General features: G+C 37.7%; 1 protein-coding gene across 3 annotated transcripts; it reads left to right on the top strand.

The window, feature by feature from the left end:
- The first annotated feature begins 4,228 nt into the window (after positions 1-4,228).
- On the top strand, positions 4,229-72,265 carry FLRT2 (fibronectin leucine rich transmembrane protein 2). 3 transcript variants are annotated; one of them, XM_074868547.1, is made up of 3 exons: positions 4,229-4,274; positions 57,830-57,901; positions 62,091-72,265. In XM_074868547.1, the coding sequence occupies exon 3, from the start codon at positions 62,521-62,523 to the stop codon at positions 64,507-64,509; it is 1,989 nt and encodes a 662-aa protein (XP_074724648.1). In that variant the 5' UTR covers positions 4,229-4,274; positions 57,830-57,901; positions 62,091-62,520; the 3' UTR covers positions 64,510-72,265. The 3 variants fall into 3 exon arrangements, with proteins under 3 accessions (XP_074724648.1, XP_074724650.1, XP_074724649.1); XM_074868549.1 differs by lacking the exon at positions 57,830-57,901 and having other exon boundaries at positions 4,232-4,274; XM_074868548.1 differs by lacking the exons at positions 4,229-4,274; positions 57,830-57,901 and adding an exon at positions 6,800-7,130.
- The last annotated feature ends 71,914 nt before the right edge of the window (positions 72,266-144,179 follow it).

Consider the following 144,179-nt stretch of genomic DNA (forward strand, 5'->3'; position numbering starts at 1 on the left):
CCAAAACAACCCCCAGCAGCGCTACAGGCTTGGGGAGGAGTGGCTGGAGAGCTGCCAGTCAGAGAGGGACCTGGGGGTGTTGATTGACAGCTGGCTGAACATGAGCCAGCAGTGTGCCCAGGTGGCCAAGAAGGCCGATGGTATCCTGGCTTGTATCAGAAATAGCGTGGCCAGCAGGGACAGGGAAGTGATCTTACCCCTGTAGTCGGCACTGGTGAGGCCGCACCTCGATGACTGTGTTCAGTTTTGGGCCCCTCACTACAAAAAGGACATTGAATTACTCGAGCGTGTCCAAAGAAGGGCAGTGAAGCTGGTGAAGGGTCTGGAGCACATGTCGTACGAGGAGCGGCTGAGGGAACTGGGGTTGTTTAGTCTGGAGAAGAGGAGGCTGAGGGGAGACCTCATCGCCCTCTACAACTACCTGAAAGGAGGTTGCAGAGAACTGGGGATGAGCCTCTTTAACCAAGTAATAAGTGACAGGAGAAGAGGTAATGGCCTCAAGTTGCACCAGGGAAGGTTTAGACTGGATATTAGGAAGCATTTCTTTACAGAATGGGTTGTTAGGTGTTGGAATGGGCTGCCCAGGGAGGTGGTGGAGTCCCCATCCCTGGAGGTGTTTAAGAGTCGGGTCGACATAGCGCTGAGGGATATGGTGTAGTTGGGAACTGTCAGTGCTAGGTTAACGGTTGGACTAGATGATCTTCAAGGTCCTTTCAAACCTAGATGATTCTGTGATTCTGTGATGCAATTTGTTATAATTTAGTTTGGTCACAAAAATGCACTTTTTAGTGCTTCAAGTATAATAAAATGTTACAGTCCAGTCTTCCTGTCTTACCTATTTATTTATTTCCAGCATGTCTATTGGATGGCATCTGGGTATATCTATTCTGATTTGAACAAAATTTAACGTGAATCTCCAAGGTGTTCAGAAGCAAAGGGCAGGGGAGGGGGAAGATTCTCAACAGATTCTGACCAGCTTACTTCCTGGTTTTATTGGAAATCAACTTGAGAAAGAGGCTGCAAACAGAAAACCTTGGAAAATCCTTCTCAGTGTTAAAGACAAAAAAAAAAAAAAAAAGATCTATAAGACTCCTGGAGTCCTATGTCTCCTGGGACAAGACAGTGAAGGATGGCCAAAGGCAATCCATAGAAATACTTTATCATGATACTGTCAAAAGCTAAATGCAGAAATTCCTTGGAGTAAAGAAGGGGGAACCTCTACTAGGTCAAGGCTATGAAGTGCAACAACCCAAGGCATTATGCATACTATTACAAGGTGATACCTAACAACATACACAAGTGAAAAAAAGAAGGTAACAGTGGGCTGAAGTGGCATGGGGAGGGAATAAAGAGCTCATGTCAAATGCAACAAATAAGAAAGTCTAATGGCATATTTAAGTTTTATTATTAATTTTATTTGAAAATAAAATCCAAACCCTACACTCCAAAATGGTAGAAATTTTCCATTTGAGTCATATCACAAACTCTGCCAAAGTCTGTTTCAGAACCAGTACAGTATTTTCATTTGAAGCTCACCATAGAAGTGAGAGCTCAGAGAAAATATACATTGGGTGTGGGTGCTTCCCAGTCTAATGTAGTTCTAGTTAAAGTGCTTTATATGTTTCATAAAAGTGGAAAGGAACACATTCGTACCTTCATCTTGTCTAGAATTCAATATAATGTAACAATATCTTAATAACACATTGGTCTGCTATTCTAAACATTCCTCCCCTTCCCTTCCTCAAAATGTATTTTTAAGAAGCTGGTTTTCCCAAATTTTATGAAGAATTCACTTTGTGATTTTTTCCTTCTGTCAGCTGCATGAATTTAAGGCCTGAGCCAAATTTTACATTATTGACAAAAATTGAGATTATTTAGTATGCTTTAGACATACTGAATTCAGTGTATTTTAGACATTACCTTATTAACCTCTCTCTTGCAAGCTGCAGAAATCATTGTAACAATATAGCTGAAAAAAAAAAAAAAAGACATTTATGACATTTTCATATTTATTATCTTTCTTAATGTTACCCCGTTTCACATTCTCTTTAAAATAAGTGAGGTTGTATTACGGATCAGTGGACCATCACTTCAGCCTAGCCATCTTGTACGATCACAGATAATTTAAAGAGGATACATTTCTATATTCTCCTTTCAGTTTACTGCCTTTCAACCATGCAGAGCAGTTTGCTAACATGCCTCACGTTTATAACGGTAGTGGTGGGGAGAATTGTTTAAAGTCCAGGTAATCAGACTATAGCCAAGATTAAAAAGGGGGGTGTGTTTATGCATCAGTTTGAACAGAGAGCGTTGGAGGGAGCAGACGGGGAAGCTCCCCGCAGCCGCCGAGCGCCCGAGCGCTGTGCTCTGCTGCCACCTTGGCCGCGCCGCGGGACGTGCAGGAGGTGCCGCGCCGGGCCGCGGCCGGCCCCGCTCTGCGCCCGCGGAGCGCCCGCTGCGCACCTGCGGCGGCTGCGCTCCTGCCGGGGAAACCTCCGCCGGTCAGCTCTAGTCATGCTCTCCACTTACGTCATCCGCTGGTATAAACAGGAGAAGGATATATGCAATGTCTACAGGGTCTGCTTTTTTTTTTTGGAGAGGGGCTGGGGGTGTGCTTCAAAGGAGGTTTATTTGCCTGTTGTGCTTAAATTCGAAACTTAGAAATGTGGGTGGGAGGAGAATAATTCTTTTTTCTGCCCGTTTGCTTATTGCAGGATTCTTCTCCTTCCTTGTCCAGCCTTATCTTACACATTTAATGAAGAGAGCACTCAGATTTCCCTTCGCACGCACCGACCTGCCTCCGTGTCCTTCCTACTGCGTGACCACTGGGGCTCTGGAAGGAGCTCCCGGCAGTCCATCCCACGGCCAGGCTCTCAGTGTCTCTCAGCTGCAGTTAGAGGTGTCCCCTCCCCCCCCCCTTTTTTTTTTTTGAGGGGGGGGGCAGATAAGGGTGACGGAAACATCATAATTTACTGAAAATATATATAAATGAATATTAAAAAAACAATGGAGTTTGTTAATAATTTCCTTGTTTCCCTCTCTACATCTTCGTGTTACAGTGCTACAGCGTTGCCTTGACATCAGGCTCCGGGCTGCTGGTACTGAGTTTGGAAAGCTTTCATGCACTTCATTTCATCTGAATTGCACATGCTTTTTCTCTCATTTTTAAGGCTCTCTTCTGCTTCGGAGGAAACATGTTCTGACATGCTGGAGTTTGCTGGTGGTAAATATTTCCTTCGACTACAAAGTGCATGTGTGAAAAAGGCTTTTTTTTTTTTTTTTTTTTTTTTTTATGGAAATACGTTTCTTTCTCGCTTGCTCCTCTCTCTGCTATCATTAATAACCTGTAAACGAGCTGAATCTGGAGGTCTGAGTGAAATAGCACTTTCGGATTGTACTTTCAGCCACACCACGCTGAGGAAAGTGCAGAAGCTCTGTATATGCGTGTGTGAGAGGGATTCATGAAATGCCTATGACAGTTTGCATACAAGACTCGGTGACAAAGTAGGAACCACAGGTGAGTCCCCAAGAGATCTGCTTTGCGGAGAGGATTTTTCTAGCCCCTAACCACAGAGGAGAAGCATTCATCTCTCCAACTGCTCCCCAGAGTTGGCGGTTCCGATTTGTTTCAACTAAAAATAACCAAGAATAGAAAATGGCATGCAATAAAAAGTCCCCAGCCAAGTAGCCGCGTGTGCTGCGCTTCCTCTTAAATAAGCGCTCCCCCGTGGGCTGAGGTCGCGGTGCTCGGGCAGGAGAAAGGGCTGCAAAGGGTTAAGCCCCTGACCTGCTTGCCAGGCAAAGTTTGAAGAAGAATATGTCTGAGGCTGAGTACGCCGCAGCCCCGCGTTTGAAATCTGTCACCCTCACTTAGGAGCTCCACATCTCTGGTTGTCACCGGTGAATAATGATCCCACGGCGATAAGATCGCTCCGCGGCGTTGCGCCGGAGCCGCCGGGGAGAAAGAGAAGAAAGGAAATTACGAGGCGTTTAACCGCTTTAGCAGGGTGTTCTTCTGTGTCATCGGTGGGTGTCAGGGTCAAATGACCGACTGGACAGCAGCTTGGAAAGAAAATTTCCTTCTTCCTTTCCCCGAGAGAAGCGTTGGGTGATGGTGGCCATTGGCAGCTATGGAAAACAGAGACCTTGGTGGTGATCCTTAAAATAATACCATGCCGGAGCCCAGCTGTTCTGCCACTTTCTCCCCTTTCAACCTGCCGGACCCGGTGGGCTTTGGGTGACCTATCGAGGAGGACCCACCTCCGCAGGAGCAGGTAACGGCTAGTTCAGTCACTTTCTGGATTGACACGATCTTGATTTGACCAAAGTGTGTCCTGAGTATCTTTCTTTGATTTGAAGTGTGAGCTGGTTGAGGGGCCGGGGGCAGGGAGGGGGACAGGCATAATTCCGCCTAACCTCTCTGAGCCCGTGGGGCAGGGCAGCAGCCTGCAGCTGTGCAGAAGTTTTTAGCATTTCCACTTTCCTCCGTGAGTGGGGGCATAGGGAGCAGAAATGTCTGTGATGGACAAAAGTCTGCTTTGCCTTATGTGTTGTCGACAGGTTGCTAATATCGGGGACGTGGAGAAAGAAGGGGCGGGCGGACAGAGAATGAGGAAGACTTGGAAGGGTTTGTGTTGTGGGGTTTGGTTTTGTTTTTTTTTTTTTCACGAGAAAATGCACTGGTTGTCCAACAGCTTCGGGAAAGAGATATAAATCATGCGCAAATAAGTGATCTGAAAAGTATACTAAGCCTTAAAAAAACCAAAACAAAACAAAAACCCAAAAATAATAAAAAAGGCCTTAAAAAGTCAAAAAGGGCCCAGAATCTTTGAAAAAGACTGCTCATTCGTCTTTGGACCCTACGACTCTCCTGAACCTTTCATCCCTCGGGGCCAGCTGGGAGCTGTAGGCAGAGACTGGACCTCAGAGCAGCCCGGTCCCCGAGCCGGGGACACAGGCTCTCCCCGCGGCTCTGACCCTCTCCAGACCCGCTCCTCCCGGCCGGCCGAGCCCCGCGGAGGGCCCCGGGCTCCCTCCCCTCCATCCCGGGGGCCTAGAGCCGACGCCGACCTCCGAGGCAGCGGTGCCGGGAGAGGAGCGGGGTCTCGTCCTCAACTCCTTTCCTCTCGCCGAGTCCCCTGAGAAGCGCCGGGCTATCTGCGCTCCCCCTTCCGCACCCCCTCCGCATCACTCCGCGCATCCGCGTAGGTGAGGGCACAACCTCTTCCCCGAGCGGGCAGGCAACGCGGCCCCGCTCGTCTCGTCCCGGGTCTATCAATACGCGGGCGCTCTCCTAAGCCCCCGTGGAGGGCACGGGGCGGAGGGGAGGGCGGCGGGGCAGGAGCCGCGCCAAGCACACCACGGCTGGGCTGAGCCTCGCGGGGGCTCCGCGATGGGCTCCTCGGCACGTCTTATTAAGCCTTTGAAGTCGTGAATAATTTAGCCCCCCTCAAGCGAAGGGCGAAGGAGGTGCGGAGACAATGGCGAGTGATTCAGCTTTTGAGGTACGGCTGAACAGCAAATGCAAGCTAGTGAACAGCCAAGGGTGAGGAAGAAGCAAACCCCCAGGCATTTCTCTTGCCTTTTCTGTTTCCTCGACACATGGCATTGATCAGCTCTCCTCTTCTCCATCCCTCCCCAGCCCTTCTCAGAAAGTAACTCGCAGCAAAAGCCGTATTGTGCATTTTCTTTACTAATGGAGGAGTTTGAGGCAAATTCTCTTCGCACACCTCACTTCCTACCTTGACGGCTGTATCCTACCGCTCAAGTGCTTCTCGATATTACCTAGTCTTCCCTTTAAGTGGACTTACCAGTACAAGGCAGTAGCTTAACTAGGAACTGGGCGGCGGGGGAAGGGTTACCCCGAAACAAGCGCAGACAGCCCGGGATGCATATACACAGGCACACTCACACGCACACACACTGTATGCACAGGAGACGCTGGCGGGGGCGGGGGGGTGTTAGCGCTTCAGGGCGAAAGGCTGTTTCTCCAGCGGTTTTAAAGTCTTTCTGACTGATGATGGAAATCAGACGGAACACTAAAGGAGGTCCGTCTCTTCCCTGAGGGTTGGACTTTCTTTTATTCTATGTTACATTTATTGCGCACTGCTATTGCCTACCTAAAAGTTCGCGGGGGGGGGGGGGGGGGGGGGAAGGAGACGGAAAGAAGGGGGTGGGGGAGGCGGGCTTGTCGGTGGCTGCACATGAAATATCGCCATGTTGGTGGAAAGCACGGCTGTAATTATTGCTAGAGAGGGCATCTCCCGGTTAGGACCGCAGCTCGGGGAGTTTTTCAGCTCACTCCCTGGCTTCCCTTACGATAGACCCCGGGCGTCCCCAGAGCAGCGGGGCCGAGGCAGCCCCGCCGCGGAGGCCGGCGATACCCGCACCTCCCGTTCCCGCAGCCCCGGCCCGGCGGGCTCCGCGGTGAGACGGGGCGGGGGGGCCGGGGGCTGCGCAGCCCACACGCCCCCGGGCAGCGCCGCCCGCTTGGTTGCCCTCGCTGAGAGTAGGGGGGGAGGGCACGTCCAAAGGGACGGAGCTCGCTAAACTGACTTCAGCGAGCAATGGGTTAAAAGCGGGAGGAAAAAAAAAAAAAAAAGAAGGAAAGAAAAGAGAAAACCTAGCCTGACTTTGCCTCTTGGAAAGCTTTAGGTTGCAGCCCTGCCTTCCAAGCATTCTTTAAACCAGAAATGTGGGAGGGACTCCAGGAGAGAGAGAGATGGCTATCAACTGAATTCATTACTGTAAACATCTCCCTGGGGTGTCAGGCAGGGAGGAAAAAAAGGCACGACTTACATTAGCAGGGAATAGTCAGATCTGAGGCATCATTACTGCTAAGATCAGCCTGCAATCCCGGCTGAAGGCAGGCGCAGGACTTGGAGAGAGCCAGCCACACACATTGACACATATACTCACGTATGTGTCCGATGCCTTCCCCGACTTCCAAGGGTCCTGGGTCTCCGTGCCTGCTCCTCATGTGATCCCTTCATCATTTCCAGAGGACAGAAAGAGAGCAAAAAGAAAGAAAGAAACCCCAACACCCGGCGTACCCGCGGTCCCTTCTCGTTTATTTTTTACCGGAGAAGGAGGAACGGCGGGGGGAAGAGCGAGCGAATCGAGGAGAGAAAGTGCGTTGGGGATGCCAGAGCCGCGGGCTGCGCGCCGGAGGAGGAGGTGGCGGAGAAGGGGGGAGGACGATGCCGCTGCCTCGTAAGGGCGGAGGAAGGCGCGGGAGGCGCGGGGGTCGCTCCGGAGCGGCGGCGGCCGGCGGGGATCGGGCCCGCGGGCCGGCCGGGACCGGCGCTGGGCGGCCGCGCTGCGCGGCGCGGAGGGCGGCGGCCACCACCCAGGAGCGGCGGCGGCGGCGGCGGCAAAGTTTTGGTGTGGGGGGCCAGAGGCGCGGAGGGGGATTATGATCGGTGCCGGCGCGGGATTCCCAGACACCGTCAGGTACAGTTGGGATTTCATTTCTCTCTCGTTTCCTTCCTGGTAATTCTAGCCCCGGGCGATCTAAAGCCGCGGTGCCCTTTGCCTCCTCCGAGAAGGCAAAGTTAAGGAGCCGGGATCAGGTTGTGTGTCAGAAATACCGCCTCCGCCTCATTAGAGCCCCACGTCCGCGAGTGTGCGGCGCCGGGCACGCACACGCGCGAATTCGTGAATGGCCGGCGGCAAGTGTCAGGAGGGTCCCCGGGTTATTTCACGCCGGCGTGTGGGTCAAGAGTGGGACTCAGCGCTGGCAGTTGCCGCGGGGTCCCGGCCCGCCGGTCGCATTGCCGCGCCGGGCGGGAGGTGCCGAAGCTGCCCCCACCCCGCGGCCCCCGCACGGCGCCGGGCGGGGAAGGGGGAGCCGGGAGCTGCCCTGCAGCAGAGCGCCGGCGGTAGCACCACCGTTAGCGTTATTTGGGAGGTGGCCTTGAGAAACGGGACCTTTAAAGGTGAGCTTTGCTCGGAAGAGGCAGTCGGCTTAGCTCGGCGCTGGCAAGTGTTGAGAGATCCACGGGGAGAGCAGGGAGCTGCGCCCGGCTGGAGGATCCATCAGATCCCCATCAGCAGCCTCCGGAGAGGGGCTGGTGGTGAGTGGGCGGGGGCGAGGTTAAGAGAATTAGATCAGGAGGACTTTGGAGTACAAAGGAGCCCCTCATAGACCTGATGAGTTAGACGATGATCGGCAAAATAATAACAAATAGAAACGGTGTGTGTGTGAACAAATAGCATATTGTAAAGGAAGTCAAACGGCTGAAAAGACTTCTCTAAAGCGTGAGATAAAACCCCGTAAAAGATAAAGAAATCATCAGCAAAGAGAGTACGACTCTCCACCTTCTTTTTGGAGTGGAAATCAGTCAGCAGGAGCTTTTAATTAATTTTAATGGAGGAAATCTGTTTTAAGGCTTACAGTAAGCTAATAAATCCAAGGCACAAATCCGTGTAAATTCCTGTACTGTGTGTGGAAGGTACTGATTAGATTACTTCAGATGCTGCTTTTTGCAATGCAGAGCTCAGCTAAATAGAAGGGAGAGGTTCCTTGCATGAGGAGCGGGAAAAGATACTAAAGCAAGTCAGACTTCTCTCGCACACACAGATGTACACACACACGCACGCACAGAAAGACAGGGTGTGTGTTAAAGAGAGGTTTATTTACTGCATCTAATTTCACAGTACTTGCAGGGAAATTAAGCCAGTTCAGAGACTGAGATTGGTCACTACTGGGGTTTAAAAAACCCAACCAACCACACAAAAAACCCCCACAAACTTCCATGGACTTAATTCCTTGCTTCATTCACTGACATGGTCTTACTCCAATAGCACCTCTATATAGTTGGTAGTTTCAGAGGAAATTCATTAATTGGTTTCAGATATATGTATTTTTGGAAGGAGAAAAATCTATCCTGGCATATTTTCAAAACACTTAAAAAGGAGTGTACCTATACCTCTATCCACCTTTCTTTCCTTTCTTCCCTTTCTTCCTTTAAAGAGTCAATGTATGCAATGTTATCACTGAGACATGATCTTTCCATAAGCAGAAAGATACAACAGATGTTATTTAAAAGTCACCATTTCTAAGTGACAAAAGTAATGTTAAAATGTTAGTCTTGATCTTGTTCCTAAAAATTACGGAAGAAAACAGATTCCAAACATCATTACTATTTGTAGGAGGTTGCTATTTAAATGGTTGCTCACTATGGTAGCAAGGCTGTTAAAAGTAAGAGAATGCAGGCCTGGAGTACTGTAGGTGAAGCAAGTCAGAGCACTGTGTAAATACAGTGTCTGTAAAACTACCTGAGACTAGAACAGTCAGCAGTATTTTCCAAACTCCAAGGCTGTAGCAAGAAGTGGTGCTGGAATGCACCCAGTGTTCTTAAAAGAGTCGCTCCTCACATACACCCTATATTTTGTATAAGGTGATGTTATCTGTGTTTGGCTTTGAGAGTCTGGATCTAATTTGGGCCACTGCTACAAGTCACATTTATATCCTGGCCTGCTGGATAGTTTGATTTAGGATGTAGACATACCTCCTTTGCGCAACCCTACACCCTCCCAGTTGGAATCTGCATTACATAGGCTACGGTTTCCTTCGAGAATCAAGAATGTGCTTGCCTTTAACTGCTTAAAATAGCAGTATCTAAAATGTAGGATGTTATTAGGGCTGACTTCTCTAGCCTTCCCGCAGAAAAGGAGAGACATAGTTTTATAGCAAGAAAACAAAAAGGAGTTCAAACAAGCATCACTGTCAGGCTTTTCCTGTACTGAACTTTCTATTTAAAGGACTAGAAAGAAGGCACACTTAAGATAATATTGTTTCCAGGAAGGTGAGAGCTTTATTTCTTAATCATTTCTGCAACCTCTTTAATCTCAAAATGAGTTCATTTTTCACTAGATTACTTTCATGTAACTTTCAGGCTTTTACCAGACGGATTCAAATCCAGTCCATTAGTGACCTCTATCTGTGAGAAGTGTATAGTCAATGGTGGTTTTTTTTCCCTTTTTCTTCACCATAGTTGATTGGAAACACAGGCTATAAATTGTTTTCGTCCTTTATAGCTGCAAATCACCTAGCTTTTTAGGTTATCAATGTCATATCCATTACAGACAATGTGATCTCCTAGTGTTTTAAACAGGAAAACAAGAAAACCAGACTCCAGTTCCAAACACGAATCCAGCATTTGAAAAGAACTCTAAATCTATTCCAGCTATTTCAGTGATAGTATGATGAACATTTGCAAAAATCAGAAAAATAAAAAGTATGCACTGGTATTGAACATCAATAATAAAGGAATTGCATTTGTGTTCAGCTGATGGTTTAATACTTACTCTAAAGCAGGCTGACTCTATGTGAAAGTTTATTGCCCTTGAGTGCTTACATAATAACTGAAACTTGAGACAAACACTCAGACCAGATATACTATAAGTAGACTTTATAGTAGCAGGGTGTTTAAAAAATGTAAAAAAAAAAAAATCCAGCTGTGTCTATATTAGGAATACATGTCAGAGATCAAGGAAAAGGAGGTCTTTATAAACAGATGGTCTCTTTTAGGGGATTATTAAACCCAGCTTCCCAATACTAATTTGTCTCTTGTTTATATCCACAGCTATATTCTATGTTTTAGTTAGTGATTGTAAATGGCAGTTGAGGACTTGATCAGCAATATCTTTGAGTAGGTGAATACCATTGTTTGACATTTCCCAGATTGTATTTGATTACCTCAGCATTTTTAGGTGTTTCCTTCCCTCCCCCTTGGGCAGTCTTTTTAGGAGTCTTTCTGCCAATGCTTTTTATTTATTTCCTCAGGAAACCAAAAGAGCTGAAACTTGTCTCAGAGGTATAAAAATTGCTTTTTCTTTTCTTTTGGTAAAACAAATATTTGTGGTGTTTTGTTTTGTTTTTTTTTGTTGTTGTTTTTTTAATAAAAAACGGTTGAAAAGAATTATATGTAGTTATTATTGTAAAGAAGGCTAATTTAACATATACTAAAGATATGAGCTTTAGTTCCCCTACAGCTATGTGTAACCTACACCTTTCAAGTAATTGACTTCTTTTAAAGAAAAACAACCACAAAAAATCACCATTAAAATATGTTTCTTGACAGGCATGTTTTATTCATTTATTTAAAACAAACCCAAACCTTAATCCACGGGTAGTTGTCAGGAAAGAAGAGTTTGAAATAAAAACTATTCTCTGTTTAACAAATTATATTCTAGAAACATCAAACAATATGTCTCAGGAATAGTGCAATTAAATTTGGTATTTTCAGCCACTGGTGAAAGATGTTGGGATCTTCTCGTATCTTCCTTTTTTTAAATTGAGGATTTACCCAGCTAACAGGGTTTTTTTTTCCCCCTCTTTGATTCCTTCATCTGACGTGGCCCTTTGAACTGAATCAAAATTAAGTACTAACAACAACTTAAAACAAATCCATCATGCTCTATTTATCATTCCTGAAAACTCAATGATGCATAAAGAGGTCCGTAAAATATCCATTCTAAAAAGAAATCTTGTGCTATCTATCAGCTCTGCATAGAAACAATCTCCTGTATATTTTACTTCAAGCTATGATTGCTTTATTTATTAATCTATTGTAAAAGAAACCTTTTCTAGGCTAGTTTAATGTAAGGATTTATAAAAGCGTACAACACAGAAAATTGTTGATCATTCAAAGGTACACTGTCATTGAAACTAATTATTCAGTCCTTGCAGACAAAACTCAATAGGCTTTTGACTTACAGGATCAGATCATTGCTAGACTTGGTCCTGCAGAGTGATGATTTTACTTTGGTCCCATCTGAGAGACGACTTGTTTCCAACAGGCTCGGGTCAGTATTTTGTAGGATCTGCCCCTTATGAAGCAGAATATTAAAAGGTTGCAGATAATATTCTGGCTTGACCTTCAAGTCAATAGGCCACTTTTATAACACTTGATCACCAGCTACCTATTCACAAGGTAAATTATCATTGTAAGTCTCTGCGACAGTTATGGATTAAAGTCTGCTGTCAAAAAATTTTTAAGAAAAACAATAATTTTGAAAGGTAATTCAGATAGTCTGTAGGTTATTGTAATGGTCTGCAGTCTGGTTTTACAAATCCCAGACCAGATAGGGACATATCTTGAGCCACAGAATACAGAAGAGGGCATTTAGTTCCTTTTATCATAATTTGTGTGTGACTATATCGCAGTGAAAATGTTTGGATGAAGGGGCGGAAGTTCTGCTCCTTGGTCAAAGTTCTTCATTGTGGCCAAGTTGTTATGGGTAATCTAATGATATTAAAAATGTAAAATCATATAGACATCAAATCAGTTCCTTCCTGAAAACATGCTACTATGATTGAATAAATCAAAAGCTATTTCACAATCCTTATTCAGACAAAACTGACAAGATATGTTTAATGTCAGGGATTGTACAGAAACACTACATGACCCATTAAGAGCAGGAAAGGCCAGAGCTCTGAATGAAAAGCCTCATCAGCACCTTCTGAGAACTGACATCAGTGTGTGGCAGTGTCACTCCCAGTTCCTGCTGTCAGCTTTTGTCATTCCTTCATAAAAAAACATCAGGGAAAATAAACTAAAGAGAAGAGCTTTTCTCAACAGTACTTCCAGTCCTGCACCACGTAGCCGAGCTGTTTCATAAGAGTTAGCCCAGAGACATCATGTGGATAAGGGTTGCCCATGTGGGAAAAGGACCTGGTGCTTCCTCAGTGTGTCCTAGCACTGCTGGGAGTCTTAGGTGATACTCATTCACAGTGCTCAATCTTCACACAGGTTGCAGAGGACCAAACAATGGTCAAACTGCAGTCATAGGTTCATCAACCACAGGTTTGTAGGTTCAGAGTTACAAATATTCCTTTCTCTTGAGATTCCCTGTGTGCTTTTCCTACAGAGAAAAAGAAATGCTATATTAGAACTGTATTAAAATGGGCATGACATTCACAATGTCACTGGAAATGAATGTAATAAAAAATGTTATTTTATATCAACATCTTACTGACAGAACAAGACATTTAACATGCAGTTCTGAAGAAGAAATGCAGGTTTATATATATACATACGTATATATAACTTGTATATGTGTTACTTATATAAGTGACTGTGACTGTTTCTATAATCACAGAGGTCTCTCTCAGACCCTTCAAAGCATTTATTTTTAATTCAAAATTAATTTTGTTGGTGAACTGCAGATCAAATTAAACAAGAAGAAAAGCTTTCATTTTTGGAAGTTTCTATACTGGGTAAAAAACTCAAGATGCTCCCAAGAGGTATTGCTCCCAAGGTCAGTGGGAAGAGTTTGTAGCAAACTTACCTGTGCTTATGAAATAGAACTTCACAGCTGAAAAACTGCTTTTTAAATTAATGTATTTGATTCCAGACTCAATCCTTCTCTGTTTCACTGGCAAGTTAATTTCACAGACACTCTTCTCATGATTAGAGATTACTCATGTGAGTAATAATTCGAATACCCAAAAGTTATGTCATTTAGCTGTAATTGAAGATGATACAACCCCAACAGTGTGTCTCTGGTTATACTAATGTATATATGCTTTCATTAGTAGTTTCTTCATGTGTGTATGGGAAAACAAGCTATGTAGGTACAAGTCATTTAAATGACTAGAATTGCTTCTGTATTAGGATTGTAGCAGTATATGTGTTTGTCACAGACACAACCTACATAGGTATACTTCTATAAAAACGTATCTGTAGACTAGGCATCTGGTGTGCGTATCATTTAATGAATTACGATTTTTGGTAAGTGAGCTGGTTTTAGTGAGCCTGTTACATGCCTGGAATGCTAGCTGAAACAACGTGAGGTGTCTCTAAATGAAGAATATTTGTTAGTAGTACCTTATAATTTCATTTGTGATCTAGGAAGCTTTTCCTAGGTGGTGCTTCTTGTGTCATTGAGAGATTTGCATCCAACTAAATGTACCCCATTTAGCAATCTTGTTTGTCTGGTTTCACAGGCCACCTCATTGAGTCATCTAGGTTTAACCTTATTCTTATCTTTAACCACTTAGCTTTGGAGTTAGTCGCAAGTACTCCTAGACTAAATATTATCTCTTGAGCCATATCAGTTGAAAACTTGCTGTTTATTTCATCATTTATTCAAATTATGTAAAAAAAATCACTTTGATACCTGAATTGGTATGAACCTGGATTGAGTGGTTGGAGGACTCCAATTTAATATGTTAATGCTCTATATGCATATTGCATCATGTTGTACTGATCTATTACTGTGAGCTCCCACATTATTCATTGAACAAGAGAATCTGTAGGTGGAAAAGACACATAAAGCTAACCAACAGCTCACAGTCATCTCTCTAGTACACTCCTAAAATTTTCATTCTTGATTTAAATGTTTTCAAAGATTTCATCTGAGACATTTTATCCTTTGAACTGCCCATAGAAAATTAATTTCCAACACAAAATAAGTAAATTAAACAAGTAAAAAGTGCTATCATCCAGCCTGATAAATTTCTCCTTTAAAACAAACTTAGCAGACAAATTTCCTCATACTGAATATGAGTATACAGTTAGAGACTGCTAAAATTTAACAGAACATGAACACATACACACAGAGTCATTCCCAACTGTATTGCTAAATCCTGTGTATCAAATTGGTATATGCCCAACAGTGGTTTTTGAAATGGCTCGTTCTGGCCCTGTGCCATGCTGCTCAGTGAAGAGCTTCTTGCAGCAATTCAACAGTAAATTGTAAAATGCTTTTTACCAGTAGAAGTCTTTTTTTTATTTGAGAAATTACTTTCACTGTTTGACAAGATTAATTTCAAAACCTTATTCTTTAGCAGTTGTGCAACAAAATAACAGTCTTTACTCAGAGAGAAAATTGTCTACCACTGTATCTTTGAAAATACTTAGGCAAGAAAGAAGCATAATGGACACCTCTCATTTTTTTAAATGTGCACTTTGAATGCCACAGAAGAGCCAAGTCCTTCATAATTGCCCAGAGATGCCTAAGCCTCTGTGGCAGATCATCTGACAGTAAGGTTTCTCTGATTGCTTTATCCATGTTGTGATCTATCAAAATTCCTTTTTTATTAATGTAGTATTCTGTATTCATAATGATAAACATGCATGTACATGCATGCAGGGACACACACACAAACAAAATGTAAAGAAGATTTCTGAGAGAATTAGAATGGCTACAGATCATTTATCAAAATTATTTCCTTCTGAAGCTTAGTCAGCATCTTCCTTTTTTGTTATTTAACTAGATAGCAGGGTAATCAGTGATGCTGTGGAACTTTGAAACAGAAACTGTATATGGATTTTTATAGTTTGTTTTTCTCCCTTGGTGCTTTTCCCCCATAGTTAATACAGAAATGTTTTCACAAGCAGTACTCTGTTTAATACAGTTTTAAAAAGAATGACGCAATTGGATTTCTATTTTTTTTGGAGTGCTGGCTACAGTGTGCTGAATCCCTGTCTTCACACTAGAGCCTTATTTTTTAGTTAGGTATAATTCCAGTAAAATGCAGTGATTTAAAATTAAAGAAAAGGAAAAAAAGCCAACAAACCAAACCAAACCCAAAAGCAAAACCAAAGGAAACCCAAACCCACATCCCAGGAACTATGGAAATCTCAATGCTAACAAGATCATTGTTTTCTGTCCCACACTGGATAATCTTATCAGTATCTATTTAACTTAATATTTAGTACCAAATACAGGTTTCAACTCAATATTCTATTATCACAGAAGTCAAACACTCAGCTCTATCCTCAGATCAGCACACTGGATCTTTATAAATCTGGAATAAATGAGATGTTAGAGTTGCTGCCAGCAGCTCTGGCAACAGAACTGTTGATCTGCCCAGTTTTCTTTCCTGCAAAAATTTCTTATCAGCAGATCCACACATCCTACATGGTGTGACTGTGGATTTACAGATAAGAGGACAGAATGACTGAAAGCGGATGGATGGCATAAGCATAAATAGGTCATGAGTTACCAACTGTGGAGCTTGATCCTGAGCACTGGGAGAGACGATTATAAATTTCAGAACCTCTCTAAGGATAAGGAGCTCTCTAGGTTGAAAATTTGGCATTAATTCTTCGCCCTTCATTTGTCCAAAGTTGAAAGTGCATAAATCAGTCTGTGTGAGAAGAGATGACTCTGAAATTCATAACTACTCATCTCTGTGACATTGATGGAAACTCTATTGGATCAAATGCATAGGTATTCTAATTATGAACCTCTGATATGCAGAATTTCCTTCGGGCCATCAATATCTCATACGCAATCATATTTTACAAGCTGCTGAATGATTGTCTGGTTATGCATGTGCTGACCGAGAGAAGACATCCTACAGTCTAGCCAACCAGCTGCAGAAAGATGATCCTCTTTAAGCACTAGGAGAACAAAAACCTTTAAATTTCAGATAACATCAGTATCAGTTCACAAACTACTTAGGTCTTGTGAAGAAATACTTGGCAATCTTGGGAAGGGGTGTTTAAGTATAACCCTGTATATTGTGTTTTGTTAAATGATAAACATGTTTGACAGAGAGGCATTCTTTTTAACTCCTTCAGTGCTATGCTGAAAGAGTATTTCCTGCTTGTTAGAAGCAGAAATAATGCAAAGACCTGTAGCCTTGCTATGAAATTTGCACTTCCTTCCACCATCTGGGGTACTTCTATTGTCATGTATTTATATTCTGGTAGCAGCATACTTTTTTCCTGTTTCTCACTTTCACTCTTTATTTTTTCAAATACATGTGGCAGCACAGGCTGAATCAGAATTTTTAGTTAGCTCTTCAGCTAACTAAAGAGCTAAGAGAGAAGGATCTCTCTTTTAAACTGGAGTTCATTCTGTTATGTCTGTCATGTCAGGTGCATTGAGAACTCAAAGTATCTTTAAGATACTCTGAAAACTAAAATAAGCAATAATGCTGATGAAAGCATTTATGTTCATTTAAGTATTTTCCATATTATTTTTGCAGGTCAAGTATTGCAGTATTGTGCAGAGGAAAGATAAAAGCAGGAAAGGGAAAGTGACTAAAAATTAACTGGGGTTAAAACATAGAATACCAGATTGGAAGGGACCTCAAGGATCATCTGGTCCAACCTTTCTTGGCAAAAGCACAGTCTAGACAAGATGGCGCAGCATCCTGTCCAGCTGCATCTTAAGTGTCCAATATTGGAGAATCCACCACTTCCCTGGGGAGATTATTCCAGTGGCTGATTGTTCTCATTGTGAAAAATTTTCCTCTTGTGTCCAATCAGAATCTCCCCAGGAGTAATATGTACCTATTACCCCTCTTCTTTTCCATGTGACTCCTTGTAAAAAGGGAGTCTCCATCTTATTTGTAGCCACCCTTTAAATACTGGAACATGGTGATGAAGTCTCCCCTAAGCCTTCTTTTCTCAAGGCTGAACAGACACAGTTGTCTCATCTTTTCTTCACATGGCAGGCTTCCCAGTCCCTTGATCATCTCTGTGGCCCTTCTCTGGGCCGTCTCCAGCCTGTCCACATCTTTTTTGTATAATGGGGACCAAAACTGAACACAGTATTCCAGATGTGGCCTGACAAGCGCTGAGTAGAATGGGGTGATGAATTCTTTATCTCTGCTCTTGATGTCCTTTGTTGATGCAACCCAGCATCCTGTTCACTTGCTTTGCTGCAGCAGTACACTGTTCACTCACGTTGAGCTTGTTGTCTACCAGGACCCCCAGGTCCCTTTCCACAGAGCTGCTCCCCAGCCAGATAGATCCCAGCTTGTGCTGCATTCCTGGATTATGTTTTTCTTGGTGCAAGACTTTACGCTCGTCCCTGTTGAACTTCATAAGGTTCTTGTTAGCCCACTCTTCTAGCCTATCCAGGTCGTCCTGCAGGGTGCCTGTCCTTTCCAAAGTGTCCACTTCCCCACTCAGTTTGGTGTCGTCATCAAACTTTATCAGGGTGCCCTTCGTCCCATCATCCAGGTCACTTACGAAGGTATTAAACAGCCTTGGGCCCAATAACAATCCCTGGGGGACCCCACTTTTGACAGGTGGCCAGTTTGGAAAGGAGTTATTTACCACCACCCTCTGGTGTCAGCCTGTCAGTCAGTTCCCCAGGATGAAAGTGAGTAATCAAAATTGTCCAGACTGAATGAAGTACAGAGAAAACCAATCAACTTCCTGTGCAACAGGAAATAGGATTTTCCTGATGATCACAGTTTTAACCACCTATGTTGTTATTCATCTGAGAGGAAGACTGTCGACTGTCATGAGAGGGAGAGGTAGGGCAATGCACATTCTAGGAGGAGCTGGGAGGGGAGAAGAGGATTTGTGAAGTTCCCTCAGTTCTTTCTGTGGTGTGCCTAGCACATGGGAATCATCAGACAGAGTTAATGCTATCTCAGTGTGTTAACTTTAGAACAGAACCCTTAGTGGTTTGGTGAATCTGGTTTGGTGAGCTTTGGTGTATTTCCTCTTAATATTATTCCATGTCCTTATTTTTGTGACCTTAGAAACTGTGCATGTTAACTGTAAGAAAAAACAGAGTAAAGATGGGATGGACAAAGCAATTAGTGAGGAACTAGTCTCAAATTTTCCTCTCCAGCATGGGTATATACACAGAAAGTCCTCTTTACATAGATAAATCAAAGGGGAATAATTAATATTATTTGTTATTTAAAATGTATCGTATAGATACTGGCAACTTTTATGTCATTTAGTTTTCTCTTGTCTTTAGACCTCTCATCTGAAAGCTTAGGGATTCATTACGTAACAAAAAAAGACTGAATTAGGGGAACACTGGGGACAATACAGTGGAGGCAATTGGCACTGAAGTGGGTCTTTCTTTACTATCCTTGCTTATAAGAAACATGTTGAAGAAAATGATCATTGTGCATGGCAACATACAGAATTGTGATGTTGCTTCTGTGTCACCAGTGCATTCATGCTGTCCTGTTGATTAAATCACTGGCTAGGTCCAACATCGATCAAATTCTACGTTATGGTCTGGGCTTGCAGTATGCTCTTTTCCCTTGCAGTTGAAGGCAAGGTAGAATTCAACACTGGATTCTAAAAGCAGCAAGGGGACAAGAAGTGGTGCACACTGAGAACTGAACTGGCAGCGGCTGCAGAAACTCCTTGCATGTGTGTACATATGGGAGGGTTGCAATTTCTCTTACCCCAGACATACCAAATGCCCACAATCAGAAACACCAAGACTGGGTGCTTAATATGAAGGAAGGACATAATTTATGGGGAAGGTTATACTAAATATGTATGTCCTTGCTTTATCAGAGAGGATGTGCAATTTTTCAATGACTTCATCATTCTCCACAAGTGTTCTGGTAGTAATAATATTTGGGACAATATGTAACTCTTAATTATTTGCTTACTTGTGATCTTGCAGAAAGTCTGGTAAAGGCTCTGACTAGAATTCAGTTACCATAACTGTAAAAGAGAATTAAAAACTCAGTGGAAAGATGGCACTGTATGAGTTAACATGTTAGCCCTTCATTCTTTCAGATCAAGCTTCCTGTGAGTAATAAAATACAAATCAGATGAATTTGGCTGGTCTCAGTCAAGTCTCTCATGGATAGTTGCCCACATGGGAGTAGCTAACACATAGATTAACTCTGTGAATAGTTCCAGGACAGGTGTGGGACTGAACTGCATTGGCAGAACTGCTCCGGGGAACTTGTGTGTGATGCTTCACTCAGAGGTATTTGTCTTCCCTTTTCATGAGCACTAAAATTAAGCCAAGTATGTTTCCTAAGTAATTGTTTTTAGGGACTTGGAGAAAACTCATATTTTATCAGTTTTGCAATTTTTTTATTAGACATTCGAAGAAATGAAGTACAAGTGAAAATTAAAATACCCTGAATTATTTCTTACTGGCCAACATTTTGTTCCTGAGAACAGGAACAATGTTACATCTTTTGACCCATCTTTCCTAATGGACCAAGACAAATAAAAAAGCAATATTTTTGTAGCGTAAGAGGGGACAGAAAGACACAGGTTTACCCTGCTGAATACAAAATCTTTCTGTTTCTATTTGAAATCCAGACATAGTCTACAGTGTTCTACATGAAATGAAAGGTGGACTCGGGTAAACCCACTGCTATTAACAGAGCCTCATTTTTCTAGTCCCTGTCAGAAGTGAAAGATTTATTAGGTAAGGAGGATGAACTGCTCTTTCACCTCCACATCCTCTTCTTCCTCTGTTCTTACAAAGCAGAACTGAGCCTAAGTCACACTGTACAAGTCCTTGTAAAAAGCATGTTATCAGAAACAAACTCTTCACTATTTTTCCTGACATAAAACGCGACAATGCAAACAAAAGATAGAAGGAAGAGTTAATAACAGCGTTTGATCAAAGGAGTGCTGATGCACAAGCAGATTCAGAAAGCTGCTTGATATTAGATGTGTAGCCCTCATGTAAATCAGGGCTAGACCAGTTTACAGCAGCTGAATATCCACAACGTAAAACAGAAAACTTCTCTACTGAGTTCCTTGTTAGAGCCATGACTGTAGGCCAGCCTTCCTTCTTTAGCAATTAGGGCAAAGGATTGTGATCTGGGAGCTGACACTCTGCTGTTTGTGCCCTAGCTGCCACTGAATCAATAGAGGACCCGGCTCTTCAAATCTCTCACAAATTAAATATTTTTTTTCTTGATTTAACTGGATATTAAGGAAATGCTTTGACATACGATTATCTAAGGTCAGGTTTACAGCACTGCTCTAATTACTTGCTGCACAGTTCGGCATTTCAGATTCATATGTGGAGATGGTTATGTAATTGATTGAGGCATCCATTTATACTTCAGTTATGTTTCTTATATCCATCTCATAGCAATTGCTACACCATTGTGACTGACATATTTTCCATGACATTTTTCACGCATTTCACCATTGCTGTATCTAATGAAGCTTGGTTTTCTGGTTTCATGGGCATGCAGTATGGTTATAAAAAATCTACCAGCCTAACCTTCATCTTCTTTTGCCAGAGGACTACAGACATAACAGTTTTATCAATGCAACTGTAGACTTTTGGCACTTGCATTAAATTTCAAACTGATCGGTTTTAGTGAATTAAATAATTTCTCTTGCAACAGGAACTCCACAGCAGGAGTGGGCAGAATAATGACAGAGGTCCTCTATCAATTTCTCATTTTGTTATTTCAGTTAAGCCTTTAGTTGTGCATATTCTGATGATGGTGTTGTCTAAGAAAGATAAGAACAGTATGAGGAAATTGCTTTAATGTTACTGGAGATAATTGAGTACTGCGGCTTTGCAGGTGAATATTTACCTGAAGAATCTACAGTGAGATTTTACAGTGTTGTCTCCAAACAGAAACAGGGAGCAAAGTGTGTGGAGCTTTGCTAGCTGGTAACTGGTGATGTCTTTTAATACATGATTTAGCAGCCTTTTTCCAGTACAAATTTCAGTAGTACCCCAGAGGCAGTTAATGTCTAAGAATAAATGTATCCATTTTGTTAGTCATTGTTTCCTTTATAGAAACTAGTGTAGTGTTTTGCAACTAGATATAAAACAATCTGAATAATAATGAGCCACATTCTGTTCTGTTGTATTTGATTTTATAATCTGCTCATCGCTGTAGTAGCCTAACGCTAATCTGTAAAACTTTAGTGCAAGGTGTCACTACAAAAGAATTCTGCAGTGTTTGATAATATCAAATAAATTTACTTCATGCAGAGAATTATTAATACACAACATGAGACCTGGTCAGTCAGAATTGCAAAGCTTTAAATTCCCTTCTGAACATGAAATTCAGGGCAGTGATTTGTACCCATGATTATTTATGAGTGCATGGATCATATTTATAACCACTGACTTTATACATATGAACAATCTAGATAAGCAATTAGCAAAATCACATCAATTGTGCTGCATATTCCAACTGCAAATAACAGTGTTGCAAAAGTGACTCCCAATTGAGCGTTCTTTTAGAAATGTAATATACAGCATCTCTCTCAGACCCTTGCTCTGTCTCTCTCTAACTACTATCTTAATCTCCAATGCTTAAAACCCTAGATATATCAAAACCTGTGTTTTCCCACCAAGATTAAAGGGCTGTACTTTCATGGTCCTATGATTATATCTATTTTAACATCTCTTATCGGAGAGAGCTACTTTAGGAAGGAGTCTACAGGTTCACTAATAGACATAGGTACAAAGCTGTCATTTTAGACTATGTGGAAATGAGATTAGAGCCAATCTGACAAGAAGCAAATCTCCCCTTCCTTCACTCTAGTTCATTTCTCCCAGGTAATTATACAAGTTGAATTCATCAGCCCAGTGTATGGCTTGCTTTTCAGGCAATTTCCAGTAGGAAGATTCTTCTTATTATAAATAGGTATGTGTGCTCTATAATTGCTGGCAATCACATAGGGTTCCTTATTTCTTTCCCTTATATGCATTGCAATGCTGCAAATAAAATCATATGAACTAAATATCTCCATATCTCATATTACTGGTCTGAAATAGAGGAGGATCTTTCTGACAATTTTTCACTATTTAAATCTTACGACACACCACCACCGATAAGGGAAAATGAATTCTAAGACCTGAAATAGCAAGAACTAGTGTGTGACTAGTCACACTTTCACCGCAGATTTTCCCCAGTATAAATCCAGGTTTATTATTCTGAAATTTGTAGTTATTTTACATCTACGTATCTGAAAATGAAGAGACTTACTCCTTGTTTCAAATCTTCATCCATAGGGTAAAGAAGAAAGAAGATGAGCATCCTTACATCATACCAGTTGACAGTCTCACTTCAAAACATATTTAGGGCTGTAAATAATCAGAAATGCAGTGCATGTACAGAGCTGTGTGAAATGCCTGAAGTGGAGGGTGCTGATGGTTTATGAATCAATGCATAGTATCAGGGCACTGACAAATCAAATGGTTAACTACAAAGAGCTGCTTATTTGTACACACCATCCATACCCATAGTAGAGTTTAAAAAGCAAGTGCAAAAATCTACATTTTTGAAAGCAGAATCAAAAATAGAACATTTAGTTCAAAGGGAATATCCAGATATTCATTTTTTAAAGTGGGTTAGATTTTCATTAAAAATACTAAGTAATATGGAAATGAAGAAGAATCCTCTACTTTTTAATATAAACTGTGAAAAAAATTGCATTCTATGAACAGCAAAATTATCACAGTTTGAGCCAAGTTTCTTGATTTATTTTGATGATTAACATGCCATCCTGTAGAGCAACTCATACATGTGCTTAGTATGTGTCCATTCTGCCACATGTGTGGGGCTCGGAGAATAATAAAAATAAATCCAGCAAAACAATTTTCTACTTCCAGCCCAAGTGCAAGCATTAAAATTGTTACTATAATCAGATAATTCCTAATGAAGCTGCAACTTCACAATACCTGAATTTTCCATGTATAAACTGAATTTGGAGTAAACAGGGGAAGAACATTGTAAGACTGTCCAGAAAGTACAGCAAAGATCTGAAGAATACTGTAACAAAGTGCCTATTACTGTTACAACTTATGTATGTATCACTTTTTTACAGAGAGCTATAGGCAGCCATGGTTGATTTCTATGGGTTTTGCTCTCCATTGTAGCAATGTAAGTCAGGAATATTTTTTCATGAGTATTTCAGTGCATACAGGGTATTGCTCCGGAAAAGAACTGACTCCACATTACTTGAATCTATCAACATCTGAGACTGTTCCCCCCCCCCCACCCCAAGCTTAAGAATAATGCGGCTGTACTTGTTTTGCATCCATTCCATACCAAAACAATAGAAGTTTTTCTCCCCCAAAGGTGACTAATGTATTACTCCTGTGAAATGCAGGCCTCAATTTTATGCTATATATGACATTGGCTCCTTCTATTACCAGCTTGATCAAAAAGAAGTTTGGGAAGCAGTCCCCTTTACACAGCTGAGGCCAAGTTCTGCAGAACTCTGCATACTTTCAATTCCAGTCAAAGTCAATAGGTTTTGTATATGATAACCATTTTGCAGGATCTCTGCATACATTTAAACACACAGAAATGGCTTGCAGCTATCTCCATCTGAAGGATCAGAAAGCATCACTCATTATATTGTTAAGTTTTTGATCGAGAAAGATTTAATTTGAAAACATAGTAGGAGCTAAAATATAAATCAGAGACAGTTTGAAATAAAAGCCCTTTCTGAAGATCAAATTTTCTCATGATGACATTTTTGTTTAATTGTAGCACTATTGCCTGCAAAGTCCAGAAAACAACAGCAATAAGCAATAAAAGTCATAAGAATAGGTAGCAGGTTGGCTGGCATATAATGAGAATTAAAGCAAAGACCAATCTCCCTTGGTAAATGTTGATATGAATTATTAAATGAAACAGTGGCAAAATATAGTCTGTCAAAAGTAGTTTCCTTCTAGAGACATGGGAGGAATTAAAATTTATTTCAAAGGAAAGCTTTTATGCATGCCTCCAACGTCTTGGTTTGCTTGAACTGCACAACTCTCTGTACTAAGACTTCCCAAACTGATTTCCCAAATAAAGAATGTTTATTGGAATAATTTTTGCAATATGAGGCTTATGCTAGCAATTTCTCATATATATCTGAAATTTTCCTTCTCAAGTGTTTCCTGGAGAGAAAATATTGTAATATTGTAGTGGGTATGATTCCAGTGGGCTGAAAGCATGGCATCCAGTTACTGATTTGATATTTAACATATCTGACAATGCTAGAATATGTACTCTGTAATTTGAACATGCAGGTCTGCTCCTCAGTTGGTCTGTTCTGACATAATTTTCTTGGTTTTAATTATCTCATCATTAGATGAGTTAAGCTAGTTTAGGATTTGAACCAAGGAACAAATAGTCAACTAGATGATCTGGTCTTCAGAGTAGCAAAAATTAAAGATAATGTCAGATACTAATGATTAATCCATTCCTCTATAATTTAACAAAAAGTCATGAATTTTCTCTTTGATATTATGTTCAGAATTGGAAAATTTTAGAAATATTTAAATAAATTTCAAATAAAAAATTTTGATTTGATGAGACAGGGTATCTAAAGTGATTCAGAATTACTTATTTGTTGCCCTAAATACTATTTTGAGCTGCATAAACCCCTGAAATTTAATACCAGCCCATTGTTATGTACAATTAATTAGTTTGGAAAATAATTAATTTGGAAATTACTAAGTTTGTAAAACCAGGTGCTAATGCTTATATGTTCATTTTGCCATATAGACTTGTAACATTCAGGCTTGAATTCTTCACAGACCCTAATAAATTGCCTTTCTTAAAAGTTTTCCTTTCCAGATAATCAGATAAAAACCAGTGAGAGATACCGACTATTCTTTGAGAAACTGAAAATCATAATACTTGTCTCACTAGCTGGAATGCCATCTTTGCACTTTTAGCGTTTGTCTCAAATAAGCAGAATATCAGGACATTTTTCTAAGAGCAAAAATTATTACAGTCTCCAAGAAATTACTAGCCTCATTTCTAGGCACAAATAAAATTAGCTTTGACAAAGCACTGATGTATTAGTGTTGAAAATATGCCTACAGTGACAGGGCTGGTACAGCTGGCATAAGGAACTTCCTTGTCACTTAAGATAAATTAATTAATTGAGTTCAGTCGTTGGAGATAGCAGAAAGGAATGACCACATTTGAATTTTACCATAGGATTCATATCTTCTCCTTTGACAAAGAATGCACTGACTACAACATCATTGTCTTCAGTTGGAGTTGTGGATGAGTAATTAAGAAGATAATGGGAACACATGGCACTGAAATAACAGCAGGAGTCTGTTGAACACTGGCAGAGGTTTTGTCCAGGCGCCTGTTCATAAGATTTGTTGAGTATATATTCCAGATCTTACATCCATAGGCCCGATGTGCTAAACCCTTACAAATGACTAAATTTCCATTCACCTCAGGAAACCACATTCATGTAAGAGAAGTACATATATTGCAGCCAACAGTTAAAATCATGTACTGTAGAAACCTCTGGAAAGATACTATGATCATTTATGTTACTGAACAGTGCATGCATCCGGTTCTCCTTTCTTTTCCTGGTCCTCTCTTACTTCCATTGTACACCTCCTCAAGCTCCTTTTCCTTCCTGGTGGACTTCAGTGCAATAATTTTAAAATAAAACTTACTGCAACAGAAGTAATGCCTTGCTGACATAAACTATGTTGCACAGAAGATAGGGGGGTATATTTCATACTTGGATACTTTAGGTGGCATTAATAACATCAATATTTATGTTGCCATAAGCTTAGCTTGCACTAGAGTGTCATTTATATAGTGTTGTATTTCCTGCAAGTGTTCTTCCCATCACATTCATTTCTGGCTTTTTGAAGGTAAACATACGGCATAACAAAGCCATGTGTATGGAGTTTCCAGTACTTTTAATGTTATAGCTGTAAAAATAATGACCCTTATGCAGCCATCTGCAGCTCTATGCAATGCTTTCAAACTCAGAGGTTCTTTGAGATTATTAATAGCAATAACATTATCTCAGTAATGTGAGAACTGTAGCTGTCCAGATTGAATGTCACTGGTAAAACTGCATTGGAAAATATGCCCATCTGTATTGGTTAAAAATATAAGTATTAAAGAATCATTTCTTCCATTTCAAATATTTCTCAAGCATTTTGAGCACAATTCTGGAGACTTGCTATCATCAGAAAATTATTAGGATTATCAAGAAAGTATTGAAGATATCTGAGCTAAGATTCTGCTAACTTTTGAGTGTTGCTGCAAAAACATTAAATCAATTTGATGCTTGCAAATTTTTGTGATAACCTTATTAAATATAGTAATAATAAAGAAGAAAGAATGAAAAAGTTATTTTAAGCACATATCTGAACAGCTTTGTTGCTATTAAAAGAAGGAATATTTAAATCTTCTGGGTATTTGAGTTTCTCCAGACTGACCAAAAATACAGTAGTTTTATCTAATTTACTTTTTTCACAGTTTCCAAAGATTTAGGACAGAAAATGTTATCATTGTTTTTATTAATATGAGTCCCATAGAAACAAACAAAGGTTGTTAAAGCATTTCTAAATCAACTACATAAATATTGTACCTTATCATCATGTTCTTTGGTGCAAATAGACTGAAATGAGATCTGTCTTTCTACAGAAATTTTATTTATAGTTTACTTGATTCAATTTTGGTATTATACTGTCATTTTCATTCCCTATAATAAGTTAATGCTATGCTGGAACTATTTAAAGAGATTATAGTGTCGGTAAATTTTAAATCCTGCTACTTGCTAAGCCTATATTACTGAAATAATGCATGATGAGCACTTTCCTGAAATCATGTGAAATCAAGTACATGAGTGGGCAAAAACTATCACCAGCACTACCAACAAAATGGCCTTTAAAAGTTTAGTAACCAAAGAGTCACTTAGTGCAATTGTGCTTTAGTGATTAGAGGAGGGAGGAGCATACTACAGAAACTCAAGTGAAATCCTGGCTCTGCAGAAAATGTTGGGAAATTCATGTTGACTTCAAAAAGATGAAATTTCAGTCCTGGCTCTTATTCCTTATGACTCTGCTGCTGACTCACTGAGTTTACTTGGTGAAGTAATTTAACCTTTGGTCCTATCTGGTTAAAAATTCTGACCTGTCCCAGAAAGTTTGTTCAAAGCTGTGTTGGTGAATCATCTATTGTCTATAAAACACTTAAAGATGATGCAGTGAAAGATGATCTTTGTATGAAATGTCCCAGAAAAATCTAGACATCTCAATTTCTTCAAAATTGAAGAAAACAGCAAAAGAGAGTTTCCCGTGTTTGGTTCTGTTGTTTTGTTTTTTTTCAAAGGAAATGTACATTTTTCACAACAAAATTTGTTAATATTGTGAGGAGATGCTACACAAAATAGAAATATTTAGCTCAGAAGGGAGATGCCCAAAAGGAGCTGATATTGTAATACAAAAGCTATTAGGTAGATGGGAAGAAATAGAATATTCCAAAGTGTCTTTTTCATTATATCAGAACAAGGGTCTATATAAAGAACACTATAAAAATAGACAAATACTTACTAAAGTGATTGTATTCTTTATAGTTAGGATCTATCCTTCTGAACTCAGTGACACAGGTTATCCATAACAACATAAAGTTATGATCAGGACAAGTATCAGCTATTTCTATGGATAACGTGACATTCTTAGTTACAAAATAAAAATATTTTAGGGATGCGACGATATGTGCCCTTGTAAGGGAGTGAATAAGACAGCTGTTAATCATTCAGGAGGTAGGTAGATGCTTAGAAACTTGTTTACAAATATGTGAAAAATTAGAATTTAGGATCTCTGTCGTGATTTAGTCTTTAGGACTTTCTGAAGCATCTGGTGGTGGCCACTGCTTTTGACTACTCTGGCTTGCCCTTCTTCTCCCTTCTGTGATGTACAGCATATATTTTGCATATGAAGAAATTATTTTTTCTAGTCAGGATCTTGCCATATACCATATTGTTAAAAAAATTCATACTACCACATTTTTCATATATTTTTAGCACTAATCCTCTCATTCTGTCTAATACTGTGTAGCCTTTTCAGCATCTACTTACCAGGTTTAGTACCGATTAAAGTGCATTTATCTAAGCTACTAGTCTACATTACTGAGTTATATTTTATATAGATTTTTCATGCATATATATATATATCTGCACATAAATATTATGTACGCTGCATAGCTTTCTTATTAGAATATTCAGCCTGTGTAATATTTTCTGTTTCTCATTTTCTTTCATGAATTATGAAGCTATTGTAATAAAACTGTAGCAATTTCTGCCACTGTAGGATTATTCTATAGCAATAGTAACAGTATAGTGTCTTGTTACAGCACAACAGCAAAAAGATAGACTGTAATGATTTAATGTAGATGCACTCCTAGAAAATACTAATATGAGATTTTTCATCCAGCAGAAATTCTGAGAGACCCAAGAGGGTCACTTAGCATTTGGTCACTTAGGTTATGAGATCACAGTGTCATTTAGGGGGGGATGCAGTGATGCTTTTTATTTCTAAATAAATGCTTACATAAATATAAGCAAATTGAACCTCCTAACCCTGCTTTAAGTCATATATATTTCGTTATCCCTATTGTAGGGAAATAGAAGAAGAGAGAAGATTTTATAGCTCATTCCAACTAAGTCAATTTAGCCTCAGTATCAGGGTTAGAGCTCTGTTACTAAGTTTTCAGTGAGGATGACACTGAAAAATAAAAATGCAGAAAGGCTAATAGAAACATGTATTTGAAAACTGATGTTCCTTCATCTGAGGATGCAGCAAGAGTTAAGGACACATAAATTTTACCCTGGAAATCTAGAAGATTTGAAACAGTAACTCCTGAAGCATCCTTCATAGTCAGATAACATATGAAAAGGAAGGAGAAGAAAAGAAGGAAGTGATCATCTTTGTTATTGTGACTAACGGTTCTTTGCCTTTGTCATAATCAAGAATTTAAAACACATTTTGAGACAAATATTTAAGAACATAGATATCTCTGAAAAATGGGATGGAATGCAATTTTCATTAGTCAAAGATAGAGGGAGGAGTCATGCTAGACTAGCCTGATAGCTGTATTTAACAAGGTAACTGGTTTTCTAGAAGAAAATTATATCGCACCTTTTCTATCTGGACTTCAAGAGAACGTCTGATATGGTAAAATTATTTAGCCTGAGAAAGAGACTTAGAGACTTATGAGACTTAGAAACAATTACTTTTTTAACGAAAGGAAAAAGAGCTAAAAAAGAGTAATTTGTCTCCAGATACAGTATTATCAGAATTCTCCTAGCATTATCTTTGGAAGTGACAATTATTAGCCTTTTCATTTAGGAACTTAGTTTATTATGAATAAAATCAACCAATGACATAAATTTTAGATAAATTCTCATTAGAGTACTGCAATAATATATAAAAAATCTTTGACAGTTCTAATACACAGAAATAACATATATGATTAAATTAAGCTAAACAAACAAAAATATTAGCTATTGATACATCTGTATTTTTAATTAACAGAAAGTTTAACTTGCAGGCTAGGAAAAAAGCAGATGGGAAGGGAAATTTGGATGTATAAGTTAGTCACAAAACAGTTGTGTGACTTGGCCATGACAGAGAGAGAGAGAAAAGAAAGAAGAGAAAGAAGGGGAGAGAGAATGAGAGAAGGAAAACATCTTAGTATGTATGAAGTGAAGTATTTCCAGGAGGTAATGAAAACTTGATGGTTAATAATGAGAATGGTTAAAACTGTTTGGAACATTGTCGAGAGTATTCAAAAAAAGATGTTTGAACTGGAGCAGGTACACAGAACAGCTGCTTTGATAATTAGAGGAATGAAGAAGCTATTTTACATGAGGGGACTGAAAGAGCTGGACGTAGACTAGCAAAATAATAGCTGAGAAAAAGTATGATTGCTTTCTATAAATAAACGGGGGCAGGAGAAGGATGAGCTATTTTTGCTAAAGGACAAGGTTACACAAGAACAAATGAATATAAACTAGCTATGAATGCATTTATTCTGAAAATTCATAAAAAGAGTTTTAAGATGCAGCTCAAATGAGATGAATGGGATTACATGACATGATTACTTATGATAGCAGGGAATTGGATTCACTGACCCAGGATGCCTCCTCTAGTTCTACAGCATGTGCTCATACAAATTGCAGTTCTGTGCTCGGACCAGTAGATCACCTATTTCTGTGATTAGTTGCTTCCTCTGCTGAGATCTTGTTTGACATTGTCTAAAGTCTCTTCAGTTTTCATTTCCAGCAGTGATGCAGTCAGGGAGATGGTTTTGGGTTTGTTTCTTTTTAATTTCCCTCCCCCACTTCTCTCTCTGTCTTTTATGTATAAGGGAAATAATTCTACATTTCTGAGTTTTTCAGTAATTTTTCAAGTTTTGCTTCATGTATTTTTGGCAGAAAAAAAGATCAGGGTGAGTGAAAGCAACAAAGTACATGAAAGGTAGTGGTAAACTTTCTGAGCAGGAATAATGTATGAGTAGGTATGAACAACAACCAGTTTTACAGCTACTGTAGCACTACTTCAAATATGAGCAGTAATGTATACACATGTTATATGTTAATTTTGGTATAAAAGGCATTAACAGCTACTTTGATTTAACATTAAAGAAGTACTTTATTTTTACAGACTTACAGAAAATTCAAAGACAGAGATGTAAATATTTCTGTGTAGATGTTTTTTGTATAATTTCTGCTGATTCCACAGAATTTTCTTGCCCTCCCAGATCACTCAGCTGATTCTCTGAGTGACCTGATGCCTCAAAGTGCCAGGTTGGCTCAGGTGACTGGGATGATCAAAGTGCATCTGCTCACTTTGGTGACTCAGATTTCTTTCTTGATGAATGGGGTAGACAGATTGATCTTTTCAAGAACAGGCATTGTTGATAATTTCCCTAGAAGGACACATGTGTAAGCTATGAACAACTAGGTAAAACTGTCCATTGGGCCTTGAAGAATTAGCTCTATAGTCCTTGGCCATGGTGTTAAAGAACTTGTTAGCCAAAAGAAAACTGTATGCACTAGGTCAAATGCTGTATATCATAAAAAAATCTCTTTATTAGACAGAAAGTTTCTCTTTGCTTTTCATTTGGTTTTGAAAAACAAGTAAGGAAATCTTTGGAATACAGGTAAGTGATGTGGGAAAGTGGTAGAAGAAAGGAAATTCTGGGATGAGTTTAACAAGTACTAAACTTTTTATTAATCCACTGTGAGTTGTGAGGGCTATTAGACAAAATGGTAAATCAGTCATAATGTTCAGAATTTCATCTCTGTCTTTCTGCTGCTGAGCATGTGCTGGATCTGACTATGGTACTATCAGGCACGTTAGAAAAATATCAAAGGAGTCTGAGAGCAGCAGTGCAGAAAAATTCAAACTTGTGTTGCATTATACCCTGTCAGTCACGGTGAATGTGGCCTGACACAGCATGGTATTTGTACTCCGATGGTCTCAAGGGCTTAAAGTTCTTGAAAGTTTCTCCTGAGCTAAATTTCATCTGAATAAGGAATGAAGGATGTGGCCCTTTAGAAACAATGGTGTCCCAAGAGATTCCTATGTCTTTGTCAATTTAAAATGATGGCAAGCAGTAGCAGCATATTTATTGTATGGCAGTAACTATATTAATAGCCACCACGTAACAGCTGAAAAACATTCCTTTTCTATCTGGGCATGTCGCCTTAGTACATTAGCAAAGGTTCAAGAACAGAAGATGACAGGCTTTCATAGAGAATCATGCTGTTAAAACCACATTCTCTCCTGTACCATAGATTCTGGCACTGGAACCCACCATCCTGTCATAAATTGCTGACATCACTGTAGTACAGCATTAATACTATGTCTTTAACCCCTTTGATATAATTTCTCTGGGTAAATCTGGATCATATTTAGAGGGAAGGGAAAAAACTTCACAGGAAAATATACAGATATACATACATACACACATACATTGTATTTCTTGCAGCAAATTTCAGAACACAGACTTCAGATTCACTTTAGAACTCTCATCACTTTTCAAAATGATGACATTAATGATGACAGTACTTTTCATTTATAAGTGAAAGAAAAATTAGATCCCATATATTTAAAATATCCTTCAGAAATTACTGATAAAGTCCATCTACATCATTGTAGCAATTTCAGTAATAGCAGAGTTTAATGGGGAAGAGGAAGGAGCACTCTCTAGCAGTTCCAGTAGTTTTATTTTGGTGACTGTAACCCCTTTCCCTATATCGATCCTAAATCGCAGTTCTTCTCTGTTTAATTCTATGCAACTTTTAAGTTACATCTGTTACTGTGAAACATAGTCTTTGTCATTTTTTGTAGCCATTTTACTCTGCTGTTTTTTGATTCATAAAGAAATACATCTAACTATAGATATGACTGAATGTAAAGTAAGAGGACAGCTAGAATGGTTGCAGAATAAGGCAAGGCTTCTTGGTTTGCAAGAGGGAAACTGCAGTGTCAATTTACAAGTTACAGATAAATTTCTGAACTTCACTACAGCTGAAAGGGGAGTGAAAAACAAACTGTGATTGGTGACTTGAATGACTATAGAAGGGTCTTGCAGATTTGTTGGAAACAGGCAACACAGATAAGTATCACACAAATCTTGACCAAATCTGAGTTTCTTAACCTAGAATCACAATGCTAATCACAGCTCAGACAACCATCTCTTACATGTTAAATTAATACTTGATTTTAATTCTTTCTCTTTAGCTCCTTAAGAAGGTGGCCTTTTTCTAGAGTACATAGTAAATGAAATCTCATTTATTTAATCTTTGCCTTGCATAAGTAGCCTGCTCTGCAGCACAGCTCTTCCAGGTGTAAATAACACTTTCTCCCACCATATACTGGAGATCCCCAGCCACACTGCATCAGACTGCTTTAAATTCGCCTTATTTTCTGCCTTTCAAATGGCTAATATTTCATTTTAAATGTATATTTTTGCAGTCCTCCATGGCATGGAAATGATACGTTCTGACATTTGTTTGTCTATAGTTAAATTCAAAGCTGATAACATAGTAAAAAAGTTTATTAGATTTTCTGCTCCTGTCATCCAGTTCACTGGTAGAAATTCTATTATATACAGTTTGACCCAAAAGTATTCTTGGCATAATTCCATTAAATCTTGCTTTCTTTTTACATCAAATTGTATTCTCATGTAGGGGGTCTGATTTGGTATGGGGTTTAACTTACAAGATGTGGGATAAGAGAACAGAAGTTACTGTAAGATACAATAGCTTAGATTGCCAAGACTGACATATTCACCCTGAATGTGTCTCATTTTATTTCAGTGCACATACAGTGCGAAGAGACAGAGGAAAACTGAAAGAATGAACTTTTATGCTGCAAAATTGTATTTAATATACAGCCAGCTATAACAAGAACTCATCTGGTTTAAAAAAATTATTTTGATTTCTGTTTGCTTGGAAAGAGTTTTTCACATATATCTTCTTCCATGTTCCCTTTGCTGAAACAAGAACAGATAAATTTCTTTCCAAGAAGCCAATTACCCACTAACAAAACACGGTATGCATATGGACAGTATCATTTTGATTCATCCCTGGAAAATAATACATTATCTTCCATTCTACACCATCATGGAGGCGTATGCCACTATTTCTGGAGGTGATGATAGGCTACTGAGCTTCCTAAGCTGCTTGGACTTCTGTGACTCCTTTTCACATCAGCTCTATTTTTACCTTTTCAGGACTCTGTTGGAATCTACGAACCCCATTCCTTTGCAAACTGCAAACTTCTGCAGTGTTTTTGCTCTCCCCTATTGCAATTCCAGTTACTCTTTGATTCTTGCTGATTTTTTTTCATGTTTGTTAAGTTTTACTCTGCGATCTTTTCAGTTCTTCCCTAAATTATAAAGGGTAGGTGTCTACTGCAGAGCTTGGGGATTTAGCTGAAGGCTCCCATTAATGTAATGGAGATCGTACATAGACCTGTGGACAGCATAGAGAAATCTTTCCCTTCATTTTTTTGGTTAAGGGTCTTATGAGTGTGATTCATTTTTCTTTGATACTGTATTAAGAAGGATAAGAATAAAGACTTTTAAATGGCTTCTCATTTTATATAGAGTACAAAATATGCTAAGATGTCTATACATAGTTCTGTATTTACCCATCTTGTCATTTTAGTGATTAGAAAAGATTTATTTTCACAATTTTTAATGATTAATTATTGCAGTGCTGGTTTATCAGCCTGAAAGCCTTGAAAAATGAAAGTCTCTAATTATTCCTAGAAGAAATACAGCATAAGACTATGGAAGCATGACCCATGCTTTTATCCTTCTTTCATACATGCATATTGTCTCACTCTATCCCTCAACTTAGCCCAGAGGGACCATTCCATGAATAAGTGGATCATTTAATCTCCATGCTTATTTGCTTTTTTGTCCTCACAAGGGGCCAGTTACTGAAAATGGGAACTGTGATTTTTGCTGTGCACACCTGCCCAGTGATAACTGTGCTGGAATCTACTTACTTATTCCATACAGAACTGCGATCAGCTGGCAACAACTGATAATATGCCAAAGTCTGAGGGTACTTGTATTCTATTTTCGAGTTTTTCAACCAAATAATTCCTCATACTTATAATAAACTAATACCATGTCTACAATCTGTGTTCTCTTCAGGACAGTATTTCCAATCTAAACTTTTATAGGCTGAAGCTAGGAGCAGGTCATGCAGAAACTCTTATAGATCTGTCTGACTTTGATGTGGAAGCTAGGACTAATTGCATTTGACCCCTACTGCTTTAGGGCCAGTCTGCACTGTCCTAGCTCTACATCCTGATTATTTTCTATTTGTATCTCAAAAAAATCTTTGAAAATGAGAACTATGTTGACTTTTATGATTTTAAAATGTTTTCTTCTTTAATAGCAATGACAAATAGAACTCTTGAGATTTTCCAAGGCATCTCACTTCAACCTTAATAATTTTTTTTTTTCAAACTTAGTTAAAGCTAGTTTTTCTGTCATTGGTAACTGTGAGACCTGGACTTGGCTATGTGAATGTGGCTATGGCACCTTGTTGCCAGAATATATGCCTGGAAGGAAGACTGAATCCACATCTGTGTACATACAGCTCCACCTTTTCTCCTTTCCTGGCTCCAGAGAGCCAGGGTGGGGTGTGGGAACCTGGCCAAGAGGAGGTGCAGTAGCTGATTATCTGTTCCCTGTGTGAAAAAGTGTGAGACTGGTTGGAATCAACCCTCAAAGTCATCTGGTCCCTCAGCAGTAGGAAGATGCTGGTTTGTAGGAACAATGAAAATATCAGCCATGATTGAATAGTTTCTAAATTCAATTTACAATTAAAAATCTAATGATAGCAATACAGTAAAAAGCTTTTCAATGTCATTGGTTCAGGATTTTCCACCAGAAAATATACGCTGCTGAAAAATAAATATCAGTCTAGTACTAAGCATCTAAAATTCTATTAGAAGTCAAGCTACCTGTGGGTGCTCCAAATCTCCAAAATACAGTTCAGTTTTCTGCATCAACTGGTTTGTCTACAGTATTTATCTACCCTACAGAAAATTTTGGTGACTTGTTCATGTTTACATGAACATGCTTTTAAATGTAAATGTAAAAAGGCATGTAAATCAAGGGTCGCTGTGATGTATGCACTGGTAACAGTGCTTAGGCTGAAAAACTTCCTGATTTCACTCAGAGCTTGACTACCACACCTCTAAGTTTCATTAATTTTTGACAGTCCTTCCTAAGATTAAAATCTTATTTTCTTTGTGTAATCACAGTCTCTAAATGGTAGGAATAATAATCTGACATTTAGAAGATACTCAGATGTTAACATTGTTATATGATTGAAAACAGGGAACTTTATTAAAATATTCAAACAGTTGTTCTTGGAATGTAGTCCTAGATTAGTTGCCTCTAAGTTTTTGTTAAAAAGTATTAGAGAATTTTATTTTTCCTGTCTATTATTCCCATCTGGTTTTTTACTCAATAATTATAGTGGGAACTAATTACCAATTCTATATTTAGGATGGCTAGCAATTCCTTTACGAAGGATTACTGTGAGTTCTTCTTTCAGAAACTTTCACATCTGTCTTATTTACAGCAGACATCTGATATTAGTGAAGAGATAGCCCCATGGCTTTGTCCCAAATAAATTTCTGATTTGCTTGTAATGCAAAGCATTAAACATTGTCATTTCTGTTCTCTTGCTTGTGAGTCTGTAATCAGTATTCTCAGACAAAATACAGACCTTTCCCAATCTATCAGAAGCTGCTGGTAATGTTCTGAGGACATCCTTCATTTTTGACAGTGGCCACAATAGTTGGGGTGAGGATGAAGGCCAGAGTCTTCGCATACATACATCTTTTCCTTCCTATTAGTCCAAGAGGAGGCAGGTTTGCTCCACACCCCATCACTGAGACTGGAGACATACCTGAGCCCTCCCCATAAACAGCCACCCCCATCTGATGTATGACCGCATCCTGTTCTGCTGACACTGTCAGTGAAATGAGTGAGATAGGAGCTCCTGGACACTTCTAACAACAGAACAGCTGAAGAGTCTCAGCAGCCAAGAGGTGAAAGTAAATCTCATTCAGCAAGATTCATGGGCTAGGAAGAAGCTGTCAGTAGTGCATCGTCCCTCCTAGGGGACTGACATGAACCACAACCCAGGTATTCTCATCAGTAGTCCCATCACCTGTTTTAATGGAAAAAAAAAAGTGGGGAAAAAGAAAGCTCCCACTTTGTTGTCCACAGGGAAACAGTCTGCATGGTCATCAAGATTAATTTCTAGACATCTATGTAGCATCCTTTGAGCAGTTCTTCATATGCAAAACGCTAAATACTTCAATAATTTTTGAGGCATATATTGCTTATCCTATAGAGAAATGTTCAGAATTTGTCTTGCAATCCCGCTTTGCTCTGGCAGAACAAAGTAAAAGAATAAGTAGTACTGCTTATTCCCAGTTGAGAATTCCATCACTAGCCTGGCCACAAAAAATGGGTTACCCTGGGGGTCAGATGGGCCAGAGCAAACCGTTTACCAGAGGCAAGCGCTTGGCATCTGCTTACAATTGCTCTCAGATGGCAAATGGCTGTGCAGAGGCTGCTATCAGCCAGAGCGGTTTAGAGCAATCTGAAGTGCCTTTAAATTTTGAAAGTACCAGAGCTACCTTAAAGCAACAGAGCAGGCATTATCGTAGAGCAGAGATCATCTGAGCATAGATCATCTGAGAACCTGGGATTTGCAAGCCCTTTGTGGCAGCGTTGTATGCCTGGTATGTTCAGTAGAGATGTGAGGAGAATACTGATTCTGCACCAGTATCCTTAATATTGGTAGAAAAATATTGGAAGGAGCCTTGCAATCATTCACATCATTTACTTTGTCTGCTATCATATGCTACAGGCCAGAAAATACTTTTTAAAGCCCAGTTTAAGATGAAAAGTCAAAACAATTCTGGTAGTAGGAATAACATAGGAATAGCAACCTCTTACTAATTTATTAAGGAAAACTCCCCATATGAGCCCCAATGTGAGCATAGGAAGTGGAACACTACCAACACTAGGTAGGACAACAAATAATGCCCTCTCTCAGAAAAAAATTGGAAGCGAGAAAACATATATTTTTGAACACAAATCTGACAATCAGTTTAACTCAAAGAATGTTTTTTTCAGCCATACCGAGTGTGCACTTGAGAGACTGTGCTGCTGCTAGGAACACAGGACAACCGTGCCAGAGAAAAGAGAGCTCCATTTCCCCATTGCAAGTGTTGTGCAGCAGCCTATAGAGAAAAATGTCCCAAACTCTAAATTATTCATCAAGGCAGGTGGACAAATATCTCCCATAGGAGACCATCAAATCCCTGAAACAAATATGGTGCAATCAAGAAATTTATTTAAACTTTTTGAACTGCTGGACGTAGTAACATACTAGGTAATCCATGACTTTTATCAGAAGTTTATGTTGTTTATATCCAGAATTTGTCTATTCTGGTTAGAGGCCTTATTGATGTACAATTAATTTTCTCTGTTTTACATATTTTTGCACTGGTCCTAATTATGGTTGTGTGGGAAAGTCTACTTGTAGATATTTTACTTTTAATCATAGGAGATGTTTCATGATACGGTCTTTTTCTACTTTTGGAGTCCTTGACCACTCTTTCATTCTGATTCCTGGACTCCCCTTCTGCAATATTTTCCTGATAAATTATCACTTACCAATGTTTAACAGTAATTTAAATAATTTCTTTGTTCAACTTATCATAAGCAAATATATTCAGTTATGTAGTGCCTACTTCCTGGGTATCCAGTATTGCTTCTTTGGTACCTAGCATCCCCAAAATGAGACATTTAATTAAAACCAAGTATTTGAAACAAGTGTTTTATTAAAATCAGTAGGTCAAGAGATTCTCTGCACATTTGGCTCTCAGCAGGGAGGTGTGTCTGCTGGATATTATTATAGTTACAGCTGAAATCAAGTTAGACTGAACTTAATGAACTGGCCTAGCTGCATGTCTGGGTTTTTATAGGTTTTCTAATGTTCATTGTTTTCTTAATTATCCATTTGCTGATTTTCTCTTGAACTGGAGCTTCATTACTTAATGTTTCTACTATACTTGAGAGATGAAAAGTCATTTAGTAGAAAAGTATGTTTACTGTAAGTGTTAAATGTTCTTATTATCTCCTATTGGCAGAACCTGGACATCCTTAAATATATTTATTTAGCACAGAAGACCTCTTGAAAGAAAAATGGATTTATTTTCTATGCTTTTTTCATTGATGCCATTTTTGAAAAATATCAGCACACTAAAAGAAACAAAAAGTTCAGTTCACAAATTTAAGGGGAACTTAGTTGGAGCTGCTGGTGACTCAATTGCTTTGATATTTAAGAGGGAGAAAAACCCCTTAGAAATTCTGTTTTGAACAATTAACAATTTCCAACCAAATACAGTCCTTTCAAAAATTCAGATACCATTTAATTCATGTAAATCACATGAGGGAGAGAACAGCAGTCAGAAGCCTGTCCACCCTTGCTGAAATCCACAGAAACCTCCCTGGAGTGGATTGTGCTTCACCTTGGGCAGTGGGGAGATGAGGCAGAAAGAATGTAGAACAAATACCCAGAAGAGAGAAGGGGAAAGAAATTATGGAAATACAGACTTGTGTGTGTATGAACTTAATTTATTTTTACAGAATAGAGGAAAGTATATCCAGTACATGGTTCTGGTTGGGCTCTTCCTTGGCATTTCACTGGTACCAATGATATCTTCATTAAGACAGCAGGGGGAGAGGGGGAGGAGAAGAAGAAAAAGCACTTCAGAAAATTCAATGGACAGCAAATAAAATAGCATTGATTTTGTATAATTATGTGAGGATAGAAGTAAAAAAGAACAATGCCTGGAATAAGTTAAAGTTTTGACTGACGATCATTAGCAGAGCTGCTGTAGCATGCAGTGTTTTTTTTAATCTTTACTTCAAATTAAATCAAGCTATGGCTGCTAGATTTTACACAGTGCATGATGGTGCCTTGTATCACCAGATGAAACTTTGGGATAAATTTTCGTTTTGAAAAGTGAATTAGACACTTAAATATCCTATGAAACTGATGGAGCCCATTATCTTGTTTGTTATTCAGGTTTTTAAAAATTCCCTTGATGCAGCAATAATTGCATGTCTGAATCAACTGTATGTAAAGCAAAGTTTCAAATACTTTCTTCAAAATATTGCTCTCAAGCCTATTACACTTAATGTCATCCAGAACAGTCACAAGAAACTTGAAGAAAATTGCCTTTTTGCTTTTTTTCCTAATGTACTGAAAGTACTCTCTTGGAAGTTTTATGTCCTTGTCATTCCATAAAGTATTAACTGTGTTTTTTCAGTGAGCTGCCATTGTTAACAATATAACTATTGCATAAGCTGCAGAGTTGTATATCTTGAATTATAAAGTGGGATGAAGAGTAGCACTGTAAGTGGTGATGTTGGGTCCAGCCCTGCAGGCTCACTGACTTCAGTAACTCTGTCTATTCATGTGCATAAAAATTCTATCAAGATCACACCCAAGGTTAAATCATGGGAACTTGGAAATGGGAAACTTTAAAAAATACTTCTGAAAATAAAACAAAGAGCCAACTGAAACTAATGGGAAATTTTCCATTGACTTCAAAGGCAGTAGAATAGAATCAGAGCCATGAAGCTTCATACATGGGAAAGGAATCCATGACTACAATCTTGTACTAGTTTCTCAAAATTGTAATTTTATTATAGACTACCTTCTTTTACCAATTTTAATAATTTCTGGCTTCTTTTGAAATAAAGCACGTAGTCTTGCAACCTAGTACAAATAAATTTATCTCCATTTCAAAAATATAAAATAAATATGAGAAGTAAAGTTTTATAGAACTTGAATATTTAAAATTAAGCAATAAGATAACTATAACTCACAGTGAAGTCTGTTTTATACTCTACTAACAATACCAACACTAATTTTGTTGAGAAAGCATACAGGACTAGATGTTATTCTAACATATTAGCATACAACATTGGAAAGAAGGTCAGAATGGTTGGTTGGTTTGTTTTTTAAGAGAGGAAGAATGTTCACATTCTCAAATTTCATTATTAGATTGTGGCATCAGTTTTAAAAAATACATATTTTTCCACAAATCTTAGGTACATTTAGAACCGAACCTGAAAAAAAAACCTTTATAAGGTGCTAAGAATTATGCAGCTCCTTTTTACTCATTTCTTAAAATGTCTGTGTAATCCCTTAGTCAGACTTTCATTTGAAATGTCAAAATATTGTACAGTATGTTCTCTGCTGGACAAGCACAATAAAATGGCTTGTTTTCATCAACAGAAAATTTGGCCCTGGAAGCAGAAATTCCTGAAAACTGGAGAGATGCATTTGCATTCCTTTTTTTTCTTGGTGTTTGGGCACATTTGCGTGAGTTTTGAGAACGCTTTGAAAAGTGTATTGTAAGCTGTTGTGTTGAGTTCATCTTACATATCTTTCTATGAACACTGAACATGAAATCCAAATCTCTCCATATGACTAATGTGACGAACTGGAAATAATAAGGACATTTTTAATAATAAGCCATCTCACTGTAATTTGCAGAATATTTTATTGTATAATTCCAAATAATTAAGGTATTTTAGAAATTGAATCAAGAGCACTCCAGGAACAGAATAAGAGGTGGTATTTTCAGTTAACTATTGCAATTTTTCAGTCTCAGTTTGAAGACTAAGATGGCTCGTTCATTCCTATGTCAATAGAAGTGCAAGAAGTGGTGAAAGACACAAAGATTATTTAATTTTGGCACAAAGTTGTCAACATAATATTTTGAATCAAGAGATTGGGGTAATCTGCCTACATGGAGTACCCTGGCGTTACCAACATGACATATATTTTTTGCTCATGAAGTAAAATAACTGCCATGAGTTCTACCATGTCTCATTCAGGCTACATTAAAACCTGGATGCCATAAAATCTAAGCACTTTAATTCGTGGGAGTCTCCATGTTGCAGGTTTATATTTGCTTTCTCCTGTACGTAGTTGGCACAGTATATGCAACTGTTCTTTTGGCTTTGGCTCTGCAGTGCCATTCAAAAACCACAAAGACAGATTCCCTCTGCAATCCAGAAAATGCAGACTTGCAACTTTTCAGCATTTAAAAAGACTTTTGTCACCCACTGTCAGAGAGAACAAGGTAAAACCAGCATGGTCACTTTAATAGTTGGTACTTAAAACAAAGATGGATTTGAATAGTTGCTGTGGCTTTTGGCAGTGTGTGTTTGTGCTGTTCTGTCACACAACACAATAGTTTCCAAGCTGTCTTAACCACAGCATCAGGGGAAGCTGTGTACTTGTTTCCTTGTAACCTTGTAAATCATACTGTCCATTTACATGCTTTCAATAAACAAGAGAATTTCTGCAAGTGCTTTCATTAAATTGAGTTCCCCACTGTGACACCAGTCTTCCTCCCTATACTTGTATTGAATGACTCTGTCTGAGGTTGGTAGTAAAGACTGAAGGGCAAAAAACAAACCAAAATAACAAAGCTGAAACAATCAAACCTCGGGCCATTAAGGGCCATGTCTTCAAAGCTGGATGTCTAAGCAGAGAGAACATGTGGTTTCATTGATTAAATGCAGACTAGGCGACAGCAACTTGAAACTTTTAATTTCACTTGTGCTCCTGTCTCACTTTGCAACCCTTAAGCAACTTTATTTAACTCTGAGGAAGATCTAGCATTGCCTTTTGTAGAGTCACAACACCAGTCCTAAAGGCCAAGGGAGACTTAAGACACACTTTGAGTTGTCCTCGTTCTGGGCTGCTCCAAGGGTGCAAGAAGGCCTTCTGAAGGAAATGCAGAATAGCCTCCCAATGTAGTACACTTACATAAGATCCTAAAGCCCTCAGCCTTACTCCCTTACATTGAATATACTGGGTCTTATCCTGCATTTCTTGGATACGTCTGAGCTGCTTTTGATACTGGCTCTGCCAGAGCAGTTTCCTCTGAGGGGACTAAAGGTTTTCTGTAGTTCCTATATTCCACCACAACACTGTATGCAGTCCACAGCTGAACCCAAAACATACAGCCTCTGTGTCTCAGTTTTTCAATCATTTAAACTGAAAAATAAAAATGCTTTTTGAATTCCAGGAGGAGGCTTAATAATGCTTGTCATGACGATTTTGCAAGGGATTGTTAGCTAACCCTGGGAACAAAAGCAGCTGAAGCACAAGTTCTTATCTCTCAGGAGGAAATGGGAAGTGCCACAAAAGGATTCATAGCAGGAAGAACAAACCATACATCCGCTCCTAACTAACATATTACCTTTCAGTGACTGGCCTGCCTGTGATAGTAGGGGTCTGGACTCTGTGACCCAGGAGGTCAGTCCCAGGCCTGTGTTCCCATAACATGCAAACAAAGCAGGGAATTAGCCCATCTCCTGCTGGTAGCGATCTGGTCAGAAACATGGTCAGTGTTGCTGTTTCAGGGCAGAGTTCTCAAACCCCTTACTGACATGTGTAAATGAGCACTGGGGTGAATATAATTAACTGTATCTTGTATTACCAAAAAATACCTTCACAAAGCCAGTGCATGAACATATGAAGTCTGGCCTTTTGACTCCTTATTTTGAGGATGGAAATCCAAAACCTGACAAGTTTAAAAAAAAGTATCAGAAAAGGAAAAATTCCCTTGTTTCTACTGTGATGCTGGCTCAATGAAGCCTGGGGTACTGCCACAAACCCTGTTTCTTTGCTTGTTGAAACCAAGTCAGCAGAGGACATTTTATCTTATTTTCATCAGCTTTGCAGTGAGATATCTGGCACAGTCTACCCACACAGCTTGATGAAGAATTCTGGTTTTAGGTGCTTGGCTTCATTTTACCTTCTATTATGCTCAGGAGAGATAGAGTTGTCGTTAATATTTAAGTTGGAAGCCAGGTGGAATAATTGGATTAATCAATTATATTTACTTAATGCTCACATTGAGTTTAAGAAACACATCCGCTGGTTTATGTCTGATTACAGGTTCTGCCTTGCAACCGTACCAGTTCTGATTTTATTGTGAATCTTTAGATACTTGTCATCTCTTTTATGGTTCCTTCTCCTGGAACCTGTGGGTCTGGAAGAACTTGAGCTTTTCTTCCCTGAGATGCAAGACTTTGTGATTATAGAGATGCGAATAGTGTTTATAAATGTGAATGTTAACAGCTGTTCAGGCCACCATAGCATTTCTTAGAAAAATAAATTATTTCAGCAGTTAAACAACACCATTTAGGGCTTCTCTGGGTGCAGGAGTATTCTACTTGCCATACATTAGGAGGATGCTCTCATTTTCAATTCTGTTTTCATCTACTGTTTCCTATGGTAAGGTAGTTTTCATCCAAAGAGCTTGTCAGAGAAAACAGTATCTACAAAGAAGACAGCCTGAAGAATGGAGTTTTTTCTATCAATCAGTGGAGTGACATTAGTTTCTCCAAGCACCCCTTTTAGAGGTATACCTGACTGTTCCTGGCTCAGTAATTAATAAAAGTTTTGCTGCTGGAGATAGGAAAGAGAACTATGACTATCATACACGGAGCTGCCTCCTCTTCACAGTATTTCAGACTCTACTTCTCTGAAGGAATAGGCTTAAGTTGCCACCTCATTTTTCACCATACTCATCACCCATTCTAATGACTGATGGCTGGACACTACTTGGACTAGAAAGGATGATCAGAAGGTGAATAATGATGTATACAATGACAAGTATGACTGTGCCCAATTGTGGATATAATTATCCTTTAGCAATAAAGCAATGTTTGAACCTTCATTGCCTGTGTTAACACTATAAAATCATGTTTGCTCTGTCCTGCAGTAGCTGATGCAAAAGCTGAGCTGACTCTCTCAGAGACTGCAAATACAGCATGGAAAGGAAATTCTTATTTGTGATCACAAATTTGTAACTGCATTTTTTAGAGAAGAAAATAAGCAAGGCTTGTTTGCTGTTACCAAGCATTTACTGACTGCCAGTACCATAACTGTCAAGAGACCATCTCTGAAATTAATTAATTCAAAACAGTCAAACAGCAGAAAAAAAAGTGATTGCTTAGAAAATAGACTTTTAAAAATGTGATTGTTAGTACTTAGGTTAACAATGGCAAAGAGGGATGGAAGTTTTTGAAGTGTTCATTCACCAAAAGGGGAGAGGAATTGATCAGGATGGGTGCTGAGGTATTACAGTTGGTGATGGGATGAAATTGAGTGCAGGATCAGAAGAAGCAAATGTGTGAATATCCTCTGCTTTTGTTTCTTTTTATCACTATATTTATTCTGAAATTTTATTTGTGAAAAGTATAAAACTTAGAAAGAGCTAACATTTTTGCTAAACTCTCTTTACGTTGAGGCACAAAGTTATGGATTCTATATGTTAGTGGAAGATGAGGCTCTTTCAAAATATCTCAAAGGAGGTGAAGTGAAACAGTGAGCAAGTCCTTCTTACAAAGGACTGTTTGACAATCTTCCCAGCAGGCAAAAAAGAAAAGACCTAATGTAGCAAGTTCACAGACTTTATATAGACTTTATATAGCGGCTGGTCTAATGACCTCTTTCACCAAAGTTTGGGCAGGAGACTGAGAAGAAAGATCCTATCTATATCATACAAAGAATACAAATGGTATTGAAAAAAGAATTTAATGATGTTTCTGCAAAGCTTAGAGAAATAAAAATTACACATGTGTTCAAACTGAAACCCTAGATTCAAAACAGTCTGAGCTTCAAGGCAGTGAAATTCTTTATACAGACATTGTGACTTGGGTTTTTCTGTAGAGGAGAGGTTTGGAGGTCACTGAATAGAAGAGTCCAAAACATGATGATATGTCTCAGTTCCTTCTGTGGTCACTACTTCACTCTATAAAGTTTCCAGTCCTCTAAAGCTAAAGCAGGACATTGCTATTTAGGGAACTGGAACTTACAGTAGCTCTGAAAGTACATTTTTGCATCATCATTTTGCCATTTTATTTTTATACCCACTTTAAAATCTCATGGCCTCAAAAGCCAAATAGAGCACTAGTCTCCCTTTTTGTTGCATCTGGAATACTCAGGAATAAATAACAATTGCTTGAGATGACATTATTTGTTCAATTTAGGTTTAATATTATATTTATGGTCATTAGCAACTACCCAGTGTTTCAAAATGCAGAATTTTTGCTGTGTCAATGACTTTTAAGCTATCAGAGATATTATAGGATGGCACCGTATTTAATTTCTGACTCAAATACCCAGCAAGTGTGATGAACAAGTCCACGGATGCTATATTTCCACTGTTACGCTCAGTCCCTAGTTCTGACTTTAAAATGTGGCTCACTTTTAAAACATAAGAAATTTCCAGCTGAGACAGACCAACAGTCCATCTAGCTCAGTGCTTTGTTCCCAACAAAGACAAGAAATTGTTGCCGATGCTTTTTGACATCCATTTTCCCCCACATGCCCCCAGCAGTGCCTGTAATGGTGGAACTAGTCATATTAGAGGGTACATCCCTTCTCTTTAAGAGAACCTGTTTAAAGACCATGAAATTGTGGAATCCTTTTTTGAACCTACTAAAACTGTGTGCTCCACAGACACCTGTGGCAGCAAATTTCACTTCACTATCTGCTGTGTAAAGGAGTACTTTTTATTATCTGTTTTAAACAGATATATTACTAATTCTAATGAGTCTCGGTGGTTCTTGGTATTAAAAATATGATTTTCATACAGGAATTTTCCTAATTCAGTGTTTGTTGTCAGGCAGTGGGATTCAGGAGCTTCCCAGGTGAAGACTGGTGCCTGTGAATTTACAGTTAATTTGCTACAGGTACCTACGCAAATCATCTTAAATTTCCTTCATTATAGTGTAGCTCAGTGTTTTGTCAGAAGTGAACCCAGAAGGTGACCAGAACAGCCACAGTGAATGTGTTTAAACATTCAGTGCTTAGACAGTCCTTATCTGTGCTTCAAAAGTAGTTGATTATTAGTAATAATAATGAATGCTATTGCTTTGGCAATCCTTCCTCCTTCATATAAGCCCTACACAGAAGATTTTACTAAGTTTTTTTGGGGGAGGAGGGTTAATGCTTGAAATATTTGAAGTGAATGCAGAAACAGATTTTTTTTCCTCTTGAATACAAGATGGTTTTCTGCTTCACTGGAACAGAGGAGGGCAATATCTCCCAAGAGGCTCAAAAGCCTTGAAGATAATTGCTGCCAGGGTGGGTTAGTTTAAGCCTGTGTTTGGATAGAGCATGTGGCAGTATCTCTCAGGATGTATGGTATTAGGAAATGCAGTTCATTTTGATTGAACTAGCAAGGAAAGGATTTCTAAAATAATATTATACAGTAAACAAACTCCACTGCTGTAGGCTGAGCTCCTTCAAGCTCTTAGGAGTCAGTAAGTGTGTTATCCTCCAGAATAACTGCAACTGTTTCATTTTTTGTCCTTTAATATTTCAAACCACTTTTTGAATCAAGGTCAGCTATTTACTGTAATGGGTCAGAGATGTCTAGATAGATCTGGAGCGAAATGTCTGATAAATTCCTGGCAAATCCAAACTGAAGGGGGCTGCTTGTGTATAGGGGTGTGTGTTTGTGTGGAGGCTCAGGTGACTTCCCTCCTTCATATTTATTCTAATCCTAAGTGCCACTTCTGTTGTCCAGGCTGTATGTCGGAAATAACACAACACACATGCAGTAGCCCAAAGAGAGAAGTGGAGTAAAGAGGGCTTTGCGCTATAAGAAAATTTTCTTTTATGCAATCAAAGCAACATCTGCAGCTATTTCAATTCTTAAAATGCTTTTTCCAGGTTGCTTATAGGCTCTGCTGCCATTCACCTATCCATAAAGCAGAGGATTTTGAGTTTTTTCCTCATCTGTTCCATAGGTATCTTTCCACATCTGCATGTATGGATCCAATATGAAATGAAACAGGAAAGTGCAAGCCTATGCCTGCTGTTATGCATGTATACCATAGGAATATTTCCCTGGCCATCAAAGCTGATTTGTTTTTTAGTTCCCTTATTTTAGAGCCCCCCTATAAAAAAAAAGATTGCATAGAGGTCAGAACGGACTAGCAGAGGTAAGATTACTGAAAATACCATGGATTGGATGTAAAGTTAACACTGGCTTTATACCCTACATCAGTGGGTCACAACAAATATATGCCTTATTAGCAAAAGTATAAGTAAAGAATGTGCCTCTAGTATCTGAAATTTTGGTGTAGAGATAGGTCAAGATCCAAGATTTCCCATGCTTACAAAGATACTTGTATTAGGGACCTACCTCAGTTTTTAGTCCAAATGAAAAACCCAGCAGCAAACCCCCAAATGCCTTAGCAGATCTTCATATGAGGTCCATTTAAAGTACCCAGAGGTCTACACAGAAAACATAAAAGAGTGTCTTCTTATTTGATTCATGCAGTGACCTGAATAGATAGAGTGCTCTGCAATCAGAACAAAACAATAATTGCATTTTTGAGCAGGCATATTTTGCTGCCTGTAGAATAGTTTAAAACTCTCACTTTTAAAAAAAATATTTCTCCCTCTGGCCCTCTCTCAGATTTTATTGTGCACTGCCTCTCTGACTTCCTGAACTCATTCAAGATGTCTAGTTTTGTGTAAGCACAAAATGCTGGTAAGAATACTGCTGTGATTCCTTGCAGTAACGACTGTGCTGAAGAGTAGCACAAGGACACATATTGATAAGGAGTCTGTTGCCTGAAATGCTTTGGCACATGTCAGATGGAATTTGCTTTTGGGCTGAAGGCCAACTCCAGGCTTCTGCACCTCTTAGGACCCACTTAAAAGCTATTAGGAGAGTTTAAGTGGTGTGCGAGTCTCTTGTTGGCTGTCTGCGAAGGGCTAAAGATCACCCACTGTGAAGCATTAATGGTAGAGGACTATGTTTTTTGCTTTACTGCTGGTAGGTGTCATTCGTGGGCCTGCTGGCAATTTTGATCTCACTGATGCAAGCACACACAGACCTCAAAGGCAAAGAGGAGAAGTGGAAAAACAAAGCTGAACTGCTGTCTGTGCTCTCTTCTATCTTTGTCAGGATTCATTCAACATGAAGGCTTTGAACTTCCTAAGTGAAATAAGCTTAGGAGAGCTCTTTAAAAAAAGTTTTAGAGCAGTTATCGAGAAAATATAATGACAGAAACTTTAGGACAGAATACCAGGGGATTATTCTGCTATGAGCTGCTTCTTCATAAAAATATATAGAAGGCAGGCTCTTTTCTGTCATTCTGTACATTGTGGAGAAAATTAGACTTATTGTCATTACTGTATCCTCTTTCCTCTGTTCATGGTCAGAAGACTTGTAATGCTGTATAGCATGTGAAAATATTCACACAGAATGTTCTGTCCTGCAGCCGTCAGCATGGGGCAGAAGAAAAATTGGCTGGAGAAGCGCATTTCAAGCTTCTGGAAATATGATGTCCATTTGGCTCTGCTTTGTCTTTGTGCACCCCCTGTATTGGCAGCATCTCTGCTCCTTCAAGGAAAGAGTAGAGCAGGAGGAAGACTGAGAAGTTACTTTAATCATAGCTGCAGATGTAAACACCATTTCTTCTTCTGCTCTGTCTTTTCTTCCCTAGGGAACTGAGCTGCTGCCAGAAATTAAAGGCAGCTAGTAGTTCCTTGGTTGATGTAAACTGTTGCAGCCAGTGTTTAAACATGTAGTCTGTATGCTTTCATCCTGCAGGAGCAGTGCTCTTGCTGGCTGACACTGCCTTTATTTATTACTTTGTGATCCCTTAAGACCTCTCATGATCTTCTTGTGGTTTTAATTCCATGTCTGAGAATCATTGGGTTAGAAATGTTTATTTACTATTTCTAGCTTGTTCTTATTTCTTTTTGTACCTAAACCTGAAACTGTCCTGTGTTAAGTTCTGTGCAGTCCCATGCAGCCTCCCTTTTTCAAAGAACGTTGAAGTTAAATGAGAAATCTGAATGACTGCTGGGGAAAAGTGGTATTGTACCCTTTCACCAAAGGAGAACCAAACCAGAGCAAAGTGCTAAAAAGGTTTGCTCTTTGTCAGAATCAGGACTTAGGGATTCACATTCCCATTGCACCAGATTCTTTAATCACACCACCCATCATATTTTCCTCAATCCTTTTATTTCTCAAATGTGTACATTCTTAGGATATGTGCTTGGCCATCAATACTGAAAAGGGACAACAGGACCCTCTCACTGAAAACAGTTATTATTATACAGTCCTGGAATCCTGAATGAAAATGAACAAAAAATAAATGGCAAACCTAAACAAAAGTAACTGAAGAAAAAAAAGTCTGTAAATGGTCCATATCCTTGGTAAACTGTTCTCCCCTACTGTCTCTGGTGTTTCTTTCCTCTCTGTACTCTAAGGGAAATCACTGGATGTTTTTGTACTGCTATAAAATAGTTACTGCTATATCTTTAGTGTTTTATACTGCTGTAAAATAAAATTCTGTATTCTAATGATATGTGGGAGCAGAAGGTGTTTCCTGTATGAAGTGCTCTAGTGTCATTCCTCGAGTAGTGAGAATATTGCACTTTCTCCACTTGTGCATACAGAAAAGTGTAATTGGATCACCAGGAAAAGATAACAAATCTAGATACCCAGACACTTGTCAGGCACTACTGATGCTGAGATATTGTACAGTTGATAAATAATTCAGCTATTTAGCTGAATAGGGATTTCAGAGGTTTAGCTCTACGTTCTTCATCCATCATTTTAATATCTTTCCCTTTGTCTGTTAACTGGCTATCTGATGGCAATGATTTAAAAAATTTTGTTTGATAACCTTCTGTTTGCCTGTTACAGGTGCTGTGTCATATAAGCAAGATTTGTTCTGTAGCTGGGGAACATCTTTTGTTCATTGGACCCATAAGTGACTACACCATACATGACAGATTCTCTGAGCGGTTAGGGTGCAAACAACTTTATTAATCTTTCTTGATAGCTCCTTAGCAGTGTTTATGGAGTAGTTCTTAGTACTGTGAAGAAGCAGCATGCTAAGTAATATTAAAAGGGGAAAGAGAGACCTCCATCTGGCTTTGCTGGAAAGATGAACATACGATGACACTTTCAGCTTTATTTATATCAAGGTGCCTAAGAGGTTGATGGGTGACTAGGGTCATATTTTCTCCCTGGGCCATATGCTACAAATAGGGAAGATAAGAATATGGCAGCCCACACTCATTTGTGTAAGTCTCTAAATGAATGATATCCCACAAGATAATGTGACACCATGCAGAATCTCATCAATGATGTAGCACCATGCAACACATTTAAAATGTGTCAAGATGTTGTCTCCACAGAAGCAATGTTTAGTCACTTAGGTCACTAAAAGCAGCTTTTTCAAATTATCCACAGACGTCTTGCCAGGCTGCCCACATATCTCTAGATAAAAGCAAACTGTTTGCTTCACAGTGTAGAATAATTTATAGGTAGGGACCAATTTGCTTGCAGAGAAACAGCAGGTTGCCTTCATTTTTTCTTAGTACAAAATGCATTATGCTAAACACAGTACAGAACATTTGTGTTCCAAAAGGGGAAATATTTTAAATTAGTTTAGTATTATTAGTTTTTCTCAAACAGATGTGTCCAGTTTTTGTCACAGAAAGCTGTAAGCCCTCTGGAAAAGGGTCAAGAAAGCAAACAAAGAATATTGTTCTTTTCCTTTTACTGTGTTAAGTGCAGCTGTCCAGTGGCAGATAATTCCACAACTTTCACAGTTTTGAAATGTGGAATGTAAACTCTATTTTATGAATACTTCATGAAATGAAATTGTGTCAAAACTTACCTTTTTGGTTAAAAAACTCAATTTTTTACTCTTCCTCTATCTTTTTTTTTCTCTTTCTACCTTAAAAATGATCAGAAAGCATTGGACCACAGGCACATTTTGTATTGAAAACATAATCAAAACAGAAAAATCTCCATGAAAGGTTTTGGCTTCGGTGAAATCATAGATTTTAATGAAAATGCATTTTGTTGAAATTTTCCAGATAGCTCCTCATGTAAGATTCTTTTCATCTCCATTTCCAACTTTCTTAATCCAGCTTTACATCATCACATAGTACATTGCTGAGTTTATAGAGCCCTAGATGAGATCCATCAGAACTATTTCACCTAAGATATGAGATCATTTCTTTGGGGATGAAAGACTAGGGAATTAATTCACTACCATACTAAATAGATCATTCTCACTTTTTGACAAATTTGTTAAGTTTTAAACAGTGCAGCATTAGACTAGTGAAAAATTAGACTAGGCCTTGGGGGAAGGTTAATAAAGACACCAATATCCCTTTGCTAGTAGGTGCAATATTCCATTTAATATGAGTCCTGGAGGTTATCATCTGTTCCTCTTTGCCCACTGAAGTGAAAATATCACAATGATCACCATCTGGAGTAAATTTTCAACAATCAGCAATTTTATAATGAAAGAAGGGATATTTCCTTATAAGCACATGCTGGGGCTATCAATAACTTTTGGATGCCTTGAAGTCCTACACAACTCGGAAGCTCATGTTAGTTGAAAATTTGGAGTTCTGCATGGTTCCTTCTTCCTTGTGTTCTATGAAGGAGTCCTACCTGCTTGTGCACAGGCAATTAAAGACTTTGCTTTCTAATTTGCCATTTTCACTCTGCCAGCTACAAAAATCCTCTTTGTGAACAGAGAAGGACTGGTGGATGATGTGGCGGTTGGAGGCTGACTAGGGCACAGCAATCATGAAATAATACAGTTCTCTATTCTTAGAGAGGCCAGGAGAGGGGGCAGCAGAACAGACATCCTGGACTTCCAAAGGGCTGACTTTGGCTTGTTTGGACACCTGCTTGACAGGATCCCTTGGGAGATGGTCCTGAAGGGTATTGGGGTCCAGGAAGGCTGGACACTCTTTAAGGGGGAAGTGTTAATGGCTCAGGAGCAGGCTGTCCCCAGGTGCTGTAAGAGAAGCTGGCGGCAGAGAAGGCCACCCTGGCTAAACAGGGAGCTTTGGCTGCAACTCAGGGAGAAAGGGAGAGTTTATGGCCTTTGGAAGAAGGGGCTAGCCACTCACAGTGATTACAAAGATGCTGTGAGGCTATGCAGGGCAGAAATCAGGAGGTCTAAAGCCCAGCTAGAAATTAATCTGGCTTCAGCAATCAACGACAACAAGAAATGTTTCTACAAGTATGTCAACAGCAAAAGAAAGGCCAGGGAGAGCCTCCATCCCCTGCTAGACACAGGAGGAAACATGGTAACAAGTGACGAGGAAAAGGCTGAGGTGCTTAATGGCTTCTTTGCCTCAGTCTTTAATAGCAAGACTAGTTGTACTGAGGGAATCCAGCCTCCTCAGCCAGAAGACAGAGACTGGGAGAACAACCCCCCCACAATCCAGGAGGAGAGAGTCAGTGACCTACTGCATCACATAGACACACACAAGTCTATGGGACCGGATGGGATACACCCGAGGGTGCTGAAGGAGCTGGCTGGGGTGCTCGCCAAGCCGCTTTCCATCATTTACCAGCAGTCCTGGCTGACCGGGGAGGTCCCAACAGATTGGAAATTGGCCAATGTGACAACCATATACAAGAAGGGTCGGAAGGATGATCTGGGAAATTACAGGCCTGTCAGCTTGATCTCGGTGCCTGGGAAGCCGATGGAGCAGCTCATCCAGAGTACCATCATACAACACATGCAGGACAACCAGATGATCAGGCCCAGTCAGCACAGGTTTATGAAAGGCAGGTCCTGCTTGACAAACCTGATCTCCTTCTACGACAGGGTGACCTGCTTATTGGATGAGGGAAAGGCTGTGGATGTTGTTTACCTTGACTTCAGTAAGGCCTTTGACACCATTTCCCACAGCATTCTCCTGGCGAAACTGGCTGCTCGCTGCTTGGATGGGCACAGGCTTTGCTGGGTAAAAAACTGGCTGGATGGCCGGGCCCAAAGAGTTGTGGTGAACGGAGTTAAATTTGGTTGGTGGCCGGTCACGAGTGGTGTCCCCCAGGGCTCGGTTTTGGGGCCACTCCTGTTTAACATCTTTATTGATGACCTAGACGAGGGGATCGAGTGCACCCTCAGTAAGTTTGCAGACGACACCAAGCTGGGTGGGAGTGTTGATCTGGTCGAAGGTAGGGAGGCTCTGCAGAGAGATCTGGACAGGCTGGAGCGATGGGCCAAGGCCAACTGTAGGAGTTTCAATAAGGCCAAATGCCGGGTGCTGCACTTTGGCCAAAACAACCCCCAGCAGCGCTACAGGCTTGGGGAGGAGTGGCTGGAGAGCTGCCAGTCAGAGAGGGACCTGGGGGTGTTGATTGACAGCCAGCTGAACATGAGCCAGCAGTGTGCCCAGGTGGCCAAGAAGGCCAATGGTATCCTGGCTTGTATCAGAAATAGCGTGGCCAGCAGGGACAGGGAAGTGATCTTACCCCTGTAGTCGGCACTGGTGAGGCCGCACCTCGATGACTGTGTTCAGTTTTGGGCCCCTCACTACAAAAAGGACATTGAATTACTCGAGCGTGTCCAAATAAGGACAACGAAGCTGGTGAAGGGTCTGGAGCACATGGGAGTGGCTGAGGGAACTGGGGTTGTTTAGTCTGAAGAGGAGGCTGAGGGGAGACCTCATCGCCCTCTACAGCTACCTGAAAGGAGGTTGCAGAGAACTGGGGATGAGTCTCTTTAACAAAGTAATAAGTGATAGGACAAGAGGTAATGGCCTCAAGTTGCACCAGGGAAGGTTTAGACTGGATATTAGGAAGCATTTCTTTACAGAATGGGTTGTTAGGCGTTGGAATGGGCTGCCCAGGGAGGTGGTGGAGTCCCCATCCCTGGAGGTGTTTAAGAGTCAGGTCGACATAGCGCTGAGGGATATGGTGTAGTTGGGAACTGTCAGTGTTAGATTAATTGTTGGACTAGATGATCTTCAAGGTCTTTTGCAACCTAGACAATTCTGTGATTCTGTAATTAGATGAAATAGTAGTTTTTGATCATTCTTACATTAGAATTCAGGACTCCACAGGCAGAAAATCTTCAGTGACAGTTTTCCATTTCTAGAACTCTCCTTCTGGTTCTGCCTGAAGCTGAAATAATCAATAACAAAGATCTGTGAAGATTAATCTGCGCAGACAGGTATTCATATTGGACTTGGTGGTATGAGAAACCAGAAGATAAATTTGGATGGGTAGCACAACAGTGTCCACTAATGCAGTCCGCAGTAGGATATACACTGTTTCTTTGGTGTTTTCCATTATATGTTCTAGAGTCTTTTATTTCTGTTTTTTTGTTACTAAAAATATTCATATTCCCTGACATACATCGACTATGACAAAAATTATATTGACCTATAGGGAATCTGTGTGCATGAGCAAGGATGAATTTTTTTGTCACAGACTGGAAACACAGATGATTTGGGGCTCAGAGGTTTATTAATTATCACAGGTGATATGGTCTTGATGAACTTATGTAACATCAAGTTTTGAGAATAACTCCTTTCTGTCATAAGTAAATGGTAACACAGGAATGAAGTTATGTTAGCCTAGGCAGTTTGTATTCTCCACATCTGAACTTTGGCACTTCAGCGTCCACTTACGGGCAAGTCTGAGAAGCTGAGTAGGATTGTGTCGCACAGCGCAGGGCCTGGCTGGATGACTGGCAGCCTTGAATTCATGGCTTCACCTGAGGCATTAATGTCGTCGTTCTTGTAGCTCTTTCAGTCCTGCTTTCTGGAGTACAGTGGTAATTCTAGTGATTAAGTCTTGTAGTTTGTTCTCTCTTTTGACCTGTCACCATTCGTAGTAATCTGTAAAAGGAGAAAAGTCTGCTGTAGCTGAGCTGTATCACTCACAAACCTCTTTCTTCTTTTCCACTACTATCTCTCTTTTCCCCCCTCCCTCTTGCGTGTCTCCTTATACCAGTACAATAAATGCACTCTGTAGTAACCCACAAGTAAAAAACACAGTCTTGAACCATGAAGCACATAAAATTTAAGTTGGGAATAATGCTCAGTACTATAATATAGAAATATTAATTTTCCCAGAAACAAAGTGATATACTACTCAGTTTGTGAGGCTTGCCAGAGATACTTTCAAATAAACCAACAATCACTGGCAATCTGTGAGGAAGGAGAAGTGTGTGCATGTGTATGGGGATGGACAAAGTGGGAAGAAAACTAGTCCCACATTTATTTATTTATTTATTTGTTGGTTCAGGGGAGAGAAAGTTTCCTGCTGTCTTAGCTCCCCCTCCTGGCGGTCAGGAATTGGGCTCTGTCATGTTCCTGTTGACTGACAGGAACCTGTACACGATCCAAATTTCCAAAGACAAAGCTTGTGTTGGTTATAATATCATGCCTTTTCAGAAGGGATTTCCTGAAGCCTGCATCCTTATGGGAAATGTGTCTGCTTAATAACTTGCAGGAATGTAGCTGGAAAGAGATGAAAGGCTTGGAGGAGTGCAAGGTTAGAGAAGAGCAAGGGGGAGAAGGATGGCAAATGACGTCCTTACACCCATTGTTGCAAGATATACCACTCTCTAAACTTTCTCCTGCCTCTGCCAAGGCAGATCCAAATCCCTTTCACTTGCCTCCAGCAGGCTGCCTGATCTGAGCTACTGAGAATAATTAGAAGTGCAAATTGAGAGGCAAAACCAGAAACGTCCCAATCAGAGCAGAAAAGAATATGAGGGAAGAGCTCATTTATGTACATTTGCTGAATCATTTTGCTAACAGTATTGCAAAGGCAATAATGTATTTCTCTGCCAAAATCTGTCCATATAGACTTAATAGTGTACAGAGACACTTTAAGGTTTCCTTCCAGTGCTAGCTACCGATCATTATCCTGACATCAATATTCACTTTAGAAGAGGGCACCAAGGATGGTTTCTTCTATTCCTCTTCACCTCTTTTTCTTCCTTCTTACCTCTTCTTACATAATACACACCCATAACTATGAAACAGCCACAGCAGCAAGCACACAAAAGGGCTTCCTGTACAAGCATTTTGGTTCCTTTGGGTCATTTTCCCTGTGCCTTTGATGCAGAGATTATAGCCTCATATTAAATTTTGAATGCGATGTTCAAACCCAAGTAACTCATAGAGAAACATATACAATAAGCCATCACCTAAGGCTTCGAAGCAGTTAAAAAAAAGCAGGTTGTTCATTCATGTGTAGATGTGAACTTTACTTATGTGGAAAAAAAGGATTTGTCAGTATTATTCCATAATTATTTTTGTTACCAGGTGACAGAAATACAGGGACATTTTTCTTAAGCACTAGGAACTCTGTACCACGTTTCAGAGGAATAGAATTATATTTGTTTTCTGGTTGTCATTCAATTCCAGACATAATAGCTTTGTAGTTACTGTATATTATAATTCTGTAGAGTAAGATTATGACTTGATTATGACCTTGGTCTGCAGTAAAGCCAAGAAAATTTATGCCAAATGGTTTTGTGCTAAATGAGAGTCACTGACTGGTAGTAGTGAAAAGAGTAGATATGACCATTTGGTTTTGGTTTTGCTTGCCTTTCAATTTATGGTGTATGACAGTCGGGCTCAGATAAATGGATGAACTGCTAGGAAAATTGGTGCTGAGTGATTAGAATATCAGAGAAAAAAACTTGTATTCCTAGAACCTATTTTTGATTATTTTCTGGATTCCTTGAAGGAAAAAATAGCCAAGCATTGTTAATTTTATTCCTTCTAAAACATTAATAGCCTTAATATAAAACATGGGAAGACTAATGAAGACAGACAACCTGGCTTCAGGAGCACAACAAAACTCCTGTGCTTATAACATAGGGCTGTAAGTATTTATATGCAGGCTGTGCTCCATATGCTATCTCCTCCCTTTATTCTCTGTTATCTCCCTTGAACATTAATAGGTTCTCAGGGAGCCACAGGGACTTTGACGCTATGCCTGGGACTGGATATTTGGAAGACCTGCAGCATGAAAGGTGGGGAGGACGGCCCTGACGGCAGCTTTGGATCTTCTTTAGACACCATAGACACAGCCACTGAGGCAATACTGGTCAGTGAGGTAGAAAAGAGTTCCATAAGCAGTCTGCTGTTGGGATTTTTTCCCTAGCTACCACAAAACTATGATTGAGTGACATTTTCAGTAATGTATGAATTATAGAAACATATTTGTTTTTTGCAGCTAAATTATGTCATGGCTATGCACAAAGGGTGAATAAAACTTGAAGTTGTGTGGAAAATTCTGACCAGTGAATGGGAGACTAATAAAATCTTCACCTTTCCAACTTGCAGCCAGATATTTCAGACTTTAAAAACCTTTAATCAAAATATCTTAAAGAAGTTGTTCAGATCCAGTGTTGAACAAAAGCAAATTTGAAATTTGTATCCAGTACACAAAGCCATAGTTGTTCTTCTCCAGCTAACATTAGTCATGCCAAAAGGGAATTTAAATAAGGAAGGTTTGAAAAAAGGCAGTGAGATAAAAATGTTGATTAGAAACACCTCTTAAGATATGAAAAGGAACATTTCCATTGATGTCAGGAACTCAGGCCACTAAGCCTAATTTTCAGACATGGCCACCTAAAACTTTTGCATATGTTCTCATCTATTTCAATGTGCTTTTCTCAACTTTATTATATCATTCCCTAAATCCTAATGGGATTTAATAACCTGGCTGCAGTAAGACAGGAAATGTCCTAGACACTTGGAAGACGTGGCCTGTGCTCCAAGGAGGATATAGTGAGAAATAATAGTAATCAAGTGTACAGGGTAAGGAAATAGAAACAAAAATGACCAAGGTGATGATGGGCAGATGGGTTATTATTGAGGCATTTTCTTGGTTTCTTTAATTTTAAGTTAATCACGACAAGATTCCCTTACCCTCATCTTCTCTTCCTAGATTGGTATTTAGAGCTTTCCGGCTTCACAATAAGCAAAGTAACTGCGACCTATAGTTTATGAGTCAATTCCCAAGATTTACAATCATGAAAGCTAAAGAGTGCCCTTAATTCCTTCACTTCCAGAATTCTACTTCTGCAAATGATCAGTTCATTTGAAGAGACACTCAGTTCAGTTTTTGTAAGAATATTGAAAACAGAGAGCTTGCTTTAGGAAGCCAACATGGCAGGGATGGAGAGAAAGCTGTTACTCTACCTGCCTTCAGTTTTGGCAATTTATTAAAGAATAAACTCTTCCAGCTTTTCCAGCCTTCTGGAATTTGCAGAGGATGTTTTCCTTCACAGAGTGTCTTTTTTAAATCAAGTAGATTGTTCAACTCTTCAATCTTTTTAATGCCTTTGGGGAAGAGACTTCTAACACAGGGACACAACTCACTTTTGCGTTAGGGTCTCTGAGATTTGCTGAAAAATGCTGCAGCTATGACCACTACTACGAGTTATTATCAAACGGTTGTAAAAGACTACTGAGGTAAAGCTTTTCCCAAAAAATTTATTTAAACACATTCAGTTGTATCCTTGCTTCCTCATTCCTTCCCTCTGTCACACCACAGTCAACCCTGAAGTCATAAATATCTAATTAGATTTGTCCTTGTTCTCTTAACACAATCAACAGTAGTTACCAATGCATATTTTCTGTACTAAGTTTTATAATACCAGTTTATTAAGGACTGATAGCTGGAGATTAGGATACTGGCATTAATAAAAGGACTTGACTCCCTTTATGCCATCATAACGGGAGAAAACAGTAGGAAAGCTTTAACAGATTCCTAAGGGCAAAATCTGTGTAATGATAAAAAGGAGATGAACTTCAGAGTGCCAGCTTGCAAAGTGCTGATATGCTTAAGTGACTGTCCAGTCACAGATCTTTTACTTGCAATATCTAATGAGAAGTGTTGTGTGTTTCACCCAATTTTCTGGAATCATTACTGAAATGTTTTGTTCAGGTGCCACATTTGCATAGGTGAGAGGTACTCTAGGCAGAGTTCTAGAATAAGGTGAATGCATAGATCAGTTTTAATATGATGTTCCCTCCTTAGGACATTCCCAGCAAACCAGGAGCTGCAGCTGACTGTGGCATTATGTCTTCATCTGGGCTTTCTATCATACTCAGGAGCCAAATAAAACCTAATCATCAATTGGACTTAGTATTGAAAGAGAGCTCAGTGCAGGGTATTGGCCCTGTTAGGAGGTATAGACTCTCTCTCACCAGTGATGGGAAGGGAGTGAGAGAACCACTATTATTACTCTGTGTGGTCCCAAGCATCTCAGAGGAGGCTCTGCATATTCTTTCTTATTTTAAAAAGACAGTGTCATGACAGATCAGAGCAGTATGATCTAGATGGGAGCCAGGCCATATTAAAGGCAGATAAACTGTCACACTTAGGCTCATGTTAAAATGTAATCCTGTTAGAGTTTCTCTACAGTATCACGTCATCTTACATAATTGAAAAGAAACCACTCTTGACTGAAATATGCCTGCGAGAGAGAAAACCGTGAACAGTGGGGTAGCTAATCTTACTGTTACACACAACATGCAGTATAGGCTGCATTACAGTATACATACATTTACCATTTTAATTCATAATGATAAGCTACAGGACTTTTCATGGTCTCATTTTTTATCTCCATCTGTTCTATCCTTGAGGCTGATACCTGATGATGCTCCAAATAAATATAGTAATCTACAAGAGCAAGGTTGCAAGGTTATAACAGTTTGACACCCAAAGAATCTTTCTATACTGTCAGTCCATGGGGTTCCCAAAACCAGCATCTGGGACATGTTATAAACTGCACAGCTGTAACAGAAGAACAAGCTTTCATACACCTCTGAATTACATTTCTTTCTGAAATGCCTGGATGGTGTTTAAACTGCTTAAATAAAGGAAAAAATATTTTAAAACATAGTTTCTGTTCACTGAAATTAAGGAAAAAATATTTTTAAACATGGTTTCTGTTCACTGAAATTCTATTTTCCTGAAGTCCCAGCCACTGAGTTTTGATCTGGGCAAACAAAATCTGTAAAAATACTGTGCTTATGTAACTGCAATTCAGGACTCTGAGATCTACACATGCATGGTACTTGCCAAGGTTTATATCCTTCATTAGGTTCAAGTATGTAAAATGCAGCATTTTTTTTCAGTCATTGGAAACAACATATAACAAGAGAAGGTAACGTCACACAATACAGTATCTCTCATTGCATGCATTACAGAGTTAAATTGTTTGGTTATAGATCTGAAAAATAAATAGTAGCTGGGAATGTAAAAGTTAAAAAGTACACTTAGAAGCTGAAAACGTACAACAGAGAACTCATCTATACTAAAGCTAACAAATTTGTTTATGTAGCCATTCACAGACAAATGTGTAGCAGAATTAAAAGGAGTATCTAGCCTTTATGGTTTCAAAGAAAGTGCTCTCCTGCAAAACTGCTGTAGTTTGAGCTGACATCCTAAAACAATAACTTAGCAGATGTGAGCCTGTTTCATTTAGTGGAAAGCTAATTCTGAAGTCTGTTGACAGCACAGTTCACATCAGAAACAACATCAAGATGAGAGTTCTAGCAAATACATGCCTTACAGCAGGATATTTTGTATTTGTGGATTACCATACTTATTTAAAAGACTCTCCTCATAAGTAGCTAATTCACTGTGGTGAGGTGTAATAATCTGGCAGTGTGCATTAAGTTGGAGAATATACATAATGGCATTACAAAAATAGAAGCAGAACATTCCAGAGTCTGGTAGGAAATGAAAAAAACATAGAGTGTGATTAAATAATACGGCCCAGAGCCTACTCTGTCAGACATCAGTGAATAGCATTCATTGAAGTCAGTGGTTCTGCAAAAGAAAGAAAGTACCTGAGCAAAAATTTCCAGTTAAATGGTTTAGTTTTAGGTTTGCAAAATGTTTTAGTTTTAGGATTTGAAACAGACTGTGAGAGGACAAAGACTGGAGGTACAATGTGCCATCACAAGTGATAGGCCTAGCCTTCACTGAAGTCACTGAAAGTCCTTCAATCACTGCAATGACTTTGCATCAAATCTATTTCAAGACTATTTAACAGTAATATTAAACTAATGTTTAATATTAATGTCTTTTTTCTCCAGAAAGCCATAAAGAGCACAGCCTTAGAATAGTCTTCCAGTGGCCTTGATCTTCCCTATTAAACATTTCATGCTATTCAGCTTTTTCTTTTCTCTTTTCTTTTACAGGCAGGCCAGATCTGGCAGATAGCTGATATGAGGACTTTGCTGACTTCAGAAAGCTGAGTGTAACACCAACAGACTTCACTGAAAAGAGATATTATCCCTCCAAGCAACTCATACACAGAAAACTTTTGGTAGCTTTAAATTAACCTGTTGCTCACCTGCAAAGATAAGGCTATTGTTTCTTTCAGCACACATGGAGGAAGGCAACAAACTTTGTAACCCTGGCTAATAAGACTGTGGCTTTCTTATCAAAAGTAGGAGGTAGGCCAATTATAAAAGGATTATTTTATACTTAACCTCCAGGACTTTAACTCTGGCCTGAACACTGGACATAAATAGAAGCCAATTTTAATGACCTGAGATTTTGCTACCCGCGCTTTATTATTGTTATCAGTTCTTTACCACTTTGGTACTTTATTTCTTTAAATTAGAAATGGGTTCGTGGACAAGAATGTGGCCCACAGATTGGGCTGTTCTCATGAAATCATGGCTTATCTTTTCCCTGGGGCTTTACATGCAGGTCTCCAAAACTTTGGCCTGCCCAAAAGTGTGCCGCTGTGATCGAAACTTTGTCTACTGTAATGAGCGAAGCTTGACCTCAGTGCCTCTTGGGATACCAGAGGGTGTAACCGTCCTCTACCTCCATAATAACCAAATTAATAATGCTGGATTTCCTGCAGAGTTGCACAACGTCCAGTCTGTGCACACAGTCTACCTGTATGGCAACCAATTGGATGAATTCCCCATGAACCTGCCCAAGAATGTCAGGGTTCTCCACCTGCAGGAAAACAACATTCAGACCATTTCTCGAGCTGCCCTTGCTCAGCTTTTGAAGCTGGAAGAGCTGCACCTGGATGACAACTCCATCTCCACTGTTGGTGTTGAGGATGGGGCATTCCGGGAAGCCATCAGCCTCAAGCTTCTGTTCTTGTCCAAGAATCACTTAAGCAGCGTACCAGTAGGCCTTCCAGTGGACTTACAAGAACTTCGAGTAGACGAAAACCGAATTGCTGTCATTTCAGACCTGGCCTTCCAGAATCTTACAAGTCTTGAGCGTCTGATTGTGGATGGCAATCTGCTTACTAATAAAGGCATAGCTGAAGGCACCTTCAGCCACCTCTCCAAGCTCAAGGAATTCTCAATAGTGAGGAATTCACTGACCTACCCTCCTCCTGATCTTCCAGGTACACATCTGCTAAGGCTCTACTTGCAGGACAACCAGATAACCCATATACCACTTACAGCCTTTTCAAACCTCCACAAGCTGGAACGTCTTGATATTTCCAACAATCAACTCCGGATGTTGGTAAAGGGGGTATTTGATAATCTCCACAACCTGAGGCAACTCACTGTAAGGAATAATCCCTGGTTGTGTGACTGCAGTATTAAGTGGGTAACTGAATGGCTCAAATTTATTCCTGCTTCCATCAATGTACGGGGTTTTATGTGCCAGGGACCAGAGCAGGTCCGAGGTATGGCAGTCAGGGAGCTCAATATGAATATGTTATCATGCCCCACCACCACTCCTGGTCTGCCACTTATCATCACCCCAGTCCCAGCTACAGCCATGCCAACTACATTAGTTCCCATCTCATCAGTTCCTCCCCCAAGTAGCAGATATAATCCTCTCACTCCCACCATAGCCTCACTCCCCACTGTGCCTGTCAGGGAGGACAGAGAAAGGGTGACACCTCCTATATCTGAACGGATTCAACTCTCCATCCATTTTGTGAATGACACTTGCATCCAAGTTAACTGGATGTCTCTTTTTACCGTGATGGCATATAAACTCACATGGGTTAAAATGGGCCATAGTCTGGTAGGAGGAATTGTTCAGGAACGAATAGTTAGTGGTGAGAAGCAACACTTAAATTTGGTAAATCTGGAGCCCAAATCCACCTATCGGATTTGTTTAGTTCCACTGGATACTTACAACAATTACCGAACTGGAGAAGACACTGTCTGTTCAGAAGCTACAACCAAGGCTTCCTTTTTGAGCAATGGCAGCAACATCCCCTCCAGCCACGAGCAGACAACTTCTCAGAACCTGGGTTCCCCATTTCTGCTGGCAGGGTTAATTGGGGGTGCAGTGATATTTGTCCTTGTGGTCCTGCTCAGCATTTTTTGCTGGCACATGCACAAAAAAGGGCGTTACACCTCCCAGAAGTGGAAATATAACCGGGGCCGTCGGAAAGACGACTACTGCGAGGCAGGGACCAAGAAGGACAACTCCATCCTGGAGATGACGGAAACCAGCTTCCAGATTGTCTCCTTAAATAATGATCAGCTCCTTAAAGGAGATTTTAGACTGCAGCCCATTTATACCCCAAATGGGGGCATTAACTACACAGACTGCCACATCCCCAACAACATGCGATACTGCAACAGCAATGTCTCAGACCTGGAGCACTGTCATACGTGATAGTGAGGGAAGATGGGGGTGTCTAGGACAAAGAGAAAAAACTCTGGAAAAAATAACCCCCCAACAACAATGAAAAAATTACATTTGATAAATGTTACACAGATGCATTTATGCATTTGAATACTCTGTAATTTATACGGTGTACTATATAATGGGATTTAAAAAAAGTGCTATCTTTTCTATTTCAAGTTAATTGCAAATGGTTTTGTAACTCTTTGCTTTTTAAATCTTTAAAAAATATTGCTAAGTACTGTACAGGGTTGTAGAATAAGAACCCAATGTCATGGCGAAGGAAAGAATGACTCATTCTTCAAACATTAACCACTTTGCTGTCGAAGCTGTCTGAGGGATGTTAAGTTTCTAGGTGTCCTGTAGTACAGGAAAATAAGTGCATATTAAAACAGGATCACTAGGAACGGACAGAAGCAATTCAGATAAAATGGATACAACCCTTCTCACTTGAACCAGGCAGTTGCTGTTGAGCTTCAACAAATGGAAATACTTCCATTCCCCTTTGTCAGTTCTGCATTTCCTACCTCCAACTGAAAGCTGGAGTTCTGAGTGCTACCAAAAAGGCTAGTTGCTTGTTTGATTACTTTTCTCCCAATATACTTGGAATAGGAAAGGTAGACAAAGCTCAGTGTCTAACTCAAAGTGACCTTGATTCCTATTTGCAAAAGCTACTCTGAAAATGTCCCCCAATATTATATACTTTTATAATAGAAACTGTTCCTGTTTTTCATTTTGATTAAGAAGCTTTAGGCATTCTCTGACCCTTCGCAGTGGGAGATGAAGGTTATCAGTATGTAACAGATAGCTGTCATTAAGTTGGACCTCTCCTTAATAGAGCAGCATTTGTTGACACAGCATGTTCAGGTAAAGCCTGAATGACAGAAATTCTGAGTGCTCCCAGCTCTATAGTATTCATGTAGAATCTGGAATCTAAAAATGTAAATTGCTGAAAACATGACCCAAAATATGATGCTAATGAAAAGGTTGCTATTGACTTCTGTGTTTCAAGTTGTTTGATTTAGGGATCTGAGTTATGTTCAGTATGGAGAAGTAGGAAAAAAAGACCAACAAATAGAGAAAAAAATTAGAAAAGTCTTTTAAAAAATTATTTATTATTGGAAAGGCCTCCGGGCCTATTGTGAACTGAAATATGTTCAGCAGGGAAAATCACATATAAATCCTGGTTGGGGTGGGGTTTTTTCCCCATTCAAGTATACAGTGACAGACATTAACTAAGCATTTGATTAGCTGAGGAATTTTGAGAACACTGTCCCTCTGAATTACCGTTCTTTTATCTTAAGCTTTTGGAAATTTTCCACAATGATCTGTGCTTTATAAGCAGTAGGTAGGCTTAGAATTTGTTTTTTTTATTCCCTCAAATTCTTTAGCTGGAATACCTTCTGAGTCCTTGAGCTTTACATGCAGTATGTGAAACATCATGTTTGTATTAAAACTATGATGCTGCTTTCAAAATTATATAATGTTTCAGCCACTCCATTGACTCTGTGACTGCCAAGAACTCTGGCTTTCTTGCCAGCTCAGTGGTGGAATCTAATTCTTCCTTTCTTTCAGTTTGCTTATTTTTTAATCAGGCTCACTTTCTCCTGAGCTTGGGGACAAGCAAAAGTTCACAACAAAGAGAAAAAAAAAGAGAGACAAAACTTTCCTGAGGGAGTAGGGAACCAAAGAGAAAACATTTTAGTGGCCAACTAGGGACAAGAAGAAGCTATTAGAGGTGGATTGGAAGTAAAGGCTGAAGAACTTTCACTGTGGAATGCTTAGACTTTTCACTTTATGAGGCTGCTTATGTTGGGAGAGAGGGTTTTAATCCTTTCCTTTGCTCATTTCACTCAACCCATTCTTGAAACCCAGCAGTCTATGAGTGTGCAGTTTCTGAAATTCAAATGGCATGATAACACTCATTTTCTGCAATGGCAAAATAAATCCAGTTATGATTGATGGCAAAGTACAATCATTGTATAAGGAACTGCATCCTCACCCTAACGACATTTATAATCACATTTTGAAATTCCACTCTATATTCTGTATATTTGCTCTTTTCTCCAGCTATAACAGGTATTTTAGGCAACCTGTGTGGCTACTGTAATAGTTAAGTCACTGAAATTTTGTTGAATAAAAGGCTGCCATATGATTTCAAATGGTGTAATTATAGGTAGACACGTCTATGCAAAGTGGTTTTTTTCTGTGACCCATTTACTGAAGATTATGATGAGAAGGTTGATTGATACCTTTGTTTTGTTTCTTTAATGTTTTAGGCACCAAAGCCCACAAGACAAGCAGCAAATAGTTGTGCTTCTGCACGCTTCCATTGCATGCTGGAGTTTGTTTGAAATTAAATAGAGTCAGAGATTTCCATTGGGTGTGAATGTAATATTTAATTTCACTGAAATAACTAGCTATGTTTGATTTCAAAAGGCATCCTTTGAAAGTATGTGCTTACTAGAATTTCGTACTTCAGTGACTGATGATGGAGGAACATTTGTCCTCCTTGATGAACATCTTCTGTTCTAGGCCTCAGGATACCATAGTTTCAAGATGAGCTAGGCGCCTTATATGTAGCAAATTACTTATTCAGGGAGTTCAGCCATACTGCAGGTGAATGATCCACAAGCCCAAACTGACAACAAATATGGTTACTGTCCTAATAGGGTGAAAACGAAAGACATTCACAAACTGTTCATTTTGATCTTGGATGATGAAATGTTTGTATCTATCTGTGGACTATTACTCATTTACCTAGATCAAAAATCAGAATGATATTAAAGATAGCACAGTTTATGCTTCTTTTCAGTATGAAGAATAATATATATATTGGTATGGGATACTGACAGTTTCTTTTATATAAATGCTCTTCTGAAAAAAGGTAGCAAACCACGTATAACAAAATTTGTGCATAGAACTGGGACTATTACCTAAAAAAAAATCACAGTGGTAGTCAACTGAAAGGTCATATGTTTCATTTGATGAATGTTTCTCCCAATTCTGGTTGCTATCCAGCTGTGAAAGAGTTAATGTATTTCAACCTACAACACAGTTTGGGACTTTTCAAAGTGCCAGTCACAAAAACAGCTGAGACATCATTTCAGGTCACATCTAGATAAGTACATAATGGGGAATTTTCACTAGCTATGTATTCAGAAAAAGAGTTAAAAATGGACAATGGTCTTTTGCCTATGTAAAGTTTAAGATTAGGTTTTCCCTTGGGCTTCATAAAAATGGGGTCATCTTCACTTAGTGCAAATATCTGACCAGAGATACTAACTAAAGGCTGTAGAGCAGAAGCCCCAAATGTGTCCATATGCAACTCATCCAAAGTGTTCACTTCCAGGTCCTGATTTGAACAGGTTCATTGGACCTGGGGGCCAATGAGTGGTTTACAGACAAAATCTCACCCATCTTCCATTGTACAGTGCTAAGACCTGACATAAATGTACAGAAAAGTTTGGTGAGTGAAATAAGAGTTTAAGTGAAATTATGTTAAAGCAGTATCACAACACTGCTGTGCCCAGTGCTTGGGTTCCTTCTGAAAACTTATTTATTACAAGACCATGTTGTCACAGATTCTGTCACTATAACAAGTGCTCCTTGCATGTACCTTGCTAGCAAAAACAAACAGCTGATGAATGCATGGACTTTGTGTTGACAGCTTCTTATTGAAGACATTATTTTTGAATTTCTTTATAAGAATATTTAGGGATTGGGTTACTTTGGACTGAAAAGATATTAGCAGTTTTCCCTGTAAGCCAGTAAAGGACTACAATGAATGTCACATAAAACAGAAAAATGAAGTAGCATATGCTATTTGCTACTAGAGTAGTTTAACTATATTTTTCTCTCAATCATTTTCTCTTTTCATGAGAGAAAATTTCTCCCTCTGCAAATGTATCAATTTTAATTTTGCAAGCAAAAGAACTTTATACATATTGTATTGTTACGGTTTTAAGGGTCTACATAAGGCACTTTATTAATGATGTTGAAGTGAAAGTTCAGTCTCAGCTTTTGACAGTGAAGTGGTTAATTCCCATTGAATTCTCCATTTATAGTATTTCTTCACCTTAAATTTAACATGGAGATATTAAAGTTTTTTCTTTATAACATGAGAATAATGGTTTTACTCGATGACTTTCCAGCACAGTGGAAAAACAAAACAGAAATGAGTGCCAAAACCAAAAGTTAATGGCTCTGAGCCTCATCAAATCCTGCCTGGTGCTCTCTTCTAAACACAGAGATAATCTTAGGAAGCTGATGATCACTCCTTGCCTGAACTCTACTGAACAGGGCACTTTGTATCCCAGATGATACTACAGGCAATATTGAAGCATTTGGCATTAAACTTTTGTACAGCAGTGAATGTCTTGCTCTTTAAAAGGACGCTGGCTAGTAGTCCATCTGGAAAACTAGTACAAAAGAGATTTGGCAAGATTTTATTATACTGGGGGTCTGTGGAAATGTGCCTCATAAGAGCTGAATTCTGATCGTCTCAGAAACAGATAAGCTACTAACAAATTGTTATCATCACTTGGTCCCAAATATCTGAAGATGATCTTTCATAAAATTGATTTTAACTGAGACATGCACACTTGATTCTGTTCTGTGTTTAGTATACTTTCTATCTTTAACATGGAAAAATAGATGGTTTGAAGTCTGCATTATCTGTTTTCTGCAATCTACCATGTTGCACGCATTGTTAACTTCAAAACTTCACTATACACTATATATTATCTTGTTGACATATTCAGTAAAGAGTTATTTAAAAAATACAACAATCCTGCTGTATTTATATGAGCAAGTTAATTAAAATAAGGATGTGATTATCTGAAAGGGAAAACAGAAAAACAAAAATATCAATCTTCTGTACTTTCATTCCTGGAAATATTTTCAAATGTTCTACTGTATGTCCACCCTCTCTTCAGATTCTAAAAGGCAAATATTTTAATCTTCTGTCTCTCAAAGAGTTAAACCATTTGTTATTTCAATTTCTCAGATTTAATCTTATCTTTAAAACATTATCTCATTCTGATATGCATATAGGAAAGCACTGTAAAACAAGAACAGATTGTATTCCAGTGTTTGCAATTAATAGGTACGTTTAAGCAGCCACACACTTCTGTAACATATGTATGTGGAAGCTGTGACCCATTATATGCTTAGTCGTTTGATAAATGCATTTGACATTCATCCTTGACAATCTTAAACCTGCCTTTTACCTATTATTATTTAATCTGTTTCTTTGAAATGAAATGTGATTTTTTTTCCAATTCTCCCTTCAAAATTGTTCTTGAATTTGCAGAATGCACAACATCCAGATATAGGCCTTAATAAATTTTTGTATATCTCATACCTAACATATATGGTAATATATACAGCATATATAAAGAGATGTTTTAGCTACTTAGAAATGAAAATTACCCCTTTTCTAGCTGCATATACAAGAACCAATTTTTGGCTTTGCCAGAACCTGAAATACTGAATGTTACAAGCTGTATCACTTCAAAACTTAGAAATGTAATATTGCTGAGTGTCACAATTCCTCTATAAATTACCTTATTCTCTGTTTTAACCCTGAATATCAAGTAAAACTACCAAGAGCTGCTGTGTAATACATCCACATCCAGGCCACCCCCTTAATATGCTTCCCTGAACTTGATGTTTCGTCTGAGCCAGATCAGACCTTGGTAACTAAATCTTCTTGCCTTACCACAGGAAGGTGGACAACAGAGGTAAAGTAAATGATTAACAGATCATCACATTGTGATCATTTATGTATTTTTGGCAAAAATAATGGCTTCATCATTTTCAATCGATGATTTTGTTTTCTCAAAAAAAAAGTTGACAAACTGACTACTTCATCAGATGATCTTTTAATAACTACAAATTATTAATAGTAGGAGAGATCAATCAATATTTACTTTTTATAGTTCTAAGCTCAGTTATCGAGCTGTTCACACACATGTGCGTGTGTGTATAAATTCCTGGGGTTGTGTATAGACGGTTTAGTTACAAGGAACTCCAAAAGCAAGCACACAGACGAGTATTTTTCATTATTGTTCAGTCAACATTTTTCAGTATTTCACTATAAAAACAGTTCTATCTAAGAGCACTTACAGTGCCACATGGAGAAACTGCATTTGGTCATTAAAGTATGAAACAAACAATTCTACTTCAAGTGCCACTGTCAGTAAAGGTTCAAACTAAAAATCACTAAAATACTTCTATTACTCAGGTAGAGACTTGGTGAATTTTTTAACAATAATTTGCATTCCTAAAACAAGTTAGTACACTTTTACGGTGAAATCCTGACCCCACTGATTTCAACTATAAATCATGATAATTTATGAATAATACATATTTCAGAAGGATTATTAAAAACATCCAGTTTGACACATTGTATAATATGTCACACTATACATCACCAAATGAAATACATCAACTGAGTAAGGCAATAGACCTGTGTATCAGTTTTGAAAAACTACAGGAGCAGTGACATAAACTTTACAGAAAATACAAGGAGAGAGAAATATGTACTGAGCAACATTGTCTAATGTAAAGTCACACAAGATACGGACATTTAAAGCCACAAACAGGCCACTGAGCTTAGCAAGAATGTTCTTTTACACATAAATGCACACACACTTTCTGCTTACAACTCTGTATTACGGCTAGGTGACTGAAAAAATGCATGTATGAATATTAAGAGTGTATAGCATAGTTACACTTTGGTGGGGACAACTTACACTGAATAAGTAGAATCTTGACTGTGCACTGGGTCTATTACTTTTCTCTGTATCAAAAGGATTCATATACAGAAGGAAGTAACAAAAGAAGAACAAAAGTCATGCTGATTACACTATCTTGTTTTTCTAAGTGTGGAACACCTTGAAGAATGAAGACAGTGTATAAACTATTAATGAAAATCCAACTCAAATGCATGTGTGTGTTTACAACTTTAACATGCTCTGTGAAAAAGCGAAGTCCCTGTGGTGAATACTAGTCAGAGTGCTAAGCTGAACATGACCATTCTTGAAAAGCACAATTGCCAGAAAGATTCTGTTAAAATGGTGTATTTCTTGAGTGAAATCAGTATTTCCACTCCTATAGATTTTGAGCAGGTGATCACACAGATAAATAAAATTCTTTGTGATGAGGATTGGAACAATGTGTCTAAAAAGATACTCCTCTTTACCGATATTTTATGGACATGAAGGACACATGCATATGCTCTATACATATACATTTGTGACACAATTTTAAATATCCTTTACAATTTTCAGACTCTTCAGATGAGATTCACTTCTAACAAATGTACAATATTCCAAAACATTTAAATCCTCAGAAATGACTGGAATGCCTTTCAATTAAAAGAATCAAGGAAATGTGATAAAATGAGTAATTACAGAAAGTGCACAGTACTTTCTTAAAGCTTTAGCTGTGGTTGGGAAAAAAAAAAAAAAAAAGACAACTGTTAAACCAGAATAGCTTTGTATTCCTATTTAGTTGATAAGACCTTCCAAATTGTAGCACACTCACTTGAACGTCAAACTTTGTTTTGACGTGAAAGTCAAATGATTTAAATGACGGTATTGTAAGTTTGACCTCATACACCTTCGCAGACTGGTTTGTGCATTCATAGTTCAGGAACCAACACGTAATTCATTGCTCTCTGACTTACAGTGCGAATGTTAAGAGTTTTTCCCCATTAAAGAAACACGTTAAGAAAATTTAAGAGTTGGTGTGAAGTCAAGTACTGCAGTATATGTTAATGTGAACAATTTCATTTATTCAAGCAGGTCATTAACATGTCTTTGTAATGAGGACCACAGAAGCAAGGCATGCGCACATTAACTCTATGTCATTTTCAAGAAAACCTTTCTCACCAGTACTAGGCACTACTCCTAGCTGACAAAAAGCATGTATGATTTAGAAATATAAACTAATGGAAATCTGAGAAAGGGGAGCTATTCCAAATTATTATAGTTATTCTAATAATATACAGTTGAGTAAGCAATTAAAAAGGTAGTGAAGCTTTTCATTTTAAAGGTCCCTAGCAAGCATATATTTTATTTCCCATTCATAAGAAATGAGTTTTAGGCAGCTTTTCACTTACATCTGCATTGTAGGTTAATTTTGAAGTCAATATTTTCTTTTTTTTTTTTTTTTCCTTGATTACAGGGAGTAGCAGTAGGTTCATGGTATTCTCAGATCTAATTGGTCATGATGTTCATTTGGAAGTCTGTCCATTCACTGATTTACTTTGTCACCTATGAAAAGTTTGAGGGATAGGCTACTTTATGTGTGATACTTACCTTCATAACAAATTTACAGTTAATATATTTCTATAACTTTCTGCTTTGGTTTTGGCTTTCCTTTTTATAATTTGACATTATGAACAAGTGGAAAATGGAGTAAATTTAAAGCAGAGAAAATTAAATTTATTTCCTGCTACATTTATAGCAAGGGTAAGACTGTTTTTTTAGGAGAAGACAAAATTTAAGAATACTGAGTTAAGAAAGAAATTATCTTAAAGAATTTTGCTATCACTTTTAAGTTGAATTAATTATTTTTCAACTTTTAATTACAGTAGTCATGCTGAGAAGTTGAGCTGCGAAGACTGGATAAACTCAGGTTTGTGGTTATAGGAATTTTGTGTTTATAGGTTCAGTTTTACAGATTATTACTAGTAGCTGCACAAAGGGAAGGGGACAAATGTTTCTTCTTCCTTACTCAAGTACATCAGATTCCCTTCTATAGTGATCAAGGAAGATGTAATGGTTTAGCCTCTGCCGGGGTCTGAGACCACGCGGCCGCTGCCCCTCCCCCACAAAGGGAGTGAAATACAAAGCCCCAAGACTGAAATAAGGAAAGGTTTAATACAACAATGCAATAGCAACACAACAAACAACAGCAATAACAATAACAGTAATAGTGATAGCAATGAACAGAGCAAAATAGCTACCAAATACAGCAGTTTGAAGCACGATGTACAAAACCACGAGTGCACCGAGCTCCCGCGCCAGGAAAAATGTGACCTGCCAGGATGTGACGTCCGCATGGTATCTGAATAACCCGGCTAGAGCTCCCCCCCACTGCTGGGGAAACTTAACCCTATCCTGGTTAAACCAGGACAGAAGAAGACAGCTATTTCACAGAGATCTCCCTCAAAAAAACAAGGTGTCCAGAACAGAAGGAAAATAACTGGTGTCATGGCATTTTTCTTTGCTGACTACAGAAGCTGGCAGATGCAGAGCTGGATCATTTTATGAGGGATGCAGCAAGTTACAGGTGCTCTGCAGCATTATATAGGACCTTTGGTTTGTACAGGACCTTGATAAGGTACCTTCACTAGGTGCATCTTCTTGGAGGTCTGTAACAAAAGGCACAACCCATGCTTATAAAAGCGGGGAATAATCTGAGTTTTATCTTGTTTTGTGGGCCTTTAATTACCATTTCCTGTAAGTCCTGGAGTTCCAGGTACACCATTGTGTTCAAGAAGGAGTGGGTAAGAAGGCAAGTTTGGAAGATCACATTTTTGATGACTCGTTTTATCAATGCAAATATTAATAAGGTGCCTGCAGACGAAATTCCAAACCATAGCAGATGTGATCATTGCATTAGGCGTCAGATCGGACACTTCTACTTTCAGTTTAGATGTCTATTATTTTCTCCATTGTTCCTTGTCTAATTAACTGTTTTCTTAACATTTCTTAACATTTGAAACTAAGTTAGTACTATTGCTTATTTGTCACAATGCAAGGAAAAAGTTTTTACAAAGCCATTATACCTGCAAACTGTGATGAAGATTACCCAGCAAAGATAAGCTACAGAAATGCTGGCAGTCCAGTGAACAATTTGTCATGAAGTGATGATCTTCTAATGTGATATGCATTCAAGTTCATACCCAGACTATGAAAAATCCAGAGGCACTAATCTCACAACTTCCTTTGCATTTGCATCAGTTCTTCTACGTCACATCAACCTTCTCTAGCATGACTGGCTTAGAGGACAGATTGCTGCTTGTTGCCTCACACGATAATGTCATTTATAAGTGTTTACATTTAAGATTAAAACAAGAAAAAAAAAAAGCTGTTTTCTGATTGCCTGCATTTTTGGGATGCTGTAGTAGTAATTTGCTCTGTATGTGTCGACTGTACTATTTCTTTCTCACCGTTTTTACACACACATAAGACACACACACACAAACATATGCACAAGCACACTGTATACATTTTTTATGTGTATATATATATTTTTATATATATATATTTAGATACTCAATATATATGTAGACATATGCTATGTATATCTGTATGTATAAATATGGATTGGGCTAGGTTGAGTCCCATACTGATCTTTTGCTCTGGATTTATGCATCATTTCGGTTGCACTTAAGCTTGTGAGAGATCAAAGATGTAGATTAGCATGTTTTGGGTTTTTTTTTAAGAACTGTATTGTCAGTATTGGTGAGAGCATCTTTTCAATAATGTATGTGCTTTGGCAGCCTATGCACTAAAACTTGAATAATACAGAGAAGACTAACATAGCTCCTGGAAGTGGATACTATGCACCTTCTGAAATACACATTCCAATGCACAAAGACTATCTGAGGAGTCAGTTCATAGCAGGACTGTTCTGTGTGGTTGCTAAATAAACTGTAGATAGAGGAAAATGTGGGAAAAGACAATATGTAACCCAGTATGAACAAGAAGGGAAAAAGTCGGATATTTCTACATCTTTAGCATTAGAGTTTAGTTTTTCTATGTCATTTTCTTCTCTGTGGACTATTTTCTTTTCCTGTATTTGACAGTTTTCCTTTCTCATATCAGCTGTCTTTTAACTCACTCTTCTCCTTCTACTTCAGGAAGAACCCTTTGTATATGGGATTTTTGTGGGATGCCCAAAATGAGGTCTTCTCTCATACATGAAGGGATGCATTTGCATGTAGCAGCCCAAAGGAGCAGTGCTTGTTGCCACCCATCCTCCTTGATCTGTTTCTGTTCCAAAAAGGTCTTGCTGAGATGAGCCACACAGCTAGTGTGCTATTACAGGAAGACTTATAAGTTTGCTATGAAGTATTTTTCCAGTGTTTCATTTTAGAGGTTCTCTATTTGCAGGAAACATGAAAGGAAATTTGTATGCAACAACAGCCAACAGTGCTGGCAGCAGCACCTTTTCCCTTGTTTCCTGTCATTCTACTTGCACCTGGCTGCTGACTTGAATTATGAAAAACCCACAGTTTGCTTCTGTTGTTCATACACAGCTTAGGTATCCTGACTCCGAAATTAAAGGACATGAACACTCACATGTCAAATTCAAGGACTAGGAGCAGGAGCTACAGGGCTCGGGACCATGACTGTGTGCCTGGACATGTGGTAGCCTACAAGCCAAGTCCTCTGCACTCCAAACACGGCTCCAATCAGTTCTACTGCCCCTTTCTGAGATAACTCTGGTGTAGAAAGAAGATTATTTATTTTTAGATCTACAAACCTATCCATCCCTTCCTGAGGTCATAAATTGTAATATAAGGACTATTTCTCCCAAGGTGAGGATGAAAGCACTTAGGGATATGGTGTAGTTGGGATCTGTCAGTGCTAGGTTAATGATTGGACTAGATGATCTTCAAACTCCTTTCCAACCTAGATGATTCTGTGATTCTGTGAAAGGATGAGAGACATGTCTCCCCCATTTCTCCAAAAAAGGGCAAGACATTCGTGGAATGATCTAAGAACAGGCTCCCTCACCGAGTATATGCTGTTTGTTTGAGGTAACCAGGCTCCATGCCTTGTAGTACTCCCAGCTACTTGTCTTCTGCCAAATATGTTAACTCTGTAGTTAAAATTACTCCTGTCTATGCTTATACTGTAGTTCTGAAGTTTCAGAGCCTCTATGTTTAATTTTTAGTTGTTAGTTTACATACTCATTTTTGGTAGGACTCCTGCCTTACTCATTGCTCAAGATGGAAACAAAGCAGGGCAAGGTCTTTCATACAGTTATGAACCTGATATGCCCCTCTTTTAAATACCTGCCTTTGCAATTTAAAACATATTTTACTATGGTTTTTCAGGGTTTCCTTTTAACCCATAATACACACATATTGCTGACTGTATGTCTCATATTCAGAAATACAAAAGCATAAAGAGTGCATATTAACCTAGAATTTGTTAGTAAACATCATTGTTTTCCAGCTAGAGATCATCTCATTAGTAAATGAAATGATACAAGTAATGAAGTTCCTTCTAGTTTGCGAAGTTTCTGTAACAGACTACCCTGAACTTCAAAGCTAGTGTAATATTTGAGGCAGAGGCAGAGAAAGGAATAGACAAAAAGGAAAGACAGAAATTGTGCCAGTATAAAATGTATTTTAAATAAATATCTGCCAAAGTATAAAAATTCTGTTCAGATCTGGGGTGTATAGATATAATTGTGGTAAATACAAAGATACAAAAGTTCCTTATCTGAGCAGTGTTCTTTATTGTGGGATTTAATTAGGGTTACTGCTTATTTTAAGTGCCTGAATTAATAGACCATTAATAATTTTTGCCTGGGTTTAGAAAAAATACTTATCACATATGTTTGCCAACTATTTATTTTTTTAAATTTGTATAACTCATTTTTTTTTTTTTACATTTTTTCCCCAAAGATATCAGTGTCTGCTAAGTTGCAGTGAATTTGGAAAGCTGCGTGCTTGTCAGTTAAAACAGAACAAAACAAAATTTCACAGCAAACATTCCTCTATCTTGTTATAGAAGACAAATTGTTTAGAGATAAATTTCTGCGAGTCTCAGTAATCCAGCAAACAGTTTGATCAGGAGACAAGATTAATCTGTATTTCAAAGGCTGATCTTAATTTGAAATTGTAGAGAAGTGCACTGTCAGATGGATGTCTTCTCTGCATTGATTCTAAAAGGTGACTGTACTTACTTGGATTTAGCTTTTGACAGCTGATGAAGAATGAGAATGAAATAACCATAGCTAATAGAAAAGTTATGAGTAAAACATTAACAGCATTACTCTGTGTAGTACAGAGTATTATATACCTGGAATAACATGAATTTCCTATGTTAGAATTTAGTGCTTGCTATAAAATGCGGTTGTATTTTCTAATGAACATTATGGCCTTCAAAATTTTATTCACAGGATATGTCTCATAATTATTCAAAAATTGTGTTTCAGAAACCACACACTTCAGAAAGGTCTTTAGGCACGCTAAATACCAGTCCTCTGGTGTATTAACTGCTTCCAGCCCAGACAGGTCTTTGATAATGCTCTCTTCGATTTGCTCACAGGCTTTTTCCTTTTGTTTTTCCTGCTTGACTACCCTGGCTGGAGTAGATTATGTGGAGTATATGCCATGTTTTTCCATGTGCAAGTTTTTCTCAGGGCAGCTGTCAAGAGGGAAGAGGCAAAATAGGATAGATTCTTTCAGTCCTCAGATAGTGACCCCAGAGCAGTTTGCCAGGCAGCTCCACCTGCACAGCTAATGCAGAGTCCTCAGCAGGTGGTATGAAAGAGGAGGATTTCAGCAGCTTGATGGACCATCACCATGTCACCTGTCCTTGGTGACACACTACCTGCCACATGTATCTCCAACATTCAATCTAAAGCACCCGTACAAGCAAATGGATCCCTGCTGAATGATCTCTAGTATGTTTATGAGCTCTTTGGGCAACGTGAATGGCATAGAGCAAGCTCAAACCTGGTTTGTGAGCTTAGCTCCATATTCTCCAGTTTCTATTCACTAGCTACATGCAATACATTCTTGAAAAAATGTTAGAACCATAAATTGGAACTGACAAAAGCCAAAGCTTTTGGAACTTGTGAATTCAGTGTTAATGCTAAAGGCTCCAGATTTACATATTGTGTAATAATTTATATTCATATTTTTAATGGGAGATCTACATTCTTTAAGAGTACTTGAATCCATCTCTTTATTAAAAATATATTAGCAAAATGTGTATTGCATGGGAGTTTAAAAGGGCTGGCATGGTCTGGTGATCCCATTACAGACTTCACAGGGAATTATTTTAACAGCTTCAACAAGTTCTGGACTGAATCCTGCATCCTGAAGCATATCTTTAGCCAAAAACATGCTAAATCCACTGTCAGATTAGAATAATTTATTTGGAAGGCCATCTAGGTCGGTTATGGTTTCTTCTGTAGACCCACATATAAATTTCTAAGCTTCAGTGTCATCTAGTGCATAGAATATGGAAATTCTGACACAAAAATGCTAATGATTGTGGGTCTGAATGCCTGCTGATTCTTGCTTATAATGGGACAAAGGATGCATCTTTTACTGACCTACTTGGGATAAGCACTATGTAAAAGCTAGGCTTTTTTATTTCACCATATGCAGCTATATGGCTTCTGCAGGAAAACAGTAGATTCACCTAGAGGCATCTTAGTTGGAGATAAGAATCTGGTTTACCATTTTAACAGAGTTTTCTTTAACCTGATATATTGACTCTTCAGGATTTCAATAAAGATACTACAATGGAATTATATTATCACAATATCCACACTTCTGTTTAAAAATATTATAGGTAAAAAGGAAACAGTGATTATATGTAAAGCCAGGAGTTCATTATTAGTATAACTGAAATCTTAACAGTCTAATTAGACAGTTAGCCAACATCTAATTATAACAGAAAAAGAAGAAAATAAGGAACATAAAGAAAAGGATACCACCATACCGAAAAACCAACCCAAAAAACCCCCCCTCGATAATAATACAATTAGGTTCGTATCACACATTTTCTAGCTGCCAATTGTTTTTCTGGTGTTGTGTTTAGCTTTCCACTGCCCCTCAGGATCTTTCCATCTGTTAGGGTAGCTCATGGTGAATCACTAGCACCCCAACTCCTTCACTGGGAAGACAATGATGTTGACATTGTTGGTTTCTTCTTCACTTTAGGATCTGATAGGGTCATTTTTATTTGTTTGCTAATGGTCTTTTACACCTTGCTTTTTCTTCATTGATCTGCAAGTCCACATTGCATCCAAGTTTACTACATATGGTACACTTGTGATACCCCCAAAACCAGTTTTGTCCAGGTCTGCGTTTCTTTAACTAACTGTTGATGAGTTGTTTATAGCCATGGGCTTTCCAGTGACAGCCTGTGACTCATCTCTTATCCCATGCCTGTATTCCTGCATACTGCATCCTATGCCTGTTCTTCTCAAGGCCTCTGCTAACATACCAGGCCTGTAATTCTCTACATTGCTTCATTACATTAGAGTCACAAATACCTCATTCTATACAGAACAATTACTTATTGCAACTATATATAAAACCATGCTTATACCCTAAGAAGACAAGTCATATTAAAACCAATTAAACACGGTCATCTGGTTATGAGAGAAAAATGTTACAGATAAACCAGGTCAAAACAAAGTTCCAGGCAGACTGAGGCAAGGTCAGACAAAGTAAGCTTGACAAGGCATAGTCCTGAGGCTTCATAAACTCCATACAAATCCTGTGGTCTATTGCTAGCAATGGAAATACTGTATTACTGAACTACAGACTAGGACAGACAATATGTGTTAAAAATGCTGTAACAGAGTCCCTGTACATCGTCTCTAACCTAGTTTAGAGACTAGTATCTGGACTATTATAGGAAAGAATCTATTTAAGAATAAAAAGTATTAGTTTAGTTGTAGGAGTACCTATAAAATAGACTAAAATGTTTAAAGATATAATTAAAAATGTGGTTTAAAAATACTGGGTTTTTTAGTTTTCTACTACTACCTCTACAATTTAAGGTTTGTAATTTAGTCTGAATAAAGCCTTCTGAAAGAGAATGTACTGTGGAAATCCATGTCAAAGTAGGTAATAGTTTCTGCAGTGATTCAGCAACCTTTCCTTAGATAAGGAAAATCTGTTTCTGTGAAATCTTTACAAGCTGTCAATATCACTTTAGAAGACACTATCCTTCTTGGTGTGATGGTTGGCTTCTCTAATAAGATTACATTTCTCATACGACTTTCCTAAAGTCTTATCCTCATGCTCTGGCCTATTTTTTTTCTGAACAGATTTGGAATCTTTAACTTTACCAACATTTAAAGTAATTGATTAATTAAGTCTTGTATTGTGATATTGCCCTCTAAGTGAAAAATTTAGTGAATCATTGCTGATTCTTAAGAGGGTAGATAGTTCAGATCACTCAATAATTCTCTAAGAAACATAGTTTGATGTGGTTGTATTTTATATGCCAATTCCTCACTCGTGTAAAGGGACAAGGATCTGAACTCCAGATGAAAGTCAAGTGCAATACTAAGCAGATATTAAAGGAAGTTATATAACATTTAAATGGGATGCTTTGGTCCATCTCTGTTGTATAGGACACCTTCCATATTTTGATTATTTAAATAGAATCCTTAGTAGGTTTCCTAAAATGATACAGCCTGGTTCCCATTACTTAAATCAAGGACATCCTCAATGACAAGATTTCTTCTTCTTTGAAAGGTAATCTTTCCCTTATCTCTTCCTTGTTTGGTGGACATCTAATTCTATGTTGTTTCTCTTACAGAATCAAGCATGCCTACTTGATGTATTTGTAAATTTATAGTAGGATAATAGGCTTTGTTTTAATCTAATTAAGAGTTGTCAGATGGTTAAAAGCAACTAGCCTTTACAACAATGAAAAAAACTTCTTCTCTTAAAAGAGGAAAACCCATAGTCTCAAAAGAAAGCATTTTCTATATTTCATTATTGCTATTTATTCACAGACTTTCTGCTGTCAAATAAAATATCACTGAATAGATAGTTCTGAAATTAATAAATCTTCATAATAACTATTTTCTGTTGAATTTTCAAACAGCTGATATAACTGAGGGCATATTTGTACTTAAGCTCTAAAATTCCATATGTTAAATTTAAAAAAAAAAAGGTTAAAAAAAATGCCAATATAATTTGATAGAAAATGATCAAATGAAACAATTTGAAGTTGGTTTTGAAGCAGATTTTTAATATGGCAAAAGCAAACTCACATATATACTGGTTTGCCTCTGATCATTGCTCAGCTCGTTGTCCTCCATATGCCTATTCTCTTTTTTCTTGAATATGACTTGTTTTCCCAGCCCAGATATGATACAAAAATAGTTTTTTTAAGCTGGGAGAATTCTGTTTTTAACTAGTGGAAGAATGGATTCTAGCCACACCTCTGTGCCCTTGCCACCCTTCCAAATATAACTATAAACAACATTAGATCGTTTTGTCAATTTATCTGGCAAGGATTTTTTACAGTTTATTTTCAAAAGTTTTGCTTAATCTTAAGTATTTCTCATCCATGTTGCTGCATCTAAATGTTAGCTATTTTAACTTGTTTGCTTTCCTCAAAGAAAAAGTCTGTTTATTGACAACCTTTTCCTTTCAATACTTCCATAATTTCCCTTCTGCTTAGTGTTCACACAGTTTATATATGGAAGACATGGTATTCCAAGTATAGAGAAGTTACAAGCCTGTTTTTTGTTTCTCTTCATACTTCTGTTCTTTACTCTTCCTCCTTGTTCTTTGTTGCTTCTTTTAATTAATTCTAATACTGTAGAATCTTTAAGTGAACATATCGCAGAATTCTTCCCCAAAATGTACTGCCAGGGTTCTCTCTCCACAATAAAACTGTTGCATGAGCAAGTAATGAAGCTGACCTGCTATGAATTTATTTCGTATGTGTCATATCCTTCTCCATTCCTTTCTTCCCTCCTTTTTCACATCCATTTCCACTGTCTCCCTTCTTTTGGTTCAAGGCTCACCTCTAGTGCAATATCTCTGTTGTGCCTGCACAGCACTTTCAGCTCTTTCCATATTACCTACCACCATTCAAATATGGAACTCTCTGGGTAATAGACAAAAGATGCTGTAGGTGACTGAGAGAGTAGTCATGCAGTGATGTAGTGGTAAGCCAATGCAGGACTGTGGATTGCCCAGCTGGTTAAGCTCTATCTAGTTTTCCCTGAGAATAGGCATTTACAGAGTCTTTGCAATTGACCAGTCACCAATTTTCACACATTTTTGAGCATCTGGCTGTCTCTGAGACCTTTTATTCTTGTACTTGCTTAAAAACAGCAAAAAAGTTTGAAAAAAACAAAAAGCAACCAACAAAACAACCCAAGCAGATGTCAATCCAACAGGCAGATACAGGACACAAAATGTTTGTTTTATAAATAAAGCAATCCAAATATGGTGAAGTGGTGCTGCAACAAAATCGTCTAACAAATTGTGCTAGACCAGCTGAATAGGGAACAAGGTATTGCTATAATAAAAGAGCAAGAAAATCAAACAAATTGCATTTAGAGTTGTGTTAACAGCAGTGCCATATATTATAAAACCCAGGATGATTGCATGAACGTCACTTAGGGATGAAGTCTGAAAATTTTAAAATCAGGAAGGATAAGAAGAATAAAAGGATGAAATAGTATCAAAGCATGTAATTCACCCAGTGCATCACCTTTTTCTTCTCTTAAAACTTTAAGACGTGCATTATTTTTGAAAGCTTCTTTGCATTTAAAAAGATGTCTTTGCAAAGAAACATTATAGCCGGTACTTTGGCATAAATGAAGCAAAACAGATGTGCCCAAAATGGTAAGATTTAAATGTAAGTTTGATTAAAACTCATGCTTTGAGGGACCTCTCAAGAGAAGGTTTGATTTGAGGCTTTGCTGTTGTCTAGTACAGTATTGAATGCAAAGCCATTTTCTGTATCTCAGAACATGTTTACATTTATGTTTTTTAACATATTTAAATTTCAATCTAATAACGTAACTTCTAGAGAACCACAAACAAATGTTATGGTAAATTTTTAAAATTTCACTTATCTTCTAAGAAAAAAAAATTGCAATTTATATCTGCCATACTGCATCAGGAGGCTCAGTGTATCTTGATCTGGAATGGAATTAACTGATTCAATGAAATGTTATCAGGTCTATGGATTATGAAAACTATGAATTAAGCCATCAAATATCCAAATTAAGTATAAAAATAAAATTTCGAAAATATATACTTTGCCTGCTCCCTGTTTTCCTTTTGCTATGTAATATTTGGTAATCAGACAGATTTTCAAACCTTTTTGCACAGATAATTTTAAATGTAGAGAAAAGAAATATATGTCAATTACATACTTTTGTTTGATTCTAATTTTAAAAGATGGCAAAACACTAAGTTTGGCAGTCATGCCACTGGTGATAATGTCAAAAGACTTATAAAACCAAATAATTTCCAGTAGAGGATAAAATACTGATTTCCTTGTTAATCAGAGGACATTCCACTGAAGGAAAGCCTAGAAATGTGGAGAAAGAGTAAATTCTGGTCTCAAAGGACATAGATGAATTTCAGTACTTTGATGCATCTTAAATGAAGACAGGATGCTGAAACTTACAATTTACATTGATCCACAGAAATATCTTGAAAAGTTTTTTTTAAAAAAATCAATCCCACAACAACAACATATTTTGATTCTGACCTTACTTCAATGTCCTACTTTCACAGCTTTTTTCATTCCTACAGTTACGTAAGGTGAATTCTACATTTATTTTTGCCAAAAATATTCTTGCAATGAAGTCCTATAAAAAATGAGTAACAAGAATAGGTTCCTATGTCATTCCTCCAAGATTCACAATCCTCACCATGGTTCCACGGTCCAAAGAATATTATACTTAGTCATTGATTTTTGCCTTTTGGTCATACAATCCATTGTGAATTTCACATAGGACCTAGGAAGGCATTCTTTCCTCAAGCTGATGACCCAAGTGATTAACTGTGAATGCATCAGATGTTCTCTTAATAACCAGAACCTGATTTTTCAAAGGCAACTCCAACCTGTTCTGTGTATTCTTTGCAGCTGCTTCTGTAAATGATTGACACCAAGACAATCATGGGCAAAATAGTGAAGTCCTGGTATCTCTTGTTTGATTGGTTTCTGAAATGTAAGTTCTGCATTGGACAGTCCAGGAGGCACTATCTTGATCTCCCAAATTGTCTATCTATGAATGCAGATTTGAACAGTTTGAGCAGATCTGACAATCTAAACTGATCAAACCCAATGGAAGTTTAGTTAAGATGGCTAAATCAGTTCAAAGTTTCCAGTAAATTATTTACCTTGAGAAAAGGAAGTAAATGAAATATTGTCATTGTGTTCAGCCTTTGTAAATTCATATGGAAAATGCATTTTCAAAATGTTCTTACTGTGTTTCAAGGGCTACTTAATTTTGCCTCAGTCCTTAATTACAATGCTCAAACCTCCTTGATTTCATATAACTAGCTGCAACTTTCTCTGATAGAATCTTCATTTCAAAGCCTGCTATTTTATCCAAAATATTTTTCTATTGATTTTGCAAAATGTGGTTCTGCCTTTCTAGAAAAAGCTAACTCCCAGAGCAGATTTATGTTCTTGAATGATTTTCCTTTCATTGTTGGTGAGTATATCTGACAGAAGAGGGGTCTAGGATCCCTTTTCTTTGCTACAAACCATGTTTATAACCTCCTTACATCTGTAACAGGCTTTCAAATTGTTAATGTGTACAGTTTGTCATACAGCCAGACTGTCAGTTCCTAACATTGTAAGTAGATTCATTAACCTGTTCGTTTCCTTGAAGGCTTTCCTCCCAAGAATTTTGCATTTTAAAGTAGTTTTCAAGGATTAAGGGTAGCACCAAGATCTCCACTTCAAAAGAATTCTTTCAGCAATTCCAGCTGTACCACTTCTTCTAGGTCCTTTGGCCTTTGATCATATTTTGCTGCATCAAATATAATGTGGATTTTAAATCATCACATAACACTCTGAATATATGAAGTTCCTACTTCAGTCTAGTTCTGCTTCACAAAAATTATCCATTGAGATCTGAAGATTTACAGGTCTTTGTTTTGTATGGGTGTATAAACTGATGAACCACACAGATTCCTGATGTATCTTGAGGTAGCCAGAGAGCAAATGAGGTAATAACATGTTGCCATTACAATCTTTTTGGTTGCATATATTTTCAATTTAGCCTTAAGCACTTTGATGAAAATGTCTATTAAACAATTTATTTCTGGATAACAGGAGACAAATATCATCATTTTATAATTCTTTAAAAGACCATAAAATTTGTCTTTTCAGCTGTTATCTGAAAGGACACAGCACTTGCTTTAAGATATTAGGTAACAAAATTTCTTGCCAGGATTACAGGCAGGGTGTTTTTCTCCGTCTAGCCTGATCCATAAGTGCACTCAAAATGACGATGAAGACCATTCAAAATGGTTGTTTGACCATCTAAGAGAGGAGCTTAGGGGGACTTCCCTGGAAGCAAATATTCTTTTCAGCTTTTGAGGTCTGGTCACACAAGCTGCAACAGTCCTTATTTCGTCCTGCCTGATAGGATGAAGAAGAATCATTTCTTGAGCACCTCAGGAACATTCTTGATCTTAAATGAGAATTGTAATCTGCTAGCTGTAAAAGTATAGCATGTGTCTAACAGTTTACAGGTCTATCTCTGACAAGGCCCCTCATCTTTGAGGTGCTTCTCTGTATAGACACAATTTTCCATGAGGCATTTCTATTTTATTTTATGCCTGCAATGGCACATTAAGACAAGATCTTCTGCATAGAAAGAGTTTATTTTCTGACACACAAAATCTTCTTGTGGTGCTGGTGGTCTCATTCAGCAGGGCTGATGCTCACCCCATAACTCCTCTGACTTCCCAGTATTTGTGTCAGTGAGTGGATGCTAGTCCTTAGCTACCCCTGGTTTGCTGACAGTTCCAGCTCTATCTGTGCTGTCATCCACAACTTCTCTGGTTTTAGCCATTCTATGTTTATCATGGAAGAAGAGTCATAATTTCAGGCAGTGTGCCTGCAAGTAAGTAGTAACTCCCAGTAGTGAGAGGCCCCGCTACACCTTCCCACTCAAGGATAAAATCCTGCTCTTCCCCAGCCAATTCCTCTAAGTGTATTGTCTTAATAACACTCCCCATTCTTCATGATGTATTCCAGGACTATAAAAGCTTCTGTCTATACTGGCTTTTTTTTTTTTTTTCCCTCTCACAGTCCTATATTCTACACTCCGTCTATGTTCTCAACAGACATATTATGTCCTGCTTACCTGTTGTCAAAAGCAACCAATTGTTTTTCTGTGTGCAGTTACAGCTCTAGCTGTGAGTGTTCTTTTGGGTAAAGCAGTCCTTAGTCAGGCAAAGGTTTTTTTGTTCTGCAAATTCCTTATACTATATTATCTTTTAATCTCCAGCAGAAATGTACTGATTGAACCTTACTTTTTTTCTCTTACCTGTTCAATAAAGTGAGCCCCTCTCCTTGACAGTACTTTTGAAACACTTATTCTTGCTTGTTTCATAGATACAAACTACCCTGACTACAGTAACCTCGAACAATTCCTTTGGGACATTCAGGCTTCAGTTGTCGGGCTCTCTACAATGCCACACAGTTTCTACTGAAAAATATTTCTTTCTCTCCTAATCTCATGATATAGCCTCTTACCCATGCAGTCTAACTGGAAGAACAGATTTTTTTACCTTTTGAATTTCTTGTAGTAATATTTAGGGGAGCTGTGAATTTGATAAGAACCCAATTTAAGGATCACCACATCTGTTGATGTAGAATATCTGGCTATTAACCATATGTATTTTAATGGACACAATCTGAACCAGATTATGTTAAAATGTAAATAAAAAGTATTTCAACTTTTAAATATACAACATTGTTATAGATGCTTCTAAAGGACAGGTAATAAAGGAAATTACTTTATTGAATTATTCTAACATCAGTTTTTTTTGTCTATTGCCAGTATTCAGCTGGAGACTCATTGAAGATGGGTCTCCATTTTATTGCATAACTACTTTCTGAGGGCTTCCTTCTGGACAATCAAATATTCTTTCTAAGCCACACTGAGCTTGGCTTGTTTATTTTGTTTCTGTAAGTGTAAATCTTTTCCTAGGAATTCTTCAAGCCCATCATTTCTCAGGATCCTCTAGGATTTTCCTTCCCAAATATTTTCTCTTCCCAAAGCTTGTTCACTTCTAATGATCTAGAGATAGTTTTTGACATTCTTCTTATTAAATTAGAGACTGGGTTTTTTTATTCTTTGGAAATGCAAAGTCACCTGTTCCAGAATTGCCTATTAACTTCTCTTGAACTTTTATTAGTAAGGTGCTCTCTTCCCCATTTAATTACTAAATGTGTACATTCCAACATAAAATGTCTCAACATACAAAGCCTTAAATTTGATACCACATGTAAACTGGAAAACATACTTAATTCAGGGTAACAGATGGAAAAAATTCCTGCCATTCATTACCAGCTCTTAAGTGAGACCAGGCATGACATTAATCAGCACTTTGGAATGATAATGGCCTGGGATGAATGTTGCCCAAACTAGTCTTTCAGGAATACTGTAGCAATTCCTGACAAATGTTGGATCATTGATTTTTGATGAGAAAACAGAGATATTTTGATGGAAATGTTATAATTAAAGTCATAACTGAACTATTGTACAACTATTGAGATTACGTGATTAGATTAAAATTCCTGAAACAGAACTTGAAACGTGTGGATATAATTATTCAATCATAGAAAATTAGCCTGGGAAGGATGTTCCAAGCCCTATAATCCTTCCCTCTCTTCTGTGTTTTGACATTCCAGATAGATGTCCATTCAATGCTTTATATTTAGTGATAAATACTATGTCCCAGGGAATTGCATCTGGAGTTTAGTCAAAGTTTCCCAATACCTTGTCTAAACCCTTGCTGAAACTTAAACCCATTATTACTTATCCTACTAGACCTAGACATGGAGAATGAAATAACATTTATTATTTGTTTCTACATGACCTTTTTGATTTTAAGAACTACTAGATTTTCTAACCTCTGCCATGTCTTCTTGACTAAGCAAGGTCAGGTCCTTCAGTTATTACTTGTCGTTCGTGCTTCTAAGATCTTGTCTTTATCTTTTCTTTCCTGATGATCTTTTCTTTATCTTTTCTTTTCTGATGAATCTGTCCAAGCAGTTCGCTTGTTTTTTCAAGTGCATCACAACAAAACTATATTGAATATTGAGATGCTACCAATGCTAACCAAATCAGAACTATATCACTCTTACAGCTGTTGCTTCAGTTTGGTATTTTCCTTGTCACAACACGGCATTATACTGATGAATCCTGTGCAGCTTGTGATAACATCCTCTTCTCATGTTTTATTCATGTGTTAAGTGGTTCTTGAAAGACCTCTGAGTGAGACCCAAACTTTCATTTCCAGAAATTATACTGACCTTCACATTTATATTATATTCACTATTAGTTCTATTTATTTTTATATTTTGTCTTCCAGCATGGAAGTCCAATGTGTTGGTCCTTTGCTGTCAGCCCCTAATAGTGCTTTTTTAAACTATTTGTATTCATTTCTGTGAAGCACCTTTTAAAATGATTAGATGTCTTACTACATTTGAGAAATTTCATTTCTGAGTCCCTGTAGAACTAATAAATTAATATTACATGAGATGGCTATTTATTAATATTAATTTTAGCTGTTTATTCTAAAAACTCAATTGGATGCTCAGTTCAAAAATGTTCTATGGTTTGTAAGAAGTTTCTGAACTCACATTTTATGAACCTTCTAAACTATCTTCTTGTCTGTGTGTCATAAATATGAATATGAATATGAAATATCACTACATTCATGCACGTTCCCATTCTTCCACTTTACCCTTCTTGTGCTCTGTGAGTTGTTGATAACTCTGAGTGTGGAACCAGTTTTGCATCTCCCATACAGTGGTTCTATTATATTTCTCTAATTTGTTAATGAAAAAGCTTCATAGAAAACGGACTGTATGACTTCTACAACTTCTCCATGTGTATCAACTATTACAACATCATAGACAGAAATTAGATTGCCTTGTTATTGTTTGTGCTTGATAGTCGAAGTTGGCCAATATTCATTATTATGTTTTCCCCAAGTGCTTACAAACCTGATTTGTTTGCTGATATTATTCAAATTAATTGAAATTAAACTGATTGTTCTGCTGTCCTCAGATTCTCCTTTTCCCCTTTATAGCTTCAAGATATGTGGAATGAAATCAGTTTAATAAGATTTACAGCTCCTACAACATATATCTAACAACAAGAGTAATTTTCTTTAAATTTTTCTACATTAATGTCCTTTCACAGATACCTGAATGTCATGACATTTTAAATGATTGTTAAGTACCCCAGACTTTAGTTTTAGGTCTCATCTGAATATTGAGAACTCAACCACAACACTGCCTCTTCACATCTGAGGGAACTTGAACCTCGTAGAATCAGATAATGTTGCCAACTACACCTTTAGCAAAGCTTCATTGCCCTCTTCTGTGAGCTACCTGCAGGAAATTTATACTACAGTGGCACTGTTGTCTGTAGAGACAGAGATCATATGGGTTGTGAGTACCCTGTGCACCTTCAGCTGTCTCTTTTTAAATCTTCCAATGAGTTAACAGAGCATGGCTTCTTCATAACGCTGATTAGCAATGGACATTTGAGATGACACTCTTGTTCAGTCACTGCTTTCTGGAAGTAGGATCAATGAAAATTTACAAGATTATGAGTAAATTTTTTTTTTTTTTTCCCTTCAGAACCAAACTCTGGCTCTTATTTAGTCACCTGACACCTAAAAATAGAAGGGCAAAATCTGCCCCTTAGGCAAAGTATCAGACCAGACCCTCTATATATAAAAGGTGAGGCTTTTCTATTTTTTCTACAGGCCTGGTAGATAGAAGCTCTACTGATGTGAAGGGGAAAAAAGCATAGTTTTGGGGATATGTTGTCTCATTTGTGGCAAGAACTGTAAATCACGGTCTGCATTCAGGCTTCAGTTTCTGGAGCAGTTACGATTAGGAAGTGTGAAAGGAGGCAGTTAGCTTATTTTGCACCAAATAAAATGGAAGATAATATAAGTTTTATTTGTCTGGCAAATTCTGACGCTGTAAACAGTTGGGGTGAAACCCTCATCCCTTGAGAGTCAACAAGAATTTCATACAAAGAAATTTTGTGGTAAGTCCTAATGGACTTCAGTGAAACTAAGATTTCATGAAGAAAATAAAATTCAGTTATTTTTTCTGGAACTGAACTGCTATTCTAGATTGTATGAATTTATTTTGTCTATTTCAAAGGCAAAATTTCTTTAATCAGAATAATCCTGAAAACAGTTTAAGCTAACTCATGCTCTTCTAGTCTGAGATAGGATTCAAGCGAACATATCATCTGTTACCACCACTCAGTTTTAACGTCCATTAGAGACATAATATCAGCCAGCCACATGGGCTGTGACTGCATCATCCTGAACTCTTGTCATAGTTATGGATGTTGTAGCACATAAGAGTTATTACTGAGTGTTTACTGGTCATGTTAGGACTAAGGCTTAAATCCAACACAGAATTGAATCCATTTGCAGATGCTGATCCATGTGCCAAAGTTCTTTGATACAGAAACTAAGGAAGGGCTAATTCTTTTTTCTAAAGTATATCCATCTCACAGGAGATCGTGTTCTAACTTCCAACAACACAGTGGTCAGACTCCTTCCTGAGAGAGATTTTTAGTTCTTCCAGGGTTAGAAGCAGCTTGATGAAATTTTGTAATCACAGGTTTGGATGTTGGCAAATCTCACAGCCATTAGGCAGAAAGTAGATCCACTAAGCTATTTTGTAGCTTTCTTTGAACTATACTAATTTAACTTTATTCTTCTGTCTTAAAGAATACCATCTAAAAAACCCGGCATAGTCCAAAATGCTTAATGCTTATATAGCAACAAAAAATGTTCCTCTTCTAGGTAAGTGAATAAATTTCACAAGCTGTTTTTAAACTGCATATTTTCATTAATAACACATTTCCATTAAATGCAGATGCTAAAGTACCACAGTGTAGAATTAACACAATAATTGGCTAGAGCTGTGTTAGTTTTGTCTTTCTTAAGATTATATTGGGGGACAGTTTAGCAGATGTGCGAATTACACTTTGTTAATAACAGGGGCAATGCACAATTTGAAGAGATGTCTTTAAGATTCATTTTTTGATTAGACCCTGAACAAATGGAACATAGTCCTTTAGCAAATCCAAAACATAAAAAAGGGAATAAATTGGATACATGTGCCCATATGCTACATACAAATCAGATCTATTATCTTTGTTTACCTTATGGCAGAGATATCATTTATAAACCATCTTTATTGCTCAACAGAGATAAAAACTGTGTGTTAACAGTACATTATAGCTTATCTCTCACAAACAGGTGAGGAAGCAGCTCTTTCTTTAGGAAAAAAATCCACCAGAAAACAAAAATACTAGGTGTGTATATTTACTGTGTTTATTTAATTGCAACAGAGTGAAACATAACTAACAAGAAATATCAGCTGCTTCTTCTTGACACAATGTATCCCATCTGCTCAGCCTGAGCAATACCATGTCAGCACCAGGCATGGCTTCCCAGCCACCTGAATATTAGAATTCAATCGCACTGCAAAATTATTAAATCGAAAGGCCTAAAGGGTCAAAACTAATATCCCTTGAGGTTGAAAAATGTCCAGGCTAGCTCAACAGCTTGTGGCTTGAAATATATTTTAATGATTAAGATGAATCTTGGGTTGTTTTTTCATTTCTTTGATTGTTTTAATATAACTTTTCTGTGATTGCAAAAGACTTCCTACTTTCAGATATGCTGTTGGGTACAGGAAATGCTCCTGCTCATACATATGGGAAAACCAAATTCACCTAAGCTTTTCTGATGGTGTTTTAATGTAATCTTACTCTCACCATCATGCTCATTATTTAAAGTCAGTCAAGGTTGGTGACATAGTGTTGTACATTACAGTTTTCATTTTTTTTCGTTAGCAGAGGCAGACCCTGTGGTAAAAACAACATAAAAAAAATAATGCAGGAATATCATCCTGTTTCTCTTACATATTTCCTGTGTTGGCCTAGCCAAGTCACTCCAACTGTTACTGTAGTATAAAATCTAGGATTAGTGTATATGATAATGCATTGATATGATAATGTATAATGATCTTTATTATTGTCTTTGACTGGATTCCTTGTCTGTAAAATAAGGACAAGACAGTGACATGCAGTGTAAAAGAGCTAAAAAGCTAAATCTATTAACATCTAAATTATAAATAAAATTATTCTAGGACAAGCAATGAAGGATATACCTTCATTATAACATCTTTCTGTGTATACCTTACTATACAAGTACTCCCAACATCTGCTGCTCATAGCATAATGCAATTCTAACCCTGTAAAAGGAACTGATTTGGATTAATACATCTTTTTCACTGGGGGTTTTGGAAAAATTCCCAGCTTAATATAAGCACACCAGCATACTGGAAAGTTAGCAGTAATGTTTACCAACTATACCTAATGGTCAGCAAATACAATAGTGATGAAAGATATCTGCTTCATTTATTCTTTTCCTGCAGTACATTATTTATTTTCAGTTCCATTAGAAATCATGATGCAACAGCAGGGAAGAAGATCACCTGTTTGACTTCTCCTTTCTGCAAAATTCTGGAACCGTTTTGGGGATGGAGGGTGAGATTATGTCATTTTAGCAGCATGAGTGCCTGTGGAAGTGGGGGATGCCACAGAGCGCATGAGGGGTCATCAGAGACAGAGAAAAGGGGCAGGCTGGGACCATCCAGCAGGAGCAGAGAGGAGGAGGCTCCTGAGAGCAGTAAGAAGCAAATACATAGCCAAGTCAAACAAACACAGAGCAAGGACTGTGTGGAGTGTGCTACAATTCAGAGGCCCTAGAAAAATCCACCCTGTAAAAATATGTGTGTGTGTGTGTGTGAGTTTTTAAATCTGTTATTTTAATTTGTCTCTACTGTGCATATCATATGTTCTTCACATTCTTCATATGTATTAGGCCTGGTCAGTGGAATCCAGTGAGAGAACAAAAGGCAATCAGCATAAACTGAAATACAAAAAATTCCATTTAAACATTAAAAAAGAGAGGTTTTTTCCTGTGAGGGTGGCTGAACAGTCAAACAGGTTGTCCAGAGAGGCTGTGGAGTCTCCATCCTTTGAGATATTCAAAACCCAACTGGACACAGAGCTGACAAACCTGCTCTAGGTGGCCCTGATTTGAGCAGGAGGTTGGACTAGCCCAGACTCAACCATTCTGTGATTCTGCTTGGGAGAGGTTGTCTGGGGATAAGGGTAACTTGCTAGGTTTATTTCTATTTAAAATATTTTTTTCCTGTGTTTATTTAAAGAAAAAATGTGGACATATCTATCCCTAACCCCTGGCTGACTTGCACTTCCACAACAGAAACCTAGTAGTGGCTAACATCTGTGTGAATATGCTGCTGCATCAGTAGGTCCAGGTGACTTCCATGAGTTGAAGGCACAGGGACACAGAAGGCAGCAAAGGCCACTAGAGGTCACACAAACTATTTGAAAGAACATGAACAAAGTAATTTATACTCCAGTTGGGAGTCTTTTCCCACCTTGCTCAGCAGTCTCAGGTCACCTCCCTTCCTGATACAAGGCTGTGGTCAGGTACGTTTAGCTTGTTTTCTTCCTGAGTCTGATTTTCAGCTCTGGTTTAGTCATGTGGAGATGATATCACTTTATGGACAAAATTCCACTGTGATCATAGGCCATGGAAATGTTAAATGCTAGTGAAAAATATAATCTCATGCTAGCTGAGAAATGTTTTTCTTGCGTTCCAAATACGGACTCAGTGAGTGAACAAGACAGAGTATGGGAGAGCGAGAGCGAGCAACAATAACAACCATATTCATCTTCCCCAAACCAGTTCAGCAATTGGCTTTACAATTTCCAAGATCCATTTCACTGGGTTTTATAACAGGAACTGAGATGAAAGAGAAGCAAGAGTCTTTAATGATGAGACTGCCCCACCTAAAGCTTTATCATTACTTTTGCTCTACTCTAATATCCAGTCTCCTGACTTACAAATTTGCAGCTTATTTTCTCACTACTGTCCCTTCTTTACGTTTGCTTTATTGTTTGTCACATGCATATGCAGACAAAGAAATAAGGTTTCAAATCCAAATACTCTCAGATTTAAGTTGTTTTCCTGTTTATTATGGTATTTCCTCCTCCCTTCTCTTACTTGTCTATTTTGCCCAGAATGGCTATTTATGGTTTTTTATTTGATTCAGTATGTCAAACTGCTTCCGTCAAAGAGGGCAAAAGAACATATGTGTACAAGAAAGAAGACAGAGTTCTGCAGGCTTGCCAAGAGCTGCAGTGTTCAATCCCTACATTCAGTGTACAAAACAGCTAAAAATTCTATTTGGAAACAAACAGGATTATTTTCATCCTCTACTTTGTTTTAGCTGGAATTATCATTTGTCAAGAACATCTCTGATAATTATTTCTCCAGAAATTAATTCAAGATGCTTTTGATTCCTATTTCTTCCTAAATACTTTTAGGCAAGTTATACTTGCTAACCCTATGTCTCATATGCTAAATATGGTATTTCCCTACCTCAGTCCAATGATGAGAATGACTCAATGTGATGGTACTGATGCTGAGGGTCATATGGGTAGTGGTGGATGAGATATGGCTTTACTGTTTGTGCAGAGTTTGTGTGTGGTGGGGGTTTTGGTAGGGGGGAAGGGGCTACAGGGGTGATCCCTGTGAGAAAATTTTAGAAGCTTCCCTGGCTCCAAGTTGGACTCGCTTCTGGCCAAGGCCAAGCTAGTTAGTGATGGCGGCCACACATCTGTGATAACATATTTAAGAAGGGGAACTGGGAGAAGGAGTGGGAGTTGTGGGGAGGAGTTGTGAAGGAGACATCTATGCAAACACTGAAGTCAATGAAAGAAGGGAAGAGGGGGTGGAGGGGAAGGTGCACAAGAGCAGAGACTCCCCTACAGCCCATGGTGAGAGGGCAGGCTGTGACCCTGCAGCCCATGGAGGTTCACAGTGGAGTAGATTCCCACCTGCAGCCCATGGTGGGCCCCACACTGGAGTAGGTGACTGTACCTGAATAAGGCCAAGACTCTGAGGGAAGCCTGCACTGGAAGAATCTGTTGCTGGGAGGACTGCAACACATGGGAGGAACCTACTCTGGAGCAGTTTGTGAAGAGCTGCAGCCTGTGGGAAGGACTCATGTTGGACAAAGCTCATGGAGGACTGTCTCCTGTGAGAGGGACCCCACACTGGAGCAGAGGAGGAGTGTGAGAAGTCCTCTGCCTGAGGAGAAAAATTGGCAAAGACAACAGGTGATGAACTGAACAGAACCTTAATCCCCTTTGGGGGAGGAGATAGAGAAATCGAGAGGAAAGCTGAACCTGGGAAGAAGAGAGAGGTCAGGGGAAGGTTTTTTTAAGATGTGGTTGTATTTCTCAATGTCCTACTTTGTTTGTAGTTTTGTTAGTGGTGTTTAAATTAAATTGATGTTCTTTTTTTTCTCCCCCTATGGAGTCTGTCTTTTGCCCATGACCATACTGGGTGAGACACCCCTACCTGTCCTTGTCTCAATTCCCGGGCCTTTTGTTTTATTTTCTCCTCTCCATCCCTGAGGGAGAAGGAGTGACTGAGCATCTGCTTGGTGTTCAGTTGCCCTCTGGGCTTAAACTATGACAGTTTGTATGAAAGATAACTGTTTTGGAATATCACAAGTTATCCATTAGGACAAGTCATTTTTATTTGCTCGGTTTTCAAAGAACAGGGAGAAAGAGAGAAAGAACCCACAAAAAACAGGGGACAGTTACCGTAGAAGAACACCTGGCTATCAGAGTGGACTTTAAGTCACTTTTATAGTCTGAATGAAGGCTGGAACCTGAGCTTCCTGCTGTCCTTAACCAAGGCAAAAGCTCTAAATACCAGACCCCTTAAATTAGTCCCTTTCTAACTTCTCAGTTTAAGCTTCCCCACATTGGATTTTGTAGAGGCACAGAATAACTTGGATATAAAAACATCTGTGTCATATCCCTTAATATATTTTGGGCTCACCAGTGACCACAGCAAAATATTTCCTTTGCTGAAACCTCCAGTAAGAATGCTAATGATCCATTAAAACATCTCTGCTTTAATGCATGCTTTGTCTTGCACCACAGAAATTCCCAGAGGAGGAAGGAAGAAGCACAAGATTTAGTTTTATGCAGCAAGAAACAATGGGACATGGATTAATTTCCTTTCTCCCTATGACAATGAATTTGCAACGAAAATCTGAAGAATGAGCTGATTGCATATGGCAGGTTACCAGATGGTTTTTAGTTAAATAGTTAATTAAGGAAAAAGGAGCTCTATGAGTTATGAGTTGCAGATTTGTAGCTTCCTTCATAACCAAAATAAACAGTCTATGAGAATGTATAGCTGAATGAAACTTCTTCTTTAATATAAATCACTTAATACATGAGGCCGCTGGGTATGTAGGATCCAGTTTACTGTACTTTACAGAATACACTTTGTGTGCAGATGTAAGTTAGACAATTCCTGTTCCCTCTCTTCCTTCTTTTTTCTGTTTTTCTCATTCTCCCTGTCCATCATCCATCCTTCCTTCCTTCCTTCCTTCCTTCCTTCCTTCCTTCCTTCCTTCCTTCCTTCCTTCCTTCCTTCCTTCCTTCCTTCCTTCCTTCCTTCCTTCCTTCCTTCCTTCCTTCCTTCCTTCCTTCCTTCCCTCCTTCCTTCCTTCCTTCCTTCCTTCCTTCCTTCCTTCCTTCCTTCCTTCCTTCCTTCCTTCCTTCCTTCCTTCCTTCCTTCCTTCCTTCCTTCCTTCCTTCCTTCCTTCCTCCTTCCCTTTTTTTCTGCCTTCCTCTTTCATTCTTTCCTTGCTTGCTTTCTTCCTTCTTCTTTCCCCTTCTCTCCCCCCACCTTATCTGTCTCTCTCTCTCTCTTTCTTCTGCAAAACCTCCTTTTATGCCCAATGTAGAAATTATATTTTGTGTTATTTTTCAGGAAAGAAAAAGAAAAGAAAGAGTTAAAAAATCAGGAAATAATTTTGGAAACCTAGTCTGCTTGGAGTAATATTTTGTTGATCTGTTGTGGCTTGTTGAAGAGTGTGTTTTAATAGGTAACCAGGAAAGGTAACTTATTCTGTGGGCAGATGAGTTTTAGGATAGGGAGGCTGGAGGAAGTGACCCTGCACAATCTGTAATATCAGACAGCATTGTGTGAAGCAGGCTAAATGTCATTTCTGTAGAGGCAGAGTGATGTGGGGATGAATGCTATTTGTGTGAGGGATGGCTGCAGATGATCTCATTAATCTTTCATTTTATGGACACTGGTTTCAAAGGCAGACAAAAGTGACTCAGAGTGTACAAATGGCATAAAGGCTAGTCTCTGGCCACTCAGGGTACAAGCAAGCATGGCACAAAGTTTGTTTAAATGTCACATTGAGCTGTTATCCCTGGCTCTGAAGAGCTTTGCAACTCTACTGGAGCCTGGAAATAAGACTCACTTAAATACAAAGCAAAATGCTCACTTTTAAGTCCAGGTGAGAAATATTAGGATTGTCCATTAGAATATATTAGTAGGATTCCTACATTATGGGAGGATGTGCACAGATGCATTGCCACCTGAGACACTCCACAGCCAGAAGTCCGGGATCAACATGAGATGGACCTTTATGCATTCATGGCAGCATTCTACTGTTGATGCTCAATTATTTCTGTGTATTGCACACAGAATAACTCTGCAAATTGTCATATTATTCCCTTATGCTCCTGCCCCTGTGCTGTGGTGATGAGAGCTTTAAATTTACTTTTATTCAGACCCTCTGCTCTTTTAAACCTTAAAATAAGCTTGTGCTTGAGCCTAATAGATTTCTCCCCCCCCCCCCATCCTGTACCATTAAGGAGTTACTGGCTCAAGGCATCTCTGGAGATAGAATAATCACTTGGAGAAGTCTGCTTTCCTGCAGATGAAAGTTCACTTCACTGAAACCCTGACTTTTATGAAAAGCAGTGAAAGTTTCACAAAGAATCCCATGTCCAGTAAAGAGCTCACTCTCTTAAGGAGCTACTTAAAAGGGTCCCCAAGGTTTCTAGTAGGATTTTAGCTGACCTTTACCTAAACAACATCTCTGCAAAGTAACACATCTTCTGGTTCTCCAGGGTAGGACTTAAGACAAGTTTCACTGTGTACCTAACTGTGTAAACAGCCCAAATCGGCAGTGCTACATGCACAGCTCAGAGTGGACTATGCAAATCCACTGAGAATACATGCTTATAAAAAAAAAAAAAAATCAGATATGGATGAAGCAGAGAATTTAAGGGAACAGTAGCTCCTCTTCTTCATCCCTACTCACCTTAGTACTCTCCAAGGAGAGAGTGAGATTTGTCACAGCATGTCAGGGCAGACTTTTCTGTGCTAACCTCTTCTGGACAACTTGGAAGGCCCCTCTGAATGCTTGGCATGACACTGTCACTTGCTTGCCTGAAGATTAATATGTACAGAAAGAAAAATGTTTTTTTCTCTATGTATTTCAGCATGTCTCAAAATTTCCTCTGAATTGTACCTGGTACCTGAAAAATAAAAATGATCTCTAAGATTTACTCTTCCGGATGTCTTAATCCCATTTTAACCTCCATGACTGTTTTACAGAATAATGATTTTTGTTACAAATTTTCCAGATGTTTCATAGGACAAACATTTTAAAGATTTGAACAGAAGTTGAAAAACAGTGCTAAGCAATTATTTTCTTTATAACCATAACTTTACTTCAAGGAAAGAATCTTAGAGTCTTTTACTTTCCTCATAGTACCACCCGAAAAAGCATAAATTAGTTGGAAGTTTTTCATGCACAGCCAGAAGCTCAGCTTCCACATTCAGACAGGTGCAATGTGTCTATGTATGCACACCACCGTTAATGAAGAGCCTCCTATTTGCATTGTCAGGGGACCAGCCTTGCAGATATTTTCTGGTAGGTGAACAGAACAGAAAACACTTTTAAACACCTTCTTTTTCTACTTTCATTATTCCTCCAAGCACAATATTTACCTGCAGCCAGATAATATCAGTTCTTGGTGTGTCACATGCAGCTTGGGAGGAGCACACAGGGAATATTTTTACTCTTTTAAAGCTTGTCTAAGTCCAGATGGAATGGCTGTTCTCTGTAGGGAAGGAAAGTTTCCATATCTGGGATCTTTGAACCTCAAAGTGGTCAGAACAGGATAAAAATTGGGATTATGACCTGCCAGAAATCAGACAGAAATACCTGATTTACCTACAAATAATCCCCTTGCAAGTTCTAGGAAACAGGCAGGCTCTTGTAAATGTCTGTAAAACCACTTTTAGCTCATATTTAGTAATTGGTTAGGTATCAGGTTGACCGTGTCCCTTTACTTTCATTCAGCGTAACCACATTCTATGTACTTTTAAGGACCTACATAATTTCTACAACCAGATAAGAGATTGCAAATTTATGAACTACTTTATTAACCATTGGCTTGTACCTCTAATACAATAGGAGCTATATCCTGTAGGACTGTTGAAACATTTATTTAGAGCTATCTATCAGAGCCTTATTTACAGTTGAGCTTGGGCAACCAGACTCTGCACTCTTCTCTAAAACATAATTCCATTCATCTATATAATAGGTGGGTAATACTTTATTATAAGCCCAATGAGGCTGTGAGCTTCAATTGTAATTTGTAAAATATTCAGAAAGTACTGGCTTAAAGAAAGTGTGTAAAATGACACTGGCTGCTATTACGAGTTGCATCTCCCTGCTGATGCATATACCAAACCCTGCTAACACAAAATCTAACATACAGTGAAGCAGGAAGGGCTTCCTCCAATGAATTATTGTTTATTTCATGATTTACTCAAGCAAAAAAATATACACAACATATGAGTGGATAATATTAACGTGCCCAGAATTTTTTGTTTCAAAATATTTGAAATTACTTTACGAAAAGCACATCAACTGATTTTACCTTGGATGGAGCTAAATGTTCTAAGTTACTAAGGCTTTGTTTATATCAAAGAAATTTGCATCAACAAAACTTTGTCAGTGTGAATATTCTGGTTGAAATCCCTTCTGTAGGTGTTTTTTATCAAAACAGAGATGGGCACTTTTATGAGAATGCATGGCTGAGAATGTGATAAAAGCAGGATCATCAACTTGTTTTGTCCCTCTGAAGATCATCAAACAGTGGAAGTTTGCATTGGCTAGTAAGTAACACTTGTACAGAATTCATTAGAAAAGGCACAGCTTTTGTAACTATATTACAAGCCTTTTTAACATGCATAAAGGGTGAAATCCTGTCTCCTGTGTACATCCATTGGCTTGAGTCACATTGCATGTGCAGATATTGTGATATTATCTGTACCTTTTTCATCTGGTTGGCTGTCAGGTGGGAAAATGAATATGTGAACAAACAGACAGGTCTCAGCTGCTTACCCATATGCATACAGAAATCAGTCCCATCCCTTCTTCCCCAAAGAACCATATGTAGCACTGTTTATAAACCTAACAAAATAGGCAGTTCTTGTACAACTAAAATGTGGAAGTATTATTATTCCTTAAAGTCACTCCATACCTTAAGTATTATTAGATAACATATACTTTTTTCCCCGAGAGACACAGAAGATGAAACTTTATTTTAGTATATAACATTGGTCAGAATCTGAATTTTCCACTCTCATTGTAGAGTAGTTCACTCGCAGGGGTGCTGTGGAAGGTCCATTAATGTCAGCTGCTTTTGCAGCACTACAATTTTTGCACTGTGGGGAGGATTATTGGCATCTGTCTCTGCCATCAGTTACAGTTTGTGAGAGTTATCAAGACACAGAGCCTTCATAGGCTGAATGCTCATGCAAACTTTGCAGGTAGTAGCAGATAGAGGTGTATACATATAAATATGTATAGGATTGCCCGGTGTTTGTTCAGTACCTTATGATTTTTCAGACACTGATCGTTTTCCTGCAAAACTATAAAGTGAAAATGAGGTGAATGAAATGTGATACAGAAGAGAATCTACAGATAATCAAACAAATTCATAGAGACTCTGTATCTCTCCTTCTTCCCTTATCTTTTTGTCATACACAGAGACACATTCAGTCTTTTTTGGATTGCATTCACTGAATTATAAAATATGTGCCATGCTCTCTGAAAGCAAACTTTTTTTTTTTTTTTCTCTGTCTTTCACTGTGGTAAAAAAGACCACTAACAAAATGAATGAAGAACATTGTAGATATAAAAAATTCTGCATGGCAATAATAATGGTTTAGCATACTACTCTACCTGTCAAAAGTATGTCAGTGTGGTTTGTACGTTATATAGAGACATCGTATTTTTACTGAGAAGATGCTTTTTTGCAGTGTCACTGGATTTCACAGCCAAGCAGACAACCTGCAGAGAAGCTTGTGTGCCCAATTAACCCCTTTTAACTCTATGCAATTACTGTTCACATCCATTACACTTTTGATGAAGAACAAGCATTAACAATCACACCATGAGCCAGTACAAAATTAAAACTTTAGCAGAAGTAGTACAACAGCTTCCAGGATATAAAAAAATAGCAAGAATAAGATATTGAGTCATCATACCACCCAGCACAGAAGTTTTACAAAATGAAAGAGCTTATGCACCACTGGGCTGATTGTTCGGGCAAGTGAAGAGGGGATGCAAGGAAATTGAGTTGCTGTCTGTAGATCGGGCACAGGCTTGGATTGCTTGCTCTCATAAATTCAGCTATATTAAATCTAATTGCTATCTTATATTCATGCACTGTTAGGTAAGTAGTGCATTGTCCCTATCAGAATCCAGAACAGAAAATGCCCCTAGGACATGGGTTCTTGGTCACTCTCTCTGTGTGATGAGTTGAGCTCCTGAGAACAGAGTATATTAGAAAAGCATCCTAACAAATCCATGTCTTGTTTATTCTTTCCAGCACAGTTCAGTTTCTGACGGGAATCTAACAAAAATTCAACATTTATCTAAAAGCAAGATGAACATATTAAACCTTTCATGTAAGACAACGTTAGAAATATGTTGGTTATTTTGAAACCAGAGTGCAGCAAAAGAGTAACAAGAAAATAGAAGTTTAGCTGTTGTTTTCTGATTTCCAACATTAAAAAAAGAGATATATGACCTGAGAATGGGGATCCAAAAGCTCTCTACTTGGAGAATCCAGGCTAGAAATTTGAGGGTCTTGGACTGAAATCTTGGGTGCCACACACATGGATATTAAAGAACAAGGCAGAAAGTGTGGTCAGTTGAAGAACATCTCCACTGTGGCCAGGATGTTCAGTGTACATTATGCTGACAGGTCAGGTCAGGGACACCCACAGTTCATACTTTCACTGTGCTGTCAGGAAATGATGTTGCAGGAAAATCCACGGGAAATCTGTAGGAAATCTTCAGGAAATCACTTTGACACAAAGGGTATATAGATGATTATGAAATTTTTGAAAGACTTACAGGAACTAAAGGCATTGAGGGTATGTTGTTCCACAGAAGTACGAGAACATTTTTGGTACTTATCTTTCTACCAAATCAGCTCACTAAACCAACTTTCCCTGTACCTGCATAATCATCAAACCTGACACAAAGGTAAACTGCAGTAGTATACGCTTAGGAGCATGGGGGGAGTGTGAATTGTTTTTCTGCAAGTCCTTATTAGATATTGTATCAAACTGAATAAAATTAACATCTTAGAAACAAACAAAAAACCAGCAAGAAGTTCTAACATAGCAGTCTACAAATAATACTCTGCAAAGTAGAAAGGCTTCAGTCATTCTACAGCAAATAAAACAAGCAAGTAAAGACCTGAAGAAATGAGATGAACTTTGTGCAGTAAAGTTCCACTTGTATCCAGAAAATTGATATTAGCTAAGTAGAATTATGCATTAAATAAAAAAGAAAATTTTTGCATGCTATTTTCTAGTTATTGGAAAAAGAACTGGTAGGTATATACATCTGCAGTTACCACTGATTGCTGATTCCAGAGAGCATTCTTGGTAAACCGCAGCTTCTGCTCAACTAGAGAGACACTGTAGAGCCAGAAAGGTTTTAAGAAAGCCACATATGGAAGTGTAATATGAGCCTGAAAAATAAAGAGATACTGCACTTATCTCATAAAAATTTATAGAAAAACAGCAATAATAGAGAAAAAGGAAGCTTGGAAAAAAAGCTAGCAGAAATAAAATTGTTGCATTTTAGTTTTTAAAAAGAAATAATGCAATGTAGGTGGTTTATTGGCTCATTCTAAACCAATTTATGTTGACTTTGGAAGGTAGATTGCAAACTGCTGATTGAGACTCGCTTACACTGAAGAATAAAACTGAAGGGTCTCAGTGGAAGTTTATCCAGAGAATCAGAAGTTTGATCAGAAATAGCTTATTTCACTCCTGTACTGAAGATGGACAATATTTAAGCTGAAGTAGAAGCTTTCATATATTAAGCTTTTCAGGTAGATTTGGAGCCTGACCTGAGTTACATATTACTGTAGCTGTAGGATAGGTACATCTTAGGATAGTCTTTCTCTCTGCAGACTTGAGTATCTGAGAGCACTGCATATTTAAAATTTGTTGTTGATAAAACCTAATTAATTCATCTTACCCTAAGTAGCCTACTCTGTTGTGATCAGTCAAACCAAAACAACAGTTAAAATAGGACTTTTTCAAGAAAAAGAAAAAAAAAAAACAAAAACAAAAAACCACCCATGGATAACTAACAGAAGATAAATTATTGCTAATTATAATATTTCTTTCTTTTTTATTTCTTTTTTTTTTTTTTTTCTGAATGTACTGGAGGTGCTATCATTCAAATGAAATAAATTTCATACCACACAGCTACTATAAAAATAAATCGGCCAAAATCTTACCAGTCAATGCATATAAGTAACCAGTTAATACAAAACTAAAATAAAATTGAAATACCTGCATAGGCATTGTCAGGTAAGTTTTACTTGATCATCTTTTTCATAACTGTGTCTTAATTAGATTGTAAGAGCCTTAGGAATCATGTTAATTTTTTAATGTTTATAGAACCTGGACCACACACTAACTAGACCTTCAGCATAGCACTATAATAAGAGTATTACCAAGTGACATTACTATTAACTACCATCATAAATGGATGCTTTTCTCCAGTTATATTTTAGAACCTCACAAGCCTGAAGGAAATCAGGGAGATCAAGGTAGAATCAATGATGTGGGAATCTGGACATTTTTGTTTCCACGAAAATAGTCCTCCTCTGCAGGAAGGAGCCTGTGTTCCTCAGAAGTTACCAGGATGTAACCATAGCCTAACACTCCTTTTTTCTTAGACATTCTCTTTGAGTTCTGTCACTTGACAAAAAAGGCTATTCTGACAGATCAGTATCACCAGAGTATTTTCAGCTGTCAGCTAAGCTGGTATTCAGGGAGCTTGTGATTCACAAGGCCAGAACAAAGTTACCTTGACAGACACAGAAATGAGACTTACCCAAGTGTAAGGGAGATCACAATAAAGTGAAGAGACTCTCCCTCTTACTTGGACAACAAATAGGTTGTGCGGAGTAAAGAGCAAGTCCTTTGATGGCTTCGTAGTCTTGCAACTGCCCCACCAGCTGCAAGGGTGACGTGCTACATGTTACAGTCTTGGCTTCTTTGCAGCTGCAGTTCCATTTCTTTACATAATTTGTATTTTGGCACTAGAAAAAGATTATAATAAATGAAGTGTTGCTTTCAAAGTTTCAGACACCAAGATCTTTTTTTTTTTTTTTTTATCCTGTTTGGCAAAGGTGGCTTTAATTTGACTTTCACAAGTGCAAAAACCTGTCCCTTCAGAAGTTGGTCAAACTATTAATTTTATAGCAAGGACAACAGAGTACAGTAAAACCTTTTCACAAAGCCAGACAGCTTAACCTAATTAAATGCCTGTTTTGACAGGTGGTTTAAAGTGAAATGAGCGCTATTGAGAATGGCTACAGAGTCATATGTGATGAGCATCTGTGTGTTTATGTGTGCAGGTGAAAATACGACTGTGTGGGGGGTGACAATAGATCTGTGTCCATAAAGCATTTTTTTCCCCAAAAGCTACAGCTGTTCAATATTTATAGATTTATTTCAATTAATTGTGTTGGATATATTGACTCAGGTGAACAAGTACACTTGGACTATAGTAAAAAAAAGATGCTTATGAAGTCTGTGATGTCATTCATTGGGGAAAATGAGATGTGCGTTTTACAAGGGGAAATGAGCTTTGTAGAAAATATATAAACATTGTCATAAGGGATCTGATTTCTGATTCTACTCAGTATCACAAACGATCTTTGCCCCAGTAAAATGCTGCATTTGTAGTAGTAGGTAATGAGTATTCAGGTCTCCAAAAGCATGCTGAAACAGTTCTGAATCCATCAGAGTTCCAGCAGTTTGGCACAGTGACCCAGATTAGCAATGTTGATCCTGCACACAGACGTCCCCCCTCATTCACCTTCTGTCTGCATTAATTCCCAGGCCCTCCCTTCTGCAACTGCTACCTATATAAGCTAGTCTGGCTTGCAGAGAGCTAGCCAGATATAATTGCCAAAACAGTGAAGGACTTAGTGTCTAAACTGCTATGTAGTCTCTCTATCCAATTCTGCTTAGTTTAGATAAGATCCTTATTATTTTACCTTGACTTGTAAAGTCTCGTGTTCTCAAGTATTCTGATACTGTCTTTATTGTCCTCTAATGTCAAGGAAGAAATTTTGCTTTATTGTAGCTAATGTACACTTTCAAGTAATATTAACTATTGTCATCACTATATAAAGTGATGACAATTCAGTTTATATATCAGAACAAACACCCTGTAAGCAAGGTAGCCTGCCAAAACTGTGGTATGATTTTGGCTGAATTCACCTATCATGCTAAGAAAGTACATTTCCTTCTAGAAAGGAAAAGCTGTTATGCCAATTACCTTTGTGCCTTTGAAGATTTTGTTTGGGTCTGGTGGGCTTTCTTTGTTTGATTTATATAGTGTTTGCAGTCCTGTAGTTATGCAGTGGATGCAGTACAATATATCTATCTTCAAGATCTATTTTTTAATTTCTGCCCTAGAAAATTACTCATAAGTAATTCTGAAGAATAAGCAGACTGCTTTAGTTTCACACTCAGTCTTCAATACTCTGATTCTCACTGTACTGATATTTCCAGACTTCCATAGTTCATGCTGGTTTAGCTGTGGCGTCTATTATGTCACTGAAACAAAAGTCCTTATTCACCTAAACACTGCTCTGGTAGGTCTCTTGGTTATTTCTGTTTTCTTCTATGAATGTCAAGGGAGAGTTCTGCAATGTGGCCTGATGGATTCAAAGCAAGGAGAGAATCTGCAGACCCAACCATCTCTGGGTTTGTGACCATCCACCTGGGTGACCCCGGATCCATCTTCAGTGTCCCTTCTTCACATTACTTTAAGTGTTTTCATCCTTTCTTCATATTTAGGAAGTATTCTCCATAAAGTTTCACAAAATGACTTCAGCATGCTCCCATTTATAGTGCACTTGAAACTATTTTGCACTGTGATGCCTACAAGAAACTTTAAAACTCAGACTACCACTATCAGTGAAAACCACCTACCATGTTAATCAACAGTCTCACCGTTTCTTCATGCTCCTTAGTCTAGCTGAATCTATTTGCTGTCTATATGGCTGTGTCTCTCACTTCTGCTCTGAGATGTGCATAGCACAACAGTGTGCCAATGAGCAGATCTCTGAAGCTCTCAAGGGACTGAGAGAGCAATGAAGTAATTTAAATGTGCCTCAGTTTTGCCCATGCAAAAGTGAGAATAATACAAGATCATTCAGAAAAGCACTCTGAAGTGCACCGAAAAAAGAGTTAAGTATCCTAGGGACAATTTGTTATCTGATCAATAGTAAAAATCCATTTCCACCCATCAGTCAAAATTCTTATGTACACAGACCCTACTTATGTAATATTTAATAAGCTAGACAGGTTTTGCTGAATGATTTCCGAACTAAAACTAAAGTATAAGGAAGTCTATTAAGACATTTTTCTTCTAGAAAAAGGTATAGTAAAGAGAAGTATCAGCTTATCTAAAATATTCTGCTAAGTTTCAGAAACTTTGCAAACCATGTCAAAGCAGCATGGGAACCCAGGCTCCTCAGCCAGTCAATCCTAGGTCTTTATCAGTTCTGTCAGATAAAGAGAGAATTGCAATGGTGGATATGGCTTGTGAACTTTTATCCCACATCTGAGAACTATTCACTCATGAGCAACAACTGTATCACATGTTAAATGGCTTTTAAGGTATTGTGGATTTGAATCAAGTTGGTGATTAAAATGCAATAAAGTTCGAGTAAACTAAAGAAGTATTTAGAGGTCAAGCAGAGTAAAGAAATATTTTGTAAAAATGATCAAAGGAAGGCAGGAAAAAAAATAGACTCATATTAAGCAAAGCATAGTAAAATCTTGTATGATAGATGAAGAAGATTCTACATTTTAGATATTTCTGATTTACATGTACACATAAAGCTACCTCTTTTTTATAACTATGTCTGAATATTTTGCTCTTGGTCTGACTATTAATAATTTTCTTCTACCTCACACTGCCATTTGGCTTTCATCCAAGATATTTCAGCATTTTTTCTCAGTGAGTCTGTGTCTGTGAAGATAAAAATCATTTATATTAAGAGGCAAAGTTTCCACATTCTTTTAATGATAATCAGCAACACCTATTTTTCACTCAGTGCTGTGAGACCTCTAATAATAATGTCAGAAGAAAATCGAAGGAGGATAATGGGATTAAGAATCCAAGTTTTACTGCATCCTTGTCTGGTCAAATAGGTGAACACAAGCCACCAACAGGTTAAAAAGCCCATGTTTTCACTTTCTTTGTATTTGAGTCCAGAAAACGATGTTGTCCACCTCAGTGGCTGGAGAAAAATTTCCTTTTTGTCCCAACTTGGCTGATGATCATGGGCAGCTAGTTGTCCCAAAAGACTCCTTGCCAGAACAGACAGTCTGTTAGCTATGTAGTGCATCCACAGGGTCACAGGAGTAATGAGTGATCAGGGAAAAGCAAAAGTTAAGACAGGAAGAGTGGATAAAAAAGGGAGAGAGGGCAGAGTCAGAATTTTGAGCTCTTTCCAACAGGGGTACAAATCAAGGTTACTGACAGGACCCGCAGCTTTACTGCCAACACTTGGGGAGTTGACTGAAGTAAACCCAAAGTATGAGCACACTGCCAAAGAACACTGAAGACTCAGTTCCTATAGGTTTCTAACAATAACAGGGAAATTTCAGGACAACACAGACTTGGAATCTACTGCATTTAGTGACAAATTAATTCAGAAAAAAAATGTTTCTTCTTAAAGATGTAAGCTGTCTTCTGTTTTCTATGGCTTCAGGTTCCACTAGGAATGAAAATAAGAGGGTTTTACTGCAGAGGGAAAGGCTGGAATCTATCTTGGCATAAAAGTAAAGAAAAACAAATTTAAAATGGGGCAAGGCCAAGGCCAGAACTGCAGGTAAGAGCTCTAGAGAAAGGACTCTGAGGGAGACGATACAAATCCTTGAACTTGGGCTATGTGCAACTTGCCCAGGAACTGGGCTATAATCAAACAGAAATGTCATCATTTGTCTTCAATTAGCTCTAAAGGGCAGAAGTACCACTGTTTGAAAGCAATTCACTCGATGTCTCCCTTCCACATAGTTTCAAGCGTGTCCCATCAGAGCAAATCTAAGAGAGTCCTTAAAAATTTGCTTCCATAACACTTTTTCTTCAAGAGAAATGAACACCCACCCTACACATGTTACTTAAAGTGACTCATTCCATTTTTCATTTTTCATTGTGAAACAGATATAACTGCTCTACAGATAAGAATAGTCACAACTTTGGTTTTTTGCATGCCATCTTTTAGTCAACCCCTTTTGCAATCTGTTCTGAAACCAATCTTTCTGATATTTAACATGACCCACCACAGCTTCTCAGAATACTAAAAGAAAAACCAAGCAAGGCATTTTAATTGATTGAATTTCATAAAATGCACCTTTTATTAATAAATAAATATTAATAAATCTTTTATTATATTTAAACCAAAATAATCCTAACTTTTCTTCCCTATTCTAAATCCAAAAATTATTTTCCTTTAAAACCCTAGATTTGTGTTGTTGGCATTGATTAATGTCTTTGGACAGGATAGTCTAGGAGTTACAAAGATATAAAGAAATGCTTTTTCATATATACAGTGGAACAGTTGAAAGAAAAAGAACCCAAACCTCCAACATAATGGACCTGATTTTCATTTACACAGTTCTGGCAGCATAAAAAATCTTAGAGTGGGCATAAATTTTATTTAAATACACTTCAGGGTTCCTTTCTGCTGCCAGAATGTATAAAGGGGCCTTTATGTAAATAAGAATCAGGGCCAATGTATTTCAGGATTATGTTTCTTTGGAAATGTTTGCTATACCTAAACTCCTTATATTTTGACTTCTGGGACTACTCACAGATTAAGTGTACGAGATTCTTACTCTGAATCAACAATAAATGAAATCATCCATATACATCCAACAGCTTATTTCCATTACAGAATAAAAGGGAGAGAGATTGGGTAGGTAGACCTGAAATTTTCTAGACAGTAGGAAAATGAGGAGACTAATTTTAACAAAGGTTTTGATTGGGAATAATTAGCAATTCTGAGTTCCTTCTTAATAGACAAGTTAGGTACTAATTATGTTTCTGGCATTTCCTGTACTATTATCATATTAATGTCTTCTAGCGACACTTTCATGACGACAAGTGTAGAAAAAGATAAATGAAAAGAACTGAAAAGTTTCCTAAAACTCATAATTTTCTCTGGGAATAAAAGAAGCTTCATAATAACCCTGGAAAAATGGATTATTTTGATGAAACATTGAAGGATACATGGTGAACAACTACAATGACTAAAATTTATGAAGTAGTTTTCTCTATCACCTCATAAGTCAAATTGTGAGCTAGCCACATTAAGTTCTGAAGGTCTTTCCTCTGTCATATGGGACGAGGTATCTGCTGTATCTTTCAGACAAAATGCACTATTCTTGCATTTCAGTCTATTTGATTTACATCACCTAAAAGTGTCACTAATTATTTTCTCTATGGGCTTAATAATTTACATATTGATTTTTATTAATGTAGACTTCTAAAGTGTGCAATTAATTACATTTTTATAAAGTTTTTTTTTTCCAGGCACCTCTCAGTAATAAAATAAGTGAGTATGTTTCCCATGTAATAACAACACTAAACTAACCAATCAGAGCTTTAATACCACAACTGTTAAATGAATCATATTTAAAAGGCTGGTATAAAAGCATATTAACTTTTAGCAAGGAATAATTTCTTTCAGAAATTTGGAATAATTATGATTAAAGAGAAATGTGCTCTTACATTTAAAAAAAAAAAAAAGGAAGGAAAAAAAAAAAAAAGGAAGAAATGCAGCTCAAAATAATACCTGACAGAGTTAAGGTCTTAATCTATTAAAGAACTTGTTAGTAACTGCGTACCTGGGAGTATATAATGAAACTGGGAATATTTCATCTCTAAAGCCACACTTCTGAACCTAGACCATGGTTTTCAACGTCAGGGATGCCAGCAGTGGTTACAGAAGGTAATTCAGGTTGTCTATGTGAACTGAATTGTGCAGTCCAATCAGAGAGTGAATTCAAGGGCTCCGAACACCTGAGTTCCTATAACAGGCTTATCTACCTGCAAACCACTCAGTCAAACATCCAAGTGTTAAGCACCTGCAACAGGATCCCAAATGCTGGATGACAGACCTTGGCTTCACTTGTGGTGCATGCGGAGAGACATCTGTCACCAAGTCACAGTGCGATCTATTCTCCCCATTCACCCTCTCCCTCACACAATGTACAAAGTGGAGAAAAGCTGAGATAAACAATAAAAATTGCTAAACCTTTAGCTCTAGGGTTAGAGTTCAGGTTAGAGGTAGTGTTACAGCTGAGAACAATAAGAAGGCTAGAGCTCCAGCTGGATCAGAGCTGGAATGTGAATGTCAAAGGAATGGGTCAGCTGCGAAGTAAAATGTCCTTTGGAAGCCCCTTTCATGGACAGTCCAGTCCAGCTGGAGCTCTTGGCATTCTCTCTCTCAACCCAAACCCTAAACCTTAATGTAAACCTAACTGAAGGTTGAGCCAACATTTTCCCAGACAAAAAGGTTAGAGTTGGATTAGGAGGAGGAAAGATCTGAGTCCCATAGATACAATGGGGCTGAGAAGAGTTTGCCAAAGTGAGGTCTTCTGTGGGAACTTCCCTAAAACCAGTCTGCAGCAGGAGCTACAGCCTGTCTTTCCTATGCCAGAACCTCTGCCTGGAGTCTCAATTTCACATTTTCCTCTTATAAAATTATTTTAATGGTTAGATTTATCTGGAGACTTTTAAGCCATTGCAGAAAATGCTTGATTCATGTATTGAAAGAGTATAAGCTGAATGCCAACTCTGTAGCATCTCAGTAGGCCTTATTAGTGTAAGCTTAGCAACATACTCATATGGCTTCTGGACCAATGCTGGCTTATGCCAGTTGGCTTAGTGCTCATGGAGTTGACATATGATGGCATTCCCTGATCCTTCTATACTCACCTTCCACGTTGCGTCATAAAGCAGAGGTCAGGTCCAACATTTCATAAAAATATGAAGAACAACGCACTTTTTCACATAATGAGTGCAAAGTAGGTTTTGTAATGAAGTATTTTACCTAGGGCAGGTCTGCTATAATGGAAATAGTTTTCACCCTCACTGATGTTCTTCAGGCACCTGATGGACATGAAGAATGAAATGGAAGACTGTAAAAAACTGAAGATATACAGAACACAGAATTTTGCAGAATACCCTTCAGACAACTGTAAAACAGTACATAAAAGAGTACTTTCTATTATCCAGGGCAATATAATTACTGACATCAAACAGATTTATCTGTGGTGGATAAATCTTGTACCACATTCAGGTCTCTCAGGGAATTACCACCTTCTTGAGTGAAAATTATATTTTTGTACCTATTGCAGTTTTGTACCTCCTATGGCTGAAATAAACCAAAGTTTACCCTAATGGGCCAGTCTTAAACTATGGCTGCTTGCTCATTTGTGCATGTTAAGACAGTATTAGCATCAAGCAGAACCACAGGGAAGATTTGCAAAGCACAGATGCAAAACTCAATATGTCAACTCATACTTAGTCTTTCTTGTTTGTTAGAGCAAACTCATCTGTCCTGATATATTTTCTGTGTACTTTATATATGTGTATATGCACACACACACATATAGTGTGGTCTTCTCTTTTAAAAAGTATGTGAGCTAAAGAAGCACAGGGCTTCAACATGCTTAACATTCTACTTCTTTCTGATATCTTGTGTCTGTGAACTATTCTGGTGCAGAGCAGTAAAAGAGATTTCAAAGTGGAATTGAGCTTATCTGTTTAAGGACTAAATTTTTTTTACTCATAATAGTGCATATCAAAGAATCACTGAACATGATATTAATATTAATTACTTTTGATTCCTCAGGTCTCAGTTTGGTAGGTAACTATACTTACTTGACAATAAACAGGAACATACAGTGCATGCAGAATGCATGAAGTTACACATCAAATAAACACATGCACCTATCAATAGGATGGCCAAGACTGAAATTCAGAAAATAGCTATTGTACTTTTAAAATAAGCATAGTTTCACTGGGTTTTTTTTGTTGTTGTTATTACCTAATCCATACCTATTCTACAACCTGCTCTAGGTTACTTTCCCAGACAAGAGTCTGAGTTGTCATATTTTTGTTATTGTTTGTTCTGTAGAAAGAGGCCTGGCTGATATTTTTGGTTCCATTCCAACCACAAAAATCCTCTCCTTCCATCCCCCCATATTTTGATTTCTTCCCCTCAAGCTTTATAAATAGTCAAATAACTGATGTCTGCCTGACGATATTGGTGGATCATCCAAAATTGTCAATTAGGAATTTTGACATTATTTTCACACACATACCAAAGCTAACTAATTTTTACATGTAGACTTCTTTAAGTGAATAAGTGTACGGTACTTGCAGCACACTGAAGTGAAAAATTATTTTAATCAAGCTACCTTACAGTACCTGCAGGGAATTGAGGACTGGGGTGCATTGGCCACTTCAATGACCTGTGGATATTTGTTTTCCTATGATAAATTTTTTAATATCTTAGTTGAAAATAGAAGATTGCTACTACTTTTCTCCTCTCTCTTAGGCATTGCTGAATGCTGAAATAATTTCTGTCAGCCAGGATAAGAAAGGACCAAGTTGCCTATGTATGTAGCAGAGATAGATAAGATCTTCTGACAATTTCAGGAATATGCATATCCTGAAAAAGATCCCTGACTGCATTTCTTCATAAGGCCTCATTTCTGAACAGATACTACAGGCAGTAGTATGGATCTGTACTTTTTTCTGCTCAAGCTTAACAGATTTAACAAATACATAATTAATGCTTGGAAAAATGCTGTAAGTGAAACAATCATTATTACACCTATTTCGAACTGAGGTATGCAGTGTTTAAATGTCTAGTCAAAGGTGAAATTCAGTGACAGACGTGGAAGCAAAATCCAGTGCCCTGGATGTGAGCTCTTTGCTCCAACTGTAGAAAACATTTCTGCAATAATTTATATCCAATCCACTCTGTATTGACATTGAAGGAAATGAAGACAAAAATATTTTCATTGAAAACAGGCCAAAAGGTGATTTTACATCTATTTCAGGAGACTAAATTTTGTCATATCTGTCCAGAACAGGGCCGAGAGACTATGAAGTCTCCCAGTGTTGTACTTGAAGTGATAAAAGGAGGAATGCGATTAACTTGTCAGAGATCAGAGAAACCCAAGGTTATTTCCCTTTGCTGATACAGAGGCAAAGGAAAGGAGAGAATGCTCTTTTCATCTCTTCAGTTCTTAAGTAAATACTCCATTCTGAGGAGCAAATGATATCCATTTTGTATTGAAAATGTAACCACTAGAGGGTATCTCTGTTCAAAGTCACTACACACAATTTCCAGGGCTTTGAGGAATGCTAAATGATACAGACAAATCTTGTATTCAGATACACTAGGTTAGATGAAGGAGGAGAATAATAAAGTGTCATTGCCTTGACTGGTTATCCTGTGCATATATTCTTTTGCAGATTCTTGGCTGTCTTGCCAGATATTGTCCCTGTTAGAAGAAAAATAAATTATTTCAGTATAAAAATGCATTATAATATGTTGAAATATATTGATTCTTGTCTGCTGTATTAACATCACAATGAAGGACTGACACAATCTAAAGCATTTCTAAGTTAACCCTTTATATATCCACAGCTATAACCAGCCAAGGCATAATACTATTGCCTTGAAGTTTAAGCCACTTAAATGACCAGAGTTATTACCAAGGTCAAATAAATACACAAGTAGAATTCACTTGTCAGATGCTTTCTGCTTTTCATGTGCACTTTGGAATTCTGATTTTGAGACCTTGCTTGGATTCATGTGCAGCAAACTAGGGAGAAGTTGTAAATGATGGAAAAATGTTACTTGCATGACTTTCATGATGATCTCCCATCCAATAAAGAGAATGTGGGCACAATATCCACATTCTCTGTGATTTAAAGTCAGTGACTTTTTATAGGAATCCATGAGCCTATAAACTGCTTATAGCTGTCTCAGTTTCCTCAGCTAAAAATATTACAATGTTATTTAACTAGTTTACAGGATGGTATTATAATATGACAGCTGATATGCTTTCAGTCCTTTGAAGACACTGTCTGAAACAATGCATATTGTCAAAGTTCATCTGTGTTTAGAAAGCCATACAACATTCTAGGTTGTCTTACAAAAAGTACCCAAGGAAGTGATGTGGCTTGCTTTATTTTCTGACAATCTTTGGCTTCCCAGCTCAAATAACACAAAATCTATTTGTAGATAATCAAACTGAACACAGTTTATAAGACAGGTATAGCTCAAGGCTTAAACTCAAGAAAACAAGGATTCTTAGATGATCATGTTGTAATATGGGAACTTAAGTCACCTAAGTTGCAGTACAACTTGATAAATACTGTGCCACAATATTATACAAGATGCTAGGATAATTATTTTTCTAATTTTGAAAGTGAAAAGATGAACCATGACAAATTACACTGGATTTCTCTCCCCCAGTTGTAGTAACTTGGAGAATCTGTCCTGGCCAAACACAATTCTGAAGAATCTGGATCTGTAAGCACAGGTTTATTCCTGATGTGTTCCCCAGCACAACCCTGTTTTGGCCTCTGTGCTCCACAGATTTGGAAGAACACAACTCCCAGGTCCTTTGTCTGTGGGACCACTGAGCATTTTGATTCCAGCTTCAGGAAAGCGACTGACAATCCTTGTAACTACTTAGTGACATTCACGTCACAAAGTTGCTGTGCTTTCTTTCAGTGTAACATCACAGCAAATATTTGGCTTCACTGAAGCTGAATTATCTGAACCCAAGCTCTTTTGCTACCCAAACTCAATCAGGGTTGTTTAGTTTTTTGTTGCACTGTTACATAAGACTCCTTTGCTATGGCTTAAGGAAAAGCCCCTGGAATAATATATTGACAAATCAACACAAAGTTCACAGTGAGTAGCCACTGAAATTTAACAGCCAAGTGCTTTATTTCTTTAAACCTAAAAGCAATTGCCTCTGCTTCCTAAATTATAATTAACCGTAACCAATTTTTAAAAAGAAACATTGTGCAAATAATTATGTAAATCAAATGAAATATGGCAGGATCTGGATCCAGTCTTATCAAATTCCTTTATTTGATATAAAATAACATCATTAGGAGCAGGTGCATCCTGAGATGGGTTTTGTCTCTGCCAGTTCTCAATGCTTCCTTTTGGGTGACTGGTATAAATATTAAAGACATGCTGAGCATTAAGGAAAGAATGGGATATTTAGGAAACTGTAGTAGCAGTTGGCATTAGATGGACTGAAGTTAAAAAGGGCTTGCAGCTCACTGGATAGAGTTGCTTTAGCCTTGGATTAAACACGAGCCACACCATAACCAAAAGTAGAGAGTAAGTGGTAACGCATGAAGTTAAGAAGAAAGACTAAAGAATCAGTTTAGAGTCAGATTTATTTAGTATACTGATTTCATATTTGAAAAAGGGAATAAAACACATGGTTTAAGATGAATCTTGTGGTGTTACACATACATATCAAGTCAAAATTTAGGAGACGGAAAATACTCTGGAATAGCTAGTGTATAGAACACAGTGATTTAAAAATTGTGGTTAAGACATAATTATCAAAAAGCCTCAAGTTCCACTGAGGAGATAATTGTAAACTTTGGCTCCATGAGTACTTTGAAACATATAGGCAATTCACATTGATGCCTATATGAGACCTGAGCTCTTTTGAAAATATGACCATTGACCTAAGGGGGACTACTTAACTGAATTAAGATACTTAACTCACCCTGGAAAAATGCAGTGTAATACACTTACAGAGAAAAAAGACAAAACTTAGGTATTCAATATAAAAGCACAATCTTGCAAGCAGAAAAGCCCAAGGAGGTCTCAGTAATGGGGACAGGAATAAAATTAATGTTTATAATGTTATACAGAGGCTGAAAAAACTAGAGAAATCTGAAACTTTTTACAGAAAGACAATATGTTGTAGACCCTCCTACAATATGTTTCAATAATACTTAAATTCTATTTATAAACCATCTCACTTGAAAAAACACTTAGGGTTCTGAATAGCAGTCATAATGCCATGTCTGACTGGCAAAGCCCTGAAGCCCTTACATACACCTCTAATTCTTTGATGAAACCAGAGCTGCACCGGTAAAAGAAGTTCACAGGTTTAAACTAGTAAACAGTAAGGGCTGATAAACTAGACAAATAAGAGAAAGAGAGAGAGAGATTATTCTCTAGAAAATCAAGATAATTTATTAGGAGGTGCATGGATAATTATTTTAGATGCAAGTAGCCTAGTTAAACACTGTTTGAATACAAAAAATCAGCATAACTTCTTGTTTCTTGTATTCTAACTTCATTGCTGGCTTCTGGAAATACAGATCAAGCTCTAGTAATCAGTGGAACACAGATGAAGGAAAATTAGATGAAGAATTATATTTGTCTTTCATATTGCTGTCACTGACTCAACAAAACTTAACTGTAATCCCTTCCTTTTAATGTTGCCTACCTGCACTCTGCTTGCTTAGTGTTTCACAGCCGTTTACTGCCTCTTTTCAAAACCATTGCTGAGGTCTTTGGTGCATTGGTTATCTCCCCTTCTATTTTTCATCCTTACTAAGAAAGACTCAAGTCTTACCTTTGTCTTTCTGGAATAAAAAAGAAAAAAATAATTAAGGGGTTATTTTTTGACAAAAGGATATTTAGTACCTTGGTGAGACCCAAGAACGTAAGAGCGGGGAGTGAGATGAAATTGAGAGAAGGAAAATTTAGTTTGGCTATCAGGATACAATTTCTATAATGGAAATTTATGTCTGCAGAAAAATTTCCCAGGGAACCCAATACAAATAATGCAAAACTCATTTGAGTTATTTGTTGCTGAACTAAACCAGATGACCTAATAGCTATTCACCTCAAATTTATATGACTTTATGAAACTGTAATGCATGACCTTTCAAAATAAGTATGTCAATCGTGTCTTTATTCAACACCTTTTTTCTCAAAATGCTTACCAAACTGATAAACAGTAATTACCTCATCTATCAATGAAACACAAGATCTGTACAATGGTAAGCAGCTCTACAGAATTTTTGAACAAGAGTTTAAAAGTAATCTCTCAGATAAAAGAATGTGATTATAATCCAATTTGAAATGTGAGGAAGATACAACCATTACTACTCCTAATAATAGCAGATTTTCTTTTAACAAATATTGCCTAATTTTGTAAAAATAATACATGGGGTCAAAGCTTTCTTGCTTTATAATTGCAGCATAGCAACAAGAGAGCACAATCCTGAAATACTTTGTGCAGTATTGATGCCAAAACAAGACACTAAATGTCAAATCATTTGGCATGGTTCCAGCTGAACATAGATGCCCTTGGTCTTCTAATTTTCAATACTATATGGATATGAATTTTGATTAATTAAAGCTGTCTGTGAGAATAACAAGGTAAATTGGTATGATTACATGGCAAATTTTATATTGATAGCATTAAGATCAATTAAACCTATTGACCATGAGTCTATATTTAATTTATCTTTTCAAATTTCTATATTTTATATTTAACTGTAAAAAACCCAATATTTTTGATATAGGTGTAGTGAGTTTATAGGAGTGGAAAGTTCGTTTAGTGTACCAGCATGTTTGGAAAAAAACCTCTATGGGAAAGACAGAGGTATTAAAAATTTTCTTCTAGCAGACCTTACTACTTGCAAAAGAAGGACTGAGGTAAAAATAGTCACATCAATTGTTCTGTTAGGAGAAGCTGTATTCCTGTATCATGATGCAGAACTACAGAACAGACCCAAAAATCCTTTGATATTAGATTGCAGCAGCAGATTCTTTGCAGACGCCTTGTAAGAGACTCCTACAGATGACGCAGCTCTAGATATTTCCTCTGTAGAAGTTGATTACGTTGCAGGGTATTGACCAAACTGCATGTTGAGCTTGTCGTAATGCTTTGCCTATTCACTTTTTCATTGACTTATACAGACCTCATTTTCTGTGTGCCTTTGGCCTTTGCAGAGAGGTATCCTTTGTAGACCAGGATTATCCTATGCGTTCTTTAGGGACAGGATAGCAGTATAGGTGCAATGTCAGTCTAGTCTGATGGAATAGTTCTCTTGTTCTATTTTGATTTCTGTCATTCTTTTATTCTTTTTATTAAATTTCTCCTTGTTTGCTCTCTAACTTCCCAATCAGCAAAAAGTTTCAGAAGACAACTATAATTGATACTTTGTGTTTAATATGTTGCACTGTAGTTAATCAGATTCATATTCCCATTAAAACCTTATAATTGGATCCTGTCCAATTCTGTCTCCAGTTTTCTGTCGAAATTTCACCCTATTTTTGTTCAAACTCAATTAGATTATTGACATTCTCTGAGACTTTCATATTTCCTCTGTGAAGGGCATTGAATGGATTATTATTTATGACCATAATTTTCTCTGCCCAGGGTGTGATTGGTTTTGTGACCCATATTCCACAGGCATAAGCTGGTGGTACAACAGTTTGTCCTCCTGCCAATTCATTTCTACCTCTCATGTGATAAAATAAATTATTCTCACATGGGATTAATTAACTTGATATAATGTAAGATTATTACACAGGCATCTTGGATAGAATGTACAATACATTTTTACATCAGCTCTGTTGCCATGGAGGCAGAAGGCACCGCTTACATCACTCCCTTTCCTTCCTGAAAAGCATCCTGATTCTTCTAGTGGTACTTCCCTGTCACCTTACATCATATCCAAACTGGATCTTGTACTATTTTGCTCTGTTAAATCTCAGATTGCCTTCATCATAATGAAATATAAAATCTCGGGGGCTGTATTTACATCTATGTCCTTACCATGTAATTAACTACAAACATTTTGAATAACAGTGTAGAGACTGTGGTTTAACCCCAGCTGGCAACTAAGTATCACACAGACACTTGCTCACTCCCCCCAGCTGAGATAGGAGAGAGAATCAGAAGAGTAAAAGTGAAAATATTCATGGCCTGAGATAAAGACAGTTTAATAGGTAAAGCAAAAACACAAGCAAAGCAAAGCAAGGAATTCATTCACCACTTCCCATGGGCAGGCAGGTGCTCAGCCATCTCCAGGACAGCAGGGCTCCATCACAGTAATGGTTACTTGGGAAAACAAGCACCATTGCTTTGAAAGTCCCCTCCTTCCTTCTTCTTCCCCCAGCTTTATATGCTGAGCATGATGTCATATGGTATGGAATATCCCTTTGTCAGCTGGGGTCAGCTGTCCCGGCTGTGTCCCCTCCCAACTTCTTGTGCACTCCCAGCCTCCTCGCTGGTGGGGTGGGGTGGGGCGAGAAGCAGAAAGGGCCTTGACTCTGTGTCAGCACTGCTCAGCAACAGCTAAAACATCTCTGTATTACCAACACTGTTTTCAGCACAAATACAAAACATAGCCCCATAACAGCTAGTGTGAAGAAAATTAACTCTATCCCAGGCAAAACCAGCATAAAGTAGAACAGAAATTTATTAAAAAGCACCTTAACTATTTGAAAGGGTTTCATTATCTATTTGGCCACCATTTCAATTACACTGCCTCCAAGCACCAGGCAAATAGGTTGGATGCAGCAAACATTTTGTAGCCACATGTACTCATATACTTTGTAAATTAAATCTAAGAAAATCCTGGAGTAAATGAATAGCCATTAGCATATTATGCTTCTTTATTCTCAGATATATAAAAAGTACTTATGAGGGGGAGTTGCAAATGTGAACAACATTGTGCTCAATCTGCTCCTGTAGAAGTTATTGAATGTTTTAATATTGGTTTCAGGGCAATCGTAGACCTACACATCATGCTTTTGAAAATCCCATCTTATGCATATGATTTTTTCTCTACTTTTAGATAATTTTTTTTTTGTATGTGTCATATTTTATATAGAGTGCTGATTCAATATCCTGTCACTTGATGCAGGACATGTTCAGCAAGAGTTATTAAAATAGATTTATATACTTAAATTAAACCCCCTTTGATCTTATATATAGATTTTAGCTATTCTACTGCAGCCCAGCGTCTAGTAGTTCTTATTACTGACCTCATGCAGGGCAGCTCTGGTTTTGAAACAATACAGTTATGTTCATCTGGCACTGCACTTATGACAGTGATCTTCACAATATGTGAAGAAAATAGCAATCTTGATTTTGAACTTGTGCAAATTAGTTTTCACAGTACTACCTGTTTGGTCCCACTGCCTTTGATGGCTTGTGTTTAATGGATTCAGATGTGAACAAATCCAAAGATACGTGAGATATATGTATCTGGATTTGTATCTGATTTGTATTTGTAACTGTTCACTGGCCCTTCGCCTGATACTCCCGAAAACAATATGCTTGCATAATTTCTGTCATTCCTAGATCTCAAGATATTAGGTAAGTGTGTTTTGAGCCTTTGTGTGATATAGTCAAGACCTTCACCTCCAGATCAGTTGCAGGATATAGAAATAATAGAAAAAGCAAAAAAGCTACCTTAACATCAGGAGGACTGTGAAGATGTATCATAAGTGTTCAGGATGTTATAGCTGATATTTCTGGATACTTTGATAATAGATGAAATTATAAATTGACTTAAATCAAATCCATAGACCCAAACATCCCTAATTTTGGATATATTCAGAATTTGGAACTAGAGTTTTGTAAATGTCCTTCCTTTTAGAATAAATGAAGATAAACCAAAAATCTAGACTCAAAAGTTTCTTACTGATTAAAGTTTAGCAAATGAAACCTATCATTACAAGAAAATCTGTTTCTAATAAATATGAGTAGAAGGAATTTGAGAACAAGTTAAGCAAAGTGTCCAAGTCACACTTCAAATAAAAGACTAAGTGACAAAATTTAAACAATCACATCACTATTCCTCTGTTCTAATCATGAGACAGATGAATGTTGTCTACATATTACAGTTATCATTATATATGCTGAAGAAGCTGAAGGGTTGTTCTACTTAAGTTTTTCAAAGTCTTGTCACACATTTCATATGTGATACTAATGCATTAGCATCACTAGTCTGAGTAACAGAAGTCATTTACACATGACCTGGAGGTTTACAAGTATAAGTGGTTGGGAAACTCTAATGTGTCATTTTGTAACACACTACACAGCTCACCAGAAGTCCAAAGTGCAGCAGTGAAGAGATGGACACCTCACCAGGAGCAATTCCAGCCAGCTGCCAGTTCAAGCGCAACCACAGCGTAGAGTAGCCAAAAAAAGTTTCAACGTCAGACTATTGGGAAGGGATACAGAAAGTGGAGAAGTGAAATATGAGTACTCTTAGAGTATGTTTTTCCAACATGCCAATGATGCAGGGCCAGGAAAAAATTAGATTTATCACTGGAAAAGTAATTCCTTAAACTCCACTGGCAGTAACAGTGAATGAAGCATTAAGGGTACCTCAACTCTCAGCAGCAGATATCTTTTTTCAGCTCCTTCTAGACAGTATCAAAAATGACATTATGTATGAGGGGGGACAGGTAACTGGAAAAATACCATAGAGCCATGATGTGGAAGAGTCAGGGAAGCAAAATCCCTGATTGTTCTTCTCTGCTGCACATGTGGAGTCCACATTTTTACAAAGTGCTCGATACTGCAAATTCCTACAATTCAGTCTTGGCAGGTTGGAGATATGGGATAGAAATTAACCAGACAGGAACAGAAAAGCTAAACTTATTTTATTTAACACTTTAAGGTAACATTGAAGGAAAGAAGATTAGTAAGTTATTCAGAAGGATTCATATGGATTCGTTCTTTTTTCTGAGACTTCTTTGTGTTTCCTCTGCTTTTCAAATGCAGTAATACCATGTACAGCTTCCTATTCTCTGCATTAGCATGCCGGAAAATATATTGCTCCTTAATCAATAATTTGTGATTTCTTTTCTTCTTCCTGAAATGGAAATGGAAATAAATAAATAAAATTTCTTCCTGCATACATTTGTCTTCCAAGAACATTATTCAAAATTCTTTGCTTAATAAAATCATAAAACTCCATTCCGGTGCTCAAGATTAGATGTAATATAGTAATAATATTACATCTTATCTTTAGTATAATAGAAATATTAGAATGAAAGGATCCTATGATGTCAGATATGCCACTTCTCTTATCTGAGGCAGGATCAACTATTTCTATGCTATTTTTGGCCAAATTTTACCTGTCCTACTTTTAAAGATACCAGTATCAAGATTTGTCAGTTCTCCATTAGTCCACCACTTAGCTATGGTGAAAGTGAGAACTTTCTTCATATACAGCTAACTTTCTTAAATCCTCCTGAAAATTAAGTCGATTACTTTTTTTGTCCTACTGTGGTAGACATGGATAATGACTGACTACTATCTTTTGTATAATAATATGCTACAGTTTCAAGCATTATCATATCTTAATGTCTTTCTTTCTGGACTGAGTACATGTCTGTAAATTTTTTTTTTTTTTTTCCCTAAAATATCATGTTTTCTAAATTCTTAAACTGTTCTTCTTTTTTTTTTTTTTTTTTCAAATTCTTCCATATTTTTGCTTCAGGTGAAGAGCCCAGTGCTGGAAATTATATTGTAACTGAGGCCTAACTTGGTTTGAGTAGAGAAAGATAATTATATGTGGTAGATGACTGGCTTACTACACTTTTGCTCCTCTGTTACAAAAGAACTTTGTGTTTTATATATATAATTTTACAAAGCTGCCTTTGCATAGATAGATTTTTCTCAAACTGCCATTTACTTTTTTGCTAATGCCTAGCAATATTTCTCCATTAGCGTATTCAATATTTCAGATACCCTTTTTTGTAAGGATGTTTGATTGTTTCTTCCTCAGTGTAGATCCTTTGTAATCATTTCCATTGAATTTCCTCTTCTGTGTTTTAGACTCATTTATTATTTTATTACAGTTTGGAGTCCAGTCCCTGAACTATAAAATGCAAATTTTAGTTGCAATTTACTCTATTAATAACAAAATTGAATAATATCAGACTCAGAAAAGGCCCCTGTGGAATTCATCAATGACAGTAAATTTTTTTTTTCCCCATAAAACTTCAAGAATGAATTTAATCATAACTATAGATTAATGCATCCAACCTGTTTATGTTTTAATTACTTTGTTGACAGTCTGTGTTAAACATCTGATCACATTGATTTTTATGAAGACTAAAACAAAACACCAAAGAACTTTTCATTATTGCATTTTTAAACCTGTTTCAAAACTCTTTCTAACATTATCCTTTTACCTGTGTTATTAACTGTGAGTTATTGTGCTCTTAACCTTAGTAATACTAGTCTATGTTATTTTGTATTTACACGAGGACATACTTCCTGGTTTCTATTTTCCATACTGTTTTTTCCTTTATTTGATTAATCTTCTGGTCTTTAAGGATTATCTTATGTGCCAAATTTACCTTTTCTTATTATTACTTTATTCTGATGTGTAATATTGTCCTGGTTTTGACCAGGATAGAGTTAACTTTCCTTGGGCTGAGAGGGAGCACAGCTAGAGGGCCGGGCCTGGATTGGTCATTGGAGCATTCCATATCATGTGAGGTCATGATCAGTATATAGGCAGACACATGCTCCCTCACGGCCCGTTTTTGGTTTTGGTTTCCTGGTGAGCGCGGCAGGATTTCTGCTGAGGTTGGGATCGCTGCTGGGGGTGGGCTGTGTACCAGTCACCAGTCAGTGAGCCACTGCTGTATTTTACTTGTTTGGACTTACTATTGTTATTGTTGTTACTATTACTATTTTTTTTTTATTCTTAAATCACAGGATGTCAGTTGAGGTGACAGAGCTACTAGTAATTCTTTTTGGTAATGTGATATAATTTTCCGGCATTTTATTAAGGGGAATAACATAACTTGTGTTGTTTCTGAGGGAAATAATTGGGCTTTGACTATAGTATTTGTTATTACTTATTCTGGCAGAAAACAATATTGCCAACATGAAGGGCTGAAAACACAAGGATTATTCCTTAGAAGGTCATGAGACAAACTTAAAATCACCACACTTTTAGCTCATGGTAGCCTTTGGATGTTTTTTATTGTTTCTGGTGTTTTCAGCCTTCCCAAATCCCAATTTTCATCTTCTATTTCTCTTACAAAGAACAGAAAAAGAAAGGTGAAATGCATTTTATTGCAGGATTCAAAAAGGAATCATTAATAAAAACATTGGACTCATGTCAAGATCAAAATAACAGGCAGCACTACAACAATTCTGTGGCCAGAAATTTGTTTACCTTATTTCTATCGCTAAGAAGGCATTTTCAGGATTGTCAATTATGCCACAAACTTGCTACTGTGCAGGGGTGTCATACTTCAGTTTTCCTTTTCCTGAACTCCATTTCTCAGTCAGCTAATATCAGTGAAAGGCATTTTTATTGCTTGTGAAAAAGGATAGCCTTTTTCCCTCAGATTGACCCTTATCATAAATCTATTCAAGCAAGTAAAATTAGTGGGAAATTAGTCTAAAATTAGCATTATGGCTTCTCAATTATTTCTGTGGGAATAAATTTGTAGAACACAGAGAAATAATATTATCCACATATACAGGTACCTCTATGTGTCCATAAAAATTCAGCAATTATCATAAATTTTTGAAATAAAATTAACTTGCTCTTATCCTTTTGGTTAATTCAGCTCATATATCCTCATTAAATTTGAATTGGTTTGTCTAAAAGTATCAAGGGTGTGAGCTGACCTCAATTAGGTAGAAACCAGGTTATCCCTGTGTCAGTGGTATTCTGCCTCAGTCTCATAGCAGGTTCTTGTTCTTCTCAAGAGCAGCCCAAGAGGATGGTACTACTTGTACTGCTGGAAGAGTTACACTTATTATAAGCTACTCAGAATATGGGTCATAGCTTTTGAATGTTCAGGAGGTAAAGACTTATTCTGAAAACAGAAAAAAGAAAGTTTGTGTCTAGCCAACACCCTGAACAATAAAAAGAAAGGCTCTCTGTATAGAAAGCCATGTGAGCAAACACCTCAAACAGCAGCAGATAAACCAATTTTCATTTGCAAAGAGAAAATAGGAAATTTAATACTTAAGTTATTAACATATTTTTTGTTTGTCTGCAACTATTTCTTCTTTGTTAGCTTCTTTGTTAGACTCAAAGTAACATTGGATGCAGTGAAGAATTTACTACCTATATTCCTTGTTCTTCCACTGGATGATACATTTGTATATTTGATGTAACATTTTTTACCATACCTGACTATCTCTAAATTTGAGGATAGGCAGCAAGATCGACAACGTGTAACAAGTTACAAAATAAACCAGCTAAAAATATAAGAAATTTCCACAGATTTTTTTTTTTTGGTTGGTTCATTTGGGGGTTTTGTTGTGGTTGTGTTTTGTGGGGTTTTTTTAACTGAGGCTTGAACATACAGAGTTCTTATCTATTCGTGCATGTCTGCAGTGGGGATCTGGTTGACTATCCACAAGCTCACCTATATGGCCATATAGCTACTCTGTGTGAGAAAAGGAACATCTGGGAGAAAGTCTTATTTATAAGGCATTTATAATGTAATGGCCATAAAGCTGAAAAGTTGTTTAGTAGTACCTTGGTAATGAATAACCTATTTTCCTCTTGCAAGGAGGAGTTCTTCTGAAACTCACATTATATGGATGTACATGAAAACAAGTTTATTGCAAAATTCCAGCATTCTTTTTTTTTTCAGCACCTCCCATTACTAATAAGCATCATAGCCATCATTGGTTCAGAGAATAAAGTAGTTTTATAAATATTGAAGTTTTTACCATGTTGCAAAGTAAATGGAAAAAGAGACTAAATCAGTTGATTTAATTTATTCATTACATGTAGTTCACCTAGTTGATCATGTTAGCGTGAGGTTTATAGATTTCTTCTATTAAGCATCTCTACAAAAAAGTGTGAACAATCAGGAAGGCTAATGGGTTCATACTGAATTCAAGGCAGTTCATAAAATTCCTCTTATCTTGGCGCTGATCAACATCACATACTGATCTTCTACCAAAACCTTCAGTCTCCATCTCTTCCCAGTGTAAATGTTTGTGTTTGCTGATGTATTTTCTTTTAGAAGCCTGAACTGGCAATGCAGTTTTTCTTGTCACCATTGTCTGTGCCTTAAGAAAACATTATGTTTCCCATCTTTACAGTTCTTTTCACTGGGAATTGCTTTGTCATGCAAAATCAAGAAAGCTTAGTGCTGGAAGAGACCAGGGTAAAACCCTCTGCTTCACTAACAACTTTATTTAATCCTGTTAAACATTATATAAGCTAAAAATGCACTTGCAGTTTTCCTCTCTGGCTAAAGTATTGTGATGTCTCTTGAGTTTTTTTAAAGTAAAACAAAAATAATAAAAATACCACCCTTTTCTTATGTCTCTACTGCTCTGAAAACAACAGAAACTATCAGTTTCCACTCAAAGAGTTGAAATGAAACATTCTTTCAACCTGGGGTCAGTGCATACATACCAGTACAATTCCATGTAAACCTCAGTCCAAATGAGATTATTTCCATGATCTGGTCTGACCAAGTATTCATCTGCCAGGAAAATTCATCATTACCAAGCTGAAATCTATGCAAAATATATAGAAACACACATCAGAGCACATTGCACATTTAAAGTGATCCCTTGAAAAACAAGAACAAAGACATGAAAACCTTGCTAATACTACATACTAACTACAGCAGGCAATTTTCTTTTAAGATTCATGCATGGTTTTAATTTTGGTGTTGGTTAGTAGTAGAGGTAGAAAGAAGTTCTTTCCCATGTTAATTAAATACACATTTCTGCTAATGGGTTTTGAGTTGGCTATGCCAGCTTGTACAGTGTGGCAATCTAACATTCCTTGTGATTAGATATGTGTGTGTTCCAGTTTCTGCATTCCAAATTTAGTATGTACAAGGCTTGAATTCTGGAAAAGGCAGGTGAAAAAATGTATCATTGAGTCTTTTAGTTTCTTATCCATTTTTTGATAGTTAGGCTAATCTCTTATTAAACCTCTAACCCAACATTTTCAAGTTCAGATTCTATTTTATTTGAGATCTACATGTTCACTTACACACTTTGCACAGACATTTGAAAATGTTGCCATTAACTCTAAAAATGCCTTTGTCCTCAGCTACACTTGCTCATAGCCATAATTACTCTGTGGACTTAATCTGTGAGCAGGAAGAGTACACAAGAGCCAGAACTTGTCAGATAGCAGCACTGGGATTTTAGTCTTCCCCACCCATGGCATGGATTCAGACTGTGGATTGAATCCTGTTCTGTCAATGTATCTTTGATGTTATCATCATTCCTGCATGAACATTATTTTTGTAATCTTTTTACCTTTTACTAAACTTTATTTTATCCTTCATAGTGGATTTGTCAGTCTTTTTTCAGCAGGCAGTAGACTTCTACCTATTATTGTCTTGTATCTTTTTCTCTTCATTACCAAGGCCTGCAGTTTATTTTTCTGGAGTTTCAAGAGAAAGTGGTAGCCATTCTTTCTGAATGCTTCTGTTAAAGCGTAATTAATTATATGCTTCACTTACTTGTAACTTTTATTGGGTTATAAGTGAATATATTTTTTCTTAATTTATCCCTTAGCATAATCAGGATTTTTTTTCTTTTTTCCATCAGAGATGACCAATTATGGATAAATGGGATGTGTCATTCCAAATAAAGTGTTAGTCAGAAGTAAGCCAGGGAATGAGATGAATGTCAAAGACAAAATTTCATAAGATGTTCTTGTAATTTTATGGTTCAAAAGAGGAAGAAATTCTGTGAGATGATTTGCTTTCACACAGGATCCACAGCACAAATCCTGGTCATTCTCTTAAATTAAGCAAGATTTCAGACAGTTCTGATCTTGAGTAGTTTTGCTGGAAAAGACATGGAAAAAAAACCCCAAAGCTCTCAAGGTATGTTACAGCCTAAAAATTGCTCCCAGAACTACCTAGAAGTCTAAAAGGGATTGGGTTTGAGTCTGAAGTATTTGGTTTTTTTTTAAAAAAAAACCACCACAACAAAATACCTTATACATCTATATCTCTATCTATACACCATTTAAAGTATTTCAACTCCAGATTTTCTAGAAAACAAAAAACCTACCAATCTCCCTCCCTTCACCCCCAAAGATGTAATGCTGCGTTGTTGGAAAACATGAAACTACGTATCTCTTGTTTTGTAGTTTGAGGAAAGTGAGATCTGTATGACCTAAAATCAGATTTGCCTTCATTTATAAGTTGGTCTAATAAAAGTTATTACCATTTTCCTGAAAACCTTATTCTCCATAAAAAAACAATAGGACAACAACTATTATATTTTCCCTTTTATTTAATATAACTCAAATTTACAAGGACTAAATAATAATGTTACTGTTCCTTTTATAATAATTTAGAAAATTATGCAAAGAAAATTATTCTCAGACCTCTATATTACAGAGAGGTTCTGGCTGAAATTAAACAGCATGAAGGGTGTTGAAGGCATCCTAATGGCAAGGGAAACCCAAAGCAATGGGGGAGAGATATGAAGTTCTTAGACTAAGTCTGAGCTATCCAAAGAGCCATGCAGTGTGACCCACTGTGTGCCAAATACACACAGCAGCATCTGCAGTTTATCTCCACCGTGTGCAGAGCAGTCTGTGAGCCAACTGGTTGATGTAGTGTAAGATAGAAGAGGATCCCCGGGAGAGGTGCAGAATCAAAATTAAAGTTAAACAGCAATGTCTTTTTGCTGCTGACTGCATTTCTTCCGTCTGTTGTTGTTTCTGGCTTTTAATTTTAAATATAGTTGCATTAACTTCTGATGAGATAATAGTTGGTCCTTCTCCAGATAGTTATTCTGGGATGATATCTTCTGTTTCTGAATAGTTGACTCACAACTTTATTTTTTACAGGGGAATGTGAAGGATGGCAGATTACCAATTTGGTAACATATATTTCAGCCCAAGCTCTGATTTTTGTCCTTATTGATATAATTACTGAAGGAAACAAGGATTTAAATTACACACAGCTTGTTATGGAGAGTTAAAGCACCACTTGGTCTGGACTATTTATCTTTCTCATTTTGCTTGAGGCTGTGATGTGAAGAAGATAAGGATTTCACATTAGATTAGCTAGACAGGGCCATGTATATAACTCCCTCTAGAAGAAGACTGACTGATTGTGCACTTCAAACTGTTTTTATTGTAAGTATGTACACTTCTGGTCTTATTTTGTTATTTTTCATAATGTATCTGTACTTTCTTTGGAAACTATATTTATATTTCCACAACAATACATCTAAAACAAAGGATATTTGGGGGGTGGAGGATGTTGAAATTAAATTTCAGTCAAAAGATATAGGCTGTACAGCCTTGTACTCTTACTTCTCCCACTTAACTTTGGCTTCCTTTCCTATTCTAGAACTCCAGGTGCCCTAAGTAGGGAATGGAAACAAACAAACAAAAAATTATCAAAGATCAGCTCATCTCAGTTAATTGCTACTTGTTTATTAGGTGAATTGCCCATTGGATAGAGAACTTTGAACAGTATTTAGTATAGGAAAGGATGTTATCTTATTAGACTAGATATCTAAATTTTAGATAGCTAAAGTTAGAAAAAATATTATTATTTAGGAAAACTGAAAACCTCTCACTCATGAACAACATGGGAAATAACAAGGCAAGTTTTCTATATCCTGATTTTAGAAAGATTTTTCTGTAAAATTGAAACAGAATTTCAGTGTCTAGTCATAACATTTTTGCAACTCAGGTCATATTTCCTGTTCATGTATGAATAGTACTACTTGCAGCTCTGTACATGGAAGTCTAGAGAGCTGTTGATTTTGAACACAGAGACCTGCAGCTCATTTTCTGTCAAGTACCATTAATGACATCAGCCTTCTGTTTCCTACTAATTTGGATTCAAAGGAACCTGAAGAATTTATACTCCAGTACTAAGCTCTTCGACTTCCTGTTCCTAAGCCACATAATTTATTTATTCCACTTATTCATTGTGAGTGCCAAATTAGATGGGTTTATATTCCTGGATAGTTGTAAAATATGTGATCAACTGTTAAAGGAATTCCTTACCTGAGAACCAAACCAGATATTAATTAAACTCCCAGGAGACAAACGTTAACCTCCCCCATCTGCTGCTAGCAGGAATCTCTGCACCCTGTATGCTGCCAAGGTTTTACATCCAGCCAGGCTATGGGCTTTCCCACCAGTAGCTATCACAATAAGGCCAGCTTTTCTTCTCCTAACAGAAGCTAATGAATAGAAAACCGGTCATTAAAATCCATGGGTTCTACCTATGAAAACATGTGGTGAAATCTGGCCTTTAATTTTCCAAGGAGGATTTTACACCCTAACTGTAAATTCCAGAGTAGCAGTTGTTAGTTGCAGAATTTCTTGAGCAAGACTGGCCTTTAATTTCTTTTCTTCCTTAGGGGTGGTAAACTTTGGAGATAGAAACTCCATCTCCAAAAAGGCAAGGCTGTAGATTCAAATACTGCTTTCAAAACTTCCAATTGTATTATTTTATGTCCTTGTTATTATTTAAATTTTGCGAAATACTTGAACCAAAAAGACAGGATTAGTTTGTCTGCAACATCAACAGAGGGCAAACAATGATACACAGCTACAGGTTAAACAAAATAGAGAACTGCAACTTCTAAAAAAATTAAACTGCTGGATGGAATACGTGTATGTGTGTAAGGTCATTAAAACATTTCCTTCAAGAAAAAAGGATATCACCCATTCTCAGTGTCATAAATATCAGTCTATGTTTACCAACTTCTTTAACCAACACAATGTCCTGTGGCATTTGACCTATCTGCAAGAAGGGGAAGAGGCAATTTAAGCAAGTGATATAACTGCTTAAAGACAAGACTCAGCAGCAGGGAAGGGAAAACCTTTTTCTGAAGGGTTCACTACATGTCTGTAAAACATGAATATGCAGATATTGCTCCCATTACATTTCTAATCTAATTTCTTGCCTACTTAAGCATATGGAAAGACACCCTCTGTTGAAAGAGACTCCTTTGCCTTGACCTACAGAGATACTGATATTTAAATATTTTTTTCCTCTCATGCTTTTCTTGCTACTTCAAATTTTGTGCATCTCCCAGATAGATTCCAAGTCTAATTAAAAGAAAGGTCTGATATAACATGAAAGATATTTCAATCCTTACATTCTATTGCAAAAGAAAGGCAACAACAGAAAAAAAATTAAAAACCAGGTCTGAATTAAGTTACAGGAGGTTAATCCATAAATACATAAAAAGCTATCATCTGACAGTGGCTGAAATCTAGATTTTAGCAAGTATTAAATAAAAACTTTTCACAAACATTTCTTTGAATATATTTCTTTGAATATTTCATATACTTGAAAAACTTTATTCACTTTCATGTGTAAAATATTTACAGAAATGTTAACTTCAGAAATATTTGCTACATAAAATAGAATTTTCTTGTTTGGAGGTCATCTAGTCATGGAGCAAAAACATATTCTCTGTTCAAACAGTGAGTTACCACCAGCAATATTTAAACCATTCTTGAACCAAACAGAAGTTGAAATTTGATTTCATAATATTTGACAGAAATTTATGAATGATGAAGTAACTGACTCTGGTCAAATGTAGATAAAGATCATCCAAGCTGCTGTAAAACTATGCCTGTGATTAGGGAAAGGAAAAAACAACACTGACTGCAGGAATAGAGTATAGTACTACTTGGCAGTTTTAATTCCTGACTGCTAATGTCCCACTCAGAAGATACACACAGTTAGGATGACACATAGGATAACATATTCAGGACACTCGCAAGTTTTCGCATGAATCAAGGTCCATCCTGAGAATAGTTTACTTATTTTATATCATTTTTCTAATAGAAAACTGTTCAGAACCTCACCACAGAGACAGTTAAAAATTTACTGGTTTTCAACCTAAATGTATTCATGGCCAGTATTATTAATTTCTTTACTTTCTAACATTGCCTGCTAGAGCTCTTTCCAATGGGACCAATAATATGCACTCTTCCCCCCATTTTACAAGAAAAAAAAATTATAAATGCTTTTAAACATTTTGTGGAAAGAAGTCTATCTAGTGTCTGCAGTCTACTTCAAGAGAAAACATTGCAACAAACATTAATTACATTCCCTTAGGTGAATAGATAAACAGAGACCAACATGGATGGGGTGATTATACAAAATGCACTGTTGCTGTCACATGACTGAGACTGTACACACCATAATTAGACTGCAGCATAGGAGACTAATGACCCCTTACCTGTCTTGATAAATCCAGGTCTTGTCACCTTCAACAGTGACAAAGTAGTATAACACTACAATTTGTTAAACTCCTGACCTTTCCTAAGTATGCCAAAGTACTTTTGTGCTGTCCAAACCATTTAGAATGAACAGAAATGGGATTATCAATCAGTTTAGACCATGTAACAGCCTCAAGTTAGTAACGTTGCTCACCAAAGATAGTCTTGACTTAGAAATTATGTGTTAACAGTTTACTACCCATTCCTATGAGACCTTCTTTACCATAGGTCACACCTATGCATTTTTTAAAACCTAGTAAATAGTTCTATTACTTTCATAGATACATAACAACCTGAAGAACTAAGAGAAGTTAGAGGGTAGGAGTAACAATGAAAAGTGACAAGATAATTTCTCCATCTGTCAGGAGGGTGTGAAATAATTGCAGCTCAGCTACTGAGTGCTCATGGAAGGCAGCATTTCATAGACCTACTTTGTCGGGACAGTGCTTGGGACAAAACATGTTGTATGTAAACATCAAGTACTGCTCACAATCTTTAATTAAGCAAAATTAGTTCATGTTGACATTGTCCAAAGGCAGTTTCAGAGGTTTCTAGAAGACTTGATTTTTTTTTCCCTCAGAGTAGCTTCTCTAAATGTCTGGCCAAAGCAAGACTCATTTGCATTGGACTATACTAATAAAATATCATCCTGATACCATCCTTGCAAATATGTAATTACTATCAGATATATTTTCTGTAACGCTATTAAAGTTCTTTCAAATACCCAGACAGTTAATTAAAGATAAAAAAATCAGGTGCTGTTTTCTTGTATATTCCTTTGATTAATATGATCTCAATGAACTCACATAATCAAAACAGTGAATATTCCTTTGAACAAACTTTTTATATGAAATTTGCATCTATTCAATACTCATAAACCAAAATACTTTTCTGAAGTGGTTTAATATATGAAAATTAATATAATGTTGATCTTCTTTTCCCCTCCATTTAAAATAGTGGGGGGCTTTGTCATAAAAAATATTCACGTGTATAACATAAAATTAAATATAAAATCAGAAATTACAAAAACATGAATGGTTTTCATCACATTAAATGGGCATTCATGTCCGTGAAACATATTCAAATAATAGTCTGCTACTTTAACATCTTTCGTTCTTATTTATGAAAAGAACAATTTCCTCCTAGTCACTCATTTTCAAGTATTCTGACAACTAAAAAGAATACATTTTTATTATCATAATTTTTGTAGACAGTGTCGGTATTCATACTTTATTAAGCTGAGATTGGCCAGAGAAGTCATATGGTCTTGTTTCTGTTCTGTGGGTGGATACATACAAAATCATTGTTGTCATCACTACTTGCTTTCTGCAATTACTCACAAACAGGATCTGGAAGCTGACTTCCAGAAGTATTACAGACAGTAAAATTCAAATTCAATAGAAAATGGAAGTCCAAAGGGTGAGAGTATCACTAAGAAAACAATGTAAATACCTCTTTTTTGTAGTGCAAAGTATATAAAAATAATGAATACTATAGGCCATGCAGGTGCTTGTAGACTTTAGTGTCAATGGAGCAGAGCAGGAGAGAGTAAAAATTTAACACAACTTTCCTAATAGTAGAAGACACATAGAAAATGTCTCAGAAAGCAGTGAATAGTGAATTATACTATATACTTTTTCAGGAAATCAGATTTGGACCCTGAAAACAGAAGGAAATGTTGATGTATTCCAGAATAGTGAAAAGAGAATCACTCATGATGTGATTTAGGTTCTCCCCTTATTAATATACAAACAAATCTCAAGAGACACAAAAAGAGATCCACTCCTGAAGAACATTAAAAGTCCATCTCTGGTATGGGAGACTAAGTCCTTGCCAAGTCAGACAAAACAAAGATTTCGAAAAGATTAACTCCTTCCAGGCTAATGACTAAACTGTCTAATCTGGACTGGATTATGTTCTTCTGTTAACTTTAGACCAAAAACCCCCATACCTTTCAGAATAGTCATGGAATTTCCTGCAAAGAAAGGTGTCTTTGAGGAATCACCACTTTCTGACAGCAAAATATGTTGTATCAAATGACTTCAGTTATTTGTTGATGTCCCTTAATAATTATTTATTCAGTTTCTTTACAATGGAGTTTTGTTTGGTTGTTCATTGTTGTTTTTTGTTGGTTTTTTTTTTTTTTTTTTTTTTTTTTTTTTTCCCCATAGTGCATAATAAAGTAGTGGTCCTCTAAAATAGGAGAAAATATCTTTTAAGTTTTGGGTATTAACATTAAAAAACTAGATTAGACTTTCCTGGCATGCTAGCACCTTTTGTACTGATAAAGTCTTGAGCTGATCATGACAGAAACAATATATAAGAAAAAGGTGAAGCTTGCAAGGTAATCAACTGTGATTACTTTGTTCTAATCAGGTTTGCTATATGAAGCATTACACTGCTTAGGTACTCTTAGAGGAGGACTCCACAAAAAGAGAAAACTGACAAACAAAACCCAGTATAAATCTTACATTCAAAACAGCAGAACAAGTCTCAATTAAGCCAAATGGAGACAGTCAAAACACTGTGAGAGTGAAAATTAAATTTGTAATTTAAGTAAAGGAGGTACATAAAGTTCAAAGAAGCAAGGAAGTAAATAACAATAAAGAGAAAATTGTTGAAAAAAATAGGAAAAGTCAAGGTAGTTTGTATGGAAACTGCATTTATCTCAATGGTTCTGGACTTGGCTCTGCTCCAGGGAAGGTCTCACTGCACACTATTCCTCAATTTCTTCACCCATCACTAAATACAGTTTTTCAAAGGAAAAGAAATAACAGATTGCTTCCTTGAAGCCCTGAAATGAAGGTGATGAATCTCTATGCTTTTCCTACTGTATAGTTGTTTGTGTGCTGATTTAAGTAGACATGAGGAAATTGGACCAAATGGTGGTATTAAATCCATTAGCAAAATGACATGCCCTTGTGAAGAAAAAAAACCAAAACAACAGAACTTTAAGTTTGTGCAAGGAAAAAATATACAACCAGGACACTTAACTCTGTGAGTTATTATCCTACTAAGTATTTGCTTAAAGTTTCACCATATAGAGAGACTTGGCACATGCTACAACTTGTATTCTCAAGTTATTTAGCAGGCATACTCTTAAAACATCTTATAATTGGAACATTACCTATTTGATAAATAGAACTGATTTAAAAGAAAAAAAAAAAGCTATATTTTTGACATGGATTCCTTTGTGAGTCACAGTATCTTAAATGTATAGCATGTAATCATTTTCAACAGAAGAGATATTAAGGCACGGAAACTGGTTCAACAGACCTCATTATTGAAAGAAATTTAAAGAAAGACCTGAATCTCTCAGTACAAATACAAATTATGTGCAAAATTCTAGAAATCTACTTCTAGAATTAAAAAATATAGTTGCTGAGGTGGGAAGAGACTCATAAATACTATAGATGACTTCACAGTGGGTTATCTTCTCCAAAGCAGGAAATATTCAGTGCTTGAGAGTATCAGCTATAGGGAAACATTACCTTGGATCTGACATTAGATTTGAGACTGCAACATCAAAGTCAAAGCAAGACAGATACTCTGTGCTGTGCTCCATGGTCTGAGACCTTTTGTAAGTAGATAGTGAAACCTGTCTGCTTGCTAAGCTGCAAGTTGGTGCATACCTGTGTGCTGCTGGTCCCTTGGGGAGGAGGCTGCACATATTGACACCAAGGGAGTCACTAGCAGTGAGCTGTACAAAGGGAAACCCCCAGTCTGGGCTGTAAGGGTGGTAAAATTACTGAGAGTACTGTGCACACGCTCTATCAGCCCAGCGATATGAACATTGTCAGAGAGCTATGCAATAAACAAATTCTGGAAAACAAAAAACTTAGGATCTAGGAACAAGAGAGAATAAAAAGCTTTTTGAGTGGGGGTAGGGGTAGGTTAAAAGGTAAGAACATAGCATAAGGATGGTATCTCCAGCATTCATAAAAAGGTGCTGCCTCATCCTGCAAGGAAAGGTAAGAATACCACTTTATGACTGGCAGACTGACTGATGGTTCCCAAAGGACTCTTGCTGTGGTGTTTTGCACTGTAACTACATTAACCTGGTCTCATTGCTGTTACAACAGAAATAGGCATTGGTGCTTGACCCCAGTGTCATCCACTCCTGTGATCACTCTTGGTCACCACACTGTCAGCTGAAGAGCCATGTGTAACCCACACCATCGCAAGACACCATAGCATGGGTGTGGTTGGTGCATTGAGCAGCTGGTGTGGTGAGGAGAACTGCAGCTCCTACAGTCTTGCAGTGTAAGTAGTAGAGAAGTACTGCTGAAGAGCTCAGGCTTGCTGGAAAGCCGGTCTAACTTTGGTCAGAGGTAAGGAGAGGAGATTTGCTATTCTTCTATCTGATGCTCTAGTACCCTGCCAATGGTTTTTGTTAGAATTATGCTTGGGTGCTTTAATTAACACTTTTGAGAGATTTGAAGTTATTTTTTTAACAGTTTCTCCAGAAAATGCACCCTGATCAGTTGTGTTATCTTTCTGCTTGTCTTTCCTTCACTGTCAGTTTCATATCCTACTGACACTTGGCAGCGACTTCACAAAGAAAGTGAGTTCCTATGAATTTAATGAAAATAGGCAACCCTATAAAGAAAGAGACACTGCCTCTCTCACTGATGGAAAGATTCTGCTAAATAATGTTATTGTAAGATACCAGAGAATTCATACTGGAGAAAGATATAAATGAAAGCCACAGAAAAAGACAGACTTTAAGTTCTGCTACTCTTGGAGCTACCTGTTATGTGAGAAATTCCGGTTTGCAGTTAGGTCACGGTTATGTAGATAGAAGCAGAGACATTACATTTTGCAGGATTGCGCTAGAACTTGACACTTGACCGAACTGCGTTTTTTGGCAACTAGCAGTGTAAATGATCTCCTAACATGAGCTCACCCCATGCTGTCTCAGTCTTGTTACTAGCAATTACCATTAAAGGGAATAAGGTGATTGCTGAGGCTGAGTGCAGTGTGGTATAAAACATTCTTGTTATTATAATGTTAGTTTTGAGGTTGAAGCTTAAGTCTTTGGCAGCAAGCCTGATGTGGTGCATAAACAAAATGTAGTATTCCTAGAAAACACAGAATGTCTGCTGTCAGAATCAGCCTATTAATACATGAACAAAAATGAAGTAGCATAATTCAGAAGCAACCTATCATCTATTGTACAGTAACACTGCAATATCCCACAGAGTCTATGAAATAGCATAGCTGACAAAAAGAGTGTCTTCACACAATGAAAGGGGTATTTCATTGCATTTACTATTTTCTAGTAGAGGGTATTATATAGTAGAAATATGATTATGCATAGGGACTGTGAAGAAGGTGATCTACACATGCCAGACTGCCCTGCAGTAACTTGTTTATGCTTCCACATCTAAAACATATAATAACTGATGCTGGAAAAAAGAGCAATGTTAGCTGCAAAGGGTGCTTTCTCATAAAATTTTATAGCATCCATCAAAGACTCACCAAGACTGAATCTTCCAGGTCATTCTTTCACTTTAAAAATTTTCTTTCATATTATATAGTCCTCATACCTGTATCACCAAAAGGAGTAAGCATATCGTTTCTCTTTGCAGAGTGTATGATGATTTTGTTTTCCTACACAACCACAGTTAATTTTACTATAGCAATTTATTCTTGCCTCACCTGTTACATGAATTCTGTCTTGGAGGCCTGGCATGCTCCACAGATCATCTGTACTGAGAACCTTTTTTATACAGGAGATTAAGCTGGTGAGTCATGAATTATGGTCCCTCACTCACTCCCAGTGCGATATGATTTCCAATTTTATCCAGAAAGTACAGTTTGGGTTAGAAGAAGAAATGCAAAAATGCATTCAAAAGGTGAGAAAATATCCTCTTGATATCAAGTCAGACAGTGACTGTAACTTCAGAAGAAAATAAAGAAATTACTACAGAAGGATTCAAAATCCTGTGGCAATACTTGTGTATAGTGCCATACAATTGCAAGCTGAGCCATTAGTACCAGCTGAGGCAGATTTGAAGCACAGTGCAAACATTCAATGCATGCTGTTTTCAGTTAAGCATAAGAGGTTTGTTAATATTAAAAAAAAAAAAACAACCATAGGTTTTCCTTAGCTATCATAAACCCTCCTGACATAATCTTATCAGTGAAACTTGTGGTAGATCAGTGAATTTCATGCAGATGAAGTAGACAGTACAGTACTCAGCCTTCACTAAGCAGATGCTTTATTGATATTTGGCAGTGTAAGTAGCATGCCAAGCAGTAACATCAGTGTAAATATTGCTCAAGTCAAGTGAATCTTGAGTAGAACTATGAGAAATTTAGCTTTGCAGCACACACTCCCCCAAGACAGTAGTATGCAGATGTCTACAATTTTCTTATTGTCTGAAATTTGAATATAGCATCAGGCAGCTATATTACAAAAGTTTTCCAGGGTCTGGAGATAATTCATCAACTGAACTTCAAAGTCATCTTTGGACTTGCAATTCTGTTTGCTATTAAGTAGACAAATATGTAAAAATGCAACAACTTTCCCTTTAAATAAAGATCAAGCTGCTTTGAATCAATGAAGTTTCTGAAATTAGCCTTCATTTCTATCTTCTTGTTTTTTAATCCTCTCACACATGCATGTACTCAGTAAAGTTCTTTAAGCTTGCACATATTTATTAGAGGGAACTGAATTACAGAGAGGTCAGCTCAAGCCGATTGATGTAATGTTTTAAGGCTTGATTGTACCAGTATGGTCATTTTGTTGAGAATCAGTGTGCTTGCCATCCCAAAGAGGGATCAAAGGCTCCTGAGAGAAAGAAACCTGTCTCTGGAAAGCTGGTACTTTTTTTGTTCCTCATTGAGCCAGTCCATAACAACACATGGAGGATTACTGCATGTTTCCAGTACCAGCTTGGCTTGAGAACAGTAACAAAAATGGACCTTGTTTTAGATTTCCTGTTTTCAAAGTTTTCTCTGAAGCCATAATATTTAGAAATCCAACCAATTACTTCAGTGAGAAACATTACACTTTCCCATGAGCATTCTCAATGCTGTTTGAAGTGCTGGTATTTTACACCTGGAGGTCTCCTGTGACCTATTACTGTTGAAGATTGCCACCTCTGTGCATTGTATGTGCATGTGTGTTCAAAAAAAAAGCATTTAATGTAGTTGTGCAAATGATGTATTCAAAGGGAAGAGGGCTAAGGGAGTAGCAAGAGAATGAATGAGTTTGCAAGCTAAATAATAGGATTTGCAGTCCCATTGCTTTAGGTCACAAAGAGGACATAAATTTGATATCTTGCTTTTTAGATACACATGCCTGTCTTTGAAGAGCTCAGCCCTGTGACTTTCCATTTATAGCTGACAATCTTTAATGACTGACTGGTTAATTCTCCATCCAGACCTTAGCAAAGTTATTTAAGCTTTCAGGATATTTTATGCATTTGAGTATATTTATGTGAACAAATGTTCTCATTAAAAAGAGTAGTTTTGCTTCAAAAAATCTGTGGATGTATATTGAAGAAGTCAAATATGTGTTATTGAAGTTTCATGACTTCATGGTAAATGGCACTGTATTAATATCTCCAAACATATTCCAAATCTACTGGATTAAAATATGCTTTTTGACAATTGAAACAGTCTATGCAGGTTCCAGGTTTGCCTCATGCAGTTTTTAGTCTAACCCTCAGAGCATTCTCCATTTTGTAGCTGCTGTTAATAGTGATCATATAAATATACATAGTATGGAGATAGTCAGATTAGCCAACCTAGTAATCTGAAAGCCAGAGATGAAGTCCATACCTGTCTACTTTTACTTGACAATTGAATAGATTCCCTCAGATTCTTTTTTGTTTCCATTATAAATGTGAAAATATAAGATGTTGATATCCAAGTCCAGTTGTATGTAACTTTTTAATATGCAGTAGCACAGAGGCTGGGTTTTTGTCATATCTAAAGGAATGAGGTTTTAATACAATTCTTCAGTACAAACTAACCACCCAAGAAATACGTTCCAGCAGAATTTTCATATAACAACAGCATGGAGAGAAACAATCCCTGCAGACTCTGAAGAACAACTGTTACTTAATTTAGCTATAATTTATCTTACTCTGGAATTTTTTCCAGGTGCAACGAAAAGCGACATGACCTACTCCAGAAATCAAAAAACATGGATGGGTTTGTAGTTACTTTGGGTAATTAAGGTCACAGCACTATTGTGTGTGGCCAGGAATAAACCCTTTCTATAACAGAAAAGGTCTTCAAGCCCGAACAATTTGTTTTTGACTACACATTCAGGAAGATTTATATGCTTGTATGTTAAGATAGCATGTATTTGTGAATAGAAATAATACTAATAAAATATCTGTACCAGTTATTCTAGATACAGCTGGTCCTGAAATACAAAATTTCTCTGTGAACAAAAGAGAACTCATTTGAAAAACATTCCTCAATCAGAACTTGAATAGGGAAATAAAAATGCTTGCAAAAATATCATATGAGCTCTTTTTCTTTCTATCGTTCCATATAATTTAGCGATTTAAATCATGGCTACATCTTTTTCCCACACTTCACTATCCCCCCCATTCACCAATGACTCCCATTTAAAACTGGAGAGAGTAATTTTCAAAAATATTTAAGTAAAGACAATATATCCTTCAACCTTAGAAAATGACAGGCAATTTTATTACCTCATAAAAATCACTGGTTAATATGTGAATCTAATTAGACCTCTGTTAGTTTTAACTTTCACTTTAAGTAGAAAAGTATATTAAATTTCAACAATGAACAATGGAGTGTGCTTGAACTGTTTATGAAATCGGTCAACATTAACTGCTTTTTATTACTGTAGTGCTATGGTAGTCAAAATTTACATAATCTGGGTCATAACACCTCACCACTGTCTGTTGATCTGCAACTTGCAAATCAGTAATTGTGACTGCAGCAAAATGATGCACACTTTTATTTTTAACTTCTGGATTTTTCCTTGTGCTAGTGCTAGTAAAAATGTAGTAGGCAGTAGTATGCACCAAAATTTGGTGTTACCTAATAATTTCTGAGCTCATTCTCCCTTCTCTGTTCTCCCGTAAGCAATGCTAATCAGTGTCAAAAAAATGAAACTAACTAGACTGGTAAATTGGAACAGATGAAGAGAAATAATAAATTGTTTACCCCTTTTTCCCTTCTCAAATGACAACATAACAGAAAGCTACTGATTTCTGATATACATGTTGGATAGTGACTCCCTCAGCGCATAACTGGTAAACTGGCAATGTTGGCTAAGAAATCTGTTTTCCAAGCAACAGGACCTGCATTTGGCATGCTAGCCCCATGTATTCAGACAGAATTCCTGGCTCCTTCTCCAAACCCTTCCTTCTTGCTGTCTTCCCCACCTGACCTCCGTGAGAATGCTGCTTCATTAGGAAAAAAGTTTTGATTCAGAGTCAGAGGGAGGTATACTGCACTGCACATTCCAATGCTGGGCTGAAGAAACACCCTGAGCTAACTGTAAAGCTGATGCAATGTATCTCACCTAGCCTATGGGAAGCCTGGAGGGAACCCATATACTTCCAGTGAAGACTGTCTTACAGGAGTACATATGCTTTACATATATATGTAGCAGATACCAACCTTGCTGTTTCTTTGATGGAGCTCTGATGCCAAGGGACCTTTATTGCTGGCTGAATATACATTCTTTTATGCCTTACCACAAAGGTGCATAAACCAGATTAAATCAGGCCCACAGAGTATAGTGTCAACAGTTACAGTGACTGTGAGTTAAGGCTCAAAGAACAAAATCAGCTATATCTTCAGTAGGTCAAGCTGTCTTGTGCTCAAAATGAAATAGCACTATTTGCCCAGTGAAGAGAAACCAGACTGGCAAAGCAAAAGTGTCTAAGAGGCTTTTAAAACTAAAGCAAACTACAGATATATGCAATTATATACAAGCACTTGATAGGATCCCATTAAAAAGTTTTAATGTATGTTCAGTTAATAATGAAATCTGTGCTAATACAGCAGAACTGGCTAACTGATAACTGCAGTTCTGTGGTTTTTGCAACCATTCTGAATTGAGATGTGCTTGCATTCACTGTTCTATTTCTCAGTATGGAAGAATATCACATGTGCATCCAGCCCAAGAACCAAATTTACTTATCATGTAAAAGTAACCTACTGATGTTTAAAAATGTAAAATAAACAAATGAATCATATCTGCTTAGGTCTGATAAGTCAGCACTCTTATTAAATTTTTTTCCATTAATTTTCTGCTTTTGAGGTTTTTTGAAAGAAACAGGTTCAGGTCTGAATTACAGAAATGAAGACTATTTTAAAAAGTGTTGTTAAATATTTGCAATAGGCTACCAATTAGAAAGTAATAACTTATTTGGTGTAAACAAGAAAAAAGAAAGGCCATTCCAAAATATTTGCAACATTAAAACAACACTCACATAAATCCAATTACACTTGCTATGAAAAAACTTGTAGACACTGATTGTACTTAAACCTGGCATAGATTCTCTGGACCAATAGTTCTCGACCTTTTTAACACTACTACAGCCCATGCAGCATTTTCATGTGCCTCATGTGGGGTTGACTTTACTTTGTCTAATCCCACTGCGGAGTTGGGATGAAGCAGGTGCAGAGAAATACTGCCACTTTTTATAATCAGCATGTATTCTGTGTAGATCTAGTCTTTTATGTCTAAGAAGAGATAATAATTCAGCACTCTGTTGGCCATGCAAAGCATAGCGATAAGGGTTGGGGTTTTTTGCACTGACAACAAAGTAATTTATTTTTCTTTCATTTGACAGT

The sequence above is a fragment of the Strix uralensis genome, chromosome 4 (assembly GCF_047716275.1).
Source record: "Strix uralensis isolate ZFMK-TIS-50842 chromosome 4, bStrUra1, whole genome shotgun sequence".
Classification (NCBI taxonomy): domain Eukaryota; kingdom Metazoa; phylum Chordata; class Aves; order Strigiformes; family Strigidae; genus Strix; species Strix uralensis.

Coding starts and splice junctions, on each gene's coding strand:
- FLRT2 (XM_074868547.1), top strand. CDS start 62,521: ATGGGTTCGTGGACAAGAATGTGGCCCACAGATTGGGCTGTTCTCATG.